Consider the following 144,179-nt stretch of genomic DNA (forward strand, 5'->3'; position numbering starts at 1 on the left):
TATTATTATTATTATTATTATTATTATTATTATTATAGTGAGCTGAGAGATGAGGATCTTCACAAAAGAGTAATGATTTCCGTTTGGCATCAGGATCCCGTCACGAGGTAGGTAGTTCTCCAAGGGGAGTAACTCGAATAATGATAAATACCAGAAAATTATTTATTTGCAATTTGGAATTTCTTTCATTTGATAATTGACGTCAGCGTCTTCGATATTTAAATTTTATCGGATCAGGGGCTTTATTAGAAATCTATTCTGCGAAGGTAGTTTTGACAGATGTTTTCAGACTCAACTATAATAATAATAATAATAATAATAATAATAATAATAATAATAATAATTTAGGATTAATTAAGATATTTTCTCATTCAATTCTTTGTCGAATTTCAGGTCGAATGAATTTTTGGGCTGCACATCTTTTGGAGTTGCACGTCTAAGGAAAACGATGACGGTAAATATTTTGATCATGCAGATATGTGAAACAGACAACTGAAACATTTATATACCTTCTTTTTTATACAAGCTTATTTTTCGACCTACTTATTGTTATCTCATTAAGTTTCGCAAGCACTGCATATAAAATATACATGAACATATACAAAGATCAATATGATATTGTAATGATATTCCATTTTTGTGATGGGTTCTGGTTTTTGTCTGTGTAGTTTTGTACATCGCAATTTATTAATTTCTTTTATCTATTGCAGGCTGTGAAAGGCTGGTACTACCTTTTAAACGAGACGGTGGGACGAAAGAAACACCTTCAGATAACTATTAGAGAAAAACTTCTGGCAACCATCAACAGACGTGAGTATCAGTCAATTAGGTGTGTGTGTGTGTGTGTGTGTGTGTGTGTGTGTGAGAGAGATTATAACAGTATACATTGAATATAGTAAGTCAGCTGAGATGATTTTCTTGCTGATTAAAATGTTTCTTTCGGATGTTAGATGGATTTACATTTTTCGACTTTTTATTTTGTTTAAAGGTGCTTCCTTGCCTCCAGTGATACCGGCTATCAATAAGGACATTACGGGAGTCGAACAGTTGAAACTGACGGTGCGCAGAGACAGGAAAGGCTTTGGCTTTACCGTTGTGGAATCATGTCCTGTTAAAGTTGGAAGAGTTGACAGAGGTATTATAATCATTGACTGTTGTTGTCTTTCTGTCCGATATATAATCCAGGAGGGCAGTCAAGGGCAAAATTGTCATGGTGAAGTTCTGCTTTGGTATTTTTACATTTTGAACAGGAAAATCAAGTTCTCGCTCAAAACAACAAAATATTTTGGCATTTTAAATTTTGCATGCTTTTAAATAAACCAAAGTATGTTTTAGATTTTGCCAAAATGATTTTCTTGTTTCGGGCACCCAAAACTTAAAACCCCTTATGTCAAAGGAAGGTCTGTCTGTGTGTCTGAGTGTGTATATGTGTGATAAACCTATAATTGCCCTGTCTGCATATTGGGATCTGTACGATTGTCTATTGGACGGAACAGGTAAACAACTTTTTTATTTGGTGAAATCGGACATTTATGGCAAAAGTTCAGTTACACGAATCATGTGTTCACCAAGGAGTGTTCTAGTGTACCGTGATGTCGTCCAGTTAGAAAGGGTCGAGTGATAAAAGGCCTACTACCTTTACAAAAAGAATCCAGACATATTCTGTCTAACTTGATTGATGCCAGATTGGCTCTAATAGTTAAATATTTACCAAATATCTACATTAATTCTGTATAAACACCTTATTATTATTCCAAATTATGAGGATTTTCATAAATAGTTGTTTGACCTATTAAAATTTCAGAGTGTTATTGGATTTCATAGAGTTAGAGTCATCTTGGACTTAATCTAAATTACTGCTTCTGTTCAGTTTTTTAAAAGGATAGTCATGTATACTTCATTAGTTTCCTCCATTACACGTATGCTTGCAATTTTTATTGTGTAATGTTTTAATTAATAATTAATATTTTCAGACTCCCATGCTGCTGAGACTGGACTGAGGGAAGATGATGTCATCATTCAAGTGAACGGCATAAACGTCTCACGATCTACTTTATCCAGCGTAGCTAAGCTTGTGAAGTATGTTTTAGTTGTAAATACCTACGCACACAAGCTCCAACAAAACCTTTCACACACTTGATTCGTTACTTTGCTGAGACGATTTATTAAAGCGATAGTGATAAATGTCTTGATTTTAAGTTGAGCTAAATAAAATTCTTCTTAGCAACGTATTAACATGTGTTCAACAAGAATATACATTATGTTACATACAGGCGCACTTTCATTGTCAGACTCTTTAGCGTCGGATGTAACTGCTTTTTCCAAGTTATAAAAGTTTCAGATGTAAATTGTTTGTGAAAGTAGTTCACAAGCCCATAATGACTATAACTTTTCACATGTACTTTGCTTGCATTAATTATATTATATTATATTATATTATATTATATTATATTATATTATATTATGTTATGTTATGTTATGTTATGTTTAATTATATTATATTATATTATATTATATTATATTATATTATATTATATTATATTATATTATATTATATTATATTTGCTCATTGCAGGAACAGCGGAAGTAAGGTTAGCTTGGAGCTCATCAGACACTCTTCTGTATTCGTCGAGTCCCTGCCAAATAAACGAAGTCTTAAGAGATACGAATGTGACGAGGAAGAATCGGGACACGTTTCCCGACCAAATGCAGACTTGACCAAGCCTTTGCTGCGAGATTCTGGCTACATAAGTCCCCATATTGTCAAGTTCTTCACGCGATTTAAGTCCATTTCCAGACTTAGTCTCAACTTTTGACTCGATCTGTTTCATCACTGTGCTTGTAAAGGTTTTGAAACTTGTTATGTATTATTGTGCTGATAGTTGGTGATGGGAAACTGTAGATATGTCCTTTGAGCAGACAATATGCTTTTTCATATACTTTTGCGGAGTTTTGTTTCTATTCTCGTATGCCATGGCCTTGTCCATTTCTTCCTATGTGACTCCTTTCACACATTCAAGATTTGCATGGAATTTAGAAGCAACCGTACAACTGAATTCAACTTATAAGATTCAGCGTTAAAAATGTTACACAGAATTAAAGACTCCTATGGATGGTGCTATAAACACACGAGATGAAAGTATGCTACTTGGTTGTGACTACAAATTGATGCGTGGTAGGTGGTGGAAGAAAAAAAACTTCTGTTGGGAAGTGGACGATACGACATTTTGTAGGACTGTATTCATTATGACTCACTGTCTGCCTTCAGAGTTTAGAGAAACGTTGCCATGACGCTGTCAGCCGCTTATGGATATGGACTTTGTAGAACTGATGCATCACGGGATGCAGAAATACTCTAGGCCGTTACGTCACGGTATACTAAGCCAGACGCAGCATGAGAAGATGTTCCAGAATATTGAGAAAGTGAGTATAAAAATGTGCTCAATGGACCTGTATATCACCATATTCCCCTTTCATTCTAGACCCCAATCCACCACGTTACATTCTAGTAAAAATGGCACTAAACTTTCAATGAAATATCAAAAAGGAAAACAGCAAACAAAAAAATTAAATAAGAAATATGTAAATGAAAATATATGTGAACAGCAAACATACACATCTACACATACATGGCTATATAATGCCGGGTTAATATTAAAAACTGCAAATGGTAAAGATTAAAATAAAACCATTCTTTAAGTAATGACAGGTTGATGGACGCATGTACTTCCTTGACTAACAAGTAATTAAATAAAGAATGCGGTGAAAATAATATTTGCTTTAAAACATCTCATGCATACTTATAACATATTTTCGTTTTCTTATTTAGCTATTGTTTTTATTTATTTGAGCTGCTGACAATATTCGAGTACTGGGAACGTCAGTTGCAGGACGTCATGCTGCTGACGTATTGTAATGACACATCCGGCTCTAGCAAAAATGAGAAGCCCCTTAGCCCGATTGGGAAGAAATGTTTAGCAAAGACTGTCGGGATTGTAGTTCGCCATGATATGGAGATTCTACGTCTGGGCTGTTCATTTAAACAGTAGCTCGGTTTGTCACGTGACATCGCTGTTCATTTAAACATTAGCTCGGTTTGTCACGTGACATCGCTGTTCATTTAAACATTAGCTCGGTTTGTCACATGACATCGCTGTATCAGCATTTTCAGTAATTCCTAAAATGATCTTGGGCTACTTGATAACGGAGATTATCTGCCCTGGAGAACTTTTTCTTCTAACGTTAACATCATCAAAGTATTTATAATTTTCAAATCAAATTTTAATATGTATGACGAAGAGAAAAATAATTAATTATGTATATTTCATTATTTGACAGGGCTAAGATTACATGAGTTAAAATATATATATGAACTTAGTTTATGGACTTAAAGAAAGAAAGAAAACCAGATTAAAAACAACGAAGACTAGCTATTTATAACTCACAGCAGACAAGTCTTGATAACATATAGCAATATCGAAATTTTTTCTGTTGAATTTGTATTGAAATTTCTCTATTTTACACTGAAGATGTTAATTCAGGTGAAAAATGCTACTGAGTTGTCAATTGCAATGTTATCTTTCTAAAGTATGAATAAAAAATGTTTAAATCTGTACTTTTCAGGATATCGCAGCAAAAGGAAGATTATTCACTCTGACAACCTTCCTAGGTCAACGTCGCATTTTGGCCATCCAATCTACACTTAAGGATATCCTCGACGCCACACCCACGTACAATCCAGATCACATGATCTTTTACAGAGTAGTGGAAGGTAAGAATGACTCGACTAAATAACCCAAAAGTCTTAATGCTATTCATTATGGCCTAGCCATCAGAAACAAAATAGCTGCAGTGGTGTATTGAATAAAAAAAAATACTATGTGCTTACAAAAAGCAATATATTTGTTCTCTTGGGAGAAAATAATCTGAATATTAAATTGTTAGAGTAAGCTGCCGCTGAACTCACTTCGGTCTGTCTATATAATGCAAATGGTCCAAACACAAGTGTATCGTTAGCACAGCTTTAAATATCGACGATCGACTACCAATGATTTTGACTATAAAAATAGAACTATCTGTGTTTGCGCCTATACGATAAATGGTCTGCAATTTGGTAATAGGACAAACTAATAATGCCGAGTAGCGTAATTCTCATAATGGGAATCCATGTTCCATTTTCTGATAAAGAAAAATGACAGTTTGTTATTTTCATGTCAGTGTATGAAAACAGACAAGCTCGATATCAGCGCATGCCAGTAGAAATAAAATATACATTGTGACAGAAAGAACGAAAATGAGAAAGAAATAAGAAACTGATTTCAAGATTATACCATTACCTGATTGGAAGACATCTCATTCACTGAGCAATGGTCTTCGGCTGTTTTTAAACTGCACTTTTTTCCTCTTATTACAGTATCTAATATTAAAACAATTTTGGGAGCGGAATGCAGTATTTTAAGCAGATATTTTCACTGTTTCTGTAAATATCAATTAAATTTGATGAACTAACAAAGAATTATCTTGACTTGTTTTCCAGATTTGCAATCCCGTGTAACACCATCTTGAACATCACAAGGTACAACGGCATCACCATCGCATCTGCTATTGACCGTGCTCTCTTGCCGAAGACGATTAGGTCAAGGCTATCACCTTGGTCAGGTTTATCTGCATTTCCGTGTCATAACTTGGGCCAGGATCATCATTAGAATCAGGTTCAAGGACATCAGGGTCATCACTCTCATCAGGAACTAGTGGAATGGGCAGTAGCATGTCCTCTCGGTTTTCAAGCCCAGATGCTGTATCAATGCAGAAGGACATTATATTTTGATGCGGAGACCACGGAGCGACGGCACTATCTCATCCGTTGTGTGTCGCATATGATATCTTAATACACAGATAGCGTATTCAAAAGAAGAACTGTTATTTAAGTTATCAAGAACTTAGGAAATTTGTGTGATATTTAATAGTAATGTGACCGTTACGTGACATTAATTATAATAAATATTGTTAGGAGTTGATATATAATGGCTTGGTGCTTTTAATGATTTGATTATTCATAATCACAAGTGTTCTACACATGTAATAGAATTTCATAATCTCTCTCTCTCTCAACTTTGTTATGCATGTTAGCTTCGTGCTATAAAACACGTTTGTCAACGGTTTTATTTTAGTACGTAGGTGCAGTAGAATAGTTATATATGCATTAGAATATATATAAAACTAACAAACAATCGAAATTAAATATACATAGCATTACATGTACACTGATGTAAAATGCACCAAAACATATTGTGTAATGAAATGGTAAATTGACCGGGTGATGATATGGTAAACAAATTCCTCAGAATGACCGTCCTATGCAACCTGAACTGTGTGTAGTCCCTGAACTATCTTCTCACTATGCATCTTGTAACTGTCACCTTTCAGGATATTGGAATAAACACCTGGGGCAAATATTGTGCTAGTAAAGTATATATCTATATATATCAATATTTAGTGCTGTGAAAATTTATTTTTTTTCCATTTAATAAATTCATAATGTAAAGTCATGTCTTTGTTTGTGTCTTTTTTATATTTTGGACAAATTATTCTGTATCATCTTCGCAAACCATGGTTCCGATAATCTAACCTATCTGCACCTTGTCGGATCGATCAGGTATTTCAGTGCTTCGGGACTGTTAATCAAATTTCAGCTCTTCCTCCATGATCGAAACAAGGGTGCACACAACTGGAATGGACTCATAAATAAGCAATTATCCAGTGCCGGATCGTGTTTGCATAAATACATCCTTTCACCTCAAATATAATGGGTTTTCCTGGTCCGTTGTCATATTTTCCATGTTAAGGTCAAAATGTATCCCATTAAAGTGAATTGTCTCCATCATTTTCAGCCGATGTATACTGCATCGTTGTTACACGCTGTTGGTTTGTAGGCATCACATTCTAAGGGAGGCAACTGATGAAATACAATAAATGTCGCTCGGGCACAATTCCGAAATAATTGATCGATCTGTATATTCACAGTAAGGCGTTAAACATCGTATTTCCCAAAATTTGATTTTATAACAATTTTGTAATTCATAATTTTAATTTCATTGAATTTAATTCACCTTATAAAAAGCGGTGATAGTTGCATCCCATATATACCATGTTATATTCACTTGCACAATGCATATATTTGACTATTCTCATTTACAAACTACATAAATTCTGCTCCCCTGTCTCCCTGCATCTCACTCCTTTACGGTGCAATTCTGGATTTCACTAAACATGTGTTCCTCGTTGTTTAACATAAATAAATGTCATGCATGTTTATCATGTACTCTCTCTCTCTCTCAATATATATATATATATATATATATATATATATATATATATATATATATATATATATATATATATATATATATATATATATATATATATATAGATATATATAGATATATATAATCACGCACATAAAAAAACAAATACCTGGAGATATATATGAAACACAGATTTTGACAAATGATAATAATAATAAATGCACACATACACAATTGAGAAAACAGTTATCATGTGGGTCCTAACACATTTACATTACTGAACGCTAAGATAACATTGTTTAGCAAGATATAACGATAAGCCTGAATGGGACTGACTGCCTTAATTAATAGTCTTTTACCTGATTGCTACAGGATCATGTTTTTTTTTAATATGGTGACAGGTTAAAAGTGTTCACATGCTCACCTTTATAAATCGGTAGTTATATATGACGCCAGCGTTGGGTTCTTTTATGACACACAGAGAGGAATTCCAACGACAACAATAGCTTTGTTTTCTTCGCATTTAAAAAGACTGAATCAAAACTGTATTTCTTAAACACTGTTCAGGTTTGTTCTAGTGGCACTAATAATTAAGGTCCAAATTAAACTGACCAATCCCAGAGCGATGGATGGCATTAGGTATATTTAATCAGAAGTGTCACAGTTTAGCAGTAATCACTTAGGACAGTATCGACCGCTAACGGTATCATTAATTATTAGAGCTTGATGTCCTTTCTAACGTTTATCGGATACACTTTTACTGGTGGCATTAGGTTTTATAGTGATCATAACATTGCGTGCAGAGATTCAAAATCATGGTGCTACCCACAGCTGAGGAAGAGTTTAATCCGAAAAGGAGAGGTGTCTTCATAAGAGGTATTTATTTATCTTTATATTCTTTTTATATATTTTTACCCAGTCGTTCTTGCTTCCTTGCTTTCTATCCCCCCACCACTCCACGATTAGATTAACTGTCACCTATGCTCATCGTAGTGTGTATTGGATTTTCTGAAAGAAATATTGTAACGCTTGAGTTGGAGAAAAATACGACGGTTGTGTATTCCTTTGGATGGTTGATTAATTGGCAGACATAACTGTGATCCAAAGGAACCATCGTCATTCCTAATAACATCGTCATCGCTAATGACATCTTAAAGGAGTTAAGTTTAGTGTATACATAGTTTAGCGTATGCTGCAAAACAACGGACGGACATCATTCCATATTTTAATGTTCCAGCTTATTCGTACTGCTGATGACTTACGCCGGACATCTAGAAGATACATTCACCAGAATCTCCATTTTCGGTTATTATCCGTTCACTATTTCCTTTCTGCGATAGAGGTATAAAATAAGCGATGTTTTTAATATGTCCAAACACGTTCCATCAAATACATCTTAGCATTATTATGTAAATTTTCACACAGGGTTATACTGAAAAACTACATTTGTTTCGATTGATGGTAGTAGAATGAACTTAAAGATAATGATAATGATAAATTAAATACATTTTTGATTTTATAAACACAATAAAAAATAAGTGACGTAATTATACATAAATGTTTGAAAAAAGAAAGATTTACTTTTTTAAACAGGCACGTATATTTTATCTTGATGTAATTGACCATACTTTTACAGGGCAATTAAAACTTGAAGTGTACATGAACACTGGATTACTAACAGTTTATGGTGAGACTCTCTCTCTCTTTCTCTCTCTCTATCTCTCTCACGCACATGCACACGCACGCACTCACGCACCCACGCACACGCACATACACACACGCACATAATTTTATTAACCATTACTATGTATATCCTCTTAGTAACATCTTCATGATTATCAAGTCTTAAAAACTTGAAACTTTAATCTAACTTCCTAATATTGTATATATTTTTTCATATTATGATTTAATAGTTTACACGAAATAATTATAATGTACTTAATGGTAGCTTCCTACGTTTTAAACAATTAAATTCTGTGATTATTTCTTACCTTATTCAATTTAGTGATATTAGGAAATATAATACATTTTTGAATTGCTTCATTATTATGTAATTAATAATACATCTTGTGGTTTTATTATTCATTTATTTATTGCAGTAATCAAAGCCAGACATATTGGGTTTAAGATGTCCACCATGGCTAACTCATTTGCATTGGTTAGTACTTTTTCTTAGTATTTCTCTGTATTATATCGGGGAAATGAACACTTATAATACGCACGGAATGGAACGCCAGTACAATTCTTTGTAATGTATCACTTTAATAAGCATAAACGATATAGACGGAATTTAACACCTAGACAATACTCTACATTGTATTGATGCAATGAATATATGTAATTCTTATGGAATGGAAGGTCTAAACAAGTCTTGTGTATGTTTGCGTAGATTCTTGTTCAAATTTGCGTCCTTCGATTTCACTGCTCCCTGTCAAAGTCAATTTTTTTTTACTGGATTGTAAGATGCAACATAGAAAACTATTTAAATTTTATATAATTTAAATCTGTCAGGTTTAATAGGACATAAAATTCCTGTGATTTTTCTTCCTTCAACTCCTTTTTCCTTTTTCTTTCTTTGCTTGCTTTCTGCTTAAAATAGTATGTAAGAGTGTCTAATCTAATAATTGTTACAGATCTCTTTGATTCCGGATGAAACGGAAACATGCAGCTGCAGAACGGAGGTAATCCCAGACAGCAACAACCCGGTCTATGATGAAAAGTTCTCCTTGTGAGTTGTCTATTATTATTATTATTATTATTATTATTACAAAGATTATGTGTTAATCCTAGAATTTCGTGGCTGCCATATTGTTGTTCAAACATGTATGTAATTTGAGCCTGTGGGTAATGTTACAAGAAGAAATTGTTGTTGTTGTTGTTACTATTATTATTATTATTATTATTATTATAGTGAGCTGACAGATGAGCATCTTCACAAAAGAGCCATGATTTCCATTTGTCAGCAGGATCCCTTCACTAGGTGGGTAGTTTTGCAAGGGAAGTAACTCAAACCGTAATGCTAAAAGATTATTTATGTGCAATGTTGGAATTATTGTTCATTTGATAATTAACGTCAGCATCTTGGATAATTTGAATATTATCCAATCAGGAGCTTTATTACAAATATATTCTGCGAAGGTCGTTTTCACAGATATTGTGAGACTCAACTGTTAATAAACTTACATAATAATAATAATAATAATAATAATAATAGTAAATTAGGATTAATTAAGCTATTTTCTCATTTAATTCTTTGTTGAATTTCAGGTTGAATGAATTTTTGGGTTGCACATCGTTTGGGATTGCACGTCTTAGGAAAACGATGACGGTAAATATTTCGATCATGCAGATTTGTGAATTTGATTCCCACATTAAGTTTTAAACAGTCGACAAAGTATTTTTATACCTACTTATTTGTATACCTACTTTTTTGTTATCTCATAATTAAGTGTTCCTTTATTGTTCTCTCTCTCTCTCTCTCTCTCTCTGAATCCAAACAAGATACACAGGGATATAACATTTTCAAATCTGAAATATGAAATAGACAAGAACATATACAAAAATCAATATGTAATGATATATCAATTCTGTGCTAGGCTCTGGTTGTTTTTTGAATTTTTGTACATCTCAGTTTATTATTTTCTTTATCTATTGCAGGCTGTGAAAGGCTGGTACTACCTGTTAAATGAGACGGTGGGACGAAAGAAACACCTGCAGATTACTAAAAGAGAAAAGCTTCTGGCAACCATCAACAGACGTGAGTATCAATCAATTAGAAAAAAAAATGTATGTATGTATGTATGTATGTATGTATGTATGTATGTATGTATGTATGTATGTATGTATGTATGTATGTATGCATGAATACGTAAATGAAAAATCATTATGTTGCTAACTGAACTATGTGATCCGTACAGGTACATTTTAGTATTTAAAAAGAAAATACACGTTTATCAGACAAAGGCATTTTTCTCTTAAATCTAATAATCTAATAAAAGAGGGATATATATCGCAAAAGATAGATTCGTCTGTTCAGTATTATAGAAAAAAGCTTGCACAAGATACAGGCTGCGGTTTTAAAAATAAAATACGACTGAATATAGTTAAGTCAGCTGAGATGATTTTCTTGCTGATTAAAATGTTTCTTTCAGGGTTTAGATGGATTCACATTATTGTTCGACTTTTGTGTTGTCTATAGGTGCCTCCTTGCCTCCACTGATACCGGCGATCAATAAGGACATTACGGGAGTGGAGCAGTTGAAACTGACGGTGCACAGAGATAGAGGAGGATTTGGCTTCACCCTTGTGGAATCCTGCCCTGTTAAAGTGGGATTAGTTTATAGAGGTATTATTATTATTGTCTGCATAGATAACCCATTAGGGAAGTCAAGGGCAAGGTTAGGATGGTAAAGTTCTGATTCTGTATTGGTACAACATTTTCAAAATGAAAATCAAGCTCTAGCTTAAAACACCAAAATCATGTTGACAAAATATAGATTTTGGTTTCTTATATTTTGCTTGCTATTAGAAAAAACAATGTATGTTTTATATTTAGTCAAATGGGCGCCAAAAACTTTAAGGCACATTCTGTCAAAGTGTGTGTGTGTGTGTGTGTGTGTGTGTGTGTGAGAGAGAGAGAGAGAGAGAGAGAGAGAGAGAGAGAGAAACGGATAATGGACATGTCTACATAATGTAATCTTTAGGTTTGTCTTTGGACTGGGATCGGTAATGTTTTTGTTTTAGTGGAATCGAACATCTCTTTTGGCGAATGTTAACAACTCTACGAACTGTCTGTCAGTTTTTATACACGTGTCCACTTTGCCACCGTAGGATTGATATATTGCACCATAATGTCGTCCAGTCAGAAAGGGTCGAGTGACCCATTTCCTTTACAGAAAGAATCCAGACAAATTCTGGCGAACTTGATTGGCTCAAATATTTAAATATTTACTCATTTTGCATTCTAATCAAATTCTGTATAACCACACTTTTATGTTTCTATTATAATTTCAGAGTGCCGTTGGATTTCGCATCTTGGAATTCATCTAAATTACTGCTTCTTTTCACATTATTAGAAGGATAGTCATGTTACTTTATTCGTTTCCTCCAGTACACGTATACTGACAGTTTTACTGTGTAATGTTTTAATTAATATTTTCAGACTCCCATGCTGCTGAGACTGGTCTGAGGGAAGATGATGTCATCATTCAAGTAAACGGCGTAAACGTATCACGATCTACGTTAACCAGCGTAGCTAAGCTTTTAAAGTATGTTTCATTATTTTCCGCAGCAACAATATATCATGTTATCTACCACATTATTTGTTTTTTATTATAAAAGTGCCTTTGATATCTGGCGATCCACTATACAGTTGTTTATCGCTAAGCGTACAAGTTCCAACGAAACGTTCCATACACTTGAGTCGTTACTTTGCTTAGACGACTTACTAAAGTGATAATGATAAATGTCTTGATTTTAAGTTGAGCTAAGTAAAATTCTTCTTAGCAACGCATAAGGTATTAACATGTGTTCTTTACGTATATACAATATTTTACATACCGGCGTACTTTAGTTGTCAAACTCTTTAGCGTCGGATGAAAGTAGTTCCTACAAGTTGTAAAAGTTTCGGATGTAAATTGTGCGTGAAAGTAGTTCACAAACCCATAATGACTATATCGAAGTTCTCGGTTTTAAAAAAAAAACCGAGAACTTTTCACATGTAAGTTGCTTGCAATAATAATAATAATAATAATTCTTATTATTCTAATATTGTTATGTTATGTTATGTTACGTTACGTTACGTTACATTACGTTACGTTACGTTACGTTACGTTACGTTACGTTACATTACATTACATTATATTATATTATATTATATTATATTATATTATATTATATTTGCTCAAATGTGACGTGTGTTTAACTAGTTTTTTTTTTTTCTTTTTTTTTCTTTACATTCAGGAACAGCGGAAGTGAGGTTAGCTTGGATCTCATCAGACACACTTCAGTATTCGTAGAGTCCCTGCTAAATAAACGAAGACTCAATAAATACCACTATGACGAGGAAGAATTGGGACACGTTTCCCGACCAAATGCACACTTGACCAAGCCCTTGCTGCGAGATTCTGGCTACAAAAGTCCCCATGTTGTCAAGTTCTTTACGCGATTTAAGTCCATTTCCAGACTTAGTCTCAACTTGTTTTGAAATGAAGTTTTCTTTTGCATCTATTTGTTTCATGAATGTGCTTGTAAACGTTTTGAAATTTGTTATGTATTATAGTGCTTACAGTTATGTCCTTTGAGGAGACATTGTGTTTTTTCATAGACATTTACGGAGTTTTGTTCTCGTGCACAAGCCCAGGTGTTGTATCAATGGAGAATGACATTCTCTTTGATTCGGAGACCACGGAGCGAGGGCACTATTTCATCTCTTGTGTGTCGCATAGGATATTTTAATACACAGAAGGCGCTTTTAAAAGGAGAACTGTTGCTGAAATTATCAAGAACTTAGGGAAAGTTGTGTGATATTTATTAGTAAAGTTAGCGATACGTGACACTAATTGGAATGAATATTGTTAGGAATTGATATATAATGGCTGCACCTTGGTGCTTTTAAAGGTTTTGATTATTACTAATCACAGTGTGTATTACAAATGTAATAGATCAAATTTCATAATCTCTATCTCTCTCTTTCTCTCTCTCTCTCTTTCTTTGCAGTGCATCTTAGCTTCGTGCTATGAAACACGTGTGTTAATGGTTTCGTTATTGTATGTAGGTGCAGTAGAATCGTTAATATCTGCATTATAATATATAGAAAATCAACAAACAATCAATCAAATTAAATATACATAACAATATATGTAAATAGATATAAAATGCAAAATAAATGATGTAACGAAATAGTAAATGCAACATTTGAAGCAGTTATGGTTGACCATGTGATTGTGATGTGTGTCGGATGTAATGAAGTATCTATGGTAAAATTCCTGAGAATTTGTTTCCATGGCAACCTGATCTCTGTGTCCTGATTTCTGTGTAGTCCGTGAACTATTTTCTCACTATGTACCTTGTAACTATCACCGTACATATGATGTGAATAAACACCTGTTCTACCTGACTGGGGCAAAGATAGTTATGTGTGTGTGTGTGTGTGTGTGTGTGTGTCTTTAGTGTTGTGAAAATTTGTATCCATGTAATAAATTCATTATATAAAGTCACGTCTTAGTTTGTGTCTTATGTGGGATTTGGACAAATTGTCACGTGTCAACCTCGCAAACCATGGTTCCGATATGTTAACCTATCTGTACCTTGTTGGATCTATCAGACAGTTCAGTACTTCGGGACTGTTAATCAAATTTCATATCTTCCTGCGTGATCAAGACAAGGGGTGCACACAACTGGAATGGACTTAAAAATAAGCAGTTTTCCACTGCCGGACGGTGTTTGCATAAATACATCCTTTCACCTCAGATACACTTATAATGGCTTCTCCTGGTACATTGTTATAGTTTTTCGACGTTACAATGTATCCATTTGAAGTAAATTGCCTCCATCTTCTTCGGCCGATGCTACACTCTAGTGTTTAATTCTAAGGGAGGCAACTCGTGAAATCCAATAGCTGTAACTATGGCAAAACTACGGAATATATTGTCCATCTGCCAAGGTGTAGATAAGTTAACATATCGGAACCTTGGCTAGCAAAGGTGGTTATGTGTATATTCACAGTATGGGGTTAAAAAAAAAACAATATTAAATCTACTTAAATACTCCTCGTTTTTCCCAATATTTCATTTTGTTACAATTTTGTAATTTATCATTTTAATTTCACTGAATTTAATTCACATGACAAAAAGCGGTGAGAGTTGCATCTAATTTACACCCTGCTATATTAAATTGCATAAGACACATATCAGAGCAATCTCATTTAGAAATAACACAAAATGAGCTCTTGAGAATGATGTTTATCAGAAAAGTATTCCTTTAGTTGACACAGTCATTTCTCAGTCTTATGAGGCGGTCACGTTTGCTCAAATATTTATCAATCAACATATATTGATCGCCGTGATCATATTGTTACTATTCATTCTCTTTATTTTAATCAGGGTGACAAAAACAATGACTCGTTGTCGAACAGTATTTCGAACGTCTTCTGCAGACCTTGAAGAATATGATTCTGTCATATTAATTTGATACAGGAAAGGATTGGAATGAGGGTATTCATTTGCGGTTGTTTGCTGTTAGGGAATCAGTTGAAGAATCGTTAGGTTCTAGTCCCTTTGGGCTAGTGTTTGAGGATACTCTCCGTGGACCATTTAAAGAAAAACATTTTTCAATTTACAAGATTAATCTTCTTGGCTGTGTCATTGATTTCAATATACATTGTCAAAGGCTTGTAAAGTAGCAAAGGAACAAATAATTACTCAACTCAGTCAAGAATGAAATTAAGGTAGGACAGAAAAACAAAAGAAAGGAGTATTCCGCCTAGTGATCAAGTTCTGGCAAACTTGCCCATACCACATAATCCTATTCAGGCTAAGTAGTATGGTCCATATATAATTTAACAAAATGTAAGAGACTTAAATTACACTATTAACAGTCCTGAGGAGGACACAGAAACTACCTTGCCATATAAACATGATAAATTAGTATGTTGATAGCCAGGTTAATCATGTAAGCAACAGAGTTGTACATGTCCCACGCAGAGAGAATTTAAGCGAAGGAATGCGATCGGACTGTAGTAACCGTCGGAGTTACCAAACTTCGGAATTCAGAAATTATAAATAATCTGGACAAGAAACTTTGACATTTTCATCAAGAATAAAAATTAATGAGGTGAAACAGCTGTTATTTGAATATGAGCACTTGTTATAAATATGTAAAAGGAGTATATTCTATTAATTTAATTGTACCTGTCCCATACAGTGTGGATTTATATGATATATCGCTATAGTGATTTTGTTTTGACCAATCTTCGGAATTCAGGCAATAATCAAGACCAAAACATTCGAATATGCAGGACAAAAATAGGGAACTAAAACTGAATTTGAGCACATGTTTCCAGATGTTCCAAAACGAACAAAAAAAATCTACTACGACATTCAAATTTTAGATTTTACACTTGTGAAACAGCATCCTTACATGAAGAATCCTCCCAATCAGGAATGTTTAAAAAGATATTCTATGTTTGCTGGAGAATGATTTTTAACCAAGTAAACATAATTGGAGTTTACTATGTTTTCCTGTGCCGAAGCAGATAAACTTTTCCGTATGTGTGCATGTATGTATGTATACAAAAGTCAACAGTGTCAGCAAAATGAAGTCATTTCCAATACCACGAATCAACGACTGCACTGACAATATTGGAGATGCAAAATACGTCACCAAGTTTGACCTTTCGAAAGGATTCTGTCAAATTCCTCTCACGGAAAAAGCTAATGAAAATTCGGCATGTGCATCTCTGATGGACTTTATCAACATCAAGTTATGCCTCTTGGTATGAAAAACGTTCAGTCAACATCTCAGAATTAAAAAGACATGATAATACCTGGTCTAAATAATCGTGAAGCTTACATTAATGACATCATCATCTACAAAGACACATGGAAAGATCATTTGTAAATCATTGGGAAATGATTTGATTGATTCGGTGATGCAAAGTTTACAATTTTATTTTGGCAAAAGTGAGTTTTGCCGTGCTTGTGTTAACAATTTAGGACATGGGGGGGGGGCGGCACAGTCAAGTTAAACCTACAGAAGAAAGGTCAAAACTATCTCTGAATTCTCAGTGCCTATCAATAAAATGTAACTGAAGGGATTTTGGACTATGGCGGAATATGACCGAAAATTTGCTAAAGTTATTCCACAATTGCTTAATCCGCGACAAATTTGTTGAATAAGAAAACCAAGTTTCATTGGTGTGACAAATGTCTAGAGGCTTTTAAATAAATTAATGGCCATGATTAAGAGTGCTCTAGTTATTTCAGGTGCAATATTCAGACAATTAATAAAAATGTCTGTTGATGCAATTAATGTTGAGGCTGGTAGAGTATTGATTCAAAAAGACACAAATGGTGTTGATAATCAAATGTGCTGTTTTTCAAAATAATTAAACAAACACCAGACAATACTCCACAATCGAGAAGGAATGTTTAGCTTTGACGTTAGTACTGCAACACTTCGAAGTATATACTAGTGTAGCACCTTCTCCGGTTAGTGTACTCATCGATCACAACCCCTAACATAGTGTAAAACAAAAATCAGATTGATGAGAATAAGTTTGATGTTGCAGAAATATACCATTAACATTATGCGAATCAGGAGTAAAGATAATCTTATTGCATGTGCACTTTCCCGTGTATATATTGTTTAATGCATATTTTGTTTAAATCATAAGACATTTCCCGATGTAATTTGTGTTATTATTGTTTTATAGTATCGAATGAATATTTGAATTATATGTAAAGGTATGCTTTATTGTACAAATCCTTTTCTTTATGAGGGGATGTGTTATGTAAATTTAATTCATTTAGTCTGATTGAACTTTGTCCACGACTGAGGGTATATGTTTGCCTGACTACTCTCATGTTTATATTGATAGTAAGCTATAAATAGGTTGTTTACTTGGGTTTTAGTTCTAGGCTTAGCCTTGATTACTGCGACTTAGTTGAAGTGCATATGTGTGTAAGTTTGAGATAAACAAAATTGTTCATTCCTTCTTTAAGTCCAGTCTGCAGAAGTGTTCTTAAGGGGCTTCTGTGTATAAAGAAAGGCGACTAAGAAGCAAATTTCTTAAAGGACTAATTCACTGTTTTGTTCAGATATAATTTGAAATTAATCATTTATTTAAATTATTCATTGGAATTATAAATTGCTCATTGATTCTTTGTACCAAAGCACTACTTTCGGAGTATTGTGAATTCATTCAAAGACATTATGGATTATACCATTGCGTTCCACCAAGACAACTTGTGCTATTACTGTTATATCAGCTCATTCAACACGATTGGAATATATCAACGCATTCTAAATTATTGGAATTCATACAGAACGTTCTAAACTTTGGGGCTTGTGGTACACCATTTAGGACTATTTGGGATTAACACACAGTAATTTAAATTCCTCTCAAATTTCATTTTGTAACTTAGAGAAAGAAATTATTCGTTAATTTGATAAACATTTTGGTTTTGCTTTCTTTATGTCACGTAGTTTAATACCAGAGATACCTAATACTCTCTATATAAAATCTCTGTCCAAATCATTATATTGCGCATTAGGAAAGTCAGCAATATCCATTGTGGACCCTAAGTTGCTAGATAGAAAAGTTTTCACTACTTGCATTTTATAAATTATGCTTATTGAACTTTATTTATCGATTAAAACTTCGAGAAAAAAATGTAATGCGTTTTTTCCGAAATATGTTTTCCGTATAATTACGGGGCATCGAATACGTCTTGTTTTAGTTTTTTTGTTAAATTATTGCAACATCAACATATGTCATATAAGAGCTAGCCTAGACCCTTCCAGCATATATTCTATACCCTATTACACACATACACGGATATATATATATATATATATATATATATATATATATATATATATATATATATATATATATATATATATATATATATATATATATATATACCTGTACCCCTACCAGCTCATTCCAGGTGCAGACAACTAACACCTTCCTCTTTAACCACAACCTGCATACAGTTATCTCTACTTGTAAATTAGCGTTATTTAAAAGCGATCTTAACTGTTTTCATGACGGTATTTGCACGTTATTTTAATGCAAAAATGATTTACCTACAATACTAGTCTGACGAATAATTACATAAGAAACTCTCAAATAAATTTTTAATCATCAATAAAAAAATAGAGATTTTTCATCTAACGAACTCAGCATCTCATTAATCTTAGAAAGATGTTAAAATGCCCCTGTAAAAGAAACATAATGTTATTATCTCCGCTTCCTTTGTTATTGCTGTTATACTTGTCATGGTTTGGTGATCATTCAGCTATAATTAATTTTTTATACATTGTCATACTTAATGTACCATAATTATACACAAAGTTGTCACCAAAAATACACCGTAATCCTAGCGCGCTGTATTGTGTATTGCATTGCCATGGGCGTGGGTTCGATTCCTACCGTCGAATTAGCTCGGATCAAATATCGTGGCAGATTGTTGTGCAAGACACTGTACTCCGCTTGTCTGGGCATAATATAACATCAAAGAGTAGCTATGACAGAATTTCTTACCCGTGTCTTTCCCCCACCCCACTCTAACCCATATGATCTTCAGCGCGAATATTAAAAATGTTTATGTTCTGTAAATTTCGGTTGGTTTGAGATATTTGTAATATTTGAAAAGCTTTTTATGTTGTCTTTGGTTGGTTGGATATATTGTCTTTATATTTTGTGAAATAATCTTGCGCGAGGATCATATAATCGGAGGATGGGGTGGGGTAGCAGACAAACCACTAAAAATGAACGCGAAATAATCAGAATGTTTCCTAGAGTACTGTTATTTTGTGTTTTCTTTTTACAGTTGGGTAACGAGTGTTTTTGTTTTGTTTTTACAGTTTTGTTGTCTTTTGTTTGTTTGTTGTTTCTTGTTTTAAATTTTATTTTTTGTTTGCTTGTTTTTTCGTTACTCTGGAAACGCTCTGTATGCAATGAAGCCTACAGAGATAAGGCTAAGGAGAAGAGGGTTGGAGCAACCGTTCGTGGCTCGATGCGCTGACTGACGTGCTGGTTGTCTTTGAATTTCTTCTTTATTTGTCTATAAATGAATTCATTGATTTCGTTTAACAATAGGATCTCATTATTATTATTATTATTATTATTATTATTAATATTATTATTATTATTATGATTGTTATTGTTATTATTATTAGTATCATTGATTGTATTATAAATTATTATTATTATTATTGTTATTATTATTATTATTATTATTATTGTTATTATTATTATTATTATTATTATTATTATTATTATTATTATTATTATTATTCAATTATTTATACAGACGAGGATCATTACATAAGAATGTCTGCCATGGCATTAGGATCATCTCCCTTGTCGGGTAGACTTTCAGGGGGAATAGCTCCTATCGTACAAAATACTGCAAGATTATTTGTTTGCAGTTGAAGAGTTACTTCCTTTTGATAATTGATTCGCTTTTCGTTATTATTATTACTATCAATTAATTTCCTCTGAGCGCGAGTTTTATTTAAAATTCAGTGTGCTATGGTTGTTTTGTCTTACGTATTGTTTTATTTAACTGTTGTTACTACTACTACTACTACTAATAATAATAATAATAATAATAATAATAAAATAAAATAATAATAATAATAATAATAATAATAATAATAATAATGCGGTGTATCCATGGGCAAGGCACATTACTGATTGTGTTGTGGCACTAAATAGACTCAGAAGAGATTAGTGCAGTTATCATCACTAGCTTCCTGGATTTTTGGCTCTTGCATGAATTTGGTTTTCTTCTTCCTATCCAAACACGTGGTAAATTATTTTCAGTATCGATACAGCTTTGTAAATACTTCTATTACAGAAAATGTCCAGTCAAAGATTGAGTATCTGGTAGTGGACAGGTCAGTCTGCCTGGAAACTAGGCAGTGGTCAGTAGCCGGATAATTCATGTTATACCAGAACATATAATAGACAGAGAGGCTTGGAGAAGGAGAGTTTATGAACAAGTGTCTAAATATGAATTACGAAAATTGTATTCCTAGAAGACAAGGGTAAAAAGTGTGTTCTTCATTCAATTAACCTCGTCCTAAAAGAATTCAGTATCTGTTTCGCCAGACTGGCGTCCTGCTGTGAGTTCTTTTATGGATTTGGTTTCCATCTCACTTTCCAAGTTACGTATATTATTATTAGAGATTTGTAAATAAATTATGACTCTTGGTCAGTCAGGAATTGGATATCTGGTAGAAGACGATGTCAATCTGCCATTGATTAGGCTAGTGGTCAGTTTTCCGATGGTTTTTGTTACGCATTTGGGGGACTGAAAGGCTTGGATTTTAGGCATTAGTGTCAAAATCGGAATAATACACGCTGGTTTTCTAGAGAACGTGGTTAGACAGTTGTCAGATAGTTAATGCTACACATGAACATTTTGGAGACTAAAAGAGTGAAACAGGCGGATTTTAGGAAATGGTATGCAAATGTGAACTCTGAATACTGCGTTTTGTAAAATTAAAATGCAAACGGTGTTTTCCTTGATTTATCATAATCAAAGATATTGTAATATCTTCTCTTGTTGTAAAATTATCTATGCTTGAAGTGCATAATTGGATTTTAATTGTGATAAAAGGAAGAGAAATAATAATAATAATAATAATAACTAAGAAACATATTTCTTGATTGACTTCTGTGTCAAGCAAGACAACTAAAAAAGCACATTTCTTAACGGACTTTTGTGTCAAGAAAGACAACTAAAAAGCACGTTTCGTAAGGGACTTTTGTATCCCGAAAGATAACTAAGGATATTTCTTAAGGAGCTTCTGTGTGTAAAGAAAGACGAGTAAAAAGCATATTTCTTAAAGGACTTCTGTGTCAAAAAATACGACTAAGAAGCTCATTCCTTAAAGGACTTCTGTGTCAAAAAATACGACTAAGAAGCTCATTCCTTAAAGGACTTCTGTCAAAAAATACGACTAAGAAGCTCATTCCTTACAAATTGCGTGCTAAATCAGTATCAATAAATGCTAATGTTTAAACTAAAATTTTGCATAGAAATTAAAAATTGCTCAAAATTGTTTATTTTGATTCCAATTTTTAAAACCTGGACATTTCTTCTAATTCCTGCCAATAATGGTTTGTTTTTCTGGAAATAGTCACAATGGTCAAATTACATCACAATAATCCAATATGTTCATTTAATACATGATGTGTTTTCATTTATTTTCACAGGTATCGAGTTTTGTAGGTACATCCAACATATCGCAACAGTCACTTCTACTCAGCAGACATCCCCACCCCTGGCAAATTTCCTATATAAATCTCCTGTATTTATCTCTTACCTGCCTTCCACTGTTAGCGGCCACGTGTTTCTCCCCCTGCCATATGAGTCCACTAGAGCAGTTCTACATATCCGTTCAGCCTATGCAAACTGAATATTTTTTTCTTGGGGAAGGCATTGTTAAAATAGTGGAACATCATTAGAATCCCTGTGCAAATATTTCTTATTTCGCTTTAACTCCAGTCACGTTGACAGCATAACTCAACAGTGTCAATGTTAATTTCAAAAGCGAGGCAGTTTTCATCATCAGGTTAAAGCGTTAAAACAATTCGTTTGCTGGATGGCGGGAAAAGTAGTTGTTTTTGCAGCAGAAATGGAAGTAAACGTTTGTGCCAGAGAGACTGGTATAGTTAGAATTTACTGGTACGAAGAAAAAAAAGTTCATCTTTGAGAATAGATACGAGTTACATTCCTTATCCATAGATTCATGGGCCATTGAATGTTAAATCTTGTCTGTAAAGGCTGGTGAAGTTTCGGTTCATGGGTCAGAACAACTAGCCATTCTCTTTGCCTGAAATTCCTTTGAATGTTCTGTTCATCACAGGCTTCTCATACAAGCCGACTTTCTTTTGATTTTGCAAACCGAGCATCTGAACACCGTATGTACTCGCTTATAAGACGACTCCAACTGCAAATAGCACAGAACCAGATCTACTGTCACATAAAGCGCCGGCAGATCTGGTTCTGTATACATTTATTTTTTTTGTGTTTTTTTTTTTAGGAATTATCAGTAGAACATTACATTTTGGGTCTTCTAGACAGTCCACAATTTGCTTCTTATGAGTCCCAATCCACTAATCAAATTTAGTTATCAACCATTCCTGTCAAGCCGATGAAACCAGATGTATAAACAGTTGCATGAATTCGTAAAAATCGCGAATCATGCAATCGCTTGCCCAGTGAGCATACATGTAAACCTCTTTTCCAACGTTGTGCAAAAATATTAAATTAAAGTCACTTAATGTTTATAAAAGAACAAAAGGACACATAATTCTCAAATATATTAATTTAAAAACAATCGTCAGAAACCTGTCGCTCTTGCAGCAACTTGAAGAAATGTCAGAGTCGTCAAGAACTGGGCACATGTCAGGGATGGTTATGTTGTGTCATGTGAATACTACGTTGACATGTGCGATCATCATAACGAATCTAGATTTGTCAGAAACCTCTGAGTTTTACTGGATTACAGTAAGTACAAGCGAAAGCTAAATGTTTAAACATCAAGTCAGGTTATATACCATGGTTTGCTTATCAAACATAAGAAATTTAATTTGAGCACTTGGAGCAGTCACCTCTGACATGCTCTGAAGGCAGGATGAATCCACTGCTTGGTTAAGAAAAACCTGGCCACTGGCTATAGAGGACAGGTTTCCGCTAATAACATGACATTTATATAGGAAATTTGCTGGACGGGGGTTATTCAAGCAGCCATTCTGACCAGGTGACTGCTGAACTCGGGTGACAATTAGGACAGGTTTGATTGTACCTGTCTGTATGATTTTGTTGAATAGAACACGTAAAATAATTTTGATGATGATGACAATGCCATATTCTGTGCACAGTATTTGTTAAAAAAAATCAATTTTAAAAGGTGAACCTGCTTACAGCTGTCACCTGTGTGCAGCAGCCAGTTTTGCTTTCTTTTTCTACAAGTGGCCACTATTAAAAGGTTTGACTATTTAAAAATTATTATAAATCGAAGGCAAAATCAAATTATCCATGATACAACAGAAAATTCAACAAGCTTTTTGTGATTACGTTTTATTTGCATATAATTCAAAGCAACAAATATATGATTGGATTTCTAGAACTTTGGTGCTATCCAATAAATACATGGCAACGAACTCGTATATAAAGAGAAATATTTGGGAAATAAACTTTTCTCCATATTTTGTTGACAATGTTTCATGTATAAGTACACTACTTCTTTCAGTACACTGTTTGGGAATCAAGAAGCAATCAACTAGATATTAACAAAGCTTCACTGGTACATAATTTTGAGCCAAAATCGATGTCATTTTTGTTTACTTTGCTAGACACGGAAAACAAACAAGCCTTCATTTAGCAACAAATATCAATTTCTGGTAAATCTAAAAGCAAAGTATAGTCTTAATATTAGTTTTAAGAAGTACCTTTCTTTTCAAATGTATGAAGTTACCATATATTTATAAATCATACTAATGGTGGTAAAATGATTGGAGAGACAGAGAGACAGACAAGTTTAGACTGAGAGAGACAGAAAGACAGACAGATTGATAGTTATAGATGTGACTTCCATTAGTGTTACTTGTTAAATTATTTTGAACAAAGCTAAATGCTAGATTCTCTATTTACACTAAAGTTTTCATCATTACAGGCCTAAATATTACCGATTCTACAGTTAAGTAACTCAATTTACTACACAATAAATAGTAAATATTTTGTACAAGGGCCTAATTTAGACTGGCACACAGGTCAATAAAAAGAAAATTATGTTTATGACTAAGGAAAAGAAAACTAATATTAATATAGTATGTAAACTAATAAATCAATGTACAACAAAACCCTTCAGAGATATTAGAACAAAATTTATGTTCATAGTATCAGACAACAAACATAAAACTGTTTAGACAGTAAAATTGATGAATGAATTGCAACAAAGAACTATAACAAATGAATCAATATGCCTTTCAATTATAGTTATTAAAAGAAAACTTACCATATATATTCTCTTATAAGTTGGGTTCAATTGCAAACTATATGGACCCCGATCTGCTGTCACACAATGTGCTGGCAGACCAGTATATTATTTGTTCCACAAACTGCAAAGACCCAGATCTGTCGGCACATTGTGTGATGGCAGATCTTGGTCTATGCAGTTTGCAGTTGAATCTGACTTGTAAGAGAATATGTAAAGTCTGTACAATCTGGATAATGAACATACACAGCATTTTTTAAATGGGTGAAGAGCGTATGCATTTATTTTTTGTATGTAGTTACTGACAGGGAAATTTATTCTAGTAAAATTATGTAATTACTATTTATAATATGCTTTGCATTCAAATTTAATGGCCTGGTTGACAAAATAAAAAACTGATAGCAAGAAGGCAGAATAATATTGAAGCAAACACATTCATACAAAACAATTAATTAGGAATGAAATAAAACTGAATCACTCGATGAGGATAAAAACTGTACTAATCACCTAATTAGGAAAGAATAACGTCTAAATAACAAACTGAAGTCTTAATTGTTTTTAACACATAAATATAAAAAACCAAATAATCGAAGCCTTGTGCTTTTTTTTTCTTTATATTTTTTTAAAAAAACTGATTTGACTTTATCACTTTTGAAAGACTTTTCTGGCAGTAACACTCTTTAAAAACAGAGGGCCAAACCATGAAAATTGAAATTGCTTGGGCCTAAACCTATTTTTGCCTTATCAGTTGTTTTGAATGTCATCATTCTTCAGCATATCAATAAACTTATTAAAAAGATACCAATCTAACAAGTTCATAACAAACTGACTAAATCTTGATTCTATGTCATATGTTTTAATCTGCTATATATACCAAGAAATCAACTTAAAATATCAAAGAAATTATTTTTTAACAAATAATGATTTTTTTAACAAAACAAAGAAATAAAAATCAGATGGTTGGACAATTTCCTCAACACTTCAACAAACAAAAAAAATCAACCATATCTTGCTGATGTGGGTTTAACACTTTTTTTCAGTATGCAATAGGCAATATATATGGTATCCAGTACAACTGGTGGAGGAGGAACATATGCAAACTCCTGGTAAGAATCACCAACCCATGGGAAGCTAGTAGCAAGCTTTCTCACATACCCACATTGGCCAAGCCAGAGACTCGAACCCATATGGATAGAGGTGAGACGGCAGTGATCAGTTAAGGCAAGTGCTTTAGACGACTTAGCCTACCAGGCCCCATACAAACAAAACTTTATATGATCATAAGTTATGCTTGCTGTAATTGTTATCTTGACTATACACTGCTCCATCTGCTGTAATTGTCATTCTGAGTATACACTGCTCCATCTGCTGTAATTGTTATCTTGAGTATACACTGCTCCATCTGCTGTAATTGTCATCATGAGTATACACTGCTCCATCTGCTGTAATTGTAATCATAAGTATACACTGCTCCATCTGCTGTAATTGTCATCTTGAGTATACACTGCTCCATCTGCTGTAATTGTCATCATGAGTATACACTGCTCCATCTGCTGTAATTGTCATCATGAGTATACACTGCTCCATCTGCTGTAATTGTAATCATGAGTATACACTGCTCCATCTGTTGTAATTGTCATCTTGAGTATACTGCTCCATCTGCTGTAATTGTCATCATGAGTATACACTGCTCCATCTGCTGTAATTGTCATCATGAGTATACACTGCTCCATCTGCTGTAATTGTAATCATGAGTATACATTGCTCCATCTGCTGTAATTGTCATCATGAGTATACACTGCTCCATCTGCTGTAATTGTCATCATGAGTATACACTGCTCCATCCACTGCAGAACTGGACTCCTTTTTTGTTTTTGAACAATTCTTTGGAATACGATGTTAACACTACACATGATGCTGAGGCACAAATGAAGAATAATTGTACAAATTGTTTCTTATGATTATGTACAATTTTGTGTGATGTGTGTACAGTAAATAGCACAATAGTAGCACCCTGATTCTCCCTTTGCTAAAAACTGTGGAGAACTTCATATAACAACTGCTGAGCTTGTTGATGACAAGTCACTACTGCTGCTAACATACTCTAATGATCCTCGCACAGCGTACACCCTCTGCTCCAACAAACTCTTCCAAGCATACTTCTGCTCTGTGGAGGGTGCCCTGAATTGTATTTTTTTGGATAAGGAACCTTTTTCATTGCGGTGAAGAACAAATTCTGTGCCTATAACAAGTAAAAATAAGGAAGTGTTACAAATAACAAATTGTGAAAGAAGAATGTTACAGTACAATGTAGTACTGCTTTTTATTCATACTTCCCACAAACCCACATTCCTAAACAGCCAAAATATTTTAGTTGTACATCTATGATAAACACTTTACATTATCCAGGCTGAAACATCATGCGCTGTGAATCTGTGTATGCTAATATCTTGTTCTTGTTTGGAATTTAGTGCCATTTCTCAGTGCAGGATAGGTTATACAGGGCAACCAGTATAACGGGTGAGGAAAAGATTAATAGGAACCAATAACACACAGGATAGCTACTGGTAAGCTTTCTCACATACCCACACTGGCCAAGCCAGGGACTCAAACCCATGCAACGGTGACTTGGCAGTGAGCAGTAAAGGCAATAACTTAAGACCATTTTGCCAATACACTCAATATTTTGAAATCTACATCTGTTATTGAAAGAATAATGATGCAAAACTCTTTTAAAAGAATAAATTTACTGCTGTGGGTATCAATTTTTCATAGTTTTAATGATATTTTTGTTGTTACTTAAATTTGTTGAATGTGGAAGGGGGCCCTATTGATCCCAATGAATGTACACTGTCTTTTCATTGTGTCTTCAAATTTGTGGTTTGCAGCAACCCAAAATGTCTTTTAAAATTGGTACCCAACAAAAAATAGTGAATTGACAGTAGGCAACATGAAAACGTGGGTAGTGAGATTTAACATACTGTACAACATGTTATCTTTTCAGGAACATATGAAAGACAGTAATTAAAAACACCATTTTGATTATTCCAAATTTTGACATCTAGATACCATGTGTATGGGTTTCTGAATTTCCCATTATTTAGCACAGCTACATTTTGCTTTGTTTGATTCATTTACAAAATGCTGTCAAACAGTGTCATGGTGATATGTGGTCAGTAACTACCCAGTCAAAGGGCAGGTGTCCTTAGTTGCTAGGAAAACAGATGAAAATATTAATTCTGATTATCTATTCAAACATTTTCAAAATAATTTGGATCTGAATATTCGATTATTCATTTCAGCTACTCAATAGACTACCAAGATTTGTTAACACGGTTTGATTTGGTCCATTACATATCAAGTTTTGTCTGGGTGTGTGTGTCTAGAAAAGTCAATGTTTGATCACTGGCACAAGCGTGTTCACTGATTGATGTATATATCTAATGCAACACCGCTCTAGTGACCTACATGGTTAGAACGTCAGCCTCAGATGCAGGAGATCACCAGTTCGAACCAGAACCATGTCATACCAAAGACGATACTGACAGCTACCACACTTGGCGTTCTGCATTAATAGGATAATGTGACTGGGTGGGACATGATGCTACGTGTATGCGGCATGATGCCCCAGTGCTAGACATCAAAACTACCACACTGCAGACATTGTAGCGATTTTACTTAAATTATTTTACAGCTACATTTAAAATGCCAATCACAAACACACACACAATCTGGTGCCAAAAATATCTTTACCATGCTTGCGCTGAGCATCAATCCCAAACACATCCCTGAGGTGAGTGGGTGGTTCCAGCACATGAAGAAAACCATCTGGTTCTTTGCGGGTCAGTAGGACAATGTCCGTAAAGAGGAAGACCTGAAGCTTGACCCACTGCTGTCCCTCCCACATAAACATATCTCCAGAGAAAATTACATGTCTTCCCTCCTGGCACAGCTTCATTATCTGTGGAACAGAATAAAAAGTTTTACACTGAATTATTACTGCCAACACAGACACACACAAAAGTTTATATATATATATATATATATATATATATATATATATATATATATATATATATATATATAGACATACACACACACACAGCAATGGCGTAAAAGTTTGTATATACAAGTTCCGTTGCCAAGTTCCCAATGTTCCCTACCTTTGAGCCTTGATAAATATTAATGACTAAAATGATTCAGAGTAGTTTTGAACTGTGCCAAAATATTTTTTCTTCATTATGCTTCTACAGCATACATACATACAGGCATGCAGCATACACATAAACATATATAAGTATATGCATATGGACAAATTCATAAACACATGTAGTAATTAATAAGAATCATACATACTGTACAATGAACACCTAATATTTACTGGTAATGCACTTAACACTTCAAAGACTTAACTCCATGTCTTGTAATGAAGCATATGTACCTAAATCTGATTTACTTACTGGTACATGAGGTGCAAAAACAAGACGATCCTGTATCTTCATGACCTCTGTGTCAACTGTCCGTACATTCTGTAGTGAGCCTGTGGTACGTTTTGGTGCAGAACTGCTGCTTCCTGAACTACTACTTTCACTGGAAGACTGTGATTTCATGCTCCCTATAGAACTTCCCCTACTGTCCTTCGAGTTTATGGAGGTCAAACTCTCCACCCGCTCACAGCTAAAGTTGGTGATGTTGTTTACACACTCCTGTAGACCTTGATAATAATACAAAACTGATCAGTTAAACTTCATAAGATGATATAATACAGCAGATTTTAAGAAAGAATAATTCTGGACAACAAAGGTGACTTTACAGGAACATTATTTCAACTTGTTTCGGGATGAATTGAGAGAGGGCTCTCGCATGGCCCCACTCTTTGTGATATTGAAGTCCTAAATGTTCAGACTGTCTCCCCTCAACGTGTATCTCACAAAATTATCTGATCTATCTAATATTAATAACTGATATTGTATCTTATTCTATTATGTTCTGTACAACAAACTGTTTAATCAAAAATTGGAGAACTAACTTCTACCAAGAAGGAAAATGAAGATTTGCAACAGCTACTAAAGTATCTTTTCTGTAGATCGCGACTTGTGAATTAAAAACTGAATAAAATTATAATAAAGGAGTTGTTTCTTCTTCATACTTTTACGTAACACTTACCTTCTACTACTTGTTTGAGACAGCTATAGTCTGTACTCTCTGCTGCAGTGCTGAGGAAGATTTCTCGCAGTACCTCATATAACTCCCGTATATGCTGTACAGGTCGAAAGATGAATGTGCTTATACTGGGTTGCCTTCCTTTTAGCGATGGGTTCTGTAAAATGTAATTTACAGGTTTTGTGAGCATGAGCTTCAGAACTTAAAAATGCTTTACAGCATGTAAAGAAAAAAAAAATGTTTCTTGTCAGGTAAGAGGGACAAGACTTAGACAAAAATGTTCACTAAGAGGAAACGTCAGGGAGAAAGAAATTGAAAACTTTGATAGCTACGGAATACTGTCAAGCTACTTACAAAAAGTGCAGAACTAGAAGCGATCAATATCATACAAAGGAATGAGATTTATAACAGTCAAACTGAGCACATTTCATTTGCAAATGAATCTAATTAGCCAGAAATTTCATCCTGTGAAACAAAGTTTGCTAAAATAAATTTTCATACAGACTGTTATTTGAAAACCAGCTTGCTTCATTTTCTTAATGGGTTATAATCACTACAACAGTGGCAAAATGAACTTATTCGACTGATAACATAAATGTATACCAAACTTACTGATAAAAATTTGATAAAATCCTCTGATTTCCTCAAGTCTGATAGCAGTCTGTTTGCCTCACTGATTCCTTTTGCATAAAGTTCGTAAGCTTGACAGAGCATGTGGACCTAAAGGATGACAAAAAACACATGAAATTTGACTATTAAAGTGGAATTTGTTGATTGATTCAACAATTGACTGATTGATTGATTAGTGTTTGAAAGCACATGAAGATATGAAAATGTGTAGTACTGAAACAATGGGAATAAAGTGGCCTGCACAAAGATACACTACTGCCAAACATGTACTGATCTGGGAGGGATTTGAACTCTCAACCCACTGATTAAGGATCTCGCATACTAACCAATTAGCACTGTAGCTTTCTGTGAAACTGTCTACCTGTCTGCATATTATCAGGTGTACAATAAATACATTGCTTATATCCACTGATGCTAGTTAAACATTTTTGATCCTTGCCATTTACACTGATGGTTGTCTTCTTTATTTAGATGCAAGTCTAACCCATCATAACCTGTGTTTTTAATTCCCGCCAAATGCAGCTGCTAACCTTTGTTATCTTAAAAATATCAAATGTCAATTAGAATCTTAACAGTATGTGCATGTACCAAAAACTAGGATGAGACTACAGATAAAAAATACTTTAAATCTGTTCAGTTTCCTTCTGTGCAATAAAAACTAACATTATATTTTCTAATTCAAATGGGAAAATTCTGAATCTGTTCGTAAACATTTTGGTCAAAGGGAATTAGGGTCTCACACCTAGTTTAAAAAGTATTTTGTTTTCATATTTCATTATTTCTGTGGTATAAAAAGTTATATAATTTGGACAATGCTCACATATAATTCTGGATATAAAACATTGAAACATGCAAGAAAATATGACTCGTAAACAGCATGTCCGATTTTGGATGCATTCTTATTTTTAAGAGGTGTATGAAGGGGAGATAAATCTGTCCTTTCTTAAATAGTGGTCTAATCCTAGAAGAAAAATAAAAGAGAAAAAAAACAATACCTCGAACAAAACATTTCAATAGTCATTTGTTACTATCCTACCTGAAGACTTTAATAGGTAAAATTTCTTAATAGTCCATTCTTGATGCTGATCTCAAGGCACATCCCTTCTAAATTCTGGACTCTGTTGATAACTTGGATTTGAGAAATTGTTAGTGAAGTCTTCATTGAGGTCCAAATTTTACAATGACCAACTTAAAATCATTATTTTTAACAACTATTTGTTTTTGAAGCACATTTTTGTCTCCCACAAATTGTTTCTAAAGTGGATATATGTAAGTATGTTGCCAGATTTAATTAATTTTAGTTTCGATCAGATAAGCTTAAAACAATAGTCAGTTTATTTTCTTCACAGATCACTTAGAGTTACCTACCTTTGACTGATAAATCAAGCCAATAGAATTTACAAAGTGATGGCTATCTGCCGATGTGTCTGTGTCATCTGAGGTCATAGACGGCACATTGTCATGCATCTGTTTCACATGGTACTCGGATATTATTGTGAGCTGAGAATGAGAAGAAAATACAAGAATACATAAATAATTAATTTTTTTGAAGACCTCAAAAGAATGGCATGCAATATATTGAATGCTGAGAAAGGTACCATGTACTGGAATTGAAAAAAAAAAAATAAAAAAATAAAAATAACACATCTGTCACATAAACTCTCTGGAATTGACAATTTTATTATTTTTTTTTATCCAAATGCATTTTTCTACATCTGTTTAAATTTTTTTTTAAATTGGAGATATATTATTCTCGCTGGTTTCTAGCACAAACACACTCTAGATCACAACAGGGAATGATTCTGACTTGGAATATTAATCTTATACAATGCTAATATCAGTCTTACCTTTTCTATATTTTGAAAAAGAGCAAAGTGTTGAATATTTGTCAGAATACAATGCCGTAGAGGTCGAGAGTATCGCTGCATCCCTAAATGCATGAGGTCGACAAAATCTAGCTCAAGGCTAAGAAGTCTGTGAACAGCTTCCTGTTTCCGTCTGTCTGATGTGACCACTGTCTGGAAAACAGGAGGAACACCATATAATTATGAATATCTGTATTACAACTTATAGATATTTTTACATTCAAATTTGGTTACAAATATAGCAAAAATACATATCTGCATTTTGCAAGGGTGGGTTGGGGGCGCTATAATATTTCTTATAATTACCCTGAAACTGAATCAAAATATAAAACCAAAACACAAATTTCACTTGTTGAGGCTTATTTATTTTGTATCTTTGTCTACAGGTATTGCCACCAGTATGTATTCGCCACAATTACACTGGCTGATATTTTATCATAAATGGTTATTTAGGGCAAAACGATGTTTGTTGAAGACAAAATTTAACAAAATATGACTTAATAAAAAGTACCAATTTGATATTTATTCCAAATATCCAGGCAGTAAATGCCATTACTAAAGATAAAACCAGCAGCATATTAATCTTTTTTTAAAACCAATTTTGAGTCAAAATTTTTCATATTTGTCAAAAAAGAAAAAAAAGGGATCCACACCCACCCATGCCTTATAGGCTGGCTATTCTTCTTTATTAATGGTGGCTATATTTGATGAAAAATGACCTTAATGTACAAATATTACAACCTTTGATGTCCAGATGCTATCAAATTTGACCAAAATCTGAATTTCTCACAAGACATGGCAGCATTTCTTGAAGGCTGCTCTGTCAAGTCTGTCAAATTAACTTTTTGGAAGATTCTTCTATTTTTATAAATGGTGGCCATAGTGAACAGGCGTCAGCTGCACAAGCTGGAAATGACTCAAAGCCTAAATTCACAAATTAGTCAAGACGTTTACAAGAAGTTGTATATAACAAATATGAATGGACAATACACAATGGAACAAAAGAAGCAAGCTCTGCCTTATGGCCAGGCAAATTTTTTAAATAAAAAGAAGGCAAGAATGATATAAACTCATACAGAGCTCATTTAAATGTGCACGTCAATGCATGCAGAATACTGACCAAACATGTATAACTTTTATTTCTTCCCCTTTTTTGTGTTTTAAATTATTGTGTCGATATGATGTTTCCAAAATAATACCTTGCGTCCATTACACAGCAGGGGTAGGGGAGTACTGGTAGAAATATTTGGGTTGAACAATGCATCTTCATCATCAACAGAAATCTCGTTTTCTTTCCTAGCATCACCATAATCCAACAATGGCTCTTCGTATATTGTATTATAAATGTTATCTTCCTCTGGTTTTGGTGGGTCAGATGTCACCTGGTTACCAAGGAATCTGGGATGATTGGCAGTGGGTGGAAATGTAGGATAATCCAATTCATCATATGCTAGCTGTTGTGATCTCTGCACTTCAATACAAAGGTTATTACTGGAATGCCTGAAAGTAATACATATACATATATATATAACTGCACAATATGTGCTTCTATAAATAAATGCAAATTACACTTTTCGCCAGTTCTGCTAAAATTAAACAATTGTGATTTTTTTTGTGTCCTTTGCAAACTGTAGTTTCAAACCATCCCCAATGGGCATACTAAATTAAGTTGATTTCATAATTTTGCTAAAAGCCAACAAAGGTCCAGATTATTTATAAACATTTTGTACAACCTTTTGTTTACAAATTTTTAAGTACAAAGTAAAAACATTTATGGCTACAAGTAATTTTCATAACGAATGATCCAACAATGAATTAAAATGTCAAATTATAAAATACATACTTGACCAGCTTGGCCACGCTGACAGCTGTGGATCGAGAGACGTTCTGACCATTGACTCGAATGATTATGTCATCTTTATGAAGGCCAGCCTGTTCTGCTGGTGAGGCTGAAATAATCAAATAGCATGTCAAACCTAAAGAATAATAATAATACTAATAATAACAATGAAAAGGCCATACATTTCTCATCTCTAATATCGACTGATCGGTTAATGAATCACAAAACTAATCCTTCAATCAACTATTACAAAGAAATAGTTTTATTTCTGTAAATTTTCGCAGTTACAACACATTCAAAATGACTGTCTAGATTTTAACGGTTATTAGTGGAATTTGGCTTTGCTGTAACAATAAATAATGATATGTAAATAAATACAATATAATTTATAGTATCAACATGGCAAGATGAATACAGATATAACCAAGTTTGAGAAATAATCAAGTGAAAAAATGAGATATAAATAGTTATTGATACTTTGAGGTACAATTTTAAAGTCCTGGTAACTTTGCTGTATGTTTTACAGTATTACTAACTGGCACATTTCAACTATAAATCGACCTCTACAAATTTAAAATCACACAACCTATACTCAGATTGAAGAGATTTACCGCCACACAACCTATACTCAGATTGAAGAGATTTACCGTCACACAACCTATATTCAGATTGAAGAGATTTACTGTCACACAACCTATACTCAGACAGAAGAGATTTACCGTCACACAACCTATACTCAGACTGAAGAGATTTACCGTCACACAACCTATACTCAGACTGAAGAGATTTACCATCACACAACCTATACACAAATTGAAGAGATTTACCATCACACAACCTATACTCAGACTGAAGAGATTTACCGTCACACAACCTATACTCAGACTGAAGAGATTTACCATCACACAACCTATACTCAGACTGAAGAGATTTACCATCACACAACCTATACACAGACTGAAGAGATTTACCATCACACAACCTATACACAGATTGAAGAGATTTACCATCACACAACCTATACTCAGATTGAAGAGATTTTCATTCTTTTGGTTCATCTACAGACTTCATTTGATAATTTTTCAAATGTGAAGATTCAAAGTATGGTTTTTTGTTCAAATAATCAAAACTCTGATTGCCTGTGGAATTTGGTACATACATTCATACATTCATACATACATACATACATATCAAGGCCAGTTTTAAATTCGTTTGCACTAAAAGGCTTGGAAGCGCAGAGAACAGGAACAATGGACACCTACCTCCATCCACACGACCAACTTTGACTGGGCAACCTTCCACTACTGAAAAACCAAACCCATGTTTTCCTCTTGTAAGATTAATCTGTAAAATAATAATAATAATAATAATAATAATAATAATAATAACAACAATATTAATAATAATAATAATAATGTCTCTCTTTGTGACCACCGCTATCCATTCAATGAAATATTTTGTTCTCTCATATGTATAGAGTGATGCATATATCATATACATGTGTTTGTGTGCATCTCTCTCTCTCTCTCTCTCTCTCTGCATTTTGAATTTACTGATGTTTGGAATTGTTTTTCAGCATACTTACTTGTAGTGATTCCAATCCCCATACATCTTTGTTGATAGATGGAATATTTGAATGACCTGGAAAAAGAGGAAAATAGTTGTTAAAGCTATATCTGACCCTTCCAATACATGTTAGGTTTTCAGTCTACCCTAATGAAATAAGATACTTTACAGTAAAAGTCTGATGGTAAATGTTTTATTTCTCAATTTGTCTCAAAAAGTCAGGAAAAATGTCTTTAATTTTCATACAGTATGATACAGTCCAACTGACAGCAGCATGTTCCATGCTATTTATTTCATTGTCTATTAATTAACTGATATCTGAACACAGACAATACGCTTATTTTTACTCTCAAACTTTTAGATTTTCCTTAAGACATTATTTCATACTATTATAAGTCGAAATAAGCTGACAGAAAATATAATCCATAATACTGTCAGTGTATTTACATATCATGTGCGCTAGGTCACAAGGTGATTTGGATTAAACATGTCCTTCTTTCTGGTGTCACAAAAAATGCAAAACATACAAAGTATTTTTATTTGTCCGTACCTGTTTTGCAAAATTCAACATGAGAAAACTTGAACTGTTGATGTATCTTACTGTTATTTTTATATAATTACGTTGCAGGAGATTGCTTACTTCTAAGTTTGAGCTGTGGTTTTTGCCTGCTGGAGACTTGTAGATGCTTTCTCCTTCCTATGTCCTCTGTCAGCAGGTAGTACCAGCCACTGGAATCCTGAAATGCAAGGATGGCAATTCATTACATGCAGAAAGGATGATGATTTTGCTTGGGTAAGCCACATCCTATCACTTTGGTAATGAACTCAACTGACTCAAAAAATAACAGTTGGAGTAAATTGATAAAATTGGGAGCTCCATACAACCTTTCTCATTTTGGACAGGGTTTCAGTTGGACTTGTGATGACCATTAAAAACATTATATTTATTATTTGTTTAAACAAAAATGAGAGGTCAGGTGCAAAAACATAACTTTGTTAAAACCTGGTGAAATTTAGCTTTTTTGGTTGGAAACAGCATGGATGGAGTTTGGGCTATGTGACCTGAAATTACAGCTTAATTTACTCTGCTAATGCAAAGTTTGTAAATTAAAGTGTTTACTCATCTAAGCTTTTACAGACCAACAGCAAGCAGGGCTAGATGTCTCCTTTACAATCAATAAATCAACAACGACAATCCTATAAAAGCAGATGTTATGACAATTATCCCTATGTATACAATGAAAGTGCTAGCAGACCTATTGTGGTACTAGTAGCTGCCTCGCTTGGCACTAAGCATTAATAGGTTAGTGTTAAGACCGTATCGGCCTGGTGTAACGATAATGAGAGTTGGTGGGACATGTCTGCTGCATGCTGCCCCAGTGCTAAACACTACTATAAACTGCCACAATGCAAATGTCATAGCAATGACTGAAAAACAATGTTAAAAATCCAAATCACACAGACACACACACACACAGCTTAATGCACATTTCTCCGACCCATCAGAGCAGAAAATTACACTTCAGCAAACAATTCTAAATCTGAATTCACTAAGATTCTTCTCCATATTTGTCCCAGAAATTCACCTTTGTTTTCCTTATTGCAAACAGGTTCCTTTGCTGGAGCTAAGTATTCACATTCTAAACTATATCTTACTTTTAGGCTAACTTGACATCTGTCTACTTAAACAGCCTGAATTACTTCAAGGAATTTGTATTCTAATTTTAATTATGATTCAACAAAACTAAATAGAAATATTTGTTCATCTTTTGCGGAGACCCAATTAAGCATCATACAAACCTTTTTAGGATTTTTCAGATGTCTGACTCCAAATGACATACATCCAAGGAACTGATTTGAACTGTATAAGAAAATAAAGCATACATAAATCATAATTGCAACAGAGAACATGTGAACATATAAACTAAACATTAAAAAATAGTACATAGTTAAGATGTAAGAATATGCAGTTTAAAAATTAAATCTGCAAAAAATTTTAGAACAAAAAGCAGCTATCATGTTTTTCAATTATGACCATACTTTCAAAGTTGACCTGAACAATACTTTCTGTGGAAGATTCAGTTCATTGATAATTATAAGGACATAACATTTCCGGACCTTTGGATCCTGTGTTAATACCTATCTGGCAAAAAAAAATCCACAATAAATAAATGTCCCACATACGATAATCAACTTGTTACTGCAATATGAAGTTAGAAACAATGACCGCCCCGAAAGTGACACCACTATCCATGAAATTATGTCTGTTCTCGTTTACTTTGAAAATGTGCAATTTCCTTCAAATTCAGGTAACATTCCTGAGCACTTATTCTTAATTAGTGGTAAAATTGGAAGGATTTAGTGTAGTATCTTATCAAACCCATTAAAGTAGTAGACAATGAAATCAACTTTATGTTTGTTTGCCTTTTTATTTCCTATCTAGAATGTGACCACAAATTATTCATTTCTCCCACCTTGTCCAAGTCCCTATATTGGTCATTGCATTGTCCACATATCTCAGGTCAGACAAGTGAACAATGAGGCCAGCTTCTCCCCATTGTTCTGACTTTCATTATTGTTGATGATTAGCCCTTTGCATACTGTCACATATCCCCAACCCATGGGGTCATTGCTTTTCGCCCAATTTTTATAACCTTATTTTGTTTCTCCTTTTGGGATCATGTATGGTTGGTTGTATGCAAATGTTTGCCTGAATGAGAGGGAAGATTAGAAACTGAGGGTATTAACTCTTTCCTAAGTACTCTGAAAAATTCTTGGGCTCTAATTGGCTAATTACAAAGATTTATTGAGGAAATATGCATTTCCCCTTGATTCCATGATGGCAATGATCATTCCACCTGTTCTCCAGGCACTAATTGCCACACATGGAAACCATTACTATACATTTACTATCACTACCAAATATGCTATTGGTGCTACTATTTAAAAAAAAAACTAAATGTGAAGCTACACAATTTTTGTCCTCCTTATTCTGCTGATTAGTTTTATTTGTTTCTTTTTTTTTTGTTACAGTTATTGATTTCATTAGACATGTATGATACAAGAGCCAGGTATTACAACAGTTTGAGACCCCTGATCTATGACATAGGTCCATATGTTCTATTCATTTAACATACCAAAGATGAAGACATTTTGATTAACAAATATATTTTAAGACACTGATTAAGGTTTATTAAAGAATGAACAACATTTTCAATGCTGACAATATTTTTGCATTAATTACATCTGTTGAAATATAATTAAATAACGATATAAGAATTAAAATTTTGCTTAAAAAACCCACTACCCAACATTCAATGTTAGGCACTGATAAAATTTTTTTATGTATTTAGTTTAAAAGAGTAAAACACATACCACCACCACCACCACCACCAATAATAATAATAATAATATTATTATTATTATTATTATTATTATTAATATTATTATTAAAAAGAGATAAAAATCATGCTTCTGCTGTTGATAGTGATGATATGCAAAAGTCATTGTTTGATATGTGAAGATGGTAAAATAACGAAGAACACCACTTACACCTTATGACCCCGGGCTTCTAGAAATGCAGTATTCATAATCCACAATTTTGACACTTCTTTCTAAAGTCTCCACATTCTAGCCTCTTAGTTTCCCAAATGCTCTAATATACTATGAAATAACTGACAACTGACCACTGGCTAAATCTCTACCAGATTTGTTTAGTCCACCACCAGATATCCAATCCCTACCTGACCAGTGGTCATAATCAGATATTATCTAGGAAGCTTTAGCTGGTCAGTGTAGATAACTTGTTACATGTTTGGATTGGAGAGGGAAACCAAATTCAAACAGGACCCAAAATCAGGAGGCCTGTATGGTAAACAGTGTTCAATTGTTCCAATATTATTAATATCTTATGGATTTAAAGATTAAGAACAGGGTGGGGGTACATAGAGGGGTATTAAATAGCTGATAGTATCAGTTCACACAGGAAAAGTGTTTATTGTTCATACTTAATTTCATGAGGTAAAAATATTAAAAGAATCAGACAGCCATTCAACTTATTCAACTTTTATCAGACATTTTTTGAAAAACATGTGATTGACTGTACACTACAAAAAAAAAATCAGGTAAAGATTCACACTTCACATAACAAAATTGACTTTGTGCACTACAAAACCCTATAGAATACCTTTCTCATTTATGAATGCAGACTTCAAAATCATACAATTTCCCCAAGCAGAATATTTTGAAAAGTCACTGAGAACTAAGCTGTGCAACATTTTTTTTTTAGAGCAAAACCTATTTGCATTCTTTTACTTAATTATAGAAGTTTTACAGTGAGGAAAATGTATTAACAATATCTGAAAAAGTTTAATGAAGCCAAACTACTATTATTCAAAATTAAGGATAATCTCGTTAAAACTATCCTAACAGATAGATCTGCAAATGTGAGCAGCCAAATTTGATGCACTAAAATCCACAATATACTGAGGAACAGAAACTGGTGAAACTGTGATTACCATAACTAATAGAGAATTATATTAAACACAAAGATTTCCAAACTCAGAAGAATGGCATAAAAAGGCTTTGAGGATGTTAAGATAATTTTACTGTCAAAATTAAAGTTTGTTAAGGACATGTCACCATTCATACTTTATTAGTCACAACAAATCTAATTAATTTTTCAGAGCGTGCTTACCTGTCCCTCACACAGAGGGGATTGTCCCTCACATAGAGGGGAGTACACTACTATCATAGCATAATGTTTAAGAATTATTTCATTATTGAAGTGCTCATAGTTGAAGCCTCAAACTTTGGTTCAGGAGGTGGAACTTAGCTACCTGTGTCAAACAGGGTGTATTATGAAAACACCTATTTGACACTCTTATGGTGTACTTGATATCAGGCTCATTAGATTCTCTTCATAGCCAATTAACATGGACAGGTGGTCAATTAGGTATTAAGTTTCACCTGTCAATCAATGTGTCACCTAATTTCCACTGTATAAGAGCCAATTGAAACATGACATGGAGGAAGTTTTCTCTATGACAACCAAATCCAGAGGATTTGTCTTAAAGAGGAAAGTCTGTTTGAACTTAGACACTTTTGAAAGAAAGGAGCAAACTGCCTTTTGTATGTATAGTAAGTAAGACCATAAGCTTTAATTATGAAAGCAAGCATGTATATGGTCTAATTAGGATCTTACCTGGAAGACTGGTCATAATGCCATGTTGAAATCAATAGTCTCTTGTTAAGGTCTTCTTCTGTTAATTCACTGAAAGAATAATATAAGAAAATTTACTTACAGTCACATGAAAAACAGTACCATAAATGCCTCCTGCCCCATGTGTAGAAAGATAATCAAAAACAAACAATTTATATTTGCCATTTTTAAAAATCAGATATATGCTAACACATTAACCTCAAGTCTGTAGGTGTAAGAGTGCTTGGATTGCTAATATTAGTTGTTGTACTGTAGTAAGTAACCAATAAGGTACATGCTCTTCCTAATTTTCAATCAAAATAAAAAGATAGGTGTTTCTTTGGTGCTTGTGGCACATCAACACAAAACCATGCTGCGGCAATTGAAATAAAGTCATTTATACAGGTGCATCATTTCTGATACCCAGGCTAAACTCTTGGCCAGACTCAAACCCACATTCTTCTGTTTGCAAATCTGGCTTGCTGAACACTGTACCATTGCAGTCTTTCAATTGGAGGAGATTGTGACCATTTGCAAAAGGCAAAAGTTACACGTAATACCAGCCCCAATCTGTACATTACAACAACAGTTATTGAATTATCTTTTTCATGAGATCATTTCAAGAATTTCCAGTAACCTTAATATAGTTTCTACTTAATTAGAAACTTAGTTACTTGTAAAACCAAATTTAACTGTTGACATAAACAATTCTTTTCATATTGTGTACCTAGTTTTAGACAGTATCTGGCCCCAAAAAATCCTCTTACCACTTTGGAGACAAACTTTTAAATTTTAAAATATTAACTTTGCAATCATCCTAATTAGGAAGTGGCTTGGAAATGAGAAGGATGCATATAGTAGACTTGAAATTTCATCATGAAACAATGGTCAAGTGTGAGAGTGCTCATATTGTCAATATGAACTTCACAAAATAATCATACCTGATCAACAATTTAGATAGTGGGTCAGTCAATCTGCTTACCATGGGAGATAAAGATTTTTATTTATCAAATTTCAAGCAATCCAAATAAAGAGATGCTATGTGTTTTTGACTGTTTCTAGGTAACAGAAATCAGGTTGACAGTGAAATATGTGTATGTAAGAAGCAATTTATGATGATACAGGTGACACACACCTGTCTGTTACCTAAGGATTACCTGTGATTTTCTCACCAATCCTTAATTAAACACAGTAATATTCCTACTACTTATTTATAGAATTTGTATACAGTGGTAGATACTCTATACCCAAAACCACTTTCTTGCAGCCCCGCCCCCCCAAATTTTTTATTATAATGAAGGTCCTGACTTAATCTTATCAGTCTCTTTCTCCATTACAGAGGATTACACTGCACCATATCATTGCACATCAAGCCTTAACAAAATGAACTAATACTTACAATGAAAACTTTTCATCATAAAGCGGATTATTTGAATCACGGATCACTTCTGTTTTGCATTTTGACTGTTTGCCATCATCAGGGATTAGGGCCAACTGCAAAGAAGGAAATGATCATAAATATCTCATAATAAAATAGTATCCTTTTTGTTGAGCCCCCTACATCATTTAGTTATAAAAGACATAAAATTTATAAAAGGTTATTTTTGGGTGTGGATCAACATAGAGACAGATACGAACACATACATACACCAAGGTGGGCTTAATAAAAACAAAATTAACCGCAATAATCAAAACCAATACTAATTATTCAAATTTACGTTTCAAGATTTGTTGAAACTAAACAATCATCCAAAAATTATTTGGAATATGTACAAAATAAAGACTACTAAAAATATTGAATACATCCTCCAAAAATGTTCTATATTGTACTGGATATTTGAAAACTAATATGCTAGGTACAAATATCTAAGTATCTTACCTGAACAAATGAATCACACATAGACTTCATCTTGGAAGACAGTTGCCTCCCTTGAATCACTGAAATGATTAATATGATCGTTATTTTATTATGTGTACTCTCATACTTGCCAACACATTTTAAAAAAACCTAAATAAATAGATAACTAAAAAGCATTAAGATTTTTTTTATATGGGTCCGTGTAAATGCTGATACTTAAGAAAATGAAATTACAAAGTATTCGAAAATCTTGTGATTTCATACAGAATATCTTATATTTCTCAAATATCTTTAATTTTTAATTTGATCTCTGAATAACTGTCAATAGATCTGACAAAAAAATTCAACAATCCAAAGCCAATTTATGACAATGAGAAGATATATTTGTTCCAACTTACAATATTTACATTAAAGATGTTTAATGTATCAACAATGATAATAATAAAATATCAAAAATCAATATCACTACCAACTGTAATAGCAATGTAAATATATTTTAACAATTGCTTACCATGGATTGTAAGAAGGCCAAAGTTCATGTACATGGACACTTTCAGCTGACCTGTAAATCGAACAGAAGGTATACATTGATTGTTGATGACAAGCAAGGAATCTTTGAAATCAAAGGACTTCATTTCAGTACAGTCACAAAAGACAGCTTAATACAAATGATGCCCCTCCTTTATCCTTTGTAATAAAATGTTTAAAGACAGAAATCTGTACAGAGGAACTCAACTGATGTCTGAAACCATCTTGACACTGAACATAAACAGAATGTTTTGAAATGGATGTGTCCTATCTATACTAGCTGGACATTTCTGTCTAATCTAACATATCCACCACATGCATCCAGTAAGTACTAGCCCACCAGAACACCCACTTGGCACTTAAATAGGTGTTACACTATGGGGTGGAAGTCATATATATATTTCCCTGTGCTAGGAAATGTGATAAGATGGTGTAACACTTCTTACTCAAGTTTTAACTGTGCCCTGTGGCAATGACTAAAGAATCTGTTATCATCACTTAAACAATTTAACCAGCAGATCAGGAATACTCCTAAAGTCTAAGGAATGCCAATAATGGATTATGGGTTTTCTTCAATACTTCAATTAAAGAACCAGACATTATCACACTTATGAAATGACCCATCTATAACCAAAATTTATGTGTGCAAATACTATACAAAAACAGTGAAAGGAATTTAGTATTACTTATATTTAGGAGTGATTTTTTCAGTTTTCTTTTTCTCTATTTAAACCATGAATTCCAACATTTTGTCAAATTCTAAATACACATTGAAAACACCCAAACAAATTTCATCCTCCAAACAATGAAAGAAAAAAACCAACAACAAAACACCTTAATGTATGAATAACTTTAACTGATCAGAAATAACACACAAATAAAACAAGTCAATTACTGCCTTCAACAAGTTCAATAAACTTTTCTCAGCCATAAGCCTCTTTGGAAGTAATCTGGTAAAAAAAATTAAAAGTAATTAAAATTTGAATAGTATGATTAATTGTGGTTTTGTGGCACACCAGCACTAAAAGGCTATATCATGCCACAATAAAGGTTATATGATAAACAATTTATGTATGTAATTTTAACAGTGTAACATTTTGTTTAAATTATGACACTATTCCTCAAATACTATTTTTCACACACCTGGAACCACATATCAAAAGCACCCATGTTAATACCACTCCTAAGCAGATTGCACAGTAGCTCTGAGTAACTTATATAACAAGATAAGCAACTTTAACATAATTGTTTTCTTAACACATAGCCCACTAAAATCTTAAAGTGAGGTAGCTTGTGACAATCTTCTCCCTTATCATCCCTGTTCAAGCTACTTGAACACAAAAAGGGATTACAAGCCAATTCCCAAGCCCACTTAGAAATAGAGACCACTCATGACCATTTGAAGATGTGTGTTTAGCAATTGTCACTAAAGGTGATTCTTCTTTATAGATTTGTTAGCACAACTTGTATGCCCTCCATTCTACTTATTTGGTATAATCTGAAACCAATGAATATGTGCACATATCTCTGACATAGTTCAGTATGTGTGTTCTTATTTAGCTGTTCTTAAAAAGGAAGGTTGATCCTAAGAACTTAGCAAAACTCCAAATTCCACACAAATATCTAGCTATACATCAACTTAACTTCATGACATCTAGGGACATCAACATATAATCCTTCCTTCTGTCATACAAAATGAGCATTTAATAGAATAAAAAATAATGTTTATTTACTGAATGATAAAAGAATAAATAATTACAAGTTCATATAAATACCAAAATTAATTTCCAATTAAGTCTTCAATCATAACAAATATGCAAAAATAACTGCACCTTTTTTTCACATGTAAAGTAACTTACCTCTGCATACTACCACATTTCCCTTCATTTTCTTGGATGAATAGTGATAATCAATTAGTACATGTATTAATATCACTGTGAGATCAAAATTCTCTTATTAATATCCTTTCTGCTTGAGTTTCAGGTAATATCTGAATTTTTTGAGCACACAAATTTTACACACAAAACAGACTTCTCCACCTCTATCCCACTTCTGACACCTCTACCACTGGATCTACTGGTGCTACCACAGGATTTACTGGTGCTACTATGTCCAGTTAATTTTAAAAGAGTATACTAATATATCAGCAGTACAGCATTATTGTGCCATTTTTTGGCAGGTCATATGAACTATACATAAATTAATTAAGTTAATCCATTTTAACAGCTCTGTGATGGCAATTGAACTCTTCAGCTTGTGCCTTGATGACATTCTAATCATATCTGGAAGTTGATTAGATCAAGATAGGTGACATGTGCCTGGGGGCCTTTACCTAGGATTAACAGTCAATGATTGGGGAATTTCCCTAAATTTAATTGAACATAAAAAAACTAGCCAACAGTACAATATCCTAATTAAGGTGGAGGGTTTCAGTCAAGCAGCAATGAGTGTGAAGTAAGTCATGCCCAGCCAAAGCACAAGTTGCCTCTTGAGCAGGACAAGCACATGACAAGGACTAATACCACTGCCAATTCCTGCCTGCTCAGTTCAAATTTTTCATGTTACAAAAATAAAATTAAATCATGTTTGCTTATTTTTTCATATCAATTTCTCAGCAACCAACATATTACTTTACATGCAACAAAGTTACAACTTGCAAACTGTATAGTTTAAATACAGTTCCTATAAACCTAGTTTCAGCAAGACTATTACAAAATTTCTTAATTTGTTTAAAATCCTACATTTTATGTCCAATAAGAGCAATGCAAACAGCATGCAATGTGCTTCTTTTATGAATGGTCCCTTGTGGTCATTTGGTCACTGAACAAGAGATATGACTAACATGTGATAGACCTAATTTTTTACCACCATATGACCTTCACCTTTGACATAGCACAATACAAATGCAGTGTCAAGACCAGTGTCATGATTTATATCCAAAGTTTCAATAAAATATTTCTGGTGGTTCAAAAGTTAGTCAAGATATGGAAAGGGAGATTTATATTTTCTTTTCCTATGGCCTTTTATTTTGATGTCTAGGACATAACTATTATGTGAATAGATGTATAGCCATAATGTGCATATTGGCATCAAATCAGTAAAACAGCTTTTGTGTATCAAAATGTACGTACAGCCCAATTAAGAAAACAGAACACTAGATTACATTTTTCCTTGCCATGACCTTGACATTGGAGGCACCATATTGATATTCAACACACTGGCCATTGCCAGATTACCTATGTGCTTAGGGCACCAGAACAAATTCAAATTATTTGTTATCTGATTATTTTTGTTGTTGTTATGATGACAACATTGGTATTTTCCAATCTTTTTAGCTTTTCATATTTTGTTTATTGAAAATTCATATTGAGTGTGTGTGTGTGTGTGTGTGTGTGTGTGTGTGTGTGCATGATTTGGATTTTTAATGTAGCTGTAACAATTTTTCAGTTATACTGCTATGATTTCTGCAATATGACAGTTTATATAGTGCTGTCTAGCACTGGGACATCATGCTGCAGACATGTAGTATGAAGTCCCAACCCGTCACATTATCCTGATGCCAGCCCAACCAGTCATAACATTAACCTCTTAATGATGAGCGCCAAGCGAAGCAGCTGTTAGTACCATTTTTATAAGTCTTTGGTATGACTTGGCCGGGGATCAAACCTGCAACCTCCTGCATCTGAGGCAGATGCTCTAACCACAAAGCCACCGGATCAGTCACATTTTGTAAGGGGAAGGGCAGCATAATATTGTTAGTGCTTAGGGCCATGATAGATCTATATCAAGCACTGACAATAACTAGTCATGATACCCATTTGGAAGAGATTCAGTAGCATTATCTCTAGTTCAAGCGTTACAGAAAAGATTTTTTTAAAAACACACAAAACGGCAAAAGACCATTTAAGAGACTGTTGTGACCAATATGAATTTCCTGGAATTCAAGGTAAGACCAAAATGAATTTCCAGGAATTCAAGGTAAGACCATTTCTTCTTATTAACTGCCTAGTGTTGAAACCACATCTGATATTTTTGTCTGTCCAAATAGAAGATTTTCAAATTAGACAATGTAGTGGCCATATTAGACATACGAATCATTTTGGTAAACATGACCATTCATTTTCTGGACGAATTCCATTGGTGACATTATTCCATATCAGAGAGGCACTGTTTTCATTTAGGACCAAGTAGATATCATACAGCCAGTAGCTTCTCATGGGTCGGTGGTTATTCCCAGGATTTTTTCCGGGTTCTTTCTCCGCCATTAATACTGGCTCCATGCATAGCCTATTGTGTGCTGAAATATGGCGTTAAACCACACAACAACAACAACAAATCATACAAAATTTTTAGTAACAGACCCATGACAATCATATTAGACATCAGCAGCACCATTTTCATATACTACCATCTAGATATCAGAAGTCTTTTATTTCCATACCAAGTGTTGATATTACCATCCATTCATGTGCAGTAGCAATCACAAGATAGACACAGTGATAGCCATATGGGGGGGGGGAGAAACATTTTTAATTAGGACCAATCAGATATCATAAGCAGTCTTCTGGTGAAAGCTCCATGTCAATATGCCACTCCTTCAGCAGCAATGGAGATTTTCAAGATGGCCACTGTAATGGCAGTATAAGATGGATGTCTGATTGGCACCAATTTCATTCTGGTACAACTGGACTATATGATAAATGTGTATCACATTTCATGGAAATAATCCAAGTAGTTATGGAGCGGTGATAATGGATGATGAACAACAGGCTAAGAACAAGTCCCAAGTGACATTTTTTCTTAACAATGAACATGAGGTAAGGGTCATGACTGCAGTATGTGCCACACTGTCCAGTCATAAACAACCTCAGGAAAATCAGGTCTCCAAAGTCCTACATGTAGAACTCACAACACTGATAAAAGTTCATGCTATGGTGACCTTTGGAATTTTCAGTCCACTTATATTTAATACGTTATCGATAAAGCACTGCAAATTTGTGTTAATGAGAGCTACATTTCCACTCCAGTCAGACCCAACTGCATCGATCCAGATCTGCAATCACATAGCATGCTGGCAGATCTGTGTCTATGTTTGTTATTCTAATCAGTAGAACAAACAATTTATCAGATCAGAGTCTATGTTGTAGGCATTTTGAACTGACTTACAATCAAGTGCAAATAGTACCTGATGGATGTCAAAGAGGTCTAAATTGCATGCCTTTACCTGTCACCTTACTGCTGTCTGTGTGGGTTTGAGTCTGTGGCTCAGCCAATGTGTGTATGTGAGATAGCTTGCCAGCAGCTCCCCATGGGTTGGTGGTTCTTACACGAGTTTTGGGGGTTCTTCCACCAGTTTTACTGGCCACCATCTATGTAGCCTTCATATGCTGAAGAATGGCCTCAAAACCCACAACAACAACAAGAACAACAACAACAACAATGATCCTTGAATCTGTAATTGTAGGAAACGCTGCAATGCAACAAGACACTGCTGTTTGTAACGGTCATTTAATCCCAAATTTGTTTCAGTGATAACATTCCAATACAAAGTATAAATTAGGCAAGTTCTTTTATTCTATCTGGCAAATTAAAGTGACACCAAATAAGGCTTATCAACTCAAATTATCTATAACAAGAAAGGACAAAGTATAACCACCAAAGATGGCTGGATTTTTTTGTCAGGCAGCCAGGAGCACACATCATGGATCTAAGTTCCTTAATCAATGGCTTTTACCCTCCCTCATACATCAGTTCTACCACTCACAGCATTCAAATGCTCTTTAACATCCCTAACATTACTGACAGAGGTCTAAATCGCTTGACCAACAGGAAATAAAAGATAATTAACCACTGTCAGTGATGGACCAAGAGAGGGGAGGGAAGATGACAAGATGATAAACTGAAGACAGACATGATGAAAAACCATACTTCCTCCTGTCCTCCTCCTCTCACAGAAGAAACATATAGGGCTATTGATATATTGTGAACAAATTATGTCAAGGTGTGGCTGATTGGCAAAAGGAACAAGATAATAGTGGTAACAGATAATACTCAAAAATTAACTGAAATGTTCATCACAGAATTTTCTGATGGAAACATTTGTGGATTTGTTTTTCTCCATCAGTTACAGCATCAAAAAATAAAAGTGCACTGTTGTTACAAGTGATAGTAGTTTGATGTCAACATGTTTTGTTACATGCATATGAGCTCACCATGTATTCAAGCAGTTGTATAGTGCATGTGTGTGTGTGTGTGTAGGGGTGTGTGTGTGTTTTACCTTTCATGAAGTAAGAAGGAATTAAAGTCTCTGGGACTACAATGTACTTCACAGAGTCACAAGGAGAATTTTGGTCTTCACAGTGCATTTTTCCAATTCATAATTCCACGAACTTGAACCATTCTGAACTAAACTTTCTTTTAGCTAGTTAATCTCTTTGACCAGACTACTTTAGTGTGTTCATAGGCAAAGTACTTGACTCAACCCATCTTTAGCTCAAAAATCATGAAATACGTCTTTTTCAGCAATTAATGTTATTTCCAAGAAATACAAGGTGTACCAGTATGTCGCTTTCCTCATAATCTGTCATTACCTTTGCATTAAATTCTGTAGCTTTCCATGTAATAAACAGGCTTTTGAATTTCTGTTTCCAACTTTAAAGTTTCTGCATAACCACAAATGAATTAATCAAGACACATTTCTCATTTCCCATATGAATACGGACATCAAAGGACTATTGTTTTCAGGAACAGAAATAGCTAATCTCAATTGATCTGTTATTATCAGTCTTCCAAACTGTCAGCTCTATATTTAATGCTACCATATTCAGCCCACTACTTGAATACTAATGAATTCATAAATCATACTATGCAATGTATGTGACATGCCTGTACTATTTTTGTGTCTGTTTAATCCCCTAATTAGAAGCATATGGGGTCACTTTCAGGCTCATCTCATTTCCCTGAATTTGCAAACAAAATTTCTTTTGTCCATCAATGATTCAACTTTCACCAACTAAAACGTGAAATATTATTTCGTTTCAACACAATCTGTTATTGTATGTAGCTATACAAAATTCCAAAGGAATACATATTTGCACATCCAAACACATGTTCAATAAAAAAGAATCATTAAAAAATTCACTCCAATATTCTAAACAGAATAATCAAAATTAATGATTCAGACACATTATCTTGTTCACTAAACTCAGCAAGTTGAATAATTTGTTTTAAATCCTTGAATCAATTAAAAGTGCTGAACACATTCTATCAAACTTATCAATATATGCAAATACTAGTCAATGTTCTGCCACCAATACAAAGAGAGGTATCCTGGGTAGTTTGTCCTCCAGGTAAGTTACCTGTCCTCTTAGTAAGACCTTACTTGGACAGATGTCTAATTTGATCCCAAAACAGTTTTGATGTTAAGTGGTTAGAGGCCAGACAAAGACCTGGTGAGGTTCTTGTAAGGGGAATGTGGGACATAAAAATGACACAATGCTGAAAAGATATACTACTATTACAATACATGAGGCAAGGAATTTTGGTTTCCTCAATGCCTGTAACTTGTACTGGAGAAAATGTTATGAACAATATTTTCTGAGCAACAAACTGGGTGTAAAATTTATCAGAGATACTGCCTGAGGTTAGGAATGCGGTATCACTCAAGAAAAAAGTTCATATTTCCCACAACCAATGACCTATAATATATTTATGATATATGCTGGGGTTTGGGGGTTATTTTAAAGAAAAAAACTATTATTGATTCTAACACAAACATTTTTTCTCCCTACAAAATGCACAATAAATGAAAATGTTTGTATTTCACCAACAAAAATGCTTTTCTGATTCTTTAAATGTCACTTTAACTGCTTTTTTAATGCAATATTTCAACACTGGCCTGCAAGGGGCTAATTTCCATCTCAATGAAATCAGGTGTTTATCAATTTACATAGCTAACTCTTTCTTGCATTACTGATTAAACAATGAAAAGGAACCACTACAAGAAACAAACTAGTTTCATTTGAAACATTTCTCTTCATTATGAGGGTATACATAAACCATATGTATGTATATAAAAAAAACCACAATTATAATTGAGTATTCATGAAATGAAAAGCGAGTAATTTGTATGTTCACCTTATTGAAAAACTTAGTATCATGTTGTGCACCTTTTTATGTAATGTACTATGAAGAAATACTGCCAAGTTCTGCTTTGTTGTTGTTGTTCTAGGGTTTAACACCATTTTCAACACAAGATAGGCTATACATGGCGGCCAGTATAACTGGTGGAGGAAGAACCCTGGAAAACCCAGGGAACAACCACCGACACATGACAAGCTACTGACAGGCTTTCCCACATGCCCACGCTAGCCGAGCCTTGGACTTGAACCCACGCAGACAGAGGTGAGATGGCAGCGATCCAGAACGGTGAGCCAAGTTTTGCAGTTTACCAATGTGGAATTATTACATTTTTGTATATTATAATGGTTATAAAAATGAATAACTCACAGTAGAGGGAAAAGGTAAAGGATCAGAATTCACAAGTAGAAGGCAAAGGTAAAGGAAAACATTTCACAGAAGAGGGCACAGGTAAGAATAGCATAAGGTGTAAGCTGCCATCTTTCAATGAATACAATACTAATGTAAATTTTACTGTTATTGTCTCACATTTATACACTAATCTTAGGCAACCTCAATTACTCCTCTAATTTGATTTTGAAGAGCTAATGATCTAGTGGTAATAAAATGTCCACTAATTTGATAAGAAGAGGTTTGAATCCCACACACTGATGAGCAATGAGTGAAAGTAATCAGTACAGTGGATTCAATGTCATCATAAATATTCCTCAATGGTATCAGACTCTCAAAAAAGGAACAAACAGACATGGATAAAACAAAATCTAACTACTTACAAGACATAGAAAACATTTCAAATAAATTATTGCCCTAATGTCTTCAGTGGAGAAATCACTGAACGGTAATCAAAGCAATCTAAATTGATTATTGCATGAGACTAATGTTTCTTCTTTAATTGATTGTTACCCTAGGAGGGTCCCCTTTCTCTATTTACCTGACGGCTATAAGGACAGGTGCAAATTCTCTGATTGGCTCAATCCAAACATAATAATGTCAGGTTTGAGAAAACATAACTATTCAAACTCTGAAAACTGTGTAGCAACATCTCTCAACATTGACAATTTAATGTGTGATTTATCAAGTGAATATGAATGGTACTTGTTTATGCACCTGCTTCACGGGTATTTTAAGAAATGCAATTACACAAAGGATTATGATACTCAATGCATTTTACAAAATGGAAACAATACAAACATTTTAAAAAATCTCTTTTCATGGCATGTGGATATCATGTATGGGAGCCATGTCCAAACAAAAATTAGGAGTTTTTGTTCGCTATGGAACCATGAAGTGTAATTTTAGCCTTTGCTTTAAAATGCAATCACTTCGAGTCTCATTATTAGGTTATAATAGCAGGTGTTTAGTTCACATGCAAACATAATCATCCATAGGTAAATGGATCTCTAAATCTGAGGCTGGAAAAAGGTTAAAAATACTGTTTTAAAAGAAATATCTATGGAAATGCAGTTATGGCCCCTAGGGACAGATGTCCTGTATACAACAGTGACGAATGTAAATTACTGGATATGCAATTCCGATCCATCTGTAAACATCATAGACCTAGATATGCTGTCACATAATGCATCAGCAGGTGAGGGTCTACGCAGTTTATGAGGACTAGGCAGCAGAACAGACAGCAAAGACCCATATCTACCATCACATACTGCACCAGCGAATAAGGGTCTATGCAGTTTGTTCTGAATGATCAACAAATACAAAATAGTGACACTGATCTGCCATCACATAATGCACATGCAGATGAGAGTCTGTACAGTTTGTTATGATTATTCAATAGAACGGACAACATGCACACAGATCTGCCATCACATAATGCAGATGAGGGTCTATTGTTAGGACCAATCAGTAGAACAGACATCAAAGACCTATATCTACCATCACATAATGCACCAGCAGATGCGGGTCTATCCAGTTTGTTATGACCATTCAGTAGAACATTCAACACAGACCCAGATCTGCCATCACATAATGCACCAGTAGATGCGGTCTAAACAGTTTGTTATGAATGATCCGTAAACAGAAAACAAAGACACTGATCTGCCATCACATAAGTCACCAGCAAATCCAAGTCAGTGCAGTTTGTTGGTATTAATTGTTAGAACAGAGACCCTGATCTGAAAGCACAATATGTGACAGTAGATATGGGTCAATGACATTCAGAGTTTTTGTCAAGATTACAAGCATTATTTAACCTCCTTTCAATCTAATTTAATTACTTAAAAATTAAAATTAGTTGGCCTCTATTAAAACCAAATGCATAATTATATCTAAAAATAGAGTAATTGGAACAGTTATGTTCATCTACATGAACACTTCTCATCTTTCACATTTATAGCACTGTAATATATTCACTAAAGTGAGCTTGGGTGGGCTTCCTCTGTGACCTTGTGAAGGGCAGTTTGCACCCATTTCCTCTGCATAGCCAAGAATGTGTTTAAGTGATGTTTCCCTCCCCCTCCCATTTAGAACGTTCAGATTCTTTATTATCTTAACAGTGACACACCTGATTAAAGCACTATTCATCTAAAGATGAAATCATAAAGGCATTATACACAGGCTGTTTATAGAAGCCTATTCCACACCTTGTTTGTTTTATTTACAAAATGGTTGATCTAAAGAGGAAGTTGATGATATCCATGGAATAAATGCATCTGCTAAACATAATTTATTACCAATAAAAAAAAATTATAATTAAATATATTCACTCATCTTTTCAAAACATATATGTAGGACAATAAGTTACATGTATTATCTCTAATTATTTGTATTATGTTGTACACATGCAAGTTCAGGTGCTTTATCCCAGCTATGTAAACAATCTTAATTCATTACCATTCAAGTCTGCTTTTCACATAAAACCACACAAATCTTGATGTTCATTATTCCTCTTCAAGCTCATTTTGAAAGGATCTAAATGCTAAGAAAATACACAAGCACTTTACATTTTAAAATCTGCTTTTGAGAACTGGTGTGTTGGTAGTAAAGGTCAATTTAGCAACAAGCAAAACTGTTCATTCTATACATGTTAACTTCATACATATTTTCTCTGTAGTCAATTATGCTAAAAATGTATTCAAATGGGGGAAAAAATCAACCAAAATCAAAAACTCTGTTTGATATATTTGGTTTATATGGTTTAGTTTGTGATGATGTGAAAATATAAACATTTGTATGATATATTAGTGTCCTTTTTCCACATTAGATAAGTCTGGTTTTTTTATATAGAATACCAATTAAAGGAGTCCTGAAAGTTTTCTTTATATATACTGATCTTGTTTAATGCAGGTTTTACTGTACTGTCAGTTGTTAGGTATATTTAGATATCCGTGATAGGCACTGATGCATAGCATTTATTATAGTCAATATTTATTCATCCACAAATATTAAATTGCTCCACTCCCTCCTGGAATGTGGCTAGCACGCGACAGTCTTGTGTCATAACATTATAGCAGTTCTGATTGGCTAAAAAACCCTGAATTAAAAACTGTTTATCATTTCTAGGTTACAAAGGACTGTAAGCAAAGAAATTCCTATTGAGCAGGTGTACGTCAAAATATAAAACATTATGCCTGGGACCCAGTTTTCAACAAGTAGTATTAAAAAAAGTCATTCATGTAACTGGAAGAACCACAAAACGAGCTTTGATAATTATTATTATTCCATTTTAGTAATATTATGCAAATGACTTCAAATTATTAAATCTTAATTATTAAAAATGATTAATAAATGCACAAAAAGAATACTGAAAACGATAAATTATATTCCCACCATGTGGTAAATACCATACATACTCACACAAGTCCAACTGCATACCTCACAGACTCAAAATCTGCCATCGCATACTGTATAGGCAGATCTGGGTTTATGTAGTTTGTTAGGAGTAATTAGTAGACAAAACAAAACAGACCCTGATCTGCCATGGCATAATGCAAAACCCTCCTTCATTTGTTAGATACCTGGCCTACTGAATCCAATTCAATGTGTCTTCCTTCCTTCGAAAGATCTATCCACAAACTCTGTTCATGGCAAATGAACATAAAAATAAGAATCTCCTGAGACAGTTTTTCTTGTCTCAGTCTAAGTGACCTTGACATTTGACCTACTGACCCCAAGATCAAAAGTTACCTATCTGAAACACAAACTATCCACAGGTCATGCTCTCTGGTGTAGGACTGGAGTAATTTTGTGTAAGCCATATTCTTTCTTGGAGTTCTGAGCTTTTAACCTTTTAAACCTTAAATCAATAGCTGCCGTCCTCATCCTAAATGCAAGCCTTGTACCAAGTTTAATCAAGGCTTGTGGTACACAACTTGAGAAGTCCGATAGAAAGTATTCTTTCTCTCAGTCCATGTGACCTTTATCTTTGACCTTTTAACCCTAAAATAAATGGTGCTTTCCATGTCTCAAAATGGAAACAATCTCAAAACTTGCTCATTGTAGGTGAAAAAGAACTGAAGATGTCACCAAGAAAACATTTTCCTTCTTGGAGTATATGTAACCTTGACCTTTGGCTTCCAAAATCAATGCTTCCTTATCTCAATCCAAATTCAGTGTTTCCTTATCTCAAATGCCAGCCATATATAAAATTTGATCAAGGTACATGTATCTAGCACTGAAGTCAAGTTACTGTGTTGACACTGTTTCACAACTTTTGAGTCTCTGCAACCTTGAATTTTGACATTTTGAGCCAACTATTATTAGGTTTCTTGAGATAAAATCAACAGGACCTCAATGTGAGCAAAGAAGCGTAAGAATAATATCAAGAAAATCAATCACACGACAGAAAATAAGGAAAATATAGTCTGAGACTGTAGATCTAATGCAAACGAAATGTATCAATTTGGGGGGAGGGGGTCCACAAATCTTATGAATACAAATTTATAACCCAAATCTGATATATTAATATATAACAAAACAATAAACACTCCAAAATTTTATTCAATAAGATAATTCATAATACTTAATAAATTATGTACATGTAAATTTACAAATTTTACAACAGCGCTTTTGTATAACAATTTAAAAATGAAAATCTTTCCAAGAAGTCTTTGGTAAGTCCTATTCTTTTTTTGTCCTACTTTTAAAAATAAATCATAATTATAGAGCAAGAACCATGGAGTTTGAATCCTCCTTCCCCACTGGAGAGTTTTACATCTTATAATTTGTTTAAAGTGTATTTTTAAAATTAGGGATCACACATGACAGGCAGTAATAGCCCTCCTCAGTGCATGATGCTTATCACAATTATACATATTAACTGAACATAAACTTCAAATGAAAACAGAATTAAAAAATATACACACTGATTATGTGCATGCTTTAAAAACTGGGACAATATATATTGACTATACCATTTAAATAAAGTATTTCAACTGAATTTCCATAAGGACATTCACACGAATGCAGACAAAAAAAATCTGGAATGCATTTCAACCTGAACCAAAACAGTACATGTTTAATGCATATACATGTGTATAGTTGAGACCAACTTCAAACAGCATGTATCCCAATCTACAGTGGCATATCATCATGATATCGAGAATGTTGCAGTTATAAACCCTGGTTTTTAAGGACAGTTATTTAATTTAATGCCACATCAATCGGCCCAATAAAATGTTAATTCATAAAAATGGAGTGCTTTAGTTAGATCAAGAACGTTGATATTATGGGGTAGCTATAATAAATTCAAACACAAAAGTATGAGTGATATAATCCGACAGGTCTAAAAAAGCCCAGAGTAAAAGAAGTCCCACTTCGATTCTAATTTACATGTGCATTTGTTGTGTCCGAAGGTCATATTTCAAGCAAAGTGATGGTCTCCAAGCAAAATCAGTGCACTTTGACTGAGTGACAATTTTGCCTACTAAACAGCTTGATGCATTTTGAAAGTATTGCCATCTGTGCTGGATCAAGGCCTTCTAGGGCCATATGCACTGAAAACAGTATGGTGCCCCCCCCCCCCCTTCATACAAAATGGGAAATATAAAAAAATAATGTTAAAAGCTAACAAGGTGGGCAAATACCAGTGATGCCATCATTCCATATCAAAATACTCTTACATGCAGATCGAAATGGTCATACACAATTTAATCGATATTATCATCAATAATTAATTTAATTTCTCTGGTACTCTATTTAGGCTGGTGCCCAATGCAGGTGCTTAGTGTGCCTAATGGGTAATCAGGCACTGACTGCCAGCCAGTAGATTTTTCAGATATTATTTTCCTTTGACTATTGCTATTTCATTGTCTTGATAATGTTACATCACTACAGAAGGGCTACAAGGCTTATGTCATTTTCAAAAATAAAACATAAAGTTTACACAACTATCCATAACTCTGATCATCAGCGCTGAGTACCACACGGTATACAGTGGTACTTCTGAAGTCATGAGGATACGTAACATGCAATACCGCAATTATATTAGGGACAAACAAATTAATTTCCTGAGGCAGGGTCTCAAATAGCTAAAAAAATACTGTGCTTTGATTTACGACAAAATAACACAATATTACATCCATAATATTAGAAAAAAATTATTATGTTGAGGTAAAAGAAAATCAAATATCAAAGATAGAAGGAAAATTGCAACCGCCTCCTCCGAACTAAATGGCCCATATCTTATTGTAGATGAATTTTATTTGTGTATGTTAACTGCATTGCCATCAACTATAAAGTGGGACAATTAAGCTTGCACTATACCTGACACCCTGTAATGTCAGTGTGTGATCCTTACTACATTTTAAAAGAAGCTTAAGTTTGATAATTATTAACTGTAATGGTAGATTCCTGCGAGATAGCATGTGTGCACACGAGTTTGTAAGTCCAGTTCAAGTCCTCTTTATCCTGGTGAAACACGTTTTCATTTAAAAAAAGAAAAAAGAAAATTGTCTGTTTCAGCAAACCAAACCACCTCATCTAAAAATCAAACAACCATCAAAACAATCTTGGATCCACCCTAAGTTTTATCACTGGTTGATCTCCCTTTACACAGGCATTGAACAGCCATAACTCCCCAGCTGGGTAGCACATGTTCCAAGTCATAGCTACACACCTTCTTTCATCTCCATCATAAAATCCTTGCTTATGAGGAGATTAAAGGTTATTTTCTGCTATCACCCCATAATTTGTATGGACTTCCCTTGGGAGAAAAAAAGAGCAAGCTGACTGTAAAATCCACAGGATTTCATGGATTTCTAAGTTTAATTTGGTTCACCACCTCAACCCCAGTAGGAGGGTTACAATTTCTTTACACTGCAAACAGGCCAAGGGTCAATTTTTCATGACAGCTATACTTTACGACTTTCACAGTCCAATTTTAATGAGAACATTTTACATTGCAAGGATCAGACTTTGCCTGAAATACATTTCACATCAAAGTTTCAAATATGTGCTCAATCAGTCCTGAAATTAACTAAAACAAGAACAGATTCATAAAAATAAAAAAAAACAATATACATCAAAAACAATAATTACAAGTCATTCTAACTGTTTACAGTAATTAAACTGAAGTTGCTTTAATTTCTAATTGGCAAAAATATTTAATAAGCTGCCACTAGAAACAACCATCAATTTTTTGGAGCAATAAAATTTATACAATAATTTTTGACAGTTAAATTTTGATATAAGTCTGTTAGAAACAGCTGTTTATTATTTAAATTGGTAAATTTTCTATGTTGTTTGCTGTACAAAGATATTGATGAGAATTCCATGTTCTGCACCACTTTTTGGAGGAATGGTGTCTGCTCCTCTTATTTTAATGAAACGCTGAAACAGCCTATTCACACAGCTCAAACAAACAAGTTGGAAAAATTGTAAATTAGTGAGATACATGAAGGTGGTTGGTAAAGTGAGGAAACAATAAAATATAAATATAATTTACTTTTGAAAATATACATTTATTGAAACTATCAACAACAATGGTATTTACTGTGGAAAGTATTTTGGGGATCTGAAACAAAATGCGCTACCCCATATTTATTTTAATAAGTCTATTTTATGACTTGAATTGCAAACTTTATGCTAATATAAAAAAATGCCCAGAAAAATTAACCAAATGCACAAAATTTGCTCATTGTATTTTCATGTAATATTACTATTTATTAATGAAATCTGTCCTTTATTCAGAAATGGAAGTGGGAATCCCCTCCATTCATTTTCTGTTCTAGAACAGTCCCTGATGATGAAATATTAAGAGAAACTGTTTTTAGAAAATGGAATAATGGTGGCAAAATAGGTACACCCCATGAAAAACTTTTAAATGCAGCATTTTCATAACAGCTTTCCAAAACTATTTTTCAACATGCTTCTTTCATATATATTGACTTGTTTGTTCACCAATCAATACATTTTTTATGTGCATAAATATGAAACCTCTACATATTGTTCATTCCAGGCAAGATATAGTTGTCCTATTAGGAATGCCTTGGATTTTACCCTGCAAAACCATGAATGTAGAGAGCAAAGCAGGTATTTCAACACCCTATCACACAAACTAGAACAGTTAAGGCTCATGGTAATCACCTCAAAATGAATTCTGTCTCACTGTCAACTTGCCACCTCAAACAACCAAAGCAAGCCAATGGATGATTACATAATGGACCAAGCTGGTTTATAATTGTGTTCAAAAGCTGAGCTTTAAATGGGGCCAATCATGGTGAAAAAGGGTCTTGTTTTATGTGAATCCTAACCATGAATTTGCTCACACTAGGATCCTACTCCAGTGGCCTGATGTAAGCTTAATGTTGCTAAGAAGCAAAAGCCCAGTGAAAAAGAATAATATTGACTAAGGTGCATGATGAATCTGGTGGGATCACCTGACATCCTGGTAGGTTGTAAGCCAGAGTTGTGATTAGATGCAAATTGTGTGCAAATCACCAGTTGAAATGAAAAGGACTTCTGGGTCCCTGAAATATGTTGTTCCATGTTTTTGCCTACTAGTTTAAGCCATATACATTTTATATGTATAAATATATAAGCCATGGAAATGTACCTATCTCTATAAAGGAACTTTAACTGACGCCAACTCATTGTAGTAAGAAGTATTCACATTTGATGAAAAACCAAAAAACCCTGCAAACCCATGCTAATAAGGCAGGCACAAGCAAATTTACACTGATTAATCATCATGATGAATGCATGAAATGAACCAAATTTTATTTATGAAAGATTTTCTGACTGCATAGAATGTCATTCATTGTCATTTTCATGACCAAATGGACATTATATTGGGTCACAGTCTATATACACACACAAACACACAAAGGTAAAATATCATAACATTTCAATAAGCAAACAGTAACAGTGAGTGCAGCTGTGTGACTGGGCATGATATCATGCTGATGGACACTAAAGATGTTTCTATGGCACAAGTGTATTTTCAACATGTGCAAAAGAAGCCACAATACACTGCATATAACCACAACACACTGCATATAACCACAATACATTGCATATAACCACAATACATTGCATGGAACCACAACACACTGCATATAACCACAACACACTGCATATAACCACAATACATTGCATATAACCACAATACATTGCATGGAACCACAACACACTGCACATAACCACAATACACTGCATGTAACCACAATACACTGCATATAACCACAATACATTGCATGGAACCACAACACACTGCATATAACCACAACACACTGCATATAACCACAATACACTGCATGTAAAATCTTGGAATTTTGAAAATCAGTATGAGGACTGTTTTCTTCTTTTCATGAAATTGGGATCAGTCTCCTGATTTCAAACACTCTTCCATTTTGCGAGCAGTCAAAGTTATTCTGATTTCAGACACTCTGCCATTGTGCCAGCATTCAACGTTATTCTGATTTCACAACAAACTTCTGTCTGATGAACAAATTTCAAAGTATACATCATGGGAAATGTATTTAATATTACAGATGTTGTCAGAAGTGTTAAAAACACCTGAAAGGATTTTGCAATCTAGGTCACAATATCTTAATATTTTTCTACATCTTATGAATATATATATATGTCAATATCCTATATTTTGATATACATATATTTTTTTATTTACAATCTTTATTTTTCCACTCATTCTTTATGTAATCTTTGGCATGTGAAGAAATATTTTAGTTGCCCAGCAAAAGAGAGGGGGGGGGGTTATAGCCCAAAATGTCTGCTGGATCCAAAATGTCTGCTGTAAGCAAAGTTTATTCTTTCTAGTAGGAGCCCCATCCATGTCATGAGAATTCATTGGATCCTGGACCTTAAGTCTGCAACCATTACAATTTAATACAGTGTGGGTCTATCAACAAAGCAGTCATTAACATATGGCAATACAATTCCACAAATCAACAGCATTCCAGGGAGGCAGAAAATACCATGAATTAACATGATTCCAGTCTCTATTCCTTGACAATCATCAAAGGCATTATTTACAAGCTTTCACACCAAAGCTTTAAATGAGTTCTTTTGGCCTTTCTCTTCCTCAGTTTGGACAAACTGGGACAATAATTAAAGTTAATCAAAAACATTTGTCACTCAAGTAAGATCTGAGGCACAGCTTATGTAAATACTGCCTTTAGGAGTTGGTCACAATTAGCAGCAGTAAGACAAACTGCTTTAAACACTATTATGACATGTTTTATCCTGAAGGTATCAACAAAAGAACCATACTAAATCATAATGGTGGCATATATCACTGGCATTTGAGACTAGGATGTAAAGAAAACCAAGGTCTTAACATAAATGTTTCATGGAAACATCATTAATATTAACCAGATTCAGGCAATTTAACTAATTGGTCCAATATGAGCTAAATATGTTACACCAGAAACAATGTATGTTCAAAGAAATCATCTCCTTCCTCAAATTAATTATGCATACTATAGAAGCAATACGTTTTTTACACTGACAAATGTAAAAAAATCAATGATTACAAAATTCAGCTTTAATGCAATAAATGACGGTTTTTATGATTCCTAAAAAAAACAGAATGGCTCTATTTTAAAGCTACTTTCATTAAAATATTCATTCTTTATAGTATTATCTTTGTTGTTGTCTGAGCAAATCATCAATTAAAAATGATTATCTGATTCCTAAATAAAATATACTTGTACAGATCAAAAACAGTATAATGGTACCAGAGTTGTATGGGGGGGGGGTGTTGTTTAATTGATCCCTCTATACACTGCTTAAATGTTTATACTCTTTAACAAGTATTCTATATTACAGTAAACAACATGAATTCTTTCAAATTATTATTAAATGATTGAGCTAACTGCAGTGTAAAACCTGTTGGAGTGGTAATTTAGGTTAATTAACATTTGAACATGTTGCAACTATATATCTAACAATAAAAAAAATGTAATGATTGATGCTTCCAAAAATTGATAACTTCTCCGACTTCCTTGACACCTAGTAAGCATATCTAAGAAATTCATGTATGTACATACCTGCTAGAAGTATAGAACTACAAGTGTTTGCTGAACTAGATGTCCTGTCCAAGCTGTAGATCATGTCTACATGCTCATCATAATCCCACATTCTTTTCATAGTTGAGTAATGGCCAGAAAATTAAACACAGTATAATCCCACTTAACTGGTTCAAAACCATCTACAGTTAACTGACATGTGCAAGTCAAATTAGAGATTCTTCACTCTGTCCAAACAGAAATTATCTGCAATCTAAAATTGATATAAAAGTTTTGTTCACAGCAACTGTATGAAAAAGAAGTCCTTCAAGGTCTCAGAATCATTACAAAAATTAACCATAATAAAGTGTCTTGATTGTTCACAGTAACTTAACAAGCTTTTTTCCTGTGTCAACAGCTTTATGGGGTTTGTTAGACTGTTCTCTCTCCATCACTGTAAATCTTTGTGGGTTCTATCATAATCTTGTTCCCAACCATTAGCTATCACTGCAGCATTTCCTGCTGCAATCACTGGTTCCCTCCTGACCACTGGTCAATCTCTTAGGGTAGAACTAAGATTGGCCCACTAGAACTATCAGATAAGGGTCATCACTATGTTTAGCAAGGTAGCTGATACAGACCCCCAGCTGGGATGTCAAACTGACCCATAGTAAATCATAGCCAATTTTCAGGCCTGACCCAACACCTCAGAGTGCTGGCAAGAAAACTCTCCCAGGGAGAATCTGACCCAACCATGGACAGAGATTAATTAGTGATGGACAGAACATATTAGTTACACAGCAAGGGTAAGGCACACTGCTTTTTACACCAGACTGGACCAAAAATTATTTTTATTTCAAGCATTCATTTGCCTTTTTCTGTGGGTATTGAGAACTTAAAATTGAAAAGAGTGGGAAAACATTTTTCAAAAGGTGTCAATGTTGCAAGTTTCAATAAAAGAATTAAAGCAATAAACCTGATGTGTTTGTAACAATGTATCCCAGTTAAATTTCTGGAATGACATAAGGAATATCACAACAGCTGTCACCTTATTTCCATGTTCTCATTCATGGTATTAGCATCACTAAGCTGTTGAGAACAGCATACCTTTAAAATAAAAATGGGTCTCATCACCCTGAACGGGCACTTAACCTTTCATCTTTTGTGGACATATAAAAAGATGTTACTGCTTATCATCATTATATGACTGTTGTGTTTTTTTGTACATTGCAATATTTTAATATCAGAAAAGGTTTGTAACTGTAAACTTGTAGTTCAGAGGATTAGCAACATAAACATTTTATGAATTACTTGATATTTTTTCCCTTTGTCTCTGGACACCCAAGTTTTTGACAGAAATGGACAATATGTTTCACCCTTATTTTCTGACATAATAAAAAAAGATAGTTGCAATTTGCATTAAGAAACAATGGTAATTTAATACAGTAACTGAAAATAAAAAACAATGGTAAGGTACTCAACTTATAAAAACAAATAATTAAAATTCAGAGATTATAAAACATAGTTTTACATAATTGCCTGATAATTACGACCTCCTAAGTTTAAATAAACAATAAAAATTAGGAGATTCTGTTGAAATTGTTTCCCCACAGCAACAAAAACAATATTTTATTCAATCAACAGAAAGGATAGATACATTGACCAAATAAGTACTCTTATAATGCTGAAAATGATTTGAATGTGTCCTATGTAATACAAGTAATGACCCTTTAAGATGGCCTGTCTCTGGGAGGTCACATCCTCATGGCCACATCTAAATAATAAAATATCTCATTATAAATATACTTAATCGACCCATTTCTTTAACTGATATCATTAATTAAAGAAATAAACATCTTTGTCTCATGCATTATGAACATCATATAACATTTATCTTTACATATGCGTGAGGTCTGGAATGTATAAAATTCCATTCTAGACAGTACTCCTAATATATTACTTATTCTTACAAGTAAATTATGCTGGTATTGTATATTTATCAATTAGAGTTTCTCATTTATTAGTCAAGAGTGACAGTGAGAGAGTCTATGATGCTCGAACACGAATAAGTTCACCCCGATGAACACCAACCAACTCAGCATGAGCGTTAAATGCTAATAGTAACTGCAAGAATACTTGAAAACATATCAATGTTCCATTACAGTGCAAGCAAGGATTGGCAACTTATTCAAGCTGTATGAAAATGGTAGTGCTCATAATAGTGTGACAATCCTGGGAGTATAACTAAAAATATATGAATAAAAAGGAAGCAATGTGTGTAACATTTTTGTATGAAGGCTTCAGGAGTCAGTGATAGTTTCTATTCAACAGTTATTCTCATATACAGTGAGATAATCAGACATGGCAGTTCTGACAACTCCACACTGGTTCTTAATTTACTGACATTGACCAACTGCTGTTTTTCTTATGCAGGTATTTTCTCATTTGGAAACAAAAGCATTTACACAATAGCAATTCAGGTATGGACTACAGTTTAATTTTGCAGTATAACTAGTGGTCAATCTTGTTTCACCCCAATCAGAGTTTTAATTGATTATTATTTTCTTTGTCCCCAAATTTTGGATAGGATGAAAACATTTTCTAAAAATCTTTAAACAATAGGTTGAGATAATAGTTATAATCAGGGCCCTTGAAATGGTAGATGATACGGGTGACTGCCCTGAGGCACAATTTCATGGAGTTTGCAATATTTTTTCATGGGAGTAGGAGGGGGGCACCAAAGATCCTGCTCACCCTGGGTATTGTTTCATCCAGCATGGCAGCCCTGATTATAGCTAATACAGTGTTCTACTTTAGTGGACTAATGCTAAACCCTGGATAATTGTATGCAAATGTAAAAAAATATGTGATTTGGATTCCAGTCTTCAGTTTCAAATGGCTGTCTATATACTTTCAAGGTAGAGCAAAGATCTTTCTAAATAGGGTTTTAATCTTTTTCAGAAGCAGGTGGTTCTTTTTCATCATATGACTAACATTCTCAGTTTTTCAATTAAAATAATGCACAATTTTAAACTAAAAAATAAATACATGTACAGTTCCTCCTCCCTCACCCCAACTACTAATAAAATGAAACCCAAACAAGAAAGTCAGATCTGTACATGTAGGTGTCACGAACTCCCCCACCCATTTTATTTTCAAATGTTCAAGATATTTTGTTTCTTTTTTCAACAAAAAAACTAATTATGTCTTTATTATTTTAAAAGATCTATTTGTCATCTGAAGGAAAAAAACTTCCAAATTTCTTTCTAAAAACAATCATCCTGAACTTTGGGCCACACAAGTCCCAAATGTGACCTTGATGAATGGCAAAAAATTAGATACCATGTCCTTAAGTGTCAGTTAAATCCATGATCTACTGTATATTCAGTTAATTAAGTATCATCCTCACCTGGGTCAATACAGGTTCAATTATAATTAACAGCCTAACCCTTTGGATGCCAGAGCAACCTAACATTTAAATGATTTTTCAAGTCTCAGTCCAAACCCAAACTGACTACAAACAGGTGTGACAAATATATATTTGGCATATGTACAAGAAGTTAAGGAATACTAATATATATCTGACATGTACACCAAGATTAAACTATTTGTCTGCTGCCAGGTATCAAATACTGTTTACAGGAATTAAACTTTTGATTCTTGCACAAAAAAGGAACAGATGAATTGAGCCAAGAAGAGTGTACCAGAATCCCTGTGGGATTTTTGTCTGATTCAGAAGAATGATGCCAAGATTTATATCCAAGAGAGGTGGTCAGCCAGGAAAGGTGTGATCAAGTGTAATTTCAGGTGTACAGAGGTGTCAAGTCTCACAATTAGGGTCCAGGGAGTTACATTTTATGGAGAAAACCCACAAACATTGACCATCAGTGTGAGATTCAACCCTCCCAGCCCCACCACATTGTGTTAAAATGAGGGGTTAGTTTAACTAATTAACAGTGACAAACTTTTAAATACATAAAAATGTGAAAAGTACAACTGTGTTTTGTGAAACCCTGTTGTTTGCCATTGTATATCGCCCAAGTTACACAAGGTATGTCTGTCATATTTGTCACAACAATGACAAAATCTTTGCAGTGACCAACAACATTGTCCATAGTTACATATTTAACACATCTGTTTTGGAGACCGATTGCTCCAGCATGGGCACACTCTACATAGTGAAGAACAAGATTTCCAAGGTTACAATACGACTTCCAAGGTTACAATATTCACACTTTCATTATGAAGCCTGCTACTTAAGCACTGACACAGTTTTCAAAGTGATGAACATTACTGTCTAGGGTACACAAGCCATTCCTGTTAAATTTCACAGCTTTGTTTTAAGGGCGTCTTGTTCCAGCATTGACATAATCTTCTGTCCAAGGTACACTAGGCACCAATGTTAAATTTAAAAGTTATTTAAGGACCTGTTGCTACAGCATTGACACCATTTTCATAGTGATGAACAGTACTGACCAAGGTACATCAGGCATCCCTGTCAAATTTCATACATTTGTTGAGGATCCCATATAACTCCACCTTTGGGGTATACTGACACCTTGATGCTAAATTTGTGACAAAAAACAACACAACACCAAATAAAATCACACAAATTTTCTAAATGGTTTATTGCACTTTGATGGGGTAAGAAATATGAAAAGAGGCACAATAATACTGAAACTGAATCATACATCTGTTTTCCAAGTCTTGATGAAATAAATGCGTCTTAAAAGAACAGTTTTATCTCTGAGTTTTATCCAGAAATTTATTAAACAGTTTAATGCAAGTCTTCTCTTTTTTTAAATCAAGGAACCAAAAACAAGCCACAGTAATAAAATTTACAAAGAAACCCATGTGCCTCGTCAAGCAATATAACTTTTGTTTTAAATGGGGTGGAGGGACAACACCAATGTAAGTTTAAAATGCTTTTATTTTTACATGCTACATGTATGCATCTGTGAATATGCCTATCTATAATATTGGTGGAACTTGTCCATGCAGACACCTCCATATTAGGGCCTGGCTGCAAAATTGGTGGAACTTGTCCATGCAGACACCTCCATATTAGGGCCTGGCTGCAAAATTGGTGGAACTTGTCCATGCAGACACCTCCATATTAGGGCCTGGCTGCAAAATTAGTGGAACTTGTCCATGCAGACACCTCCATATTAGGGCCTGGCTGCAAAATGGGTGAAACCTGTCCATGTGAACATCTCCATATAAAGCACAACTTTAATTTACCATTGTCCTTTACAGACAGGTTTAAATGCAGATGGACAGTGCTCCAAAGTGTACAGGAATAAAGCAAGGAATCTACATGAGGCATTTGCAACTGCACCCAGGTGCAGGGTGGATAGCAATTTGTAAATTTATCTTCATGGTGTAAACTAACCCTGAGAAAATCAAAAGCCTGGTATGTTGCACATGCCTGATCTACATAAAAAAACTGCTCCATTTATGTGTGCGAGTTTTAACGCAGTTTTAAATTTTTTTAGTCATATTGCTACAGTGTCAGCTCTGCAGTGTGGCAGTTTACAGTGATGTCTAGCATCATGCTGCAGACAAGTAGCATGATGTCCCACCCAGTCACATTATCCTGACACCTGGCCAACCAGTCCTAACACTAACCTCTTAATGCTCTTAGTACCATTTTTATAAGTCCTTCACATGATTTGGCTGAGGTTTGAACCTGTGACCTCCTGCATTCGAGGCAAATGCTCTAACCACTAGGCCACTGGATCAGTCTGCTCCATGTAATTGTGAGATTGTAATTATCTCTAGTCCATGAATCATAATTTCGCATATTTCTCTGTTCCTAAATTAATTATGAACAACAATTAATGCTTTACATGGGACTTGATTAGTGTTTTAATTAGAAAAAGTAGAAGAAGAAAAAGACAACTGTGTGAACAAGAAAACAACCCCAACTATAATGTGTAATTGTTCATGAAACTGAAGTTTATATCAGATTTCAATCAGCAACCTGCCAGAATCTTCAGCCGAACAATTTAGAAATAATTACTATCAGTATCACTAATAATGGCTTCATTTCTGTGTTTGTGTTTCTTCTGGAGGAAGTTGTGTAACACATACAGATAAGCATCAAGGGATAATCCCCAGTAGTCATGCAAGGCAGGCTTAAACATTCCCTTATCAAGCAAATGTTGACAGACATTGTTAAGGTTTAATTGCTACAACATTTCCATTATGATATGGTTACCTAATGATGGCAAAATTGCTTCAGCAACCATTCTGGACTTGTTTAAAATATTACACACAGATGACACCATATTGTCCAACAAGTGGAGGAACCAATCTATTAAATAAAAGTAACTGTGATAACAAATCTTGTCACACAATCAAGCTACTAAATAAATAAACAATCCCACCTTCAAAAAGTGAAGATTTATGCTCTCAAATATCAACACAGCTGAGGATTGGTAACTTTGATATTACTAGTCACAAATAAGACCATTTTTTCACGAAAGATTCTTCAGTATTTCAACAGAATTAAAACTGACAATGGCTGCATTCCAAGTGCAATTTAGGAAGCATGTCTAATAATTTCTAAATGTTGCAAGCCTTGGCAAGAAAACATTGAAATTATTCTGAGTTTCATAGTAAGTAGAGTGGTCCAAGGTGTCTGCCTTTAGAAATCACTGACATTTCATCTCTCTCCACATAGGTTCGAGTCTAAGGCTCAGCCAGTGTGGGTATGTGACAAAGTTGACCTATAACTTCCCAGTGGTCAGAGTTTTTCCTGGGGTTTTCCTCAGGTTCTTCTGCCATTAAATGTACTGGCCATCGATCATGTCCTGAAAAATGGCGCTAAGCTCATGGCAAACAACAAAGAACACAACACTTAGTACAGCACATCGTAAAGAAAAGATCAGAGTATTTTATGTTGACACCCACCCCATGTAAATTAGGATTCATTTTATTCTGAAAATTTTAAGAAAAAAATGGCTGAAAATCTGAATCAAGATGATCTGAATCTGTATGCACTAGTGCAGTGACAGTGGGAAACATAGGGCTTGAAGGTCCAAGATAAATGCCAGCAAACCTGTAAATCCCATGATGTTCACACCTTTGCCAGCAAACCTGAAAATCGCATCATGTTCACACCTTTGCCAGCAAAAGTAGTGGTCAGTGGTCCATATATATGATTACTAGTACATATTAGTAACTGAGTGACACATGTCAATAGATTCCTATTATTTATGATTTGATAATCCTACTATCATTTTGTACATACATGTATTTACACACAAAAAAATTTACATCTAAATCGATCAGCAATTCTTTATAAACTGATTCTTATAATGTACTGTTCAAAAAGATTCAATAATTATATACTGATGCAAGTTACAAAATGATGGAAACGTGTCTTAGTATAAATCTACATCTTAAAGCTTGAATCTTAATTGGTAACCAAGAAACCCTTAACTGGTAACACTTGATGAAATTTGCAGAAAGAAATATTTGAATGTAACTGACAGGCATTTTGACCCTGTGATGAATGACTTAAGTGCATAATTACAAGCTCAGTGATATTTTAATTTTCTCTGTCAGGCCAGCCAATCACCTAGCAGCTAAGTCAAGAATGAAGAATTGCTTTTCCATGCTTGTAAGGCAGATTTAGTGACTAATAAAAATTCCACACTCTAGATTTTTCTCAATCAATATGTCCTTTTCTTATCAATTAGTGACAGTCTTTGTCCAGCAGCACATCACTTTCAAAGGTTCCAACAAATCTGTCACTAAAAATCATGCCCAGTATAAATGAGTTCTGGGGAAATAATTATTGTAGACCACAAACTGGGGTTTTAGAACTGACCAACCACCAAGAAAGTATACAATCTACAAGGCCATAGCTGATTTATGAATTTTTCAAAAATCTGGAGACTAAGTCTGTGCTATGAAGTTCTTGTTGGAGTAGGGAAAGACACAATATAAAATTGGTACATTTTATGTTAACAGAGACCAAATGTTTTATATTTTTTATTATGTTAATAAAAATTATCACCTGATTATACTGACATTATGTTCATAATGAAAATGAGATGGAAATTTGTTTATTGAACATAACTGTCCTGCCACCCCTTCCAAGTTTTATAACCTGCAGCCATTATTGCAGGAAAAACTAACTTCAATGTAAACCAGGGGTCTCAAACTCAAACCACCCTGAGTGCCACATGAGGGAATTTTTTATGGCCCAAGTACCGCACCACCTATCATGACTCCTTGTGACTATTTTGCGGGCCACAAGATACAGATTGGTGGGCTGCATGGACCACGTGTTTGAGACCCCTGATGTAAACTTTGCCAAGGTCTGATGCATAGCATTGCTCCAAAGAATCCAAGTGGTCAACAAAAGATTTCACATATTTTTTTTTTATCTGGGGGTAGGGTCTTCAAATGAAAAAGATTTTACAAACAAAAAATCGCCCAACATTTATCCTATGTGGGGAATATCTGTATCATGAATCATGAGCAAATCATGGGAGAATTAGTATATACAAAAGTATAGGTGATGGACAAGGTAACACCATATGCAATTTGTGGTGGTACATTAAAATGAATTAGAAAATACAAAAGTATAGGTGATGGACAAGGTAACACCATATGCAATTTGTGGTGGTACATAAAAATGAATTAGTATATACAAAAGTATAGGTGATGGACAAGGTAACACCATATGCATATTGTGGTGGTACATAAAAATGAATTAGTATATACAAAAGTATAGGTGATGGACAAGGTAACACCATATGCAATTTGTGGTGGTACATAAAAATGAATTAAATGAAGCATGCAGAATGACACAGCTATAAGCAGGTGTTTTGGTGAGGCCTAAAAAATGTTTTTGGTTTAATCCTGAGAAGAAAACAAAACAGGTTGGACAGTTGGTTGGAATAACATGTTTTTACTCATGTTTTTTCTTCCATTCAGCAAAAGTAAACCAGTAAACCACTGTTGTATGAAATACTTCACGCCTTGACGAATGACCGTGATAGAAACATACTCCATATAATTGTTTGAATAATTTGCCGGATATAACTTGCTATAAATTTGAAGCTGACCACAATTAACAAACTGCACACAAAGGTAACAATTATTGAATCATGCTTTATAGTTTATGTCCAGTAGGGGGCTTACAAACATTTAAAGAAACAAACAAAATTCTTAGCATGTGGTGTATATAATACCTTTAAACAAAACTAAATTTAGACTGTAAACAGCACATTCAGAAAATCAGAATAATTTCTATTTTAAATTTTTTTTTTTTAACGTTACACAAATGCTATGGGATAGCAGGACAAAAAAAGAATCGGTCAGTTAACCAGAAACAAAGCTATTCTTCATTGGTGGTTAAGGGGCTCCGAGTGGTCTAAAGTGCTCTCCATGTTGGATCACTGCCATCTCACCTCTGTCTGCATGGGTTCAAGTCTAGGATTCGGCCAATGTGGGTATGTGAGAAAGCTTGCCAGTAGCTTCTCGTGGGTCCGTGGTTCTTTCCGGGGTTTTGCTGGGTTCTTCCTCCACCATTAATACTGGCCGCCATACACATAGCCTATCATGTGCTGAAAAATGGCGTTAAACCCAACAACAACACTGGTGGTTAAAGGCAGACAGAAACCGGAGTACACTTATCTCTTTCTATCTAGTAGGAGTGCTGTATGAACAAGCAACCTATTTCTGTTCAACAGGTTTCCCAACCACTGACAGTAAACCCCACAACATACATGTCCACAAAACACCTGCAATCATGCTTCACCTTCTTTTACCATAATCTCTCACATTCTGTTCCTCAAATTAACAGCCATAAAATATCTTTGACACCAAGTCTCTTGAAAGGTTGACAAAAATTTCCAAACAAAAAAAAATAATGACTGCATGGTGAAAGAAGAGGCAGAAGGAAAATATGGCCAGCAATCATTAGACTAGGAAGATGGACAACTGAGTGACCCCTTGCCAGTCAACCATTAGTAATCCATTGGACAAGGTCTAACTTTAACAGCAGGAACTCCATCTATAAGCACTGGTCTGGTACTAATTAAGGGTTAGCCCTTTCCCTGGGGAACCCAAACTGTCTGGAACCACTATTTAATAAATGTAATACTGCACTTAATTAATGATAAAATGGAGAAATTAAATGACATACTCTTTGTTTAATTAGCAGCTCTCTAAAACTATTAAATAACCCATAGAAAATGACCACTGGTCAAGCACCTTTTCTAGGTAAAGAGATTAGTCACGTCTGGTCTGATACCATTCATTAAAAGAATACAATTAACAACAGTCCCTGCTAAAGCAATCAGATAAATATAAATTTGCAAGAATTTAACAGTTAAGTACATCTCAACTGTGGCACAATCAACACTTTGTAATATATCAACAGGTGTACCTTAGTCTTAGGTCATTCTACTGTGCCTATGACATGTTTTGCAGGAAAAACTATTACAACTGGTACTCCCTCATTATAAAGACCTTCACTATGACATGGTTGCTCATTATAAAGACCCTCACAATCACATGGTTTCTCTTTTAAGGCACATATGGTCATGGATACAATTTCAGTAGCAGTAAAATTGTACTTCTGCTTTAACTATTAGCAGTCTCACTCCAATGAATAGTTTTATAATGCAGGAGTACTGTACTCTAAAATCAAATAATATGCATCTAAGCTTATTTTTACAATCATAAAGGTTGTATGTGCCTTATTTTTTTTGCGCTTACTAACAGTGATATGTCTCATGATACATTTTATGTTTATAAATGGTGATATGTATCACGTTTTAATGAGTATTAGCAGTGACAAGTATCATAATACATTTTTTGTTTATAAATGGTGATATATATGATGACATACTCTTATATGTGTTTATCAACAGTGACATGTATCATGTTTTTATGCTTAGCAGTGATATGTATCATGATACATTCTTTGTGTGTGCTTATAAATGGTAATATTATGACACTGTTTTACATATATATATATATATATATATATATATATATATATATATATATATATATATATATGCATGTTTATAAATGCTTATCAACAGTGATATGTATCATGACATTTTATATTCTATGTATCATGATACATTTTATGTGCTTATCAACAATATGTATCATTACATTTTTATCAGCCTCTCAATGACGATATGTATCACAATACATTTTTATTGCCTTATGAAAACAATATGTATCATGAAACATTTTAATATGTGTATCAACAGTGATATGCATCTTACATTTGTTAAATACATTCATAGATGGCAACTATGTTGACATCAGTGTCCCTTATATCTCTGGTGTTGATATACATGTTATCCAGGCTTTTAACCCACTGTACAGTATCCTGATTTTTGTGATTCTCATTTCTGCAACTATTCCAGATTATATGATGCATTACTAGGCTACAATTCATTTTTACTTTGAAAACTTGGCTACAGGACTCCTTTTTAATTTTGATGTAAGTAAATTAAGCTGAAATTTTCCTACAACTTGCCTTTGGGTAAGTACAGTACTATGGCTAACTTTGGTATACTTTCTATTAGAGGTATCTGCATCACTTAAAAGTCACTCATCTCTGAAGGAGTTCCTGTAAGACTTAAATATGAAATATTGAAAACTGTTAATACCAAAGCTTTATTATGTGTGTAGATATCACAAAAAGACAAGACCCAAATCTTTTAATTTTTATATATATATAACTTTATTTACATTCAATATTATAATATAGCAAAGAGTGAAATCCCTCCTCCCCTTCCCTTGCATATTTTGATATATATATATATATATATATATATATATATATATATATATATATATATATATATATATATATATATATATATATATATATATATATATATATATATTTAAAACTCACAAACAAACAACTTGCATGAATAATTGCCATCAAAGCCTAACCTGCCCCCCTCATAAAAAGCCCACTTGATCCTCACCAATAAATTCTAGAATGAACCTGGACTTTGGTATTTAAATATATTGCTAATGCAAATGAAAGAAGTGTACCAAGAAAATGAAGATATTCATTTCATCAATTTTCTGTAATCCACTCTCAGGTTTTACAGCATTAATAAATACTGACAATTTGAACAGAAAATTATACAGCAAATGCAGGAATTAGAAGGAAAAAATATTAAGTGTAGCATTACAAAGTTAAATTATGAAAAATATCTGCATTTTTGCAATTTCTATCAATAAATTTGCATTCATGCTCCTCCCCCAATCTATGTAATCCAGATAAATTAAAATTTGAGGTCAGTCCATTCTAAAGTAATTGAACAATGAATTTATTTTTATTCAAGGCTTAGTTCAAAGTCCAGGCAATCTACAACTTTGTAGCATGGTAGCCTATTCTTCACAGAATTGTAATATTAAAGAACTGTATTGTAAATGATCTCCACCATACTCATTTCATTGAATTCCAACATTCATTTACAACATAATTAACCTATGCATTTCAGTTGACAAGCACACCTACCAGGTACTGCAAACAAAGCACTCCAACCATAAAGACTACATATTCAGCTTTTCTTTGGACAGATATAATCGATAGGGACATGTAAAGCATTTGTGACCATGTGACCAGGGTCCGCATATCAGTACAACATAAAGGTGGGCGGTTTCACCTTTTGTGCTGCTGAGAAAATCTCCTACCAAAAGCAGGTGCTCTCCACAATGGAGTCACCTTAATTGAATACATGGTACAGATTACAACTCATAAAATGTGGAATCTCTATTCTGAGATTCATACAATAATATATTTCAGCAAGATGTTTTCCAGTTATAAACTTTGGAAATGGGGAGAAACAAAATGTAAATAGGCAATATGTGGTAATGTTCACTGAGTAAGCTTTTTTCTTTAGAAACGTCATTTATAAGAAAATTGCTACAGTGCCAAAGATGAACAAAGTATGTCAAAATGTATTGTATTATTCAACTATTGTAGGCAAACGTATTTCTGATTAACAAAAAATACAGAAAACTGCTAACAGACATTCAGCAAATGATCACAATTCAGAAGGTATAGAGCTGCCAACATGTAATCTTATTTAAATAACTTGCAAGGAAATTTTAGATCAATTACAGTAGAACCTGTCTTGAAAGACCACCCCATCTGCCAAAAAATAATGGTCTCTCAAGACAGGTGGTCTCTCATTACAGGTCATAACACTATATAACCAATAAATCTGCAAGGAGAACCTGGCCTCTTAAGACAGATGGTCTTTCACAGCAGTGGTCTCACAAGACAGGTTTTACTGTACTACACAAAATATGAACAGAGAATCTTTAAAGTGAATTGGAATGGATGCAAGGTGAAGTGCATTTTCTTTTACTTTTTTCTTATAACAAAAATAATGACATTTTCGGGGAACAACTTTTCACCACATAATCTTTTGAAAAGTAAACAGGATATTCTTGGCATTAAATTTCAAACCCTTTCTTATTTTACAACACAACATGAATAAAAAATACTTTAAATTTGAAAGAAACATCAACAGTACATGGAATTCTTTTCCTTGTCCTTAATTAGTAAATGGACTCAGTGCACATATGCATCGTTTTTGCCTAATTGGCTTGTCTCAGTCTGCACGTCATTATCATTATCCCCTAGCCTGCTTGTCTCAACCCATGTGCATATGTGTTTCTACTCTCATTCTCCCCAAGTCTGCTCATCTCTGCCTATGTGCACAAGTATGACCCTTGGTTTTCCCCATGTTTGCTTGTTCAGCCCAATTGTACTTGTGAATCACCCCTGGTTTGGCTGTGATCTTGAGTGAGCCACCATTCAGCCATAAAAAGGTACCACTGTGACAGTGCATAGCCTTACTATATCATATGCTACTGGTCCATATGTCAAACATTGATTCTGACATTATTACCTCCCTTTTACTGCTACTCTCCACTTCTTGCATAACAAGGTATGGTTTGACGAAGGGAAATTGTTCAAGGGAATCTCACAGAGTGATAAAGCAAACTGCATAAAAAGTAAAGGGATAAATAAATGTTTCATGTAAAAGAAAAATATATTTTAGTAAATGAACTTGCACACAGATAAAGATATGTTCAATGGTATAAACAATAAGAGAAAATTTTAAAAAATTAATCTGTATTTTTGCGCTCAAAGTAGTCAATTCATTAGATCACCAAAAGAATTGGTTTTTTGTATGCTTCAACTTAACATAATTTCAATGAAATAAGGAAATGATTTTTCATATCCTGTCAGTGACATAAACAATGTTGGAATAAAATCATGTAATAAACAATAAATGACATAAAGAAAAGTTGCAAATGAATGCTTCCATCTGTATTATCACTATTAGTTTTAGGAATGTTTAACCATGCTATTTATACAACACACTTTGTCAGTAATTTGACCATAAATTTCATTGGAATAATAATCTTCATAGAGAAAAATTAATCGTATATTCTTTTTGTAATAATATCATTATGTTTTTTTTATGTTTTAGGTGTTTGCTAATGTTGTAAAGCACTTAGAGCTTCTAAAGATTAGGCGCTATACAAAGTCCTCATTATTATTATTATTATTATTATTATATGTATGTAAATGAATGCACAAAAACAGAAATATTGAAATTGGGGGTATATGAAGTTCATGAATTTACATATGAATGAGAATCAACAAGATGATTATAAAAAAGAAGTGTGTAGGATTGTAAGATCGAATAGAATACTTTATCAATTTAGTCAAAAAAGGTCACTTCATTTTGACTGCTCCGGTGGTCTAAGTGGTTAGAGCATCTGCCTCAGATGTGGTAGGTCATGGGTTTGAACCCTAGCTGACTCATACCAAAGACATATAAAAATGGTACTAGCAGGTGCCTCACAAGGCACTCAGCATTAAGAGGTTAGTGTTAGGACAGGTCAGTCTTGTGTCAGGATAATATGACTGAGTGGGACATGATGCTACAAGCCTGTGGCATGATGCCAGTGCTAGACATCACTATAAACAGCCACAATGCAGACACTGTAGTGATATGAGTGAATTTTTTTAAAGCTACCTTAAAACTCCAAATCACACACCACACACACTTCATTTTACAAATTATGTAAATCTGTGTTTACTAGCAAGTTCTTGATGGAGTTGATACCCTCAAGTGAAGTCTTGCAAGTTGTTGTGGGATCTACCATTTCTTGAAGGACACTGGACATACAGACAGACAATGTGAAAGTCCTCTATTCGAAATCAAATATGCTTGACAAATCAATAAAATAGTTTTCAATCTTGGTATCAGTCATAAAATGGCATACCTATCAATATCAAATCTAATGGAGGATTTATGACAGGTTAGTCTAAAATGAGGTCACAAAACAATTCTAATATTAGAACAATATAAAACACATACCACAATAAAAAAAAATCAGAACTGGTCAATGATGACTATATAATTGAGTGTCAAATTATTGTGTGCCCTGAGCCATGAAATGTTAATGTAATAATGATGTACCTCTGGGAGATATGGCTTGTTAGGAATCATTAATTCTTCATGCTAAATTAAATGTGCATTATATGGTTCCTATCTTCTGGAATTACCTACCACCCAAGTGTCCAGACATGCACATAAGTTTAGATCTTCTACAAGAATATATTTTGCAAATGTTTTAAGGTCTATTTAATAAAGGTGCAACAGATGTTACCTATCCATCATATTTCATCCTATTCTCCAGAAAATATATCTTGGTTAAGAAAGGTCATACAAAAAGTTAACAGTGTAACTCCCTTGAATGAAAATATGGCCTTGCATGGGATTCTACACACTATAGACAGAGCCAAATTATCTGTGAAAAAAATCATTATACCCAGACAATGTCTATTCTCAAAATCAGGCCATAACTCTGCCATCCAAGACACTGGACTAATTGTCCAGTAATCAGGAAACATGATAAAATCTGGCATCACCAATTTACTGTCCATGGTTAGTTTCCTCTTTCATCAGGCTGGAACCTGAGCCACTCCTAAATGTTCTCACAATGTACTCCCTTAGTACAATTGTATAACAAGCTATGGCATCTTTTGAAACAAACTGGCCGAAGTTCCAATATTTGTCCATAAGGACTGATTTATTCCTCTATCATCATAAAATATTTTTTTTTCACTCCAGACAACCCTCCATCAGGAGGGATATTAATCAAATTCTGGTTTTTACAATAGCAGGTATCTACAAGTGCTATCAATCAACTTGAAGAATTAATACCGTATCAAAGAATTAAACAAATTAATGGTTACAGGGTTTCAGACATTGTATTACAGCTGTAGTAACATACTTGTAATGCATGTATTTTGATGACCCCCATTCCAGCAACCCCATAAACCCACTTAAATAAGATTTCTCAAAACAAAATCATCTTGCATAAGTTAAGTGTATTTTTCACTGTACTTCTGACTTCAATTGCAAACTGAAACAAAGCAACATTTAAATTTTGGGTGTAGCATCTGTTAAGAAAACTGATGGCAAGCTTGCCAACACAAACATTCAACAGTAACCCCACCCACCCTATCAATATTTACTGTATCTAAACCCACCCACCCTATCAATATTCACTGTATCTAAACCCACCCACCCTATCAATATTCACTGTATCTAAACCCACCCACCCTATCAATATTCACTGTATCTAACCCCACCCACCCTATCAATATTCATAAAATACAGTGTATTACTTCAGGCAGTGTTGGGTATCAAATGAAATTTTACAATCAGTCATCTGTAATATACAAGTATATGTAACCAACTTTGCTTGACAATTTGCAATATTTCATACTTATTCTGTCATGTTCACATTTTCCTGTGTTGCCAGAACTTTTGCAGTTGTAATAAAACCAAAGGAATTCCTTATTTTAAATCAGACTTTATTTAAGGTAGCTGTAGATCTGATCTTGGTGTTGTTTGTTGTCTGCCATTTGTACGTGACTATTCTGTTTTCACTTTAGTAGCCCATCCAAGTACTGACCAATTAATATAACCCTCTCAGTAGCCCATCCAGGTACTGATCAATTAATATAACCCTCTCTGTAGCCCATCTAGGTACTGATCAATTAATATAACCCTCTCTGTAGCCCATCCAGGTACTGATCAATTAATATAACCCTCTCTGTAGCCCATCCAGGTACTAATCAATTAATATAACCCTCTCAATAGCCCATCCAGGTTCTGATCAATTAATATAACACTCTAAGCATCCGCTTGTGAAACTGAACAGCTATCCTTAATGTATGATTTCTGGTGTATACTTGGCTCATTCTTTCCTGTCCTAAAAAGTAATTTCATGGTCAGAAGATTATCTCTCTTCTTCTTTACGATAATGGGACAATTCATTATTGCAAGGGAGTTCTTTGAATTACTCAGGAAGCAAATAAGTTTCAATTTGAATTGATAATCCAGACAAACTAGCTTCAGGTCAATATTATGTAAGATATATGTCAAACATTCTGATGTTTGGGTTTCAGAATCTGATTTTTCTGCATCAACTAGAAAATTTGAGCTTGACAACCATCTGGACAATGTCTTCTCTGCATGGACTAGTCAATCTCAGTCTGGTTACCATCAAAATCTTAACTTTTTCACACCCTACAATGACTTCAACTTCTGTTCATATACACCTAAGAACTAGAACAGTTATACTCCTGGGTTACCAAAAAATCCCCTGACAATTGTATTTTTCTTGTGAGTATAAATTTTGCAGTTTTGACAGAAATAACATTTTCATAGGTACTTAAATGTATGCACTGGGGAAGGAGTCCTGTGTTAAAAGCAATGATATGGCCACATGAACATTATGCTTGAAAAATATACAGCATCTGATATACTCCTATAAAGTTAGCCTGGTTTCCTGTCCAACTCCATTGAATCTAGTATGAATCTTGGATCCAGACCTAACATGTACAAGTCATTATACAGTAATGACCACAACAATTGCATTTTCATACTTTTTACAATATTTCCACACACATGTAATATCTAAGTAATTTCAGTATGACTCACTGTCAAATTGTAAGTGTTGGCAGGTCTATGTTGCCATGGCCAGCAATAATGTCTCATACCACCCAGAAATCTTTCATTCTACATATGTTATCAGCAAGATTTATGGCTGCTTTGTGGCAAAGTATAAATAATGTTCAAAGGCTGCTTTGTGACAAAGTATAAATGTTCAAAGCTGCTTTGTTGCAAAGTATAAATGTTCATAGGCTACTTTGTCACAAAGTATAAATGTTCATAGGCTGCTTTGTGACAAAGTATAAATGTTCATAGGCTGCTTTGTGACAATATATACATGTTCATAGGTTGCTTTGTGACAAAGAATAAATGTTCATAGGCTGCTTTGTGACAAAGTATAAATGTTCATATGCTGCTTTGTGACAAATTATATAAGATATAAGGCTGCTTTGTGACAAAGTATAAATGTTCATAGGCTGCTTTGTGACAAAGTATAAATGTTCATAGGCTGCTTTGTCACAAAGTACAAATGCTCATAGGCTGTTTTGTGACAAATTATTCAAGATATAAGGCTGCTTTGTGACAAAGTATAGATGCTCATAACATGTAAATTTCAAGTAAAGTGAAATGTATTATGGATAGACACTTTTTGTTAGAATATAAAGTAGAATGTATATCATGGCCTACTGAACATATCTCATTATTACTCTATTATAACAATGTTCTTGGGAGTCATAGATATGGAGCTCTTTGTAGGTGAGGTTGCCTGATATTGTGGTATTTCATATATAATACTGCTGGCAGATAATTAAATGGAATCCATAAACATACCTTCCTTATAAAGGGACCAACTTATAAAGGTACCTTAAAGGATTTGATACTGTATAATGGTACAATAAGGTGCCTTATCATGAGGGAATACTGTATCATGGTACATTAAGGTGCCTTATCGTGAGGGAATACTGTATCATGGTACATTAAGGTCTTTCAGTGCTAAATACACTTTGTATTCTTTTTATTGGGTCTTTTAATATCAGGCTTACTAAAACAAACATGATGCTCTGTATTAGTAACATAAAAATGAACATTTTCAAGTTTGTGAAATTCATTAAAAACTTATATTAAAAAATGTAATAAATCATTGTTTAATTTGACAAAGTGTAAATGTTGCTCCTCTGTGCATTTAATATTTTAAATAACTGGACTGAAACTCAAAATATACTGAAAATTAATTTGATGGGATTTTATTGAATTAAATACAAAATACTTAATTTGAACAAATATCAGACCAGAGCAACCTTTTGGGGAGTAGTTAGTAACTAAGACCCTGAAAAATATAACTCAGAAACATGCCAGAAGGAATCTATACTTGTATTTGACAATTATGTATGTTCCTGACAGCAGACCAACAAAACTGAATTTCAAGAAGAGTACCATCTATGTCCACATCATGTTTAATAGTCTTCTATGTAGATTACTGAAATTTCAATGCAGAAACCATTTTTCTTTCAGTCAGTGACCTTGACCTTTAACCCCATGATCAACAAGCTTCTCCTTACCCCAAGTACAAGCCATCCACAAAGTTTGATCAAAGTATGTGCAGTGGAACTAATGTTATTGTGCAGAAACTATTTTTAGTCTATCAGCCATAGTGACCTTAACCATTGATCTCAATATTTGATAGGCTTCTTTGTCACCCAAGTGCAAAATATCCAGCTATATGATGCAGAACTAGTGTCACTGTGTAAAAAAAACCCACATTTTTATTCATTAAGATTCAGTTACCTTGACATTTGTCATATTAACTCCAAAATCAATAAGCTCCTTACTTATTTGAAGCTAAGGCCAGCCACTAAGTTTTGGTAACTGAAACTACTGGAAAACCCCAAGTTGTGTCTATTTTGAATTACAGTGACTTTGATCTTTGAGGTTTTGACAGAGAGACATGTATATGTTTGGATATAGAGACATGCGGATATATGGGATGAACAGCAGCAAGGCAATATGCTCTCTTCTTCTATTTCAGTAGTGGCATTAGAAAAGAACAAAGTGTGCAATGAAACAAAACCTCTTTCTTCATAAGTGAAACAACTATGCTCAAAACTGAGAGAAGAATGCTTCAAAAGAGTTTCTCTGTAGGCAAAATGCCAGTAATTAGCATGGGAAACAACCAAGAATACCAGTAATTAGCACAGGAAGCAACCAAGAATACCAGTAATTAGCATGGTGAAGCAACCAAGAATTCCAGTAATCAGCATGGGAAACAACCAAGAATACTAGTAATTAGCATGGGAAACAACCAAGAATACCAGTAATTAGCATGGGAAACAACGAACAATGCCAGTAATCAGTAAGAAACACATCCAGTATAGAATATAATTACAGAGTTCCATCACTGTTTACCATTTAAAGACCTATTTAGACTATAAAATAGCATACCTTGATTCTGGAGTATTTTTGACATCTTTCCCCCACTGCTTATATGTTTAGACCAGCTTGACCCTGCAGTGCCTTGACTGTCACTGGACCCATTAGCTGATTTACAAAGCTTGTGACCACCAGGATAAAGATCATCTGGCTGGAGGGCAGAACTTGAGCTTGACCCTGTGGATGCCATTTTGCAGTAAATCAAAGAAGAGTACATTCCCTCCATATTTCCATGGCACTCTGAAGGTACCCCGGTCAACATGGCAGCTGAGGGTTTTTTTGCATGTGAATGCTGTAATGAAGGCAGGATAGTGGAGCTCATGAAAGGTGGGCCCAACTTGAGTCTCTTGTAAGGACTAATCAGGATGCTTTGATCATCCTTATCCTTTTCCTGGTTGTGTCCCTTTACTGCCTCTTTCCTATCACAATTCTCTTTGTCTGAAACACACTCGGGAGTTTCCATATTCAGTTTTGTCACTTCAGCTATTGTAATCTGAGATCAGCACCTAAAACAAAGAAAATAAAGCAATATGATCTACTTTTGAAGCTAGTAAAACAAGCAGAAATAAGATACCTTTTCATAGGAACAGTGGTATAGCAATCACCAAAGCACCTGCTATGGTGTCTGTAGGGATGGGGGAGGGCATGTCCAGTTGGTGCCCACAATCATCAAACATTTTTTATATGTAAGTGGCCCAGTATTTAACTTCTGTCCTGGGGTGGGGGACTTGGAATTCTTGTCACACTGCTGCATATCAACGATACCGGACAAAATTTTATGCTCAATCAACATGTTTTCAATGTAGGAGTTATTCTACTGTACTTCATCACTATAGCAGCTCAGAATATGATAGTTCCGTTTATAAGGCAGGTATCATCACCGATCCCATTTCACTATTAAATATATCTATACAAGGTGACCTCATCTGTAAGGCATCCACTTCTATGGCCGCCATAAACAGAGCGATAGTAAGGGAATGCTTCATATAACATCAACATTATATTTTTAGACGCATTTCACACAAAAGGTCCAAGACTTAAAATGCTAGTATATTGCATCAATGTTTATTTTACAGTCTCTTATTTTGCGCAAACCACATTAGAATTTTCTCATGCATCATATACCTTAAGACCATACAAAGAATGTTCATGCCCAAAGGTTTGTGTATGCTGGACAGAGCAAGTCACCAAGAACCTACGAGACATGAGTCAAGTTCTTTACCATCATGTTACTCAGGCTTTAATGTTATTTAAAATTAAATAAATAATCAACAAATATCTACCTGTTTGAATTAAAATAATTAGGGAATATGGTGTTTTTTGTGATGAAATCAATTAGTCAATGTTAGACAGCAGACCACTTTAGGTAAATCTGAAATCAGTCATATTAAAAATTGGTATTGGCTATTTACAGGCAATAAGATTAACTATGAGGCTTTCCTACAACATGCCTGAACAATCACGAAGATTTAATGAAAACCTCATTATGTGATCCCAACCCTATATATTTTACTATAAATAATTATCAATATTAATTTATCTTAATTTATTATTATATAACAAATATAAAAATAGATGCACCAAAATCTGTAAAATATCAATAAAATAAACTTTATGCAAGTATCAATATAACATTACTGCTGAAAACTCAGTTAATTGGATTTAGTGTACATTATTCCCACTGACAAAAATGGCAATATTTCCACAGCCTGTAAAATGAAGCTTAATTTAGGAAATTTATCTAATGAAATGACAAAAGGTGACAGTGAGGCAGAATCACCTACATACCCAACAGTGAGGATTAGTGGAATGCACCCTTCCTTCCTTACAGAAGTCAATTCCTGCAGTTAATATTGAAAGAAGAGGTTAACAAAACCTACCTACCTAATCCCTAATCTATAAATATGAAGTTAAAACAGGATGACAGGACATGACAGTTATCCATGCTTCCTGCTGAAAACATAAAGGAAACATCAACTTCTGCCTATTATAATAAATATATGGACACTTAGGATAATGGGATGTTTCAACCAATCTTCTAAATGCTGCCCACCATTGAGACACATAAATCCCAACCAACTGTCAATGAATGCTTATGGAAAAGTTAGATGCTGTAAAAGCACTAACATAACAAAGTTGCATCTTATATGGTACATAATGTCATGATACAAATGCATGCCAGATTTTGTGAACATGTCTAGACATTTTTTGTTAATGTGGATAACTCCTAAAATGTAGACAAGACAATGCTCATTCTTTCAAAAGACACTGACTAACCATCATCATGCATGAAAGATGCTCCCAAATGGTCAGGGATATACATGTATATGAACTATGAATAGACATCTCAAACAAGGTGAGATAACTCTAAAAGTACTGATCTGGAAAGCAAATTCCTATATTTTTCACCGTCATTTTGCAGATGCAGACGTGGCTTCATAAACAGATATATAATGGCTGAGATGTTAGCTGACAATGTGTGGTGGACACACAGATGGTCAGACAAACAATTTGTAATAAAATTCTTTAGTACTAATCTGGCAACGCTGAATCTTGTATGTTGAGACACAAATTATTGTCAAGATGTAAATGTTTTATGTACATATGGAAAATAGTTCAAGAGATATTAACCAATGATATATGGCAGACAGCTGCAACTTGTACAAACAAAATAGCTCTTCAAATGTTGATGAGACCAAATTTTTTATAGGACACAACATAAAGCAATGATATAAAAACATACCAAGTTATCATAAAGGTTTGAGGAGATACTAAGTAAACAAAGTTAACAGACCAGCAGATAGACAAGCCAACTTTTAAGTAACCACCCACCCTAACTTGTTTGCAGGTGGTGTAACTATAACCTGGTTATAGGAAAACCCACAGCAACAAGATTTTATTCACATAATTGCAAGAGAGATAAATATTTATTTTGAGGACAAAAGGCTACAAGTCATCATCATGCAAAAGTTGGCAATGTTTTCAACTGCAAACCAAAAAGTCAAAGTCCAATTACTTTTTTTAATTCACCAAAATAAATTGTTGTCATGGCATTAAAATATATCAAGGTTAACCATTTGCACAATGTCCTAAAAATCTAAACAGCATAATAAGTGCAACTAAAAAACTGCAAAAGTAAGTTTTAAAAAATGATAAAAAAATAATAAAACAATTGATTTTGTGCCTGAAAATCTACTCAGGTCATATACATATGGATAAAAAAAATTGCAAATAATTTTTTTAATATTTAGTGGTTTTTGCATAATACTGTTAATTTTAAGAAAGGATGATCAGTCAATTCAATCAAGATGCCTGTTAACTTGTACACTACTGGCATTCAAATAACCTCTTACCCTTACTGTTAACATAGCATCAGGAAATATATTCTCCTATAGAATTGTGTGGCATTTATTAAACTGGTCATTTACATTATTCAACAGAGATTTACTACCAGGTCTGATCGAATGCTGGGTGACTGCAGAACAAATATGAATAACAATGTTCTTGTACATGCTAAATCATATACACTAATTGTTCAGACTCCAAACTGACTGACAGATGTAAGGCCCCTTCTGATGTTACAAATTCATGTAAACAAATGACTTGTACCTCATTAGTACCGGTAATGACCTGTTAATAGCTACATATTACAAGACATAAATGTAAGTTGGAGTTTCCATTTAAAACCACTCATTGGTTATCCATTGCTCTTTGACATTTATTACAGGCACAAATCAAACTATGACAAGGAAAAGTTTGGTGTTGTACAACGGAAGAACTTTTAAGATTATATAATGTGCCCATGCAAGCTGAATAAAATGCCTTGCCAAGGGACACCCTTTGGTAGCCAATCTGGAAAGATCTGTTGGTAAGAATTGAACATGCATCCTTTTGGTGACAATTCCGATCTCTTAACATCTTCACTACAATAGTTCTTAAAAATCAAATTAAAGGACATGTTTCAACTTGTGAATTAAGGTCAGCTCAAAGACAAGAATAATAATATAACTCACAAAAACTGCTCAACATTTCATACAGACTGGAAAATTGTTCGTGAAACATGGATGTCCCACCACATTACCTGTAAAATGACTCTGATGCAAATCCTAGCCATGGTCAGAAAACCAGACAGATGGGTAAGACTACACATCCCTAACCATTTTGTGGTGTACATAAGCAACAACAAAAAAATAAGACAGAAAGACATTTTCATTGCTGGAAGTATTTAAACATGTAACACACAAATTACAATTAATACAGCTAATAATCATATACATATAAAAAATTTAAAAAGCTTACCTAAATTAAACGAGACTTTCTCTTCAAATGTCAAATTAAAGTTTAAACATCTAAACTGTAAACTGGGACCAAACATATGACAAAAGCAGAATTTTATATTGTCACAATGGTACATAATATTTGGTATTTTATCATTGACAGGAAAGCTGAGCATAATCCCAAATTACCTTATCAGAAAACTACTCCCTTGAAATACTTCTCAACACAAGCCACCACCACACCTAAAAAAAACTGGTATGTTACATGATAAGAGCCCATGAATGGGTGGGTGGGTGGGTGAAAAGACAGACAATGTCCATTGCAAAACGAGTTTCTTTAGCTCACAAAGTCTCTGTCAAAGGCAATTACATAACTAAGACATTGATCGAAGTTCAAACCATTACGGTGAAGTATCCATGATTTTGAAATAATGCTTCAGTTAGATCCATATTCATTTAAAGTTTTCAACATTTTATTTTTTTCTTTTGTTTTTGTATTGTTGTTCCATTTTGTAACTGCCACTGCGACTCAGTGAGAGTTGAAGTGTTTAGGCCAGTTAAAAAATAGTTTTGCACGGTTTTTGTCAGTTGTTTCCAATTACCTTAATCAATCCTGACACATGATCCTTTGCAGGAAAGACTTAATTCACTCTTTATTCAAAGCCCCACCCCCACCCCCAACTGTCAGAGTGGTCCAAGGAATTGCCTTTGCAGATCACTGACATCTGACCTATGTCAACATGGATTTGAGTCTTGGCTTGACCAGCATGGGTATGTGAGAAAGTTTGCCAGAAGCTTCCCATGAATCCTTGGAGTCTTTCTGGGTTTTGCTGTCCACAGATACTGGCCATCATGTCTAGTCCATCATGTGATGGAAACCACAAAAACCAATTATACAAGAGACCCATCTGAGCTACATGCAGGAGCTCTTAAGAGGGAATAAACCAGCTATCACCTGGCATGGTTATTATTAGACAGAGGGGGTGGGAGTATCATATTATCATTGTTTTATCCAAGAGACTTCCACTGAACCACATCCTAAAGTCAATATTATTATATGGATCATGTTTGTTTATGAGCAGTCAATCTCTGCAACAAGAAGAAAATAAATATCTAAACACATTAACTACACTGATTATATTCTGCAAGGGCCCAACAGACTCAACTCAAACTATTTAGCAGGGGGCATTCCATAAAATTTCTTACTATTAGGTCATGACTTCAAAGGCAACAGTTGTTTATGGATGCTCCCCACAAGGGAACATTAGAGGCAGCAAAAAGGAGTTGGCTGCACTGGCAGATTTAGGTGGGTCAATTGCCCATCTAGAGGCACTAAGGGAATACCATGCTACAGTAACAATCCTCTTGTCTATATTATAATAGAGACCACAGATTTAATGTGTGTAGCAACCAGTTATTACTTGGTTCCAATTATCCTGGATTGCTTAAAATGAAACTTTGTGTCAGATTTTATTAGAATTTTCAGTTAGGCAAGTAGGTCATTTTAGATTTAACTTTACTAAGGGCCACAAATCTCTGACCTATTTAGGGCATAATTTAGGCCATGAAAATTAGCACTGGACAAACAAACAAAAAAGACACAATGGCATGAATCAGCAAAGTCATCTCCATGGTACTGTATTTTTAAAACCCTGACCTTCATTGGTTTTTGCAAAATGTGGTGGGAGGAGTAGCTGGGTTGAGAAGGGGCACCTGCATTCCACTTGCTTATCAGGTGGTCAACATGTCAGCTGATTTAAGGATCAACATTCCAATGTTTTTAGTTGAGTGATTCACAAACAATAAGCTACAAATGGCTAGAAAATCATACAAAGACATTAAAAAGCGGGGCCTAGAAAGAAGTATTCAGCATAAGTAAGTGGCCATTTACAGTTTCAAAGATAAAGCCTGTTAATCCTGTTAGCCATCTAGCACCTTGGCTAACTGAACAAATGTATTTCTTTTACACTTTGTAACTAGTAATGCCCTGAAACTCAAAGGAAAAGGATCCTTTTCAAAGTAGCTTCTTTGCTGTACTCATCTCTTTGACAGATTTTAAGTTAACCCAAACATGGAAAATTCTTTGGCCAAGGATATGTAACATATCGAACTGCTGGATTAATGAGACCCGTCACATTATCTAATATTTGTCCATACCAAAAAAATTGCTTCCTTAGATTTTAATAATATGCTATCTTATTTGTATGTATTTCATAAGCATGTTGTCTATATGTCGTCCAAATTTCTATGTCATACATTGTTGTCTGGCCTTTTTTGACAATATAGTGTTTGAAATTTAAACTGAATTAAATTTGACTGTCTGAGAATCTTTACAATCTTTACAATGTAAGTAATGATATATTCATTTGTAAATGTGCAATGGATTTTATCCTGCCTATGGGGCCCCCGGTGGCAAAGTGGTCCATGGCACTTGCCTTTACAGATCACCAATATCTCACCTCTGTCCAAAGAGATGCCACAGATATGATACTTGAAAAGGATTGAATGTAACAAGAGTAGGTAGTTTTGTAGTGCCTAGATCTTTTAACCTAACTGACATGTGCACATTTTTCTTTTCTTTCTGTAAATGTACACTTCCTCATGAGAATAAGATGTTAGGTGTGAGTGTGTTATAAACTAAAATATGGGAAGTGCTCAAGCTATCGAAAATCAATAAGACATTTCTGTCCACCACAAAAATTGGTGTTTCTTATGCCTCTTTGGTACTGAATGCATTCTATTCACCAAGCTTTTTGATGTGCTTGATTCCATCAGTCTAATACAAGCTTATGCCTATCATCATGCCCTATGTGGAAACAGGTGGCAACATAACATTTAGGAGGCAGTTAAATACAGAGGAATCTTCTGTTGGAGAGTGATGAAGAATGAAAGATGACACATAGGGACTTTTCAAGGGTGACAACAAGGAAAAATATTATGGATTTATGCAACAGACAGAATTCAATCAACACAGTAAACACTAATATAGCTTCTTTAAGGGCTAACCCCAACATTTGAAAGATATACATCGAGTGTCACATTTTTCATTTCTTTCTTTAATGATATCTTTGAAAGACCAGGGAATTGGTCAGACAATGGTTTACTGTAAACAATTCAAACATGTAACAAATGATCATGCACTATCCAAACTGGCCAACATCTGTCACAAATTAGCCAGATTTTTAAAATCTGTTATATCATATTCACATCATGTGGCAGAACTGTTTTATCCCCATATTCTTAGTTGAAAATCTGTTTATGCATTAAACACAGGAAACTTTACTCCAATAACCTGGCCCCTAAATAATCTACTTGTATTTATGTGCCATACAAACCAATTTAAACCAAATCCACACTTACTTTAAACAAAACAAACAGTTTACTGTATAACATCCTGGATAATGTTGATCCTTGTCTTACTCCTGACATTCCTCCATTTTCAACCTCATTGATTTATCTGGAACAATATGGGGCAATTTCAGGGTCTATAACACCCCCTATGGGACCAGAGATTCAAAGAGACCCCTAATTGGATGAAAAATGGACCTGCCAATGTGCTAATTGATGAAGACGGCAAGTTACCATGGGAGTTGAAATTGCCCCATTAAAATGCCATTAAACATTTTTAGTTGTTGAATTATTCACATCACTCAAAATACATCAAAAGAACTCCAGCTTGAGTTATATACTGGTGTCTTTAACAAATAACCCTAGACAACTGTGGTCAACATTCCCTTTTCCTTCCTTCTCAAACACCAAGTTTTAAAATGCCAACAGATGGCCAGTCAATTCAAAGTTAGTGTTGCAATCAAACAGTGGTTATTCTACACCAAGTTTAAGAAAAAATCAAACAGCTAACATGAATGAATGAAGTCCACATTTCTAGATCCAAACAGAGAATGTTTATAAACAAGTCTTTCTTTAATTACTGCCTGACTGAGATAGAGTGCTAAACAGTCAATGCATGTTCAAGAGATGCAACAAATGGATCACACTTCATATCAAAAATTCACTGCTATTCAAGTAATAGAGAAAGAGATTGAGAAACAGATGGATAGAGCCTGATGGAAAAGAGAGAAACAATGCAAGCTTGAGAAAGAACAGTGTTTTTGTCAAGGTGGGCATCTGTCTGGTCCATTATTTTGGGTTTGGAAAAAAAATGTGATAATCTGGCAATAAAGTTTCAGTAATAATTTTTGTTAAATAATGACTATTTTATAATTTTGAATAATTTCATATAGGGATTAGGGCCCATTTTTGTCTGGAGTCATGTACTGTTTTTATTTTAAAGGACATGGGCCTGCTGACACAAATAATCAATTATTTCACAGCATATATTTTTTTATAAAAAACTGCAGTTTTTCATGTTGCAATTCATCAGTTTTGTGCAAATGTCAAACTGGATGCAGGTGATGAGATCTCCACATTAAAGGGTATGGCTAGTTCATTGTGCATTTAAACATTCCCAAAATGTATTTCTTATTTTTTCAGAATAGTGATGATACAGGATCAGAAAATGCTAGTCAGTGATACAGATGTCCAACTAAGAGCATTTGAACATGATAAGTCAGAGCTATGTATCATTTATTCATGAATAATAAGCAAGAGACCATTGAGGAGATTGGTGCTCTACTGTAAAAAAAAAGAATTTCCAGGAATTCAAAACAAGACTATTCCTTCCTTTTTTAAATGCTGAGTGTTAAACTCATCTCTGATATTCTTAAGTGATGCGGTTTTCAAATTAGCTGCTGTGGCTGACACCTTGGATGTAAGATCAGCACCAATTTCCTGTGTGATAATTTACACACCATTAGAAATTTGCAAATCCCATCTTGATATGACCATTCATTCAAGATAATTAGTTCTAAGTTTGACATTCTGATTGTGGCAACCCTGAGTTAAAATCAGCACCATTTTCATTCAGGACCAACTAATTATTACAGTCATGTGGTGGAAAGCCCATATCAATATGATTTTCCATTTATGAGGTATTGTATTAATAACATTTTCAATATGACTTCCCATTCAGTAGTATAAGCAATAACAAGAATTTCATGATGCTGCTATGGAAGCCATACCGAAAACAGATCGACACCATTTTCATTTGGAAACACCATACTGTCTCTTTAGTGAAAAGCACATGTTGATATGACTTTCCATTCAGGAGGTGTAGCAACAAGATTTACAAGATGATTACTGTGAAAGTCATTCTAGATGTCTGAGCACCACCATTTTCATTTAAGACCACCTGGCTGTGATAGAAAAAAAGCATTCAGTCAAAAACTAATGATAATGTGACTTTTTGTTTAGGAAAAGCAGCAATAACAAGCGTTTTTTAAGCTGTGGCTGAAATATTTTATATCTGATATGCATCATTTTCCTTTAGGCCCAACAAGACATCACAAGAAGTCTTTCAGTGAAAAAAAAAAAAAAATGATGAAACTACCATCCATTAGCACCACTATTTTCATTAAGGCCCAACTGGACCCTGAACAATTGTGTATGTGTAATGTTTGATGGCAATCACCCTAGTAGTTTAGTAGTAGCAATAACAAACTTGTGCTAAATGGAGGGGAAGTGGATGATGGACAAGAGGCCAGCCTAAAAACTTTAGGTCTGTGACCAGTACAATTAAAAATGTAACATGAGACATACTCAGATGGATCCATGACAGTGGCTGGGACACAAGTTCTTGTTTCTTTCTGGTACCAATTACATCTACTCCTGATCACATCATAGGGCAATAATAAATAGTATATATTGCAAATCACAATGGCAAGGAATCAATTTGTCTCACAATAGGTAATCCTTTAAGTTTCCAAGTGATCATAAATTAAAGTATCCATCAGCAGGTGCTTGACCAGAATTGTACACTACAACTGTCCAAATACCAAATGTGGAATTTACAGCACACTTCAGCATAAACAAACTCTATTTGAGAGGAAAATGTACAGCATACTTCAGCCTAAACAAACTCTCTTTCAGAGGAAACGTTTGAATTTGTTCCTTTTGGGTTATCAAAGTGGTGGCACATTTTACCCCTTGACCTTAATTTACAATCAATCAGTTGGTTCTATTCAATGTTATTGTCAGAATGAGAACTACCGATTCTAAAGAGCCTGATACCCTGAGGCCAAAGACCTGGTCAATACCTCCATAAAAAGTTTAAATTGTAAATATTACAATAATGGAGTTCTAGTTATTTCCTCAGTCCCCTCTGGTCCATTCAAATTTTATATGAGGCTCACTTAAAAAGTGTTTCTAAAGAGGTCATAATATTTTTATGCACTAGGTGATATAGGACGTATATATCTATCTACAAACCTTACTCATGCCTACATTTACCTAAATAACTGTAAAGGTGAAAAATCTCAGATTTACTTTATGCAAGCAGCTGCTGTCTAGTCACATGAACAATGCACATGCATTTGTTTTCCATTTTTTGTTTTAATATCATGATGATTTCTATAGCTATTATATCATGATGATTTTTATAATTATTATATCATGATTGTTTTTATAATTATTTTATGATTGTTTCTATAATTATTATATCATTATGATTTCTATAGTTATTATATCATGATGCTTTCTATAATTATTGCATCATGATGGTTTCTATAATTATTATATAATGATGGTTTCTATAATTATTACAAAATGGTGGTTTCTATAATTATTACATAATGATGGTTTATATAATTATTATATCATGATTTATATAATTATTATATCATGATTTCTACAATTATTACATAATGATTGTTTCTATAATTATTATATCATGATGATTTCTATAGTTATTATATCATGATAATTTCTAATGTTATTAAATAATGATGGTTCTTGTAATTATTGGTGTCATCATCACATAGTTGCAACTGTAATCATCAACACCATTATGCATGCATGTATTTTTAAAGCTTGCTCCATTCATCGTTTGCTTTTACTGTGGTGTTCACATTGTCAGCTGTTGCAACATGAAGCTTCTTTCAAGTAAATAAACGAACTGTTTAAAAAAATTATAAAATAAAATATTGTCTTTATTGTGTGTGTGTGTGTGTGTGTGTGTGTGTGTGTCAAGTGCACAAATAAAGAGTTTCCAAAGACAATAAATTAGTTATTCTAATGAAATACATCAGTCAGCAACGGTCATTGTCAAGACAATATAACAAAAAGCTGTATGGGCAAATCTATAAAAAACAGTTTTCAAAATTGTTCATTTGGGGACATATTAAGTACACAGACAGGCATAATAAACAATGTATTTTTAAATAAAACTTGATAGAAACCTCCTGAAAGGGTTAAGTAGCAGCCTCAGTGCCACAACTCTTAAGTTCTTTCTGGTACCAGTTACATTAATAATCCAATCACAAGCCAACAACAAGAAGTCTGTATTTACTGCAAATCAAAGTCGAACAGATTCCATTTGTATCTAAATTGATCATCATGTTAGTTCTAAAGTGACCACAAATTAAAACCCTCCATCATTACATGCCTGACCAGAACTGGACACATACTAAAGTCCAAATACTTAATGTTAAATTTACAGCACTCTTCAGCTTAAACAAACTTTCTTAAATTTTAAAGTTTGTAATTTGTGCTTGGGTAGGTTATGACAATACAGGAACAACTTATCCCTTAAATGTAATCTAGAATCTATCTATCACTTACAGACCTACTGACTATCAACGGTTTGATGCCACAGCCTTAGGAATACCCTTGTAATGTCACAGTTTGATGATAAATCTGGTACAAGTTTGAACCATCTACGTCTAACTCATTGAGATTTCCATGTGATATTTTCAACAAAATATCATAACTTGCACACGCTCTACAAGTTTCACAGACCTGTAGATGGAATGTATTAGGTATAACTTTGGTCATTCCTGTGTGCGTATTCCACACAATATGCATCTTACAAAATATAGTTTTAAATTCCATAAAATAAAGTAGCCAATGACCTCCACTGTTGACCATGTAATGCACCCCCCCCCACATTGGAATGGTACATGTGTTCCAAATAAAGCTTGGCGGCAGTGACCCTGATTTTAAGCCACTGAGATCACATGCTGTGGAAAAGACCCTTCTTAGAATTCATTAATGTATTCATATGACCCCAGGCCACCTAAATGAAAGTGAGGCTAAACTTTGTGCTTGTATTAGCAATTATCATACATCAATGATAGTTACTACTGAACATATATCAAGAAGCAAAACTGGCAAATATTGTTTTTGTTCTATTGCAGGGATCGGCAGTCCATTTTATGTTGGGTGCCACTTTTTCTGGCTTAATAACAAAATGAAGGATCTTCTGCCACTAGTTTGAGAGTAACACTGTCAAAATCAAGATTTTTGGCTGCCCCTTTGCGTGCCACACAAAACCTCTTGATGTGCCACCTTGTGGCATGTGTGCCATAGGTTGCCAACCCTGTTCTATTTGTGTAATGGAAATGCTACAATCTACGGACTTAGCTTACAACGCATTCATCTTTCCAGATGAAAGCAACTGTTGCAATATGTCATGAGGGGAGAGACCCTATTTCATGGTCAAGAATTACATTTTCATTGTTAATCATGCAATCACTTCCTCTAAAAAAAAATCAACATAAATATTTTTCATTTAACAACAATTAACTCATTCGGCCCCAGAGTTTTTTTGTCGTTTTTGCCTGAAATGTGCGTAGGAAAGACATTTGGGAGGCTATTTCTGAATACATCGTAATACAGTGGTTTTCAACAGATTTTCCATGAGAATAATTCCTAGTTGTATCAGAAACATCATTTTCCATTGGTTAGTTTGCTTGCGCATGAGCAGAAGGGTAAAAGTTGGATTTTTTTTTTTTGCTTAATGGACCCATCATTTTCGTATGGAGACCGCAATTTATTCCAAATGCCCACCTTATCCTAGTTTTTGCAAAGGTTCACCTGTCTGTGTGCAGTTAAGACTGGTATGCCTTAGATCTGCGGCCAAAAGGTCTAAAATCCGGACCCAAAATCGCATTCCGATCTCGATCGAATTTTGGGTGAAAAAAAAACGGGTCCAAAAAGTGAGGTTTTTCTCTCTGTATTTTGTAGTACAACTAGAACTTCCAGATTATTTGATATCATTTTAGAGCTATATCTGTCTGCTTTCTTTTAATACCACCCACGTTGGTGTATCTTAAATGGCCTTGATGCTGCAGAGCTTTGAAGTAGGGTACAGCCTCATCATGCCTACAGACAGGATCGGGGCTGAATCGGTTAAAGAACAGGCAATCTGGTTTTCAAAGTCATAACTTTTTTATATGCTCATCAATGTGAATTTAAGAATTCATACCCAACCAACTATCCTTGAAAACAACATTCTGAACCACCACCAAGAAAATCCTAATAAAACTACCTCAGCCCTGAATTACTTAAAACAGTCCATTTTGATTTTGCATGACTACAAAGAAAAGTCTCAGAAACATGCCCATACCCTGTTATTTACAAAGAAAACAAAATAAATTCAATTTAATCCCAGATTCCCACCAAGAGGGGGACAATGTTATCAAAGAGGTGGACCAAATAACAAGCGATCACTGGCTTGAAACATGTGTTATATCTCCCAGTTGGGATAAATTAGAACTTTAATTACCCCTTCACTGTCATTAAAGACAAATTCACATCAAATCTCATATTAAATAGATTTAGATTAAAGGAGAAAAAAGGATGATTTTCCAGGCTTGTATTACACAAAATAAGATGTTGACCAAAACATTAAAAGGACATTAGATTTAATGTTAAGTACAAGAATTTATCATTGCTTCTGCACTTCTAATTTGGGTGTGGAGTTCTTTAATCCTGACAGGTGCTACAAATCTTCAGTAAGATACCGGTAATTGACCAAATCTTTTTTAAAATGTATCATGGTTTATGACTGTCATGAAATATATTGGACGCTCAAATACTCCTGAGATATTTTTCTTCTTAAAAATACAGTAAACTGTGTTTGAAATGACAATACACAGAATAAATGGGTCCAAAAAAGGGCTATATACGAAACAGATGTAGCCTTGATCCATCTTCTGTGCAGAATGCTTCTGTTTTTGGTCATGCATAGGCCTCAACATTCTAGCCATAAAATTTAATATTGGAATGCTCATCTATAATCGGGTGAACAAACTTAGCACCTTGTATAGCATTTTCAAAAATAACAATAACACAGAAAAGGTGTCATTATGCTGATAACCCTTATCCGAAGCTGATGTCACGGTTTAAGATGCATCATGGAGTTAAAAAGTAACAGCGCTATGGTGGCTCTGTTGTTAGGGAAGCTGACTGTTGTTATGGAACCATCAGATTACCCATTCTGTTTTGGTTTCATACTTAATGCATAAGGCAACTTTGAGGGATATATTTTGCCAAGGAAAGTGAAAAACCCAACCAAAACTCAAATAAAGAATTTGATCCTTTACCAGACTAGTTTACTGTTTAGTCTGAATAGACCTGATTCACATGGTTATCTCACTTCACTGGTCCTCACCACTTTCCAAGAGTTATTTGGTGTATTTTAATAGTCCCAACAAATCAGATAAAGTGAATATCTGAATGGTGGATGTGAATAAAGAAATTAATCAATGATTAATATAAACTGAAGATTGACAGAAACAAAATGCTTATATGTGGTTGAATTAAAACTTGCAAATGAAAAATGTACAATGATGTGTCTACATTAAAATTAACATAAGTGTAAAATGGTTACTTTGCAATAAAAAAGATAATTAAAACAACAAAACTCTTCTGTTGTCACTGATATAGTATCAGTGAAATTTAAGATGAGACATTTTGTATAGTGAACATTCAAATAATCTGATCATTCACCAATGATCAATAAAACTTTTTCCAAAGAAGAGTTACAATAAACACTGTTATCTTTATTCTCACTAATATTTCATGAAAACTAAGTTCTAAAAACATCTGACATGGTTAAGCAAAAATTATCTTCAACAACAAGAAAAAGATTTAACAATTCCACAAGTCTATAGAGCAAACATTTATCTTTAAAAAAAGGCAAAGGATATTCTAGCCAGCGAGTCCCATCTATTGTTATACTTCTTGCATGAAAATGCCTGTTACTTTTATACTTGATGTTGCGGTATTTGATCATATTTTACTAGCAAATCCTCAAGGAAGATGTTGCTCGGCCTTCCTTAAGCAAAAACCTGTCAAGTTCTCGTGGAACTGACCCTCATTTGAAAGCATACAACCAGAAAGAAGTGAGTATTTTACTTCCTGGTGAGAAAAGTGAGAAAATTAATCATGCGTTGTTGGGGTTTTTGGGGGGGAGGGGTTGTTGCCTAGTCAAGCACCTGCTATATATTAGGCTGGTGTGTGCCAGAAGATAACCTGTCAAAATTGGGAAGTAATTAGAAAGTAACTGTCAATGACAAAAATGTCAACTCTGATAATAAATTCAGAGCATCTCATGCACTTTAGTCAGTAATCATGATTAAAAAAATGAGATAAAGGCGATTAAATCATATGACTCTGCAGTCTGGAACAATACAATTTCACCATTTAGCAACCATGTGTTGGAAACTCGATTTCAATTGTTACAGAATTTTTTTGATAACTTAAGGAAATCTGTCTCTTAAAACATGTTTACTGTTATTAATGTCTGGTGTCAAAGGAAAAAGCCTGTAGGATGTTATGCATGTCTGGTGTCAAAGGAAAAAGTCTGTAGGATGTTATGCATGTCTGGTGTCAAAGGAAAAAGTCTGTAGGATGTTATGCATGCATGGTGTCTAAGGAAAAAGTCTGTAGGATGTTATGCATGCCTGGTGTCTAAGGAAAAAGTCTGTAGGATGTTATGCATGTCTGGTGTCAAAGGAAAAAGTCTGTAGGATGTTATGCATGCCTGGTGTCTAAGGAAAAAGTCTGTAGGATGTTATGCAGGTCTGGTGTCAAAGGAAAAAGTCTGTAGGATGTTATGCATGTCTGGTGTTAAGGGATAACAAACAGCTTGTGACAAAACAGTTTTTTTAAATGTCAAATGTGCAAAGAATTTTGTATTTACTTGTTTTGTTTCTTTTTAGCACATTTAAGGGATAATTTCTCCATTCTTTAATGCAACTGAGAACTTTTCTAAGCAACAAGTAGATAATACACAGTTACCAAACATGAGGTCATGGTTGTTTTACCTACTGATTAACCAATCAAATTAATGTTTTCATGGACCTGAATGTAAAAAAAATGTAACTTAGAAAATACCTTTGCTAAGCCAAACAATATGTGTTCCTTATTTCACTGGTTTTAAAATTAGGACAGCAGGTCATTTTTTTAAACATATATTTAAAGGTGATTTTTTTTAACCATGGGGAAAATATGCTCAGGTTGGCAATTAGAAACAACAGTCGGCCAACCTGAAGCACACATTTTTTTTCCCTTAATGAGAACTCTCCCATAATACATGTATATAACAGATATACAAGAACCTACAAGCCATATTTAGTTTGCAATAAGTACAATATTCTTTAAACTAATTTGTTATGTTCACAACCAAACCATGGCAACCTCATGCTTATACTGAAAGTATCTTTTGTGTGGATAAATAATAGTAATAGTAATAATAATAATAATAATAATAATAATAATAATGAGGACTGTATAGCGCCTAATCTTTAGAAGCTCTAAGCGCTTTACAACCTTAGACAACACCTATAAGATAAAAAACATATGATGATAATATATGATTACAGAAACAAACACCATGAAATTAGAAAACATTAAAATACATGCTGAAAATATTTAAGGTAGGAAACATTATTAGGTCTTTAAGTTTGTTCTTGCAGTCGAAATAAGTGAGTTTTGAGAGCCCTCTTGAATGTACTGTGGTTTCAAAGTCTCTATTCTTTAACATGTGTAACTCACTCAACTAAATTAAATGATTTAATTTCATATAGTGTTCACACTGCTCTCAAGTATTTTTTAAATTATTCAACTTCTATAGTCAATTATTTGATAAGAGAGATATAATACATCATGTTTATATGTCTGTCTGTGTCCACAGGTTATCATAATTACACAACTTACTAGATGGGGAAATATTTGGAAAAAAATCGACTGGCATGATTAAAAATGGCTTTAAAACTATCAGTCCAATTGTTTATTAAAGGTGACAAACCACTGTATAGATTTCAGTGATACATTACCACGTTTTGTGATACAAATCAAACTCTACATATCAAAGCAGTATGTGATTTGGATTTTTTTAATGTACTTTAAAAACATGTCATCTCGCAATGATGCCTGTAGTGTGGCATTTTAAAGTGACATCAGTCACTGGGGAATCATGCTGCACACATCATGCCTCACCCAGTCACATTATCCTAATGCCAGGCTGACCAGTCCTAGCTGACCAGTCCTAGCTGACCAGTCCAAGCACTAACCTCTTAAACCTCTTAATGCTGAGCAGCAAGCAAGGCAGTTGTTAGTACTATTTTAATGGGATTAATTTCTAAATCACTCAGGTTAAATAAATAATGTTAAAACTAGTGATCTATACATTTTGTGCAGTACAAAAAACCACTAAATGCTTTTCGCTACATATTTTCAATGTGATGTTTCTTTGATTCTCTTATATACAGTCATAATACATTACTAACAGAGTTATAGTTATGGATACAGTTACTGTTTAAATAATGCATTTCACCAATATTTTATGTGCAACACACATACTGCTAGGGCCATGATAATCACCTCCACCCCCCCCAATGTATAAGTGGACTCAACCATTATCAGCCTCTCTCCCATAAGCCTTGCACACAGGGATTTCAATTACTCATACTGGAGTGACCTTTCCCCTCTAGAACTTATTTTTGGTCACTTGAGTCCAGACATATGCTACTTTGGAAACAAATACAGCCATGTTTTACTGAATATTTTATCTTCTGATCTTTACCAATAATCAATGTCCATGTGTTCTCAATTAGTGTCAATATCAATCAAGATTATCAAGATATTTCAGTTTAATAAGCTTATGATGTAATCAAATCAGTCTAAAATCACCTTTGACAATTCTTTATCTTCATTTTTGTGGGTCTTTTTTAAGGACCTTAATTGGTGCCACAGAGGGAACTCTCTTGATTCAAAGACGACAAATAATGGTAGCCAGGAAAGGGCACAGCCTTGAGTGAACCATGTACACATATGCACACATGGCACTAGTCAGTCTGTTTCCAATTTTATTTGGCCAGTTAGAAAATGTATATATTTTACTTATTACATGTCATATGCTCACATCACTACTTTTAAAATCATGTCTGTCATTGGTGAAGAGGTTTACCTCAACTATATGAAAAGACAGAGGGAAAGATGTGTATATTTGACCATCTAACCTGATCAAACTTGAGAGCTGCTTCCATCAATCAAAAATATCATTGTGGCCCAGAACTGGATGAAATTCACTGCAACAATTGTGTCCACATTTATAAAATTAAAGACCTATTCTGTCAACAACAGAATAAAAATTATTTCATCAGACAAAAATACAATGATGATTAGGTTATTTTGTTTCTCTGAGTTTCTGAATTTTAATGTTAATAGAAACATTAATTAAGTACTTTACCAGTCCACTCCAAGATCCAAACAATTGATACATGACCCTGCTAAGTGAAACACAAAAGGTAATGGTACAGTTGGATTCTGATGAGTGATTGCTGAAGGCATGCAAAGGTAATGATGATGGTACAGTTAGACTCAGATCCATCCTCTATCACTGATAATAGAAGGCATGTGCAACCTCCCCCAGGGCACAGGCCAGATACCAATTTTGAATGATCCACCTTATAATATAAATGTAGCCAGGCAACACCAGAGCTGTAGGTTGCATATGCCTGGCTAATGGCATGCAAAAACAGCATGGTTAGAATGATGGACATATGCAGGCAAAGCTAACCTCCAGCAATGATTTGTGGTGTGATTTCTATGTCATGGAGTCCTGACAAAAATGAAAAATCATATGCATGTACAATTTGGTTAGAGATATGAAATTTTCAAAATAGATAGGATCAAATACTGGTAATTATTTTTTTTTAAGGGAAGGTCATATAAAAACATTGAAACAAATTCCAGGATGAAGTCAGTAAAATGGTCAAATATTTGTCAGGCTGCAATGATAAATATTCTGGTGAAATTAATGGGCAATTAATCAGTTATGTGCATTGTCACCGGTTCGATCCTAGACTTTTTATTCATATATTTAAAATAGAAAAGAATACAAACCATACAAAAACTTGTAATAAAAAAGGATAAAATAAATAAGTACAGTCTATATTTTCATCTAATTAATTGGTAAAGCAAATAAAACTGTAAATATTTCTTAATAGATGTTACTAGCAACACTCCAAACAGAAATAAGGACAAAGTACAGTTATAACTAACTATATTTGCATTAATGCACCATTCACATGCCATTTTTAACTTCACGCATAATACAGTGTGATTTCTCACATTTTTGCTGACTGTTATGGCACTTGGTCATTATCCAAATCACATTTCTGTCATGCTTAAAATATTTTACATTCTCAAAACAAAAGTTTCACAAATAAATCTGCATCCTTGTGCATGATTTCAATAATTGTTAAGTAATTTTCTGAGGTAAATCAGAGGGCTAGTCTGTCACTTTTGTATTGCACACATGTGCAACAGTCCCCATTTTTGGAGTAAGCATGCCAGAAATAGTAACAGTTGTTAAGGCTTCCAAAGCAGGCATAGCTTTGCATCACTAGGCAATTAATAAACTAATTTCACCTGTAAGTTAAGCCAATGCTATAATACTTTCACCACAAGTTACTTACATTTCATATACATAATCTGTTAGTAAGAAAATCTTCAGACTCAAAAAGAAGAAATTCTGCACATTCAAATTAACTGTACACTCAAAAACAAAATCTATTACACTCAAACAGAAATCTGTACACTCAAAAAAAGGAAATCATAAACTGAAAAGTAAGAAAATATGTGCACACAAAAGAAAATCTGTACAATGAAAAAAATCTGTAAACTGAAGAAAAAAAATACATGAAAAAAAATTGTGCATTTAAAAGAAAATCTTTACATTCAAAAGGAAGACATTCTGTTAATTCAAATGTCATCTACACCCAAAACCAAAATCGATACACAATCAAACAATTATGTACACTCAAAAGATGACACTTTGCACATCCAATTGAAAAGCTGTTCGCTCAAAAGAAAGAAAACATGTACACTTGAAAGGAAGAAAACTCAATGGAAAATTTATATACTCAAAAAAAAAATAAAAAATGTACATTCACAAAAGAAATCTGCACACTCAAAAGGATATATGAATTTATCGCCTCTATCTTAATCAAAACCTACAATACTGGCAAACTGAATGCAAACATCTGGCATATTGTCATGCAGTACCAGTTTCATTCTGATGAAAGCAAGTGTTGTAGAAGTTATATGTTTAACACTTGAGCTTAGCATTAATTATTTATGCAATATTTTATAAACCTTGTATTGATACTGTTTTCACATACACAAATAAATGTGTCAAGATAATTATGTTTGTTCATCTGCGTATCTATACTTTGAAACTTTTAGTTTCAAAATAGCTGAGTGTACAATAAATTTAAGAAGAAATTTTTTATAATAATTTTGGTGTACTCTACATTTGGGTATCTACATCAGTACCAGTAAAGAGAACCCATGTCCCCGTATTCACAGGCCAATCAAGAATCATGTCCCCATATTCAGAGACAAGAAACATGTCCCCATATTCAGAGGTCAATCAAGAATCATGTCCCAATATTCATAGACAAGAAACATGTCCCCATATTCAGAGGTCAATCAAGAATCATGTCCCCATATTCATAGACAAGAAACATGTCCCCATATTCAGAGACAAGAAACATATCCCCATATTCAATGCCAAAGGATTAGACTCATCCCCAAATTCATGGAAAAGACAAGAACCAGATAAAATACAAAACAGTTCTGATGAATAACAGGCCCAGAATTTAACATAAATTTCATTTGTTTCCTGAAGGAGTAGACTAAGAAATTTACTTATCCTGCTAGGGGCCCCGAGTGGCTGCATGATCTAAAGCGCTCTTTGCCATTCTTATTACCAACTAAAGACACTATGCCTTGTACCTGCATGGTCTTTGTAGTGACCCCAGCAGACCTGTCTGGCATCTATCACTAGCCTAAGTCTGAAATGTTGTATGTATCAAAAAAGTTAACACAGAATATTGCAAAGGAACAGTTATGTGGCAGTCCACGAAACAGCTGCTTTAGTTCATTAAGAAACAAATTTAATCAACCAAAATGTAAAGCATCTACTACACGAGTGTACATGATTTGTTTACAAAGTAGTTTCTAATACACTATACCTCTCTAGGGCACATGTGTTGTGCATGTGCGTGCAATATGAAGGTATTCAATATTGTAAAATAATGCACGATTCTGACCACGTAAAGTTAACCGATACGAAAATGAGCATATAATAATGCATTGCTATAATCAGTAAGCAAAGCCGAGTAAAAGGCAAGTAAAATCCCCAGTCGTAATGTTAGCTTGAGAAGATCCTGATATGGCAGTGATACGTTAAGTTTTAAAACACCATGAGTAACATGGCACTTAGGTACTTGTCCTTTTTTATTAAACTAGTCTTCTGTTGTCCTCAGCTGCTTCTTGAGTTTGGAAAACAAGTGTTTTTTGCAAGATTAAAAGTGAGATTTAGTATTATTTATGAAAGAATACCTTTAACAGCCTCTTAAATAAAGATTGTAACTTCAACGATGGAAAGTGAAGCATCAATAGAAGAAAAATGAAACGTTTTACTTTTAGGTCATGGAGTTTTAATTTTCCACTAACATATGCACTTATTTTTACTTCACAAAGATGTATGGTTCTTATTCATTTATTTTCACTTCACAAAGAAGTATGGTTCTTATTCATTTATATTTACTTCACAAAGATGTATGGTTCTTATTCATTTATTTTTACTTCACAAAGATGTATGGTTCTTATTCACTTATTTTTACTTCACAAAGATGTATGGTTCTTATTCACTTATTTTTACTTCACAAAGATGTATGGTTCTTATTCATTTATTTTTACTTTACAAATACTGGAAGCACATGGGCACTTGTTTTCCACACATGCTTTTTCACCTTTGGTCTTTTTATCCAGATTTTATTCTAGGAAATGGTTGGAGAGAAAATAAAGTTTTGAATGAACAAACCCCAGATTGGCCTATCAGTGGAAACAACTGACACTAACAAGTGGGTAATAAATACACTGGGTGCTGGGATACAAGATAAACAAGCTGGAATTTAAGCAAATTGAAATTCTGCACATTGGTGATCAGATATTAGCATCAAAAACCAACTGACCAAAGTCCATTTACTGGACAGAGAGAATAGACTGGAGTGATGTATGGGTTCTGCTTCATTTAAGATCAGCAACAAAGACTTAATCAGAAAGTGTCTCCCCATGAAATACACCTTGGGGTGTCTAATCAAGGAAAACCTTGTACATGTTCTGTTTGCAGATACTAGGGGAGAACCCATCATTCTTTATAAAGATGGACCAAGTCTGAGAATTGGTGACTTGATCAATTTGTTTCAAATGGCCAATTTTGTCTGCTTTTCAATATCAATGTCCTACTCTAACTGGAAGTATTAGAACAAAAGGAAGTTTGCTTCAATGTCAGTTGCCCCATATCCTCTGAACCCTGCCCCCCCCCCACCACCACCACACACACACACACACACCCTGTATACAATCAAACCATGTCTAGCAACATGTTGTGGTGTTCAATTAAAGGAAACATAATTAGTCTTGCCATCAGTGTGTTGCAGTCAGATGACATCGATAACACTCTTGCTCAAGAGGAATAATTTGTTCTCTAGATAAACAAATCTTGTAAAATAAAGCAGTCTGTACACAAGTCTACCGATTAGAGAGAAAATTCAACACATTTTGGAGAAAACAGTCAGTGAGCTTTTGGATGCCAACAAAATATTAGAAATATCTACAGAGTATATAACATAAAAAAGAAGGCAGAATACTTTAAGTAGTCTTCAAAATCCGTGCAATTCATGCAAGTGTAACAAAAACCATGGCAGTAATAATTAGCAGTAAAAAAATGTCTGAACCTGAGAAATATTTCAAAACATGGAGAACTGAGGTGAAAGAGGGACCTTTTCTGCAATGCTTCCTATCCAGAGCATACTCAAGAAATGTATACGGCAAATATTCCAAATATAAACCATAAATAGTGGCGACTATGGTGACCCTAGAATTGAGAAATCCTGACTTCTTAAAACTTGCAGGGGTGCTGAACAGGAATGGAAAGAGGGGAAATAATTGAATACCCAGGAATGGAAAGAGGGGAAATAATTTAATACCCAGGAATGGAAAAAGGGGAAATATTTTAATACCCAAAAATGGAAAAAGGGGAATTTATTTTAATACCAGAAATGGAAAAAGGGGAAATATTTTAATGCCTAAGGGAACAAAACCAATTGTGCCATATGGATGCATGCAGATAGGAGGAGAATCAGTAAATATCAAAGAACCATTGCCAATAATGAGGATAATAAAGAAAAAAAAAACATACAACCAATCTTAACAGACCTTTGGACAAAAGTAAAAAAAATTCTCAAAAACTGACCTGGGGAAAATAAGGGAAGGAAACCCAACCAACAGGCAAATGCCTCAAAGGAGGTGAGTGCAGAACTTAATTCCCAAGAACTCACAACTTGGATACCAAGAATAACAGAACAGAAGAACCTCAAACAAAATTACTTTTTCTTTATAATACTGCAATAACACCTTCAGGCATTTTGAACATATATGATGGGACATATCTAAAGTTCTAACCAGCTATAATTCAGGGTTCATACAGAATTTGGAATCATAAATTCAAAGACTTTTCTCAAACTTTCAAAGACCACAAACACAGATTTTCAAGACCTATTTTTGCTAACATTTTGTATACAAGTTATGTCATATGAGGAAACAACAAATGCAAAATACTACAATATTGTTTAATGCTGAAATTCAAACTAGAATTAATCAAAAGAAAGACACAAGAAAAACTCAACTACATCTGAATCGAAGAACCTTGGACAATTTTATTTGTGATTCTGGAAAGATATTAAATTGTTTGGGTTTATTTCAATTCTCAAAGATTTTTAAAAAGACCTCAGGGTAATCTGCTCGATTTTCCCAAACTTTCAATGCTACCTCATTTTTCCAAAACTGTGAAAGACTGTAAGAACCCTGTATATTTGCTGGAATGAACTCTGAACTGACGATAAATGCATCATAAATCTGGAGTTATAGATATATTGTAAGAATAGATGTACCGTGCATGTTGTTTGAATTTGAATTTGAAGATGAGCATGTCATTGCAGATTGGTTTGGTTTCTGCGAGTATGTGACACACAAAATAAGCCTGAGCCATTTTTGGGGTTCCTGCAGAATTAACACAAAAAAATTCCATGGCTTTTCCAGGGCCATTTTTAAAAAATGAAGGACCACAATATCTTGCAGACTCAGTCAAGTAACTTATATAAAGAAAGACATATAACAATGAAAAATAACTAATGAGTGAGGACAAATATGTTTATTTTTGATCATAATCATGTTGTTGGAAACATGTTTTTTTTAACCAGTGCTCAGAGCTCTAAGAAATTAGCAATTATCAATTTTGTAACTCCATTTATCAGAAATTCCATGACTTTTCCAAAACGTTGCAAGGTTTTGAGAAATCTCATGACTTTTCCATGTCCTTGCAATTTCTTTTTTAAATTCCAAACTTTCCCAAGATTCTATGGCCTGTGGGAACCTGCACTTTTTAAACTCAGAAGGAAAATAAAATACATCAGACTTGTTTAAAGATTATTCCCAAAAACTGCAGGACTAATAATTTTGCAACGCAAGTAGTTGGCCAATCAGTTTCAATACCATGGACAAAAAATTCCGTTTAATAATGAACATAATGAAGTTTTCCCAAAGTCTTGAAAAGCATGTAAAAACAGACACAATGAGTTCTTTGTGAGAACTAGATCTTGAAATTGGACAGGTTGCTCCACGATCTGTCTTTTTGGGATCATTTAAAAATTTATCCTGAGCAGATTCAAGTTATTTCCAATTGTTATCATGGGCATACGCAGCTCCTATTAAATTTGATAAAAAATCCAGTGGGGTTATCCCTCTGCTTTTGGCTCGCCCCAAACAATTCTTCTGGAAGCTCATGCAAGTGAAATCCCCATCAAAGACACAATTTGCAAAATGTATCGCTTGTTATTATTAACTATTAACTGAGCGTGGTTAGTTTGCCCAACTCATGACTGAAGGGTACAGCTTTGCAGCTAACCAATGAATCACCCCCATATTTGCTGCTGTACAGTGTATTTAGGCAAGGAATCTTATTCCTTCTGCATTGGCACCAAGTAATCTACTTGTGCTGCTTTGCTGTAAAACACCAATCCAAAACAAAAACTAGGTGATGTCCAGCCTAGGAGTACATGCAGTGTTCCCATTTTCTAACCTGTAAAGCACCAATCCAAAACAAAAACTAGGTATGTCCAGCCTAGGAGTACATGCAGTGTTCCCATTTTCTAACCTGTAAAACACCAATCCAAAGCAAAAACTAGGTTATGTCCAGCCTAGGAGTACATGCAGTGTTCCCATTTTCTAACCTGTAAAACACCGATCCAAAACAAAAACTAGGTGATGTCCAGCCTAGGAGTACATGCAGTGTTCCCATTTTCTAACCTGTAAAACACCAATCCAAAACAAAAATTAGGTGATGTCCAGCCTAGGAGTACATGCAGTGTTCCCATTTTCTAACCTGTAAAACACTAATCCAAAACAAAAACTAGGTGATGTCCAGCCTAGGAGTACATGCAGTGTTCCCATTTTCTAACCTTACTGCATTGATCATACACATTTAAAGCATTCCATGAAAAAGACTGCTACCAGATACACAGTATTAAAAAAAAAACATTTCATGCAATTTCATTCTGGCCCTCTTTTGGTTCTTTCCTGAAGTAACAATGCTACTCTTTATTGGCAGAAAAATGATGACCATTATGAGACAAAAATACACGAACACTAAGTGGACAAACTGTTTGAGGATTCTGGAAATGTATCCCAATAATTTTACTGTACAGACAAGAAAACACCCAACACTGCAGTGAAATACAGTTCATGGAGACCTACTTTTCTCTAATCTCACTGTTGGAGCTAGAAAGATTGGGTGGATGTAAACACAATATATGGAAAAGCCAGAAGTGCTTTACAAGCTAGCCCACAGTGGGTAAACTCAGTTGAGATTCCATGGTATCCAAGGGCATTTTCTGAGAGTGTGGACATGTTTAACACAATAATTGCAGCTTGCATGTGTTTGAAAGAAACCATTCCAAAAAGGACAGCTTTACATCTGGGTATTTTAAAGTAATCGCTAGAGATGAAAACTCATCTACATCATTTAAGCAAGCATCTAGCATATGACCTTATATTATAGTACTCAACATGTTATACACAAAAATAATCTTCTATGGACATTATTAAAGAGCTTATTTACAAAACTGTTAAGTCCCAGCAAAACCTGTGTCAAATTGGTGGTCTTCACAAGGTGGACAAGAACAGCTAATTAAATCATTAAATTCAAGGACTTTCAGTTTTCATTCATGTTACTATGTATTAAGAGCTGTATACTTTTCAGAAATTGTAATTTTCATGTGTAATTTATGAATTAATGATTGTTTTTATATTGTAAACCTATGAATATATGTGCATTTCACAGGAATAACATGCAAAGTGATTTAGCTTCTCATCAACATTTCTTGAGGAGTATATAAATGCATTTTCCATGGTGATGTAAAACAGCCAGGGTGGTCCTTTCAGCAACAAGGTATTAGTCCTTTCATGCACTTCATAACATGGTCATGTGATTTGTCATCTGACTGACCATGGCCTGAGTGACTAAGTACAGACTCTGTGAAAAAGAGCATTTAGAGCTTATAAACTTATATTTATAATGTTACTGCATCACCATACCAGGTTGCATAGGAACAGTGAAGGGCAGTGATAAATCTGAATTTTTTTAACAAAAGTTTGGACACTATACTTGTCCAAAAGAATTTCAAGAAATCCAAGATAACATTGTTCTTCTTTTTAGCTTCTAGAGCACTGAAAGGATCCAGTTACCTTATTAGGTTTAAAATTGCAAACAATTTCATTTAGGACCCATCAGATGTCATAATGCCTATCAGAAAGAAAAAAACTTTGTTTCTGGCTTCCTGACCAGCCCTAATTTTTAAATGTCAGTATGATTATTTTTTTGGACCATACAAAAGAAAAGAGACAAACAAATTTCTATTTTCTTTAATGTTGTAACCAGTCCTGGGGAGGTTGTAACAGTATTAGACTTCAAGTCACTAAGGTTCTTACTATTTCTCCCAATATTTGTAAGCACCTACTAGACATAGACTAGAAAGCACAATTTAATAATGGCTACCATAGCACAATGTACGTTAACTGAGGATACCTTCAAATTTATATATGTAATTATATTGAGTGTATATCTAACAATGATATAACACTGTGTTCTTGGGTAAAACTGACAGGGTCTATTCTCAGTGGAACAAAATCAGATTATGTGATTTGAATTCATTTTTAATAAATGGAGGGGGGGAAAAGATACGAAAAAAATAATATTATTCCAACCAAAAAGGATTTTCAAAATGGCAGCCAAAGTTTAGGGGTAGTAGTATGCTATAAGTGTGTTTTGGATTTTTTTACATAGCTTTAAAAATATTGCAGTCATATTCCGACAATGTCTGCATTGTGACAATTTATAGTGATATCTAGCACTGGCACATCATGCCGCTGACATGTAGCATGGTGTCCCACCCAGTCACATTATCCAGGCCGACCTGTCCTAACACTAACCTATTACTGCTCAGCACCAAGCAAGGCAGCTGCTAGTACCAGTTTTTAAGTCATTGGTATGATCTGGCCAGGGTGGGGTGGGGTGTTGATCCTGTGACCTCCCGCATCCGAGGCAGACGCTGAAACCACTAGGCCACCAGAGCAGTGGAATAGTAGTATTAACATATTCTAATAAATGCCAGATGAAAGGCATCACAATTAGGTTCCTCTGCTCTATTATCAGTAGAGCTGCTAAAAATTGGTCAAATTATCACACCTAATGTTCAACTGAAAAACACGGATGATTTTGTTTCAACTAGTGCTACGTGGTATGGGTGACATGAGTGGTCTAACCTCCGTTCTTGTGTGCTCTGCTAATGCGTATATGTAACAAAGCTTGTCAGTAGCCTCCCGTGGTCTGGTGGTTCTTCCTACACCATATATACGTGCTGCCAAGTATAGTCTACCATGTGCTGAAAAAATGGCATTAAACCCACAACAATCAACCAGTGCTCATTCCGGAAATGGGAAAAGTGGCTTATGGTGACTGATATCATATCATAAAGTGAGGTTCTTGTTAATACGCTTGCCTATATTTTGTTTATTCACAAAATTAACAAATATACTGTTATCACAGCTTTACTGAAATCACTTTTCTGGTCTGATTCTTGCCCAAAACAGCATGGACAGCCAATGTCAGTGTGTCTTTAGGAATGGCATGAAGTTTCCATTTCCTCCGCATGATATAGTCAACAGCCTGTTAAAAGTATCATTAAAACCAACCAAATTCTGCATGCAGACTGTATTCCAATGACCATCACACAGTGGGAATGACCATATCGTTACTTACAATGACTGAAACCAATGAAATTCTCAAATGGATGTTAATAACACTCAACTTTTTTATATTGACTGAATCAAGATATTGACTGAATCCAGAAATAAAAGCTCTTTATGTATTTAGAACTATATTTATATAGAACTATATAAGTTTGAAAATCCATGTATTTTGATACGATCCCTCAACTGGCTAAGGTGAAAACTGTATATCTGTCCTTCATGCAGTCTTCAAGCTGAGTAGACTAACAATTTGTTCTCCACCTCATTTGCTTGACTGTCGTTAAAATTGAACTATTAAAAAACTGAGCATAAGATTATGTCTACATGTTTTGGACCAACTCTATTACACTTAAATAATGTTTTCAAAGGTATTGCAAAAAAATTCAACACACTCCAGGAGATAATGTATTGATGTTTTTATTTTCGATGAAAGTGGTGCTGCATAACTTATCCACAAGGTGTACAATAGACTTTTCAGCGCACCGAACCTGGATGGTCCTTGAATTTGAAACTTGAAAGGGAGACACCTAACAATAATAGCTCATTACGTCACGAAAAACCCGCCTGTTCGGTTCCCTTTATCACTGCCCATATCTTTTACCGTCCACTGCGCTAACGCTGTTATGTCATATAGGTCAATCATAAAAGCCTAAATTAGTATTGCGATTCACTAGGGATCCGCCATAGCAGTTAAGACAGCTTTGCTTGAGAAATTACAATTTCCGGAAACACAGATACAGTAGCGTTACTACACACACGGTACAAAAACTGCACTGTGCGGGAGAAAGAGTTCGTTTGTTTTTTTAATCAATTTCAACCCCGAGGCTAGCTTTCCTTTGTCGGCTTATCTCTCCACTTGTTTGGGTCGAGGCCAACGCATTGGGATCACTCAACTATGACCGTTGTAAAACGAGCTACTGGATAGACTGAACATTGCCGTCTTTGTTCTCATGCATAATAAAACATTTACCAATACATTCAAATTCTAACATCACTTACCTGATATGATGAGTTTCAAAATCCAAACCGCGTCTTTTGGTAGCAGCTAATATTACATTTAAGGGAACATTCTCGCTGTTTTTGACATATGTTGTCTCAACAACTTGAACTACGCGCGTGCGAGTGCCTTCCTTTGTACTACGCCCTCTATCGGGATGCATTTTGAGCTCAAGTTCAGAGCACAAAAACACAGCAGGTGCGCGGTTGTTGTTTTTTTTTTTTTTTTTTTCTTTTTTCTTTTTTTTTTTCCTTTTCCTTATTCAATTTCTGTCTATGCCTTCAGGGGAGAAAAAAAAGAAGCATTTGTTCAAGTTCAGCTATAATACATTTACTGGAAATCAAGAGTTCTTATCGTCTGGCTACAAAGACAGAGGGAAGATAAAATTAAAGATAAAAATATTCGGATTTATAATTTTAAAAAAGTTTCATCTTAGGCTAAAACTAAAAGCTTAGTTTAAACTGTACATATTTCAGTCTGAAAGTAAACGAATAAGCCACGAAATATGAATTCAAATTTCTACTTCTACCATCACCACTGGTCAAATTCATTAGCATCATGATAACTTATCGAATTAGATTAGTTAATAAAAAATATAAACACACACACACACACGTGTGTGTGTGTGTGTGTGTGTGTGTGTGTGTCATGAGTTGTAAACGTGATCATTTGAAAGGAAAACTAGTACTAACATGTATTTTTAGTTGGTTGGTGTTTTTTCATTGTTTACAATGCACTCCAGTTCAAATATATTTGTTTTGGGGAATTATTTTATTTACTGTTGTTTTTAAATATTATTTTTATATCAGCCTTTAATACAAACTCAGTGTGTACGTGCGTGTGTCTTACTACCGTAAAGTACTGTTCTGCTGTTCGCTCGGATCTGATTACATGTGGATATGAAATACTAGACATAAGCACGTGCTATTCTAAAATCTTTACAAGGGACACACAACGATGTCTTTAGTTCATGTATGATGTTTCAGGCCATATTGTCATCAATAATTACTCCAATAGGTAGTGGTCACCTATTACGTGTTAGGCTGTAGACCAAAACATGTTTAGAGGTGAAATCCATGTGCGGGCGCCGATGAGTGACAACACCATATATCAACACCCTGATACATTATCATGTATCAACTTCCATAAACAACACCATATATCAGCTCATGTAACAATATCCTGATGCAACACCATATATCAACTTCTAGATACAATACATATCAACTTCCTGACACAACACCATGTATCAACTTCCTTATACAACACCATGTATCTGTTTTCTGATGCAGCACCATATAACAACTTTCCTGATTCAACACTATATATTAACACTGATGCAACACCATGTGTCAACTTCCTTATACAACACTATATATCAACACCCTAAAGCAACACCATGTGTCACCTTCCTTATACAACACTATATATCAACACCCTGATACAACACCATGTATCACCTTCCGTATTGAACACCATATATCAACATCCTGATAACAACACCATGTATCAACTTCCTTATACAACACAAAGTATATAAACTTTATGATGCAGCACCGTGTATCAACTTCCTTACACAACACCATGTATCAACATCCTAATGCAACACCATATATCAACTTCCTCATACAACACCCTGTATTAAGATGCTCCGTTACGGATCACTGCCATCTCACCTCTGTCTTCGCCGGTTCGAGTCTCGAATTCAGCCAGTGTGGGTATGTGAGAAAGCTTGCATGTATCTTCTCGTGGGTCGGTGGTTCTTTCCAGTGTTTTCCCGGGTTCTTCCTCCACCATTAATACTGGCCACCATATATAGTCAACCGTGTGCTGAAAAACAGCTTTAAACCCCACGACAACAACAACAACAACCATGTATCACTTTATGATGCAGCACAGTGTATCATCTTACACAATATCATGTATCCACATTCTCGTGCAACACTGTATATCAACTTTATGATCCAGCACTGTGTATCAACTTCCTGGCACAACACCATGTATCAACATCCTAATGCAACACCACATATCAACTTCCTCATGAAACACCATGCGTCACCTTCCTTATACAAGACCATGTATCATTTTCCTGATGAATCTTTAGCAAACTCTTTTTTCAGGTTCAGTTCTAGGGAAGACATTTTGTATGGGATGATTGTGTTGGGGGATTTGGATTTGGAATTCACCAATGGAAATGTAAATCTTGACTTAAACTTAGGATGGCTAAGTGTTAGTGAACCACTTAGAAGTCCACAGTCTAGATTTAACTTATATGAAAACGTACATTGTTGAAACTGAGTCATGGTTGTGTGTTTTTTTTCTCTGTAATCTCTGCTATGGATTCCGAGAATATCAAAATATTTTTAAAACATTGGATTGTTTCAAATATTATTGTATGGGTATTTTTATTAATTCACTTGAGATCACTACGTTTTGTTTTGGTCACCTCATTATTTTACATATCGCACACGTTAACATGTTATCTTCCAGTCCCTGTATATATATATATATATATATATATATATATATATATATATATATATATATATATATATATATATATATATATATCACCCATCATTAACGAGTTATCTCAGTCCCTTACATAGTTACATATCGTCCGTCTTAACAGGATACCTTACAGTCCTACACATACTTTTACACCATCGTTTACATTAACGCACTACCTTATCGTCCCTTATATAGTTTTGCATGTCGTCCACGTTAACACGTTACCTTACGGTCCCGTACATATAATTTTCCACAACACCCACGATAACGAGTTACCTTAGAGTCCTTTACATACTCGCTTGCACATTGCCACGTTAACTAGTTTTCTTAGAGCTCCTAAATCATCAAGTATTTACTTTGAGCCCGTGAGGACAAATTTTACTAGAGTTGTTCAAGACACTGCCTCCATTGAGGATTAAAAGACGAAGTCCACAATGTCCAATAAACCAAAAATACTTGCAGAAGTATCGTATGCACTCAAGTATAAGTCGAGTAAAACTGCATTAAAAATATCCTGTTCTGCTGTTGTTGTTGTTCTAGGGTTTAACGCCATTTTTCAGCACAAGATAGGCCATATATGGCGGCCAGTATAACTGGTGGAGGAAGAACCCTGGAAAACCCAGGAAAGAACCACCGACCCACGAGAAGCTACTGGCAGGCTTTCCCACGTACCCACGCTAGCCGAGCCTTGGACTCGAACATACGCAGACAGAGGTGAGATGGCAGTGATCCGGAACGGTGAGCGCTTTAGACCACTCGGCCACTCGGGGCCCCATCCTGTTCTGCCGTAGCATTATGTGCCTGCAGATCGAGCTCTACGTTTTTTGTTCAATTGATTTTTCCTAATAAACTGCACAGACCCAGATCTGTCGGCGCATTATGTGACGGCAGATTTTGGTCTGTACAGTTTGCAGATGGACTCATCTTATAAGCGAGTAAGGCGGTAGTTTGAATGAATTTGTTAAGCAGTTTACGTTGTCCACTTTCTGAGTAATATTGTGTGATTTTGTTTACTTAAGACACTGTCCTAGTTGGGAAATAAATGTATAAATGTGCAGAATACATACAAACATGCAGATTCTGAGCAATTGTAAAACAATGGAACAAAACACAGTATTTATAGTGTACAAAAGAAACAAGAAAATACAACTGTCAAATTCTAAATATGTCGATAAAATCGAGTCACTTATCTACGTTTTCTTATAATCATGCCTGCCATATATAATTTCAGCAGCAGAGGGGGCGAATCCTACAAAGGTCTAGAGACCACCAAATGATAAAATAAGCCTTAAAAAAAAAGCTAATCCTACAACAAAACGAGACTTCCAAATGCTAAAATAAGCCTTCAGAAAGGGGGGGGGGGATTCTACAACAGCAACGAGACAAAAAAACGCGACCCCCCCCAACTTGTTGTCGCCGCCCGGGGCTGCGAAATTGAAAATTCCAAGGAAACATTTCCAAAAACTCTTCGAGTTTCTTACGTTAGCGGAATTAAATCATTGACAAATAAATAATGGCAAATATTGGAGAATCATTTACTACCAGACTAGCTCGAGAACGACTTAAAGCAATCAAGAATTTTCTTCCTGTCCGTGATAGTGTTAGACAAAAATTACAAGCAAGACAACAAGCAAAGGAAGTTTTTGTAGAATCCGCGGAGGAATTGTTTAAACCCGTGACTGCATCTACTAAGGCAGTTGCAACTGCAATTGTAGGAAAACCTGATCCTGCCGATGCTGATAAGCCACAACTAAGTTTGCTTCAGGCCATAGAAGGACTTAAGAAAGAACAAACTAAGGCTGTTAGGGGATTTAATTGGAAGACTGATCTTCTTGATAGTGTTGTTGCTGGGATAAAAGCGATACCAATTAATACTCCCGAAGAAGTGGAAGCATTTGGAAAAAGAGCTGCTGCTTATTATCATGAAAAGGAAACAGCCTTAAAAGATCCCGAACAGGAGGTGACTAAACAAAAATTTCTTGATGGCTTATATAAAATAAATAGAAATATGGAGCGATTGGACACAAAAAGTGAAATTTATAAGACCTATATGAGGGGAGCCATAGCTCATGATGCTAAAGTTAAAGAGATTAAATTAGACCGGGGGAAGAAAAAATTTACACCGAGAAAAACTCCAAAATTTAGCCCTCGACCGGCGATTGGTTATAAAGTGAAAGAACCTGTAACCGATCCAGTTGCCGAATTTTTAACGCCCCAAGAAGAAGAAGAGGATTTTCAATCTCCTCTTACTTCTCCGCAACCCTATACGTCAACGACACGGGAAGAACTAGAAGAGCGACAAAACAAATTAACTGATAAAGAAATGGAATTGAATGAGAAAATAAAAGAATTAAAAAAGGGGGATAAGAGAAAAAAAGATGTTAAATCTAATTTAGCACAAGCAAAGAAAGATAGAGAAATTGTAATTAATGAAATTAGTGAAATAGAAAAACAACTAGAGAAATTCGGAAGTGGATACACCGGTCACGGTCATAATATCTGTCCTGATAGCATCGTCAATGACGTATCACGGTTGGAAGTTCTCATCGGAGGAAGACGAGCCAGAAACAATTCTCCGGAAATAATAAACGAAGCCGCGGATATCTGTCAGAGACTATTTCAGCGTGGCATTATGGATATCGGCATCTACCGGGGACTCATTGATGAACTCGCAGACGGTTACCACAGCGACTAGCAAATTTAGTTAGAGAAACAATAATTAAATAAAATGATCGTGCACAATTCTCAACCTAGACACGCTAGCGTGTTACCAGTCCGCGTAGTGAACTCGCGATTACCAGTCTACAGAGCAACCTACGGAGATGGTCTCGGTGATACAGTTACTGGTTTGTTTTCAAGAATAGCCCCTAAGGTGTTACCGATTGCAAAACAATTGTCGATGAAAGCTATTGATGTTGTCAAGGATAAAGCCCTTGGATCTGTTGGTGATCTCGCCGGGAAGGCATTCGCGTCAATCAAGGATAGACTATCACGGTTAACTCGTAGATCAAAAAAACCGCCACCGGTGAAACTGGCCAGTACTGAACTTATGCCCGCGGACGTCAGTAAAGTAATAAATCAGGCTGCCAATCAAAAACTTGCAGAGCTTGTAACCCAAACACCCGAACAAATAAATACAAGCCTGATATCAGGAAGCGGATTTCGTTTTAGAAGACAATAATTTTATATAATGTTCAAACGTGTATCTGACCCAGCGTTCGACATGGATGCACCAACACTAAAAGATGAGTCCGTGCGCGATTATCAGTATTATTCTTATGAGGCAACAGTACCTAATCAACGCGGACGAATTGAATTACGAGTCCAGGATACAAGTAGATATTTCCTGCCCGCTGAAGCATTTCTTGAAGTCACGGGTGAACTTGTAACAGATGTTGCCGCTAATACAGCATACGAAGCTAATGTTCGAGTTGGTTTTGTTAACAACGGTATCATGGCGCTGTTCAAAAGTGCTTCATACAGCATTGACGGAAGAGAAATTGAAATAATTCAGGATAATGTTGACGTTGCTACAACAATCCTGGGATTAGCGAGATACTCAGATGATTACACTAGATCAGCTGGTCCGACTATGATGTTCGCTAAGGATAATTCTGATCATCCTGAACACAGATCTACTATTCAAGTACAAACAGCACAAGGCACTGCTACAGACCCGCAACCGGCTGGATTTGCGGCCAGACCAGGTGCTGCATTTCCAATATTAAGGCCTAGTCCAGATTACAATTTAGGTTTTGCTACGCGTAAATTAATGTTATCAGGTGAACGTAGGAGATTTTCATGCGCAATTCCACTGTCTCACATCTTTGGATTTTGCAGACATGTCAGAAAGGTTATTTTTGGAGCCAATCATACAGTTGTACTTAACCGAAAAAGTGATGACGTTGACGCCATCTGGCGAGAAGACGGTGTTGCTGGCGGTAAAGTAATATTATTCAAGCTTGCTTTGTGGATGCCAGTGATGTCCCCATCGATCACTGAAGAGCAACGATTACTCTCTTTCATGGACACAGGCGGTAAATCACTGATATCGTGGTTAACAACATCAACAGATTCCATTCAAGGTGCCGGTCTCGGGCAGTTTACGTGGCACATAGCATCACAACAGGGAATATCAGCGCCGCGACATATTTTTGTTGCACTCCAGCAAAATGCGAGGTTGACTTCCCAACTACAGAGTCATATGATATTTGACAAACTTAATGTCTCTGAGGTTTCGCTGCGAATAAACGGGCATCAGGAACCATCCGAGGATATACTGATAGATTATACAAACAATCAGGTCGCGCGTGCGTATCATCGTTTGATGACATTTATGGGACGTGATCAAAATATTGATACCGGGTTGCAGATATCACAACTGGATTTTACAACGCTGTATCCGATTTATTACTTTTCGCTGGAACATTTGGATCTAACAAAACAATCTGTCGTTGATATACACTTCAAAGCTCGTGTAGGTGAGTTTCCCGCCGGCCCGCCTGCTGGTTTTAGAGCTGTCGCGGTTATACTCTCCGATAAAGCAATGCTGCTTGAAGGTGTTGGCGGACGAATGAGAGTTATTGACGCTCCCGTAGAAAACATGTAACAATTAGATTAGTTTCTGAAATATAATGTCATACAGTCACGTTAACGTCACCTTGACTTCCGGTCAGACAAAGAAATTGCAATCGAAGAACGCAAGCACGTGCGGGACATCAATAACACTAAAACGAGATCAACTTGTTGGTGGTCCAAACAAGCTGTCGTTGACTAATACTCAGATTAAACATTTTAATAAGGCACTAACAGCAAAAACCGGTGTCCGACTTAATTTCTCTGCTGCAGCTATCAAGGACATGACTAAAACCGGTGGAATATTTCCTCTTCTCGCAGCAATACCGGCATTGATTGCAGCAGCAGCACCAGCCGTAGCAAAGGCAGCAGCACTTGGTGCAGTTGGAACCGCAGCTGGAATGGCACTAAAGAAAGCAACCGGACACGGGTACAAAAAAAAGGGGAGATCCGCTCGCGGATCAGGGCTAAGACTACCAGGAACTCCCGCATCATGGTATCCAAAAAATTTCTAACGCTGAAACACAAAGTGTCCCCGATGTTGAAGCTTCCAGCTTCTAATTTTGATTTACTCGATGCTGTTAAAAAATTGCGTATAAAACATTTCAGAGGAGTATTTATGCGAGATCAATTACCGCAACAACCGAATAATCCAGAAACTGGCATTATCAATCTCGACAACAAAGACGGTCCTGGAACTCACTGGGTTGCTTACGCGATCGATCCACGCGGAATTATTTATTTCGATTCGTACGGTTTAGCACCGCCAACTGAGTTTCTCAGGTATGTCCGCGGAGTGCCTCGCACTCTCAACAGCAGATTTTTTAATGTTCCAGTGTGGCAGTCGACGCTACCAACACAAACATTAATTGATCCGCCCATTTGTGGTCGCGAAGTATTGAACGTTCTTGATGCAATCTCAAGAAATCCAGCAACTCCTCCTCATAAAGTAGTGTATGAATATACCGCATCGAGAAATGCTTAGCATTTTCATGCTCGCATTTGAAAAACAGCAATAAGAATAATGGTGGATATTTACGGAAGACCTTTCACACGAAGAGGTAAACCAAGCACAGATGCTGATCTCTCAAAATATGCGACCCGAGATGAAGTCGATAATCTTTTGAATATAGCTGGAGTTGACCCAGATGAAGTTGCTTTTTTCCAAGACAGGCAAGGAAAACTAAGAACGAGCAACATTAAGTGGAATGATATAATTCGCAGAGTTCTTGGAGCTACCAAGGATAACTTCGTTGCATTTAGTGATGGCGGCCGGATCAAGGACTCGAACATATCAATCGCAAGCATCAAAGACAGTATTGATAAAGGTGTTGATAAATGTGTGAAAAAAGCCGGTGACACGATGACAGGCGAACTCAGCATGAACGGCAACAAAATAACCGTTCTAAAAAATCCGGAAGGTCCCGAAGATGCCGCAAACAAACAATACGTAGACACCGTTGATGATAAACTAGCCACGTTGCGGTCAGAGTATGATGTTCACGTGAACGGGTTTAAAAGACTCCAAAGAAACTTGCAAAAAACTAGTGAAACCGTGGATAAGTTCTTTGGGCCTCCTCCAGTCGTCGATGTAAAACTCGCTGAAATCAAAACCAACATTGACACGATCAAACAAACACAGCAGAATATCGTATCGGGTATTCCTGAGATCGTTAACAAAACCAGTTTGATTAAAGTCCCCGTTACAGTTACTCCCGGGCATATCACCAACATCGTATTCACGGTATCATCGGGATTCGCAACATGGTCACGAGAAAATAACACTATCAAATATACAGCAAGAGCCACCGGTGTTTACAGGTTGTCTGTGTTTTCAGCCGCTAAATTTGAAATCTTCACAACATATCCTTGGAGACATTCCACCGATAGGTATTCGGGGGTTGTAACTATAATACTAAACAGCGAAACCGAGGAAACATTTATGCTTGTAGCCGACGACAAGGAATTAACATCTTACTGGTGGTGTTTGGAATTCGTCGCTGCAACGCCTCAATTGGTTACGTAATTGAAAATTACCAGTAATTGAAATCGCCAGCGATTTTAAATAAATGTCAACGTTGAAATTCGAAGGATTTCCAGATGCTCAACAATATCGATACAATCAAGTCCGTGAGTGGCAATCTGAGTTAAAAACTGTCATCGAAGTAACCAGTCGAAAGGTAAAAAAATACCGCAGACGCATAACAGTGTTAGACATTATGGTTTATTCAGTATCTGCCGTTGTTGCATCCGCGGGAGTAATACTATCAGCGGTCACTCCGGTAATTGCAGTCGCGGCCACGATCTCTGTTTGTGCGACCACAACCACGGCAGGAGTTTTCGGCATCATAGCAAAAAAAATATCCTCGTGTGCTAACACAAAATTACACGATTACACGACAAAATTAAATACAGCCACGACCGCATATCAGAAATTATCATCGCTGATATCATCATCGTTAGACGTGCAAAGTAGCGATGCTGCGTTGATATCAGATTCTGAATTCAAACTAATGTCAGATGCGTACAATGACTATTTGAAAACTAAACAAATAAATAATGTCAATAGAACTGCTTTAGCAAATAGTCACAAACACAACACCGGTAAGGACCACAATGATCTCAGTGTCCTCGACGACACCAGAATTCAGCATTAATTTTCCAACTCCAATTCCAGTGAGTGAAATCGCATTAGCAAAGCTCAGTGTGTATCACAGCTGGCCTAATGTCAGAGCGGCATCATTTGGTGGTCTGCAGCCGAATAATTCGTTCGTGTTTTCGTGGAAAACCAAAGCCGACTCTGACGAATTCGACTGGGATACAATTACGCTACCCACTGGGAGTTATCAGATCGAAGAAATCAACAATGAGATACAACGCCAAATAAAACGAATCACCGGCAAGGAAGCCAAAATATCTGTGACCGCGCACGAACCAACGCTGTCTGCGGTCATTGAAATCTCAACACCGGGATACGCCGTGGATATTTATAGCAGCTCAATCAGGTCTGTATTAGGATGGCCACGATCCCGACCCGAGGTCGGACCGGATCTACCAAAACCTAAAAAATCGGATTTTATGACCACCAAGGAAGAAATACACGACCTCGCGTACGGCAATTATTTATTATTTTCAGATCAATTACAATCGGGAGAAGCCTGGTTTACAAAACCAGATCTCCCCTTTGATATAGGGGCAGCTTTCAAAGGCGGGGAATACCGTCTTTACCTTATAGAAGATATAGAAGCTCATTTTTTTAATCCGATCAAACAAGCACATAAACAACAGCTAGAACTGTTGCGAGTATATTTTCAAGATTATATTTCTGATTTAACAAGTTCTCGCGATAAAATTATCACAGCCATAGAAAAACTAAACAAACTCGCATCCGCGATGGAAATTATAAATCAAAAAATAATTCAGAATCTACTGGATTACAAAGATGATTATGGAAACCAAAAAAGATCGGAGTTTGCAACCCGATTTGGTATTCCGGTGAAGGATATTCCAGATTTTAAACTTCCTGGATATAACGCGCACACGCTGAGAAAATCGGTCTCTGATCTTGTCGCGGAATCTTTCGAAGATATTTCTGCCGCGTACACGCGAACAAAACCACAACCTGTTATTCTCAAGCACGACAACAGTACAGCATCCGATGGCAGACACATCTCACCCGGGATCGTAAATATCACAGATGTTATCGCGGTCAATCTTGTATGTGACGTCATCGATGGCAGTTACAGCGCTGGCAGCGCTAGCGCTGACACAACGACGGCCCAACAGGGGTTTATCCTGTATACGTTCACACCAAGAGACCCCCCTGGTTTTCTGATTGTGCAAGAACCAATCAATGTGGTCTATCTACGGTGTCATAACCCGTGGTTGTCAACGATAAATTTCAAACTCACCGACCAACGGGGAAATTTGTTGGACCTGCGTGGCGAGACTGTTAGTATAAACTTACTGGTGAAGTCCTAAGTCAAGGGATCTATAATAGTTTTTTTTTCTGCACTGATCCATTTTCGAGTTTCTCGTGCTAGCACGCATTTAAAAAAAAACGGTTGTGTATAATGTATCAACCCGAGTACATTCACGCACGAGTTCATATTCATGATAAGCAAATTCTTTACGAGGCAATAAAAACCGCATTTGGAAACTCAAAGAGTTTCTCGGGACAGTATTTCCCCGTTAAAATAATCGTTGACGTGTATGGCAACGAAGACTTCTTGTTAACTCCGTCACAATTGACGCAGTTACAGCAAAATCATATGATCATAGTTTGGTGTCAACGAGAACAGATTATGAACTATTCTCATTGTTGTATTGATGCTGAAGCGCTCGAGCAAATCCTGAAAATGTAAAACATTTCCAAAATCTGAAAACGCCCCTGGAACCGTTAACGGTTTCCAGAGAAACTCTTCAAGTTGAGAAATTCAAAGAATTTCCAGGGCAAAAAAAATAATACACTTTTTTTTTACCCGTGGTTCAGGTTCTGCTTTCACCTGCTGTGAGTCACACGCGGTGGTATTTATACTTGGGCGTCACAAATACTAGTATTCGTAGGCATTTCCGTGTCTAGATTCTTTATATAACCTTTTAACAGTCTCACCCTGGTGTTAATTAATTTTCGAGTCTCATACTCGGATGACAATCCAAGACGAATCTTCTCAACTGCATGGCACAGTGGAATAAATTCAGATACCTGATTGGACGTTATCGTGGCAAGTGATTTGTAAACGTGATTCTGTATATTTTTAATGAACCTATAACACGCAGGGAGATTGTTCTTCCCCAACCGTGATAGCTCATTCAGGGATTCAAAATCTGACATAATTGTTTCAGTGTCTAGTAAAATATTAAAACCCCGCTGTTGTAATTCTTTAATTTCAACAAGTATGGTATTTATGTTTTCGTGATTCATATTATTATATATTTTCATATTTTTAAATGCATGAGAAGTCCCTTGGACTTCAAGAGAAATGCTTTACTGAGCGATGCTAGCACGAGAAACTCTTTGAGTTTCCAACGATAACAAAAACACACACATAGATAAGCGGTTATCACTGGAAACACTTTGTGTTTCTACCCGGTACTCTTCCGGTTACTGTTCTTTGTTAGGATTTTTTTTTGTGATTGCATTTACAGGTATTATACTGAGTTATCGTTGTTTGTGTCAATGATATAACAGAATGAAATCTTCTGTTTGAGCTTCTTGGAAAATGCTGTTTTGTAGATCCCATCTGCGACACGCTGTACAACAGGTGAACAAATACCGAAATACCTACCGGCGGCGCTCATTGATTGAAATATTATTTCTTCACCTGTAATTGCGTTTATAGATTTAATAGCTCTTCTTGCAACTGTTTTACAACGCCCTGTGTTACCCAGTAGGCAGTTCTTGCTCTGAGTGACCATGCGAAGATTGTTTATGGAGTTATCAAGTATGTTACCGTTAATGTGATCAATGACAAACCCCTTAGGGATCACTCCAAAGAAACATTCGTAAATAAAACGATGATATAAATACTTCTTTCCGTACGCGGCAGTAAATCTTAAATAACCACCATTATCAACTCCACCAACTGGTCGTCTTCGCGTGCAGTGTCTCACTATGCCATCTCGGTTTGCCTCATAATTTGGAATAGTTGGATGTGGAACAAATTCTTGTTCGGGGACGAATTCTTGATTCATTATACTATAAGCAAATCATTTGTCTAATTCATAATTTGTCTGAAAACTTATTTATGTAATCACGCTCCGAGAGAGTGTTCGAGGCTGGATTTTTTTTATCATAATACCGTTTTAGTTCTCGATAGCGTTTTCCACCACACGCTGAACATAATTGCGTTTTTCCTCGTACTCCAATGCCGCATCTGATACACGGTATCGGTCCTAGACTCCCACCGCGGACCTGTTGAGCATGTTGTCCACAGTATTCGCCTCTGCAACGTCTGCTACACGGCGCTGATGAATTTAGTTTGATCCACTTGCATTGGTTCATTATATATAATATTTTTGTCTATTTAAATACTTGTCTTAATTATAATATGGAGGAATTTGAAAGACTATCCAGAATAAAACCCGTATCAGGTTCTCGATTCGATCTTGACCGGTTAACCACTGATCGTCGACGAAGAGAGTTAGCAACGGTAATTGGTGTTATCAAGAGTGCCAAGGAAGAGTTTCGTCGTGATGGTGCCGCACACGTGTGGTCTTCGTATAAAATTATCCCGGAAATGCAAAGCATTTCTCCTCGAAGAGTTTCCCGTGAAAACTCCTTGAGTTTCATCATTGATGGTACCATCAATGATACAATCGCGCGTAATATAATTGAGTATTTCGACACGAGAAGATATTTCGTGCAGATAAAATTTATTGTTGGAGTCGACGACGAGGGAACCCGAAAGTGGATTATCAGAGACAAACTAGACCCTGTTCTTGATCCGCGCGGAAAAACCATTTTGTTGAGCAAAGACTCAAACCCGGGAGTACTTGTTGGGATTGATAAACCGTATTATGCCAGAGCGTATCCTGTGACCGCGGTCGTTTATGGAATTTATCCGATAAAGAAACCAAGTGTCGATAAACTCGCCCCGATGAGGGTGTCGGTGTTGAATTGTGTAGCTGAGCGAGTAATGGAACATTTTAAAAATGCACCACGTGGAAATGGTCTAACCGAGATCAGAAAAAATAAAATAACAGAATGGGCTAAACGAGTAGCGGATACGGGCGCATCAATAAATGATGTTGCCGCGTTGGAACGCTCGCTGAGATTTCCTATAACGGTTTCATCGTTAACCGGTACGGTATTGTACGAGTCAAAATATAATCGCAATGGAGCTTCAATAAATATTATCGATCATAACAGTCACGCTTGGACTGACCAGGTTAGAATATTTCCGCGAGACCGTGTTGTGAAGTATTACTCGGGAAATATGTTTGATTGTATTCATCGGATAAGTAAAACCGATCCAGTGTCGGTGTGGTTATTCTCGAGCGAAGATGGAGAATATAATCAGTTTGTGAGACCCGACGGGGAAATATACAGAACGGCGGCGTTACAGCACGAAATGAAAAAACTCGCAGAAAAATATCATGCGGGCAACACTGATACATTACTGACACACTGTTTTACTGTCCCGGGTGTTGCCGCACATGTAGCCCGGGAACGAAATTCATGGAGACCAACTCCGAAAAGTTTCCTTGGGGATATCCAACAGAGCTGTGTCGAATACGGACACGGCGGTTTGTGGAATACTCGGTATGATTACCGCGATATGATATCCGTGGACATGACGGCGTGTTATCCAGGAAGTTTCCTTGGGCGTGGAGAATGCAGCGAATATTTTAAACGGTTTGGCCACGTTACAAACTCGATGACAAGAGTTGCTGTAAACGGACCATTGCCTGATTTTGACTTGACCGGATTTGCTTGTGTGTCGTCGTTTAAATTCGCTAAGGATTTACATCCTGTGTGTTATGTTTGGTTTGGCAGACATTTCGTTGAGAAGCGATGGGCACCGATAGTGTTATTGCGATACATGCTTGACAGTCGAATACTGTTGTCACTGACGGTCAGCGAAGCGATTATATGTTATTGTCGTCAAACCGAAGTTTGGTTGCCAACTCCAACGCCGGTTACGTTAGAAGAAGTCATCGAAGATTGGTCACGAGAACATCCAGAAACTTCTATCGACGCTATCATCAAGGAAGCTCCTGAAGTACTTAAAAACAAACTCAGAAATGACGAAAGCACAGCAAAAGATCTAGGACGAAGAATAATAGGGAAATTCACTCAAGGTGGAGCGTATGATCATAAACAACATCACAGTCGATTAATCATGGACAAGACTGAATTGGATCTTGTTGTCGCTGATGCAGCCACGAACAACATGTTCTGTAACCGCGAAGATGTGTTTCTGTCAAACGGGGAAAAACTAGGAACTATTTTTAGTTATATCGACGGAGAATCATCTCAGTACACACATTTGAGATCTTCGATGCTAGCTTATGTATCCATAAATTTGTTGTCGATGATTAATAGATTCCCTGTTGTCGCAGTGAGAGTTGCAACGGATTCATTTTATATTGATAAAAAACACTTAGCGGTGTTGAATAATGTTATATCGGATGATCCATCGTGGGGCTCGTGGAGAATAAAGAATGAAATGTTACAGGGATATTGTGAATCAGCTGACGTTGAAATCGTGGATGAGTATCGCAGCGCAGAAATGTCTTCGACGTCGTTGTTGCCGCCGGTGCACGATCCTGTTACAAGACACAAAACAGTTTATCTGAACGGCCCTGGGGGTTCTGGTAAAACAACTCGGGCGATTGAATTATTTCGCGGTTCTGACTTGGTCGTGCTGACTCCCACACACAGACTTGCCAGGGAGATGAGACAACGGGATGTTAACGCGTGCACGTATCACAGTTTTTTCAAATACAGCGGCGGCACGTGGACACCTGAACGAATGGGAACGAAATATATTCCCGAGAAAATCATCTGGGATGAGATAGACACTGTGCCGTTAGATATATTAAAACAGTTTCTGGATTGGCTGCTAAAGAAAAATACCGCAGTGGTGATGTGCGGCGATCATGGTCAACCACCGCCATTTACAGGTGAATCTCCCCACGAGTGGCTGAAAACTTTTGTAGATTATTATGAGGAAATAACTAAGAATCACAGAGCACTCGATGAAACGCTGAAAGAGTTTAAGACACTGATCAGGCTACAAACCAATAAAGTCCAGTGTGAGATAATGCGTGAAATAATTCCAGAGACTTCGCTGAGCGACTTTTGGGAAACGTGGAAACCAAGTGATCTCATAGTGGCAAGTAGAAAGATAGTCAGGGACACACTTCAGCAGCGGTTATTTCAGTTACATCAGAAGAAATTTCCCATGTTGCCAGTGCCGTTGTGTTATAGACCAGCTGATACGCGATTGCAGAATATTGATGTTGATATTCCAACGCGCCTGACTGCGTCGGGTCCGGAGAAACAGAATTTAGTATTAAATGATATTGTCACAGTTGATGTTGATGCTGTTGAACAGGCACTGAAAATGAGCAAATCCCCGTGGACGCTAGGATACGCTATGACCATCCACAGTTCGCAGGGACTAACTATTTCAGATACAACAGTTTGGATTGTTGATAATCGCATCGAGTGGTCAAATTTAGTTTATTTAGCCGTGTCAAGAGTAAGAAGGATAGGTCAGTTACGAAGAATTGTATTAGATGATGTTGTCAACGACAGCATCAACAGATCAATCGCTGATGATACAATAAGAAAGAAATTAGCCGGTTACAAACAGAGCGACAAAAAAAATGGTAGAGAGTTTGATCTCGACGAAGCATTTATTATACAATTACAACAACAGCAGAATAATCACTGTGCGAGTTGTAATTGTTTATTGCTGTGGCAGTATTCGAAAAACGACCCAAGGCAATTCACCGTAGATAGAATAGATAGCAGTCGCGGTCATACACGTGAAAATGTGATGTTGACCTGTCTTGAGTGTAACCGACGCAGGGGGGTTGCTGCAGTTATTTAAGTGATCGAGGTGGTAATTGTGTATTCGTGGGAATCACCTGAAGTTGCTCGCGTGTGAATCCACGCTGAGGAGCAGTTGAATCTAATCTGTAGATTGCGTTTCTCCCAGTTGATCTTGTTATGCTGGATATCTTATGTGTAGTAACACTCCATGTGGGATCGGTTGCTCTTTTTTTTCCTCCTTCTAGTTCGCCTGGTTCGTATAAATACCTAACGGTGACATTACCCAGCAGTGGGGACGCTAGCGTCCGTGGCTGCGTTGAAACATTTTGTTGCTGTTGTCCGCGTTCACTGACGCGGGGTATATATTTTTTTGTGATTGCATTTACAGGTCTCATGTTTGTTGTTCTGGTAATTTCATTATTCAGTGCGGCTATCACGTTTGGCAGTCTTGCAACCCATTCACGAGATCTCGTATCGTAAATGAATTCCCTCGCGTACTGGTATCCGAATAATCTCTCAGCGAGTGTTCTATTAAATCGCTCAACAATTGCCTGATCCCGATGAATTTCAGTATGCCCTCGTCGTATGGTAACGTTATGCTGCTTTGTCAGTGATGATACCGCGCCCTGAAATTCTTTACCAGGATCAACTTGTAATAATCGGGGCCAGCTTAGAGGTCCTCGCTGATAAATTCGTTTAAACGCAGAGGCAACTTCAGCGGCTGTTTTAGTCGCTAACGGTTCTGCTTCTTTGTATCTACTAGCAACATCAACTACTGTTAGCGCGTATTTGTATGTTTTTCTACGGACAGTATCATGAGGCAGGAATAGTATGTCAGCCTGATGAACTTCATTGGGCACACTAACATCAAAATGTGCAAAATTGATTTGTCGAGGTGGTGGTAAGTAGATTTGCCATATTGCTTGTTTTGACAGCCATTTTTTGGCAACCTCGCGTGTTACTGATGCCGCGTTGGCGAGTTTATTAATTGCTGCATTACCTCTCCAGTATCCGGCCGGGGAATAATAAATCGCTTCCATTGTTATTAATTATCCAGCGCCTAATGCTAATTTAGATTTCATCGCTGATCTTACTAACCAATTAGCGAGTGACTCCTTAAATGATTTATTTTTTATGGCGCTTAGTGCATGAATTAATTTCACATCCGCGATATGCCTGTCTTGTAGATCTTTACTTCGATAAGCAACATCATGTATGTGACACGCTGCGTCGATAGCGTTTATCGGATACTCTCCCGGTTTTGGTTTAGATTGTTCATCAAGTCTGATATCTAGTCGTGTCCCTGGACCGCAGTAATTGTATCCCGGAAGATGTTTTTCTCCGGGATATTTAGCCCAAGGGGTACCTGGAAGTCGTCCGAGGGTTGCTGCAATGTCACCTCCGCTGACTTTGTCAGGCTTTTTTTTGAAATCTAAATTTTTTTGTGCCACATCGCGCACACTTACCAGAAAGTGCTTGTCTGTTATTTTTTGTTGTAATGGTTGTTATGTCGTTTGTAGGGGTTCGTGCCTTACACTTTACACAATATAAATCCATAATTATTATTCCTTATATACAAATGGAGATCACTGATTTTTCTGCGACGCGAAGGAAAGAACCAGTCAAGCATAATTCCGTGCTACCAAATTCTATCAGAATGATCATCATAGGACCGTCAGGATCAGGTAAAACGCAACTGCTACTGAACATGATAATGAAGTGGATGAAATGGGACAAACTATACTTGATAGCTCCGTCTGTGGATGATCAACGTTGTTATGATGTTATAAAAGATTTTAATGAGAGTGCAAAAGCGCTGAGTGAAGACGGCGAGGATGTTGTTGAATTTATAACTGATATTGAAGAAGCTCCGTCCGTGGAAGACCTTAACGGGGAAATAAATAACCTAGTAGTGTATGATAATGTGATGCTGGACAAGCAAAAAAATCCTGCAAGAATATTTTCACGAGGTCGTCATAAAAACACTGATGTGATTTATGTTACTCAGCGTTATACACAAATTCCTAAAGTAATTAGAGACAACTGTAATCTTCTTGCGGTGTTTAATGGAGTTGATGTTCACACGCTGAGAAACATTCATCAAACCTGGTGTAGCGGCGATATGGATATTAATAAGTTTAAGAATTTCTTTAGTCGCGCTCAAAGAACCCCGCATGGATTTGTAACAATAAATTTACACGACCCCAGAACAAGATACCGTATCGGACTTGATACACTGTATGGTTAACGTGAGAAACTCGAAGAGAGCAGCCCCGGGCGGCGACAACAAGTTGGGGGGGGTCGCGTTTTTTTGTCTCGTTGCTGTTGTAGAATCCCCCCCCCCCTTTCTGAAGGCTTATTTTAGCATTTGGAAGTCTCGTTTTGTTGTAGGATTAGCTTTTTTTTTAAGGCTTATTTTATCATTTGGTGGTCTCTAGACCTTTGTAGGATTCGCCCCCTCTGCTGCTATTTCCTTAAATCAGTATCTTAAACAAGTATGAAAAGTAATGGTAACTACTACTAAAGGAAAAAAAACTACGTTCAGGAAGTATGAAAACTAAAGATATTTACAACTACTTTAAAAATATGTTAAACTAGTATACAAAAAATTAATTAGAACTACTACTGCTACTTCTACCAACCAAGTTCAACTAGTGAAAACAAATGAGAACTACTACTATTTAAAAAGTACGTTCAGCTTGTTCAACTAGTACCAAAACTTATTTGGACTACCACTTCTAAAAACAGTACGTCCAACATGACCGAAACTAACGAGAGCTACCATTACAAAAATAATTGATATTATCACCTGTAATTAGAGATGAGTAATCTACGTATGCAAAACAACGTAGACAGTTCATTTTTCTTCCTCACGCGGCATGTGTATAGTTAAGCATATACTGAGTTTGGACGGACGTACGAACGTTCGGACGGACGGAAAGTAACAACAAAAACATATTAAATCTGCTGTTGCAGTGTGAACGTAAGAAGCAGGACAAATAATAAAATTTTAACAAACTAATAAAAAAAAACGATGGGCGTTTAGACAACATGAAATATTTACATAAAGAATGAGAGAAGAAAATTTCACATGAAGACACATTTCTGTTTATTTATTTAAATTGCCAACGTATTGAACATTAAAAAAGCACATTCTTTAGTCGAAAGAAAACTAACTAATCCTGTGGTGTTTATGAAGTGCCACGCCCATTCCGGGTGAACAGTGAGCATATAATGTGCATATTTATGCAGAACACGAGCCGTTGGTATCCAGCATGACACTTAAAAATTTAAATTTCTGATTTGTTGAACTTTCCCAGGCTTACTGTCTGCAACACTCTTGACCATCCGTAAGCAAATCTGTGTAAAACATCTGCCATGTTTCCTCCACACACACTTCGTGTTATTATTAACTAAAATGAGTCAGAAGTTATTAAAACCTTGCCCTAAAGGCCGTTATTACATTGTATTATCTTTAATGTTGAACAATCCTTCTCACTGGATTAATAAAATCGCTATTTTGCGTACGACAAAGTGCAAACATAAACAGTGTTTTGTAAGTTCTGTACAGACGTGTGCTTTAAGCATGTATAACATTGTACTTGGATTCTACTAAGTATGTATGAGAAAGAGGGAAGTGGGAATGGAGAGAGAGAAAGAAGGAGAGAGAGAGAGAGAGAACCTTACCATATATCTCAGCTATAACAAAGTTTGCATAATGCCGGGAAAAAATAGATTTGCAAGAACAGTCATTTATTTATTTTTAGGACTGGGAACAGCGTTGACAGGACTATCCAATCGTTTTTAATTTATGTGTATAAAAAAAACGATGAATATTTCTATGTCGAATCGATCATATAGAATCGAGCGTAAAATTTAAATGGAATTAATTTTTTAGCAAATTTTACCGTATAAATGAAATGTTTTGCTGTAATTAGTATGAAATTAACAAGTGCCCTGTCGATTCATTATATGCCGAAGAAAACATTAAATAGATTAACACTTTAATTTATATTATTTTTTTTAGACAAAAGCCAGGAGCCCACGTTTTCCTTCAGAGTATGTCGAGCTGTTTGTTTGTAATTTTCAAAAAAATTAAATTCTAAGTCAAATATAACTGAGGAGTGATCGAATAGACAGATAGTATAATTTTGCTTTTGAAAATATTTGTCGGAGACAGCAAAATAATAAAGTATATGGTATTTAGGAGGAACCTAGTTGGAGTGCCATGTAAGCCGAATTTCCTCTGGGTGTAGTTTACGCCACATGTTAATAAGACTATATTTTTTCTGTAAATCTACTTACAATATCATTCATCTTTGGTTTTGTCTTCATGTTACCCACATTCTTACCTACTCTATTGTTTAATTTCCAGTCTGTCTTCGATCGTTTTCGTGTATTGTATGGGTATCACTTATACCTGTGTTTGATACAGCTTATCGTTTACTGAGCGGGGTATAATCAATTTCGTTCATTCGGAAAATATTCCAAAATTGCAATATTATTTACAAAAAGGACAATGAGCATGTAAAAAGCCTATAACGTCTTCCCTTTTGGAGCTATCTGTTCCGACGATCAGTCACGTCATTTTCGGAGACATTTAAACTTGAAGACATATACAATTTGAAGTAATGTTGAACAAGCCCATGAAACGAGCAAATTATTGTTTGACGTATACGTTTTCTTGCAAATATTTTTACTTTCTGTTTTGGAACGTGTCCTGTGCGCGCGCACATACACACACAAAGACACAACATAGTAAGCGTCCACGTTACTTACTCTGCGTTTCATCCATTAGTCTTCTTTTTTTAACGAGCAATTAAGGCATTTAATTTGTCTACCTCTTGTTGATTTATTTATTTATTTTGAGTGGTGTTTTCTTCTTTTCTTTTTTCTTAATCAGGACTAGACGATACAACTTTCCTATCTCGAAAAACAATTACTGTGCCAAATCTCGTACTTGCATGGACTTAGTACGTATTAGCTTCTTACTGTGTTGTACAAGCTGTATGTCATGAATGTTAATAAGTAAAGTCTGAGACTATACAGTACTAAATGACTGGTGTTTAATACTGTACTAAATGACTGGTGTTTAATACTTATAAACGAATGGTGTTTAATACTGTACGAAATGACTGGTGTTTAATACTGTACTAAATGACTGGCATTCTAATACAATACCAAACGAATGGTATTTTGACATAGTACTAGATAACAGCTAGTTTGATGCAGTATCAAACGATGACTATACAGTTCCAAATTACACGTATTTTAATACTGTACCATATAACTGTTATTTCAATACAGTACCACAAAAAATGAATCTTAATTGATACTAATTTCTATCAAACAAAACAGTTCGCAAGATCTATCTATCTATCTATCTATCTATCTAAATAAATAAATAACTAACTAACTATCAGCAGGGTCTAATACACTGGCATGATAAATTCGTCAAGGAGCATTATACACAATAGTAGCTTCGATATCCCGCGATATGATTAAAATTGTTATCCACTTAAAATTAGTAGATCTGGCAGGCTCCAATTAAGGTTCATGTTCTGCCGACCTTTAGACGTCTATCTGAACTTAATTATAGTAACTGTCAAACAAAGCGTTATGTGTCGTGGTGGTGGTGGATTTGGGTAATTAGAAACAATATGTTCATAATGAAGTGATTCACTTTGGGCAATCTAAAAGCTGTAATTTGATTGGATAATCTAAAGATCAACAGAACGTGACCTCTTATCGACGTTTGTTTTTTCGTTTTCTTTTTCTTTCAATTATCTGTTATGTCCAAGGTTTCGATTTCATTCAGATAGTAGCATTCCTTCACCAGTGTGTGAGGAAAGTGCAAAACCTAATGCATATATGGGTTTCTTTACGCCATGTTTACTTGTTTTATGTTGTCGTACATTTACATAGGTAAAATACCGTTACAGCTTCATGTTTGAACCATAATAAATAAGCTCATGAAAAATAGTGTTCTCTCTCTTTTTCTCTCTCTCTACCTCAATAGATAAGACAATTGCATCTGTATAATCACTATTTATACGAACGAACGAACGATGGCTGGCTGGCTGGCTGGCTGGCTGGCTGGCTGGATGGATGGATAGATAGATAGATAGATAGATGTGTGTGATTTGGATTTTAATGTAGCTTTAAACAAATTTTCAGTCATATCGTTTCATTTATTGTAAGTAAGAAACATTTTATCGTACAAAATATATTGTTCGTATAAACAGTGCAAAAGGAACAGTGACAAAAATATAAATATATATTCATTACTAATGTGTGCCACCTTGCAAAGGCCAACAAGGAGTTATTAATGTGTGCCACCTTGCAAAGGCCAACAAGGAGTTATTAATGTGTGCCACTTTGCAAAGGCCAACAAGGAGTTAATAATGTGTGCCACCTTGCAAAGGCCAACAAGGAGTTACTAATGCGTGCCACCTTGCAAAGGCCAAGAAGGAGTTACTAATGTGTGCCACCTTGTAAAGGCCAAGAAGGAGTTACTAATGTGTGTCACCTTGCAAAGGCCAAGAAGGAGTTATTATTGTGTGCCACCTTGCAAAGGCCAACAGGGAGTTACTAATGTGTGCCACCTTGCAAAGGCCAACAAGAAGACATTTTTACATGCTCAGTAAATATGTAATAACAACTACTGTATGTTATCGCTTTTAAGACTGCACACTGTACAGATCCAGATATGTCGTCTCATAAAGCGCCGGCAGATCTGGATCTGCGCAGTGTCTTAGGAGTAAACATTCGAACAACACGCATAGAACCTGATTTGCAGGCGCGTTATGCTACGACAGATCAGTAACTTTATTGTTTACAGTTTGACTCGACTTTTTAGCGAGTGTTACAGTAAATGATTTGTATAAACCTTATACACGATTAACATCTTTCGATGTATATATATGTGTGTGTGTGTGTGTGTGTGTGTGTGTGTGTGTATGTATGTATATATATATATATATGTATATATATATATATATATATATATATATATATATATATATATATATATATATATATATATATATATATGTGTGTGTGTGTGTGTATATATATATGTATATATATGTATCTATGTATATGTATATATATATATATATATATATATATATATATATATATATATATATATATATATATAATGTACATTCTATGTTGATGTTAGAAATTGTACAAAAGTGCTGCTTATACCTCTGGTATTTGATACGCACATGAAGGAAACAAAATTGTATAGGTGGCGTGGGTCGAACATGTCATTCCAAATGCGTGTCCTTAAGGTAGAAATAACAATAATTATTTCGGAAATTATATCTTAACACATATGTAGAACCAATTAAATAGTGTGCTCGCGCCTTATGAGACCAGCAAGACCTCCGATTAGCGGCGTACAAACACTAAATTCAACTGTTAGTACGACTTCCTTATGTGTTGATTTCGCCAACGGTGGCCCAAAAAATGTTTGTAAACAACGTCTGTCCGTAAAATTGAAAGCCCATAAATCGTGACCACCTTAGCAATGAAAAGCAATTGCTCTGTGTATACTGCAATTCAAGGTTTAAAAGAAACCATTTATCTCCTGATCAGTACTAGTGTTACTTTTGTAGTGACCAGATATTAAAGCCATCCATCATTACATGCCTCACCAGAATTGTTCAATAACCTATCTCCGAATGATAAATGTTACAATTACGGCACACTTCAGCATAAACAAGCTGTCTTAAGAGAGAAAGATTTGAATTTTGTGCATGGGTAGGCAATAAAAATGAGGTGAAGCACAATGTATTTATTCCGTGATTATAATCTAGCATCAATCAGTGCTGAATAATTTGAGTTTGCTAGACCAAAACTAATGTTTCAATTTAAATCGTGAATAGGCTATACGAGACTATTAAAACAACAAAAACTTAAACAATTGCTGGAAAACTTAGATTTTTTGTGTAATACATCAAAAATAACAATAAAAATTGAAAAATGAATGGACCAGTACACAGTGTTTTCGTCCGTTTGTGAAAAGCTTCATCGCCGCAATCAACAATGACGTATGCTTGGATTCTTAAGGATAAATAAATGTTCTATATTTTCTTTATGCTTTGGTTCCTTGTCAGACAGTCACCAGCTGGCTAGACCATACCACTTACGAGAGAAAGATTTATTGTTTCGGATTGCAGAAACATACAACTTTTAAGTCAGGATTATATGATCTCAGTTTTGTTGTTATTTCAACTCGCAAATTACGCCCAACCACTCGCAAATTATGCAAAATATTCACTTATATAAAATTAAAGATAACCATATTATTCTTTTTAATTAATTGTGCTCCGTTCGGTCATCTACTAAGCAGGAATTCCATTAATACATTCTGATTGTGGGCAGCACGCATTTTGTTCCACGAGCCATTTCACATCGCCCTATTTCGCTAGACAGGGGTTGTCCTTTCGTCATCGAACGACTTCATTGCTATCAAAGAGGGCTTAACCTATATAGAATTACATGACAAGAGCTGATGAGAGGCACAGTGACTTTATTTTGTTGCTGAGCGAATATACTTTACGTGCATCGCATTCATTGTGCTTGTCAGTCATAAAAATCGTGTTCATTTTTAGCGAGTCTGTGACACTGAATAGCTGCTGCTGGGAACATTAAGACAATAATATATATCATGCACATGTAAATGAACGCAATATGCTTTGTTTTGCTATAGAAAGGGGTAGAAAGGATTAATCGCTGCTCATCATTTTGAACTCACTATTACTAGTTAAATCATTTTATGGACATTTTATGTGCATCTGTAAAATTAAAAAGCAGATCCCAATGTATTCAGTGGGAGTGCTATGGATGCTTCAACAATCATTTTACTTTCTTTCAAGAGGGTACATATCTATCTATCTATCTATCTATCTATCTATCTATCGACCCGTCTATATGTCTGTTTGTCTGTCTGTCCACCCACCAATCCATCTGTATGTCTGTCTGTTCTGTCTGTCCATCGAGGGGGCCCCGAGTGGCCGAGTGGTCTAAACCGCTCTCCGTTACGGATCACTGCCATCTCATCTCTGTCTGCGTTGGTTCGAGTCTAGGATTCGGCCAATGTGGGTATGCGAGAAAGCTTGCCAGTAGCTTCTCGTGGGTCGGTGGTTCTTCCCGGGTTCTTCCTCCACCATTACTAATAGCCGCCATGCATAGCCTATAGTGTGCTGAAAAATGGCGTTAAACCCCACAACAACAACAACAACTGTCCATCGACCCGTCCGTCCGCCTTTCTATCCATCTGTCCGTCTGTATGTCTGTCTGTCCACCCACCTACCCATCCATCCATCCATCTACATCCAACCATCGATCTATCTATCTATCTATCTATCTATCTATCTATCTATTTACTTATTGTATGCAGTGGTTCGTTTACACAGGTCGACTTCCATCATATCTTGATGTTTAGGACATAAATAATAAGCACATAAAAGGAAATATCATCCATTACCTTCCATCATTATTGCCCCCTCCCTTCTCTCTAGGCTACAGCTGCAAAATTACCCCTTAAATGATATAGAAATAAATACGTGGATGGATGGATCAATAGACAGATGAACTTATAGACAGATAGAAGAAAGAATTTTTTGTTAATAAAGTTTTTTATCAGTGTTTTATATGTGATTATCATTTATCATGACACTTTTCATACAATGAAAACAGTTTTTATTAATGGCTTTTTCATACCAATATATAAACTGTTTCCATTTCAATGATTCAAATTAACAACGTCATTACGTACGCGTGCCTTGCTTTAATTTCTTACCGTATTAGATTCGCGACCGATAGGGTGCGGATTCGAACCCTACCATCGGATCAGCCTATGTCGGCCACTACGGACAGACGGATAGAAAGGCGGGCGGACGAATGGGTCGATAGACATACAGACAGAGAAACAGACAGACTTGGGACTAAATACCATTGAGGGTAGGGTGGGGTTGGGATGGATGTGTGTGTATGAGTGCTTTTGATTTTTAACATAGCTTTAACAATATTTCATTCATATCGCTGCGATGTCCGCAGTGACACATTTTACAGTGATGTCTAACATTGGAGCATCATGCCGCAGACATTTAACATCATGTCCCACCCAGTCACATTATCCTGACACCAGACCGTCTAGTCCAGACCGACTAGTCGTAACACTAACCTCTTAATGCTGAGCGCCAAGCGAGGCCACTGTTAATACCATTTTAATAGGTCTTTAGTACGACTCGGCCGGGGTACCAACCCGCGACCTCCCGCATCCGAGGCGGACGCTCTAACCACTATGCTGCCAGTTAAAAGTTAAAATTATATATATATATATATATATATATATATATATATATATATATATATATATATATATATATATATATATATATATATATATATATATACTGCACATTGAATTTGTATACTATCCCCAACACCACAAACGCTAACGCCAATGTTTGCGCTACTGTGTCATGAAATACTGAATCAACAACGAATCATTTGTTACTACAGTACAAACAAATCAAACGTGTCAACTTTTCCTTAGTCTGAGCTTATCTGAATCTACTGCTATTCCTAATACCGCTTGGATCGTATTATTGATTCAATTTATTATGTGTTATTTGCCAGGTTTTCACCTTCCGCTTTAGAGTTTTTTCAAACAATAAACATTATATAATTTGTGCCTGAATTACTCATAATGAAGCTCGACAAGCTGGTCTATCCGGCTGTCCAGGTGGAGAACAGAAGCCATGTCGGACGGTTATTATTTCTCCCTGAAACCTTTTGTACCGGTTTATTCTCTTCCGGCATACTGTCACGAAAGTTCTCCCCTATCTCCCTCCGTCAAACCCCAACTAATATTATCTTCCGACACTAGCGGCAATGTTAAAGTTGTTGCAGATTATATTTAAACAGAGGTGACAGTCTGTACTGAAGTTATTACTCATAATAATCAGTTTGGAGATTGTATCTTATTACATGTGTAAAACGGGATGATTTTGTAACGGTTATTTATTTATATTCCAATTTATTTGTCAGCAAAGTCGTTACGGAATGGAATATGACCCCTATAGAGATGAATAACAGACCTTCTGTTACACTGTACTTATATTAATTAATGCAGTTATATATAATATACTATGTTTTCACACACACACACACACACACACACACACAGGTTAGATAATTTTTAATTCGTACTCTACGGAGATTCGCGGCCAGGTCCGTGGGTAAACGGCACTCATCATCTTGCCTGCACACGATCCCATATTCCATCACGACCAAGCACACATCACCCAAAAATGATGCTACTCTATATGTGTTATATGCACTCTTGTGCAACAGACACACTCACATGACGACTCAGCAGAGTACGAATTAAAAATTATCTAACCTGTATGATATATATATATATATATATATATATATATATATATATATATATATATATATATGACTGTGTGTACTTTCATTACTTCTGACAGTTAGATCATCTAAGTAAAGATTATTGCCAGTGAGGAGAGAGTTTAAAACAACCGTAACCTTGTATCTCGGTCCTCTGTATATCTTATATGTATTGATTTATTACGTACCTTAAATGCAGACTTTATCTCTTGATGTAATAAGTACCCCGTATCTCTTGATGTATTATGTATCATATCTCTTGACGTACTTCACATATATTGATGTATTATGAACTTTCTACGTTGATGTTTAACAATACGTACTGTTTGCACCAAACCATTATTTGACACGCGTATGACAGGAAAATAAGAGATGGCGTGGGGGTGGTCAGAATGTGTCAGAGAAAATTCGTCCAGGTTGTATGACCGTCACCCCGTAAGGTGAGAACAACAATAATTATTGTGGATACTATATTTTCACTCCTATATAAAACCAATTATACAGTTTGGTGACACCTTTTGTGGGCCAGAAGACACCAGGAGCACTGCGTGCAAGCACAAAATACAACTGCTACTGGAACTTTCCCAGATGTTGATTGGCCGTCCGTGGCACAAACACGTATGCATTATACTTCTGGCCCTAAAAGATGGCAGTTAACTCCACAATTACATTTACAATCCAAAGCAAATTATGTGCATTTATTGTAAATCGAAGATGAAATGAATCAATTTGTTTCCTGACAGATAATCTTGCTTATTTTTAAATGACCACAAATTAAAGCCTTCAATCATTACATACCTGACCAGAACTGTACAATGACCGAAGTAAACCAACTCTTCCAAGAATTGAAGTATATGTTTATGCTTGTGTATGGAATCACATTGTTGGTCACACTTTTTTCGGTGATCTTAATCTATGATCGGTATGAAGTTGATAATAATAATAATAATAATAATAATAATAATATTATTATTATTATTATTATTATTATTGTTGTTGTTGTTGTTGTTTTTATCCTTCCTTCCTTCAATCATTCAATCATTCGTCTAAAATAGCACCAATTTAAAATTATTGGTCAGACTTGTCGGGTTTTTACAAAGCAAATGGCATTGAAGCTGTACATAACATCATTTGGAAATATAGGCCTACAATTAATATTTCAAAACGTGCTCCAATGCTTAGATCTATGTTGAGTTGGGTATATTGCAAGTAGTAAGATATAGTAGAATTCTTAATTATAAGCTCAAAATATTAAAGAAGACCTGATGATACATCCCCAACACAAATCTATAACCTACGATTGACACTGGACGACAACTGTGATTGTTGGATAAGTCAAGTTAATAATCTAGTGGTTGGATGCGGAATAGGATACGTTTATGTTAATTAAAGGGTAGGTGATGCGAAAATTTGTTTTCACTATTTTTAAACAATGCTGCTGTAAAGATATCGTTATTGACAAGAAGTAAATGTAGATTTATACTGAATGGAAGAGATTACGATTCTACAATAAAAACAAACCATTTGAGTTATCGTTGCTATATAGACTGTTTGAAATCTTCGCACAGTGTGTGTGGACTATTCCTGTTCCAAAATGGAACTTTCATTTAATGGTAAATATAAGTGGATTCGAAAATAGCCCTCTTTGTGCAGATGTGGAGGATGAGTTTCGTGTACAATAATTTGAGAAATTGCAATTTACCAAATGAGTTGAAGATAACGCAAAATCATATGGAGTTGTATAACTTCATACAGAGAATCGATAATAATATTAATATCCATCATAATTTTACTCTTTATCCATCAAAATCAATGAACATTAGGGAGCCGGTATGTCAATCCAGGAATTTGTGATGTTACCATATTTATTTTCAGACATGTATGTGGCCAATGTAATAAGAAATAAAGATTATTATATATTCAGCATATGGGATACGAGAACATCACCAATCAAAATTAGACAATAACTATAATACGCGTATTCCTGTGTTAAATCTTAAATTGAAAATTAAAAATGGCAGGAGCATTATACAGTGTTCTTGGCCCGTCGGGACAAAGTTCATCAACGCATTCAGTAATGTCGACGACTGGTATTTTTCATCTTAAATCAATGTTACTTATTTCATTGAGAATTCTGGCTTTTTGCCAGACCAATAGATCACGAACCCGCGAACTTGCGCCAATTACAAACAAAAGAAGTTATTGCTTTTTACTATTTCATGATAGAGCCTGCACAAATTAGTATTATTGTATCCCTGTGGTTAGATTTTTGTGCAGAATGTTTGTTAAATTACACAACGTGATATTTTTTCTTCTTCTCTACTACTGCATATATTCTGAGTAATAAATGATCTTTGGGCAAATTATGTTGTTGCCGTCAACTGTTATTAAGTCTTATAATAATTCGTGTAAACTTGTCATTA

The 144,179-nt window shown here is 35.1% G+C and overlaps 1 protein-coding gene across 2 annotated transcripts; it reads right to left on the bottom strand.

The window, feature by feature from the left end:
- Nucleotides 1-24,130: 24,130 nt before the first annotated feature.
- Nucleotides 24,131-114,037, bottom strand: LOC149779248 (uncharacterized). 2 transcript variants are annotated; one of them, XM_089939832.1, is made up of 19 exons: nt 113,735-114,037; nt 83,691-84,184; nt 43,677-43,727; nt 43,187-43,245; nt 42,707-42,801; nt 41,311-41,379; nt 37,908-37,968; nt 36,748-36,844; nt 36,127-36,182; nt 35,804-35,885; nt 34,545-34,650; nt 33,901-34,201; nt 32,684-32,854; nt 32,205-32,336; nt 30,819-30,926; nt 30,210-30,363; nt 29,504-29,757; nt 28,797-29,004; nt 24,131-27,285 (listed from the first exon to the last, which is right to left on the bottom strand). In XM_089939832.1, the coding sequence occupies exons 2-19, from the start codon at nt 84,139-84,141 to the stop codon at nt 27,092-27,094; spliced, it is 2,649 nt and encodes an 882-aa protein (XP_089795958.1). In that variant the 5' UTR covers nt 84,142-84,184; nt 113,735-114,037; the 3' UTR covers nt 24,131-27,091. The 2 variants fall into 2 exon arrangements, with proteins under 2 accessions (XP_089795958.1, XP_089795959.1); XM_089939833.1 differs by lacking the exons at nt 83,691-84,184; nt 113,735-114,037 and adding an exon at nt 49,971-50,374.
- Nucleotides 114,038-144,179: the final 30,142 nt, after the last annotated feature.

This window comes from Sinohyriopsis cumingii, chromosome 17 (assembly GCF_028554795.1).
Source record: "Sinohyriopsis cumingii isolate HCF-2022 chromosome 17, ASM2855479v2, whole genome shotgun sequence".
Lineage (NCBI taxonomy): Eukaryota > Metazoa > Mollusca > Bivalvia > Unionida > Unionidae > Sinohyriopsis > Sinohyriopsis cumingii.

Excerpts from the sequence above, each read along its gene's own strand:
- LOC149779248 (XM_089939832.1), bottom strand. The coding sequence starts at position 84,141 with ATGGAAACTCCCGAGTGTGTTTCAGACAAAGAGAATTGTGATAGGAAA. Across the intron at positions 30,364-30,818 it reads ATTTTATCAAATTTTTATCA|AACCCATCGCTAAAAGGAAG; the intron begins GTAAGTTTGGTA and ends TACATTTTACAG. Across the intron at positions 29,005-29,503 it reads TTTTTGCACCTCATGTACCA|ATAATGAAGCTGTGCCAGGA; the intron begins GTAAGTAAATCA and ends TCTGTTCCACAG.